The 144,179-nt window shown below is 41.5% G+C and overlaps 1 protein-coding gene across 1 annotated transcript; it reads left to right on the top strand.

Moving 5' to 3' along the window:
• Positions 1-35,539: 35,539 nt before the first annotated feature.
• Positions 35,540-138,457, top strand: ARNT2 (aryl hydrocarbon receptor nuclear translocator 2; the record flags this gene model as incomplete). Its single annotated transcript, XM_082488846.1, has 19 exons — positions 35,540-35,570; positions 61,575-61,686; positions 67,958-68,005; positions 73,757-73,970; positions 76,184-76,397; positions 96,411-96,513; positions 98,533-98,598; positions 99,064-99,149; positions 108,121-108,197; positions 110,244-110,378; positions 111,266-111,340; positions 115,318-115,469; positions 123,531-123,603; positions 123,761-123,884; positions 128,017-128,116; positions 130,732-130,870; positions 133,009-133,174; positions 135,726-135,862; positions 138,359-138,457. 19 exons carry the CDS (start codon positions 35,540-35,542, stop codon positions 138,455-138,457), a joined length of 2,151 nt encoding a protein of 716 aa, XP_082344972.1.
• Between the last annotated feature and the right edge of the window lie 5,722 nt (positions 138,458-144,179).

Here is a 144,179-nt window from a genome sequence, read left to right as displayed (position 1 = left end):
TTTCCTTCCACGGATTTGGGATCAGGACCCAGAGCAGAAGGCGGCGGGGAAAAAACTCCTTTACAGATGCAATTATGGGTTGGATTATTATTTATTTATTTTTACTTGCTAGAATGTGATTACCAACCTGTTCCCGTTCTCCAGGCGACTCCTAAAAGAGCTCATTAGTGCGATCTGGCAGACGGAGAATGATATGAAGTGACAGCAGGTGTTTTCTGAACAGGAGAATCTGCTCCTTCCCAGAAAATACCCGTAGTGATCCTGAGGATGAGAACTGTAAATGCTGTACGGGCGTGACAGAGTCTGAACGGTGAGAGAATATAATGGTAGTCATCCTCAGTGTGTGGACCAAACACAGCACAGGGCAGGGGAAAGGAGAGATCTTTCTGGATGCTTTTGCAACTGAAGAAGGATGGGATCGGTTTGCTTTACTGGAGTGTTTCCTTTCTGCCCGCCTTTTGCTTACAACTCGCAAAACTGCAATGATGATATAGTGAACTCGGTAGGAGAATGCAATCCAGCAAATAGTATTCCAAATAGTATTTTTTGGTGGTTTGCAGATGCAGACAGTAGAAAACCCTTCCGTTTGTCTTCCTAGGAAACATTTCTACTGGCTGTAAGACACAAAGACAGGGATGTAAAATTGTAACAACCAAAAAAAAAAAAAAAAAAAAGAAAGCAATGTTTTGTAAAATTGTGCTTCTAGATACAGAGGTTATTTAACTTTTAAACTTGTATGATTTTTATATGTGGTGATGATTTTGAAGCTCTGGTGAGGTGACTGTGCAAGGATCTCAAATTCTTTTTTCGGCAATGCTCTGATATGCTCGTAGATGAAAGCTTTGAAGCATGAATCCTAAAGAATCCCCCAAAATGGAAGACAAAAAGAATGCAGTGTTTATTTTTTCAGAGCTCGGTCTTTTTGTTTTGGATTATCCAAGTTTCATGACTTTGAATACTTATGATTTGTCATTATTTGGACTTCTAATAATGGGAGACGCTTTCCTGACAAGCTCTTGCTTACAAAAATTGGCTCCTTCTGTGTTGAAGGCTGAGGCTTCCTCTTCCCTTCAGTCCCACTGTTTTTCATAGTCTCTGATGGGGTTTCTGGCTCATGGCTCCCACCGGGCTTTTTAAAAATCACCGTTGAAAGCGAGTACGCGCTGCTCAGACGCTCTGAGGTATTGATATGCCACGTTCTTTCCCCTGATTTCCCCGATAAAGAAAGCACAAGGATCGCAAAACGACTTGGGTCGCCCCACTGACCACATGCTCCATTTTCATAGCGGAGGTAAAGGAATCGATATGCCGAGACTCAACATGACAAAGAGTTAATGCCTCCAAGTGAGGTAGGGAAAACGATCTATTACTATATCTCCTCCTAGCTGAATTATGCTCAGACTGAGGGCTGAATTTTAAACTAAGCTGGTGAAAATCCAGAACAATTCTGCAACATATGGTGTGATACGGTTATTTGGTAAGAAGTCATAGATGTATTGGTGATGCTGACAGAGGGAGTGGGAGCTTGAATTTGAATATGGAAACAAAAATTGGATGGGTGACATCAGCTACTTTGGATGAGTTTATAATACAAACTAAATATGTGATGCAGCAAATTCTCCAGTAATCGTGAAATCAATCAGATGGGGCAGGGAGAGAAAGGGGAGGCTTTTCCACCAGATAATTTAGATTTGTTTGAGTGTGTGGCTCTTTCCAGCCATCAGCACTGATTGAAAGTCTAAAGCAAAGCAATAAGAGAAAACCTGTGATTTACGATAAAAAGAAATAAATCCTTTTTCTATTTCTAGCAGAAGAAATGTGAGCATCTGTGTTTTCAGCAACCTTCTGTCTCGTTTCCTCATCTTTCCCTCTGAACAAAGTACTGACTGACACTGGGGATATGATGCTCTTCCTGTCTAGGAATCTCTCTGGCTGACTACTCTGAATTCGGAATATCTGTGGATAGGACCCCCAGAGGCTTAATCTCTCCAGGGCTAGACAAAATAGATTTGAAATTTAAATGCTAAAATAATGCTGAGAAAAGGTATGTGTCTCTGCAGCCATTGCTCAAGGAAACCCCTGCTCGGTTCACATGCTGCTTCCTTTGTATTTATGTTGAAAAGGGATGAAAAGACCATTAAAGGTTCCTTGAACTAACTCATGAAGATTCAGAACTGAGCACACAGCATTTGGAGTTTCCTCCAGATGTTTCAGCGAACATCAGATATCTGATTTGCAGTCTGTCACTGATGGTCAGGTTTACTAGGATGCATACTTTCACAGGCTTATTTTAGAGTTCAGTGTACTGAATTATCTTCCGGAAAGCCAGATGCCAGAATTCTCGCCTAAAGCTTTAGAGAACAGGGACATAAGGTGGGGGAATCATGGACCCGTTCTTATGTATCTTCTGAAGGTCAAACCGCTTTACAGGTGCACTTGGAAGGTACTTTGCAAAATGTAGACCATGGTCTTTCTAATTCTGGATTTTTTTTTGGTCCATATCTATACCTTTTGAACAGTATTTGGAAGAGCCAAGTACATTATTTTTGCTCCTGTTTAAAACAACATCTCAGGCAGCAGTATTTAGGAAGTACTCAATCTCAGTCCTTTAATCCTCCTTGAATCCTACTGCACTGCTGCCTTGTGCACAGTAGGTTCTGGGAGTTTGTGTGGATGTGGAAAGTGAAGATAGTCACTGTGGCAAAGAAAATATTCTGAGTTGTAGCTGTTACAGAGCGTTAAGCAATTGCCCTTGGTAAGAAGTGATATTAGCAAATAATAGTGTATTCATTTTGTTGTTGAAAATGGATTGTCTAAGCATATATTTGATTTTTTTTTTAAATTACAATTAAATTCAATCTTGATGCTCACAGCAGATAAGTCTGATGAAGATTCTGAGATCTGCTTTCATACATATGAATAAAATAATTATTATGCAGCGTATCCAAGTAGTTGACTCCATCAGAAAGCCTACCCTTGAATAACAGAAAAAAAAAAGAAAATGTCCTTCCTTTTGTAGTCGGAAAGAAACTATTGACTACGTATGTGGCACATTTTGGACGTCACTAGCTGTAAGATATTTTTCTTTATAAATGTGACAGCTGTACTAAGCACGGTACAAAAATTCTCTTCTCTTGTACGAATACAGCTAAGCTTCTCTCTTTGGGGATGTGCTGAATGTCATATCTTTTAATGTAACATTGTCTGCACCATTGGTTCCTGGTGCAACTATGACACATATTTTCACTGTGCTTTGAAATTAGGGAGCACGTTTACCCACCCACTGTATAGTCTTTTATACAGTTTTGTACTGGAAGTTTTGTCTCTAGTAGTCAAATGACAGGATGGTGCAGTCATATTTCATATTGTGAGGAAACATCAGTGCTTCTACAAGTGGCAAAGTGGTAGAGATATAGTGATGTAAATTATAGTAGTTTAGGTGATGACAAATGTTGAGCAACTGATGTTAATTCACTAAATTGACTTGTAACTCATTACTGGCAATGTAGGAGAAAATCAGCAAACTTCCCTTTGCGTGTATCTCTCTGAGATTGCAACGCGATAAAGTGAACTTGACTTATGAGCAAGGCTCTTGCCAGTGTTACTTAAAAGACAGGACAAAGAAATGACAACATTTGTTTTCTAATATGCTTATTCTAGACTGTTGAGAAATTAGATTTTTATACCTAACGTTCTCCATTTTGAATTTGACATGAGCAATAATATCTGGCAAATAATTCCAAGGTTCCAGTTCAGGAAACACATTTTGATTAGAGACTTAGAGCTGCATGAAGGCATAAAACCAGCTATAATCTTTCTTTTCGTCTTGTGATTCTCATTATGAATCCAGTATCTTTCCAACATCAACTCTTATTTGCATTTCTTTTCCTCCCCCTATTTTGTTCCTCAGAGAAAATAATTTTTAGCTTGTTAAATTACCAGAATTAGTTTACCTGAAAATGTCTGATGATAATGTCATCAAAACTGCGTGTTCTGAGTACGTTCTAGTTACAGGTAAAATCCCTGCTATTTCCTTCTGATAGATAAATCAGTACTAGGTTTATAGCACTTGTTCAGAGATACCTTATAATAAACCCTTGCATGTTCCAAATTCATTATTGGCTTTGCTGGATATCTAGCTGGAGAAAAGAGAGACAGATGACACAACACTGATTGTGAACCTGATAATTTTTCCAGTAATGGGATTCATTTCACTGATCGTAGGTTCAGGTCCCTAAACGAGAGTGACGATAACACCCACCAAGTGCTCAGAAACAGAGAGGGAGAAGCCGGGAGAGGAGAGAAAGGGAGGAGGGGAGCAGATCGGATTCACATGCGATTCACCCTCCTCATAGATTTGTCCATCTTCAAAGTTGTACAGCTAATGAAGAATAATTATTGCTTATTAATTGCTCATTATCTTAACGATTGCAACTCGGTAGGACCATATGTCACAAGGGTTCTCTTAGGCACAAAGGAGAAAAGTCTCTTGACTGCAGTGCCGGAGGAAATAGCCGTTCTGAGAGCCCGAGTATCAATCTCGAGGAGAAAAGTCTCCAAGACACGCATGTTGCATATGAGTGGAAATGGCCGGTAACTTCCCGGGCATTTCTCAGTGTCGTTAGCTGTGCCTGGGACTAAACATTACGCACACCTTTAGCAGCATCCCTGCAAAAACTCTTTCAGCAGAAAATGAACTTCATTTGTCTAATTTCTGAGAATTACCCCTTCTAATGAAGGGACACTACAAATTCTGCTCACAACTAAAATGACAGATAAACCCAAGAGGAAATTTTTTCTTCATTATGTAAAGACTTCCTGTATGTGTCCCAATAGTTTACAATAACCAAATAAACCCAAACTTTTAAACAAAAATTAGGTTGGAAAACTAAAGACTGCTTTCATTAGTGCTCCTTTACAAGAGACCAATGGTTACATATTGACATTTGACTCAACAGCAAGAAAAGAATCCCTAACTTTTGGCACTTGCACGTACTGCTCTCTAAAAATTTCAGCATGCGTTGCCTTAAAGAGTTAAACATGCCCGAAGCCCAAAATGGCAGTTATTCTCAAGGCAGGCAGTTATTCTAAAGCCAGAGCCTCGTAAGTCACTGAGAATGCTGTAGCTAGAAACCAGAGGAATACAGCTTAATATTAGTCCCTAAATTAACAGACCGAAACCTGCAGAGTCAAATTTGCCTTAAATGCTGCACGGAGTTTCTTCCAAAGGCCGCAATTATTGCCCAAACTATAATTCTGCAAACACTTTCAAACTATGTAAAAATCCCCCTTCTTATAACCTAAACTTTAAATCATGCTTTTCCCTCTCCTGCCCAGGACAAATAGAAAGCTGTTACTGCAGAGTACAGAAACGGAACATTTGAATCTGAAGAAAACCACAGCTATGCTATGACAAAGTACTGCTTATAAACATTTGTCTACAAAAAAGCATCTGCAATTTCAGACCACATTGAAGTATTTACCTCCAGCAGATATGGCTAATTTCTAGTTTAAGTCAAACAAAAGTATTATTCATCATCGAGGCACTCCTTCACACAGTTGCAATCTACAATTTATCATCATCCCACGGCTCAGCCCCTGTAAATCCAGCATCAGAGTGACAGTACGGAAAATAGTTTGCACCCGAGCCCAGGACGCATGCTGTATAATTAAGAAAGAGCACACAAAGGTACGCTGGCAGTAGGTTATTCAGCACCATCTCTGTTTAAACGCTGTCAAACATGACTAGAGAGAAAAGCCACAAACCTAACGGTACTAGTTCAGCCCAGGACCGTACAGCGAGCGCTCCCCTGCAATACACACACATCCACACCGTGCAAAGCGATACAGTCAGTGTCACGGCACACCGCCTCGATTCCTTTCACTTCGGTTAGAAACAACAACAGACAAACAACAAAAAAATCACGCAGCTCTGACGCCGCTCCCGGACCGGAGGGTGTCTCTCCCCCAGCGAGAGCCGCAAGGCTCCCGCTCCGGATGGACGCGGGGAGCCGGTCGGTGCCTGCTGCAATATCCGAGTCACTTACTGCATTGCTCTTCAGCAGAGCGAAGGTGCCGGCTCTTCCCGGGCACACATGGCTCGCTCAGCCGGAGGGGTTCTCTATTCAGCACAATTCAGCTCCCAGGTCTCTGCGTGCGGAGGGTAATTGCCTGTGCTCCGTACCGGGGTTTTCTGGCTGCAGCGGCTGCTCAACCCTAGCCATTGCCTCTGGTGGATGCTAAGTAAGCAGTCCCCCGGGTCTTCATAACGAAAGGATGAAGTGTCACAGCTTTCGAGAGCAGATAAGGTGTTCTGCCGAAAGCCTCTGTGCTTCCATGGCATTTTAAAGGTGAAGGGGCTGGGGATGCCTTCATCGTGCCTTATAGTTCTGTACAGTGCAAGTTGTTCTATTCTGCAACTTGCAGTTGAATTCGCAGCTGAGCGCTATTTTTTTATGTCTCAGGGAGATATCGAGTTTACATTACAAATTCAAGGCTATGCATTTTTAAACGTTGAGGTACGAACTCTTTCCATTGAACTTCATCTTCTGTTTTTCAGAAGTACAAGTGAAGGGGAGGGGTTCCCTAGCTCTGTACCAGCTGTGCTTACAATAAGGGGTACAGCCGAAAAGTAGCTGCCTAAAACTTCATGGATTAACATCCCAGATTTAACGCACCCCAAGCACTGTCCTAGTCTTGAAGGAGGGACCGTCACCCTTGTCCGTCGTCTGTAGGGTGTCTGTCACTGTATGGCGGGGGGGGGGACTGGTTCTGCGGCATGCTGACGGGGTAGGAATAACGAGCAGTAATAATAAAGAGGCAGAAAGAGTGAGATCCACAGTAAGTAATTTCTCATTAAGGATCCCATTTTTTTCACTGTAGTGACATGTTTGGCTCCGTGCCTTTGGGAAACCGTGGGGGAACTGCACTCGCTTTCCCCATAACCGGCTCGAGTGGGGTGTATGGAGGAGCAGATTTGTCTGCCGCCCACTCCACCCCTGACCTTCAAAGGGACTCTGAGGAGAAAAGGCCCGTTCTGGCGCTGCGCTGCCCTGTTACCCAGGTCTCCTGTGACCCGCCAGCGCTCATTGTGCCTAACCGTGGGTGGGAAGTTTGTGAAAATGAACACTTTGCAGTCCTGCAGGTAAAAATGTGATGCTTTCTCCACAGAGGCGCCCCAATAGGTCACACCGCCATCGTTAATTAAGATTTCTTAAGGCTGGGTGTTGTGCGAGGCGTTGATTCACTCAAGCCCTAAGGGACAAGGGCAAGGGACATTTTCTCTGCCACTGCCGGGAGCATTAAGACCTCACGAGAACAGCAGCAGCTTCGCGTTGGGAGCGGAGGCTTTAACCCCCTTACAATGGCTTTGAGCATCCCCAGAGGCTGATGATCCCCTCTGACAGCGTGGGGAAATCTCAGCCACCAAAACAGCGTGGCAAATAAACTTTGTGGGAATACTAATTGGATCCTTTAGAAAAAGGGCAGTCAAGGACAAGCATCTAGAAAGAGCGTGTCACATTTTTTCCTTTGGGAAGTGTTTTACCAGCTGGGTTTCACCTTTTTTCTGGAATTCCTGTATTTACGCAGCTTTCTACAATCCCCCCCAGCATCACTGGTACTGTACCTATTGTTTTCAGTGCTGTAATTTCTGCCTCTGAAAGTGCCAAAGATACTCAGTCTTCCTGGCTGACAGATGTTGCTGGAAAGGTGCTGGTTTGCACTTTCACAAAAATAACATCTCGGAGGAGAGGGGAAACCAGCACACAATATATCGGTGTCAGCATCAGTGGCTTTCTATGACATGAGAACACACTCCTGTAGTAGAAAACCTGACCTTTTTTTTTTTTTCCCTTTCTCTTGTGCCCACAGCTGTGTTTGGCACCTCAAGGTAACAAATTTGTTGAGTCATAGAAAGTAAGAACCAACAAAGGTGTCCTGAATTTTAAGCTTGTTGTATATAGTAATTAGGTATTACGTGTGTGGGTCTTAACTCTTAAAATGCAGAAAAGACACAGTCTGTGTCCCAAGGAGTATCCAGTGAAACTCAGACAAAAGGATGCAGACATGTAACAACCAGGGTTGCCAGGAGATAGCCTTGTTGCAAGGAAAGCAGGAAAACCTGGCCGGATTGGGGAGCTGCGGTGTTGGTAGCAGAAACACTTAACTCACGCTGAACGATCGCAGCTTTTCTAGGACCCTATAGCAAGGCGCTCAAATCCTCCTCTTTATTCCTCTCTCACCCTTTTGGGGTCTATTGATCCTTCCAGTAAGTCCATTTACTTTCCTTGGTTGGAGGATAAGCTATAACAGATTTCTTTGAAGTATGAGTTGGACAAAAATAATTGAGTCAGCAGAGTCATTAGGTGTGGACCTTTTTAACATTCCAGTAGACACCAGCCCTGGCCGTGGGCAGATAAGTAGTTATTCTAACAAGCGTAATAATCGCATGTTCTGGAGCTGTGGTGAGGGCAGAGGGAAGGATTATAGATTTCAATGGATCATTTTCCTCTAGTTTTCTGGGCTCCTTGCCTCAGCTCAATACCACAGCAAACTCTGCTATGCTAACACATCACTTTACTTTCTGCTAGTAACAGTATTTGAAACCCTGAAAACAAAAAGAACTGAGCAACTCATTTACTGGGGAGAGGCACAAAGGACGACAGCATTGATTCAAAGCCTTTAGGAGACGTTTTTAATTTAAAAGCACAGTTGTGCCCCCACTCAAAAAGAAAAACCCCAAACCCCAACCAACCAAAACTGTCTGTGTGGTCATTTCCAGAAAAAAAAATGAATATGCTGTAAAATAACTATCACATCTAAGGAGCAGACCAATAAATACCCCAGGAGCGTGGGGTTGTCAGTTTGTTGCGTGGGGAGGTACCAGCGACTAAGAAGCAGTGTTGCACAAGATGATTTAACGGAAGAGCTTTTCCAAGCCAGCTGGAGACTATATTATATTTGCAAACTGCAATAAAAGAAAATTGAATTTTAACCTTCCTGCTAGGGAAACATAAAGGGCTTATAATTGACTCTGGACATGTAATATTGAAGAGAGCCATATAGTGCAGAGTGCTCGTCCGTGAGAAAAGTAAACTCGCTCACATATGAATTTATGTTTATAGTAAATTTATTTATTTGTTTGTCATAAATATATAAAGATATATACAGTAGCAATATAGTTACGTCAAGAACGGACTCTATAAGCTTAAAAGAATTTGGGAGCAGCCTGGATATGCCTTTATCGAATTACTGAGTGTTAGAATACAGGACAGGTTTATTGTGGCTGCATTTACCGGCCCTAACAATAGCCTGGGATAGCTTTTGTACAGCAAGGCGAGGAGCACGGCCTGCACCGTGGACAGCTGAGCTGGAGGCCAGCGTTCGCAGGAAGATCGCCTTGCCGCTTCTAATTCAGGCCGGGAATCAAAAAATGGGGAGGAAGAGATTGAGCAAAGCCTGCTCAGCTCACCTGGCGTCTTCAGGGGATTCAGAGCGCACCACTTCGGGTTGCAAAAAGCCAAGGATGTTCTGAGCCTCCTTCCAAATAGTTAGACAAAAGATTATTCTTTTTTTTTTTTTTCTTAGTTATTTAAATAATTTATCTAATTCAAATTTGAAATATTCTCTTGCTTCATCGTTTTTCAGCCGGCTTGGTGGTCAGCTGCTCACTGCAACCCATAGAAATCAAGCACTGGAGAAAGGACTTCCTTACTAGACATCATTTTATGAGAGTAATTAGAGGAAAATCTGCCCGATATTGTGTCCTATAAGAAAGGGATTATAAAAATTAGATGCTTGCACATTAAGAGTTAGGACAATAATACTTTGTTTGATGTGTGAGATCAGATTTGTGTGTACACTGAACAGTTGTGGCTATTGTGTGAGATGGACACCCATTCATAACTAGCGCCGATGATGTGTATGCTGGTATCCAGAATAATTTAACCTAAATTGAATGACGAACACCTTAATTTTCAACATAAGCATTTAACTACAAAACTAAACAGGAATTCATTTTTTAGGAATCTGCTTTAAATACACATCTTTACTTATTTCAGGTGAGTTTTCCTGAATATGCCTACATAGGTGGACCCCGTAAAAGTGGATGTACAGGAGTCATTCCTGTCCCCTCTAGAAGGACATTCCCAAATCTGTCTTAAACTCATTTCATCCGATTCCATTTGAGACACTACAGCTTGTGGCAATGAGGAGCAAAAGGAACCGAGTATTTAGTCAGCAAAGAATCTCATTTGAATTAGAGACACACTTTCTAATTTCATGCGGCAATTAACTGTGTGGATCAATATCTTAATTAGCTTATATTTTTCTCTTAAATTAGCAGATTGCATACTCTTCTATACTCTGTTTCAGCTTTTCTTCTTTTGTTACTGTCGGTGCTGTTGCTCTTATTGACTGACTATAAATAAAATGTGTTATTTAATCCACAACTTCTCATCTATAAAGTTTTGCAGGTAAAGCCATGAGTTCAACTTCACTTTTTTACCTTTCCTTTTATGATCATTTTCTCTTATGTCAAGAATAAGGAGGAATCCTCCTGTCACATGGGAAAATCCAGGCATGTCCCCAGTAAAACTGCAAGTGGAACCGTGGAACTTGAACTTGGTCTAACTTAGAATATTCAGATTAATTTTACAAAAATTGTAGTCTCTGTGCCCAAAAATACATTTGGCCCTTCACAGGTGATATAAAGGCAGGCTCAGCCCTACAAGTCCTTCATTTGGCAAAGACACGTGCTCTGAAAGAATGCACTATGGAGCTGTGGGAAGCTCTGGTTTTATATTTCAGTGTGAGGGAAAGAAGAGGAGAGTGTTACTGAGGAAAGCAGATGATGTGAGCCGAAAGGTATGCAGACAGCCCCGATTGTCCATGAGATCAGAGCACGTCTTTTCTCCAAACACATTTTGCATTTTGCCGCCGGATTTTGGGGGGAGCTGCTTGGTATTAAAACCTGAAGGCTTATGTGCTCATTTTGGAGATGTTTTTGACTTGGCCAGAGATAATCATAGGCTGAAGGATAGTTTAAGTGGCGCACTTTTGATTTTGCCAACACGGGGATGAGGACTTGAGGTGGCCATGGCACGAGACATGACCTACTGAGAGTCCTGAACAGCAACCGAGGAGAGCGCTGCGACCTTGCAGAAGGGAGGGTTCAGCTGCCTCTTGGATATGCTGAAGGAAAAAGGAAAGTGAGACCTGGGGGCTGTGAAGAAACCACAGCCCCAGCGGTCACACACTGTGCCGGGACAGAGGCTGGGGACCTGTCTGAAAGTCTGAAAGAGGCCGTGGGATGAAGCTAGGACAGGCGACCAGTCTCTTCCTGCTCTTCTGTGACAGTTATTTATTGCACAGCAGTGAGAGATAATGAAGTTCCTTTCCCATTTGAACAGAGTTAATTCTACTTATCAAACTTCCTTTGGTATTGAAACTTCAGAGGTATAAAACAAATTATTTTTACGTAGCCAGTGCCCAAAAGCTTCCAACAGAACAAAAATTGGATGAGCTTTTCGGAGAAATATTTTCTTCTCTTTCTCCTGTGTCTTTGAGAAAATGTATGATCTGATGAGCTCCTTATCTGTGCATCTTTATTCTTATTCTCTTCAGCATTGAAGTCAGACACTCAAAAGGCTGGGTCAAAAGAAGTGCAATAGCAGAGAAAAGCCATCGGGCTGCAAATGAAGGATTTAGTAAAATGGGTCTTTTATCCAGCCAGCTTCTGCAAAGAAAAAGGCAAGTGCAGTGCCCATGCTGTCCCATTAATGTTCTTTTGCCTTAATCTAGGGGAGCTGGGATGAGAGAGAAATTCAGGTCTGAGGGTCCACAACTCTGAGGCTGTCTGACATGGGCAACGGTGGTCTTGTGTAAGCAATGCTTTAACGAATGTACTATCATGTTAAAAAGTAACACCTGTGAGTTATCTTCATATCCCAGTGTTTCTCTAGGAGAGAACTGGATTAAGACCAGGCTGAGAGAGTTGGGGTTGTTCAGCCTGGAGAAGAGAAGGCTCCGGGGACAACTCATAGCCCCCCAGGAAAGCTGGGGAGCAGCTCTTCATCAGGGAGTGTAGTGATAGGACAAGGGGTAACAGTTCAAACTGAAAGAGGGGAGATTTAAAGTAGATAATAGGAATAAAAGTAGATAATAGGAAGAAATGCTTTACTCTGAGGGCGGTGAGCCCCTGGCCCAGGTTGCCCAGAGAAGCTGTGGCTGCCTCATCCTTGGAGGTGTTCAAGGCCAGGCTGGATGGGGCTTGGAGTAACCTGGTCTAGTGGGAGGTGTCCCTGCCCACGGCAGGGGGGGTGGAACTAGCTGATCTTTAAGGTCCCTTCCAACCGAAACCATTCCGTGATTTTATGGATTGCTTCCTCTCTTTACAGTTTTTGTATGATGGGGCTGGGAGCGCTGAGCAGAGAGCTAATGAGCCCTCATGAAAGCAGACAGATCTTGTTGCTTTGCAGAAACTGATGTGCTGAGTCTCTCAGTGGAACCAAGTCAAAATGACTGTGGTTCCTACTCTGGGAGGTTGGTGACCTGAGACCTACTTGAAGTAACAGTGACGGGAAAGATTGTTCTGTTCATTTCAGATGGCCTCTGAGGGCAGACCCAGACTATTAATGTTTGTTTCAACACATGAATTTTAGCTTATTAGCTAATGTCTGGATACATCGAGTGGTTAATAGTTGGGTGTGAACCTGCTTTTAATGCTTTGTATTAAGCAACAACTAAAAACCCGTGAATTAAGATGTCTAGGAAACAAAACTAAATCAAGAAATAATTATAGTAAGTTAGACTTTCTTAAGAGATGGAAACAATCTCAAACTAAAAATAGGTTATTACAGGATGGATCATAAGACCTGTGGGTAATAGGGTCATACATTACGCCAGGCTCCCTTCAAATATTTACCACTGTGCATGGCATGTATGGCTTGGAACAGCATGCAGGTAAAAAATGCATCATTTGTGGAATGTGTAAGTCATAGATGAGGAATAACAGCCATGAACGATCTCATTCATCTGTGCATAATTTTCAGATTATGTTGTTGTTACTCAATATCACAAGACATTTATGACTGGGAAAACCAAAATGAAAATATGGACTTGGAACAAATAATGGTCCATCATGCCAAGTGGAAGGTTGTTTTTTTTCTAGAGAGGAAATCATGCCTTCCTGCCATGGATGCTTTAGGGTTTCTGTGCAAGAAGCAGGCATCTTCCTGTAGTGCAGAGAACTGCAGGAAAAATATCTTAAAAGAACATAAACCTTCCAGTATGTCCCATTGCCAAAGGGAATATACACAGTCAACTCGGGTTGAAAACTGGTCTGAAGGCACTTCCCAAAAAAACCCTAAAAGTCAGACCGTTGTTCTCTTTAGCATGAAGCAAGGGAGAAAAAATTATTTGCTAGGACATAGGTTAAGAAAAGGTTAGAAATGTCTGAGAGAAGTTATGATTTTCTTTTGTACAAAGACAACCTCATATTGCTTAAGCAGAGGTGAAAACATGAAATTAGTCATATAAATTGATGTCAACTGGAAAATATTTGTCTTCTGCCTCCACTCAAACTCACCTTCAAAAAAGAATTGTGTGCAGTGGGAAAATGTCATGGCTTTTACACACTTGGTCTTTAGCACAAGGGAGAAGAAAATCCCCCCTGCACTCAGCTCCCTCCTAAAGTTCTGATTTGTGCTTAGAAGCAAACCGCTGTATAAATGATAACCAGCCCGCAAGCCCCCAGGTTTCCTTTGCTGAAGTAAAAAGCATGCCTAGGATGCAAATGGAGAAGTCACAAACCCCAAACTGACTGGTTGTTTTGCAATCCACTTCAGTGGAGTTGATGCTCCTCTGGAAGTGCAATTAAGCGAGGAACTGGCCTTTAGTTAGTGAGCCCATAGGTGACGGGCTTTGGGTGGGACATGTCTCTGTTTTGCTGTCACAGTCCTTTTCCCCCTGTAGAGTACTTTTGGTTATAAGAAAGGCAGCACTTACATGCCGCCAGTTTTTTTTCATTAGGCAAAATAATTTTCCAGGCTTATCCTCTATGATTTCCAAGGGGTGCTGTAAAACAGCATGCCAAGCCCAATTTAGACGAGAACTATTCTCTCTGAGGTTTTGTAGCTGATGTGCTTGGTAAGATGGTATTTAAATTGCAGCTGTGGGCTTATTATCTCGCCACACCACAAAGCTCACTATGGTCCTGAGACAAAGCTGCGTGAATAGGATTTTTATTTTGCTCTTGTACCCATTATATATTAGTCTCTTCTATAAGTCGGTGCTTGATTTGGCACAAATGATCAGCTCTGAGCAAAGGTACCCCTATATCTTGATTTACCTACTACACGTAGCTCAGGTATATAAACCAGTATAGCCTTAAAAGTTAACAGGCAATGGCGGGAAAGCCCGCATTCAGATAATGATGAGTTTTCTGGGAGCTGCAGCTGGTGCATTAGGATTTCATTCATTGCACTGTCATAGCAAAAGATAGCAGAAAAGTTTCGGTTACTAGCTCCAATAAAATCTGCTCAGCTTGGTGACAAAATAAATCAACCTCAGGCCTGAGGCATATGATGAACAACAATTCCAGTTGAGACCTCCATTTCTTTATGATGAAACTGTCAAACATTATTAAAAAATCATGAACACAATTTTTTCTGTAAACAAAGAACACTTCATTATAATATCTGCCATCTGATCTTCTACACCCAGCATACATTAGCAATGAAAATTAAATGCCTCTCCTTGAAAAAGAAAATGTAAAATAAAAGTAACAGAATGTAATTCTTTTGCATGCACAGAAGGACCTGCTTATATCACATGCACATTTATTCTGCTGCATCGTTCTTAATCAGAATAAATCTCCATTTCTCAGCTGTTTAAGAAAAAAGCTCTGCTCCAGTAAAGTTGAGCTCAATTATAACACTTCATTACAGCAAACAAAAAGCTCAGTTCCCTAGAGAAGAATAACTTAAAGAATGACGAGTTGTTTGTTGCATTATGACCAAGTGTCTGTGAACGGTCCATCGCTGAACTAATTTCTTTTAATTTTTGCTCATATTAGGATTGTCTGTCCTTTACTAAAATAGTTTTTTAATCTCTGTCACAAATTGAAAGATGAGGAAAAAACCCCCCCTCCCTCTAGACCTTAGCCTTGTTATTGTAATATAATGTTTTTAGGGTTTCGAGCTTTTAATTTGTTCAATGACCTGCAACTTCTTTTCACATTTGAAAAAATAAGTGAAGTTTGCTATTTATTTAGTGCTGCTAGATATTTTAGTGTAATGAAAACATAGGAAAAAGATCCGAGTCCTGTCTCAGTTGAGTGTGAGCCTTTTTGCAGGAGAGAAACCATCCCAGTGTGACTGATGGAAATCTTCACGGGAATCCCTTTGCAGACTTTCTCATTCACCGTTCGGCTAAGGAGGGAATCAGAGCTGCTTCTGTCCTTTTCTGAGAAGCCTTACACATTGATAATAACAAATTTTACTTCTTTCTGCTACTCAGACCACGCTGATGGATTTTTTTCATCATGTGCCAGGGAAAAGAGAATGAATTCCTCTCAGTGAGTCCCATTGCCTGGGAGAATTTGAAGATGCAGGACAGACGTTTCCTCAAGGGCATCCCAAAATCTGTTTCCACATCCTACCCTAAAAGTGGCTCAACTGAAAGTCGTCAAAGGCTGGAAAAGGACTTTTGCCTGCCATAGGTGCACAAATATGGTCCTGAAGCTGTTCCTTATGTGCTACAGTTCCCATCTATCTCTTTTGTACCTTCCTCTCTCAGGACAGCACGGCTTTTGCCGTTACCGGTGGCCAGGGGTTGAAGGATCCAGCTGCTGGGCTCCACCGCGGGCAGGAGGTGAGCAAGCCCTGGCAGCTGGCTGGGTGGAGAGCCACGCTCCGTTCCGTCCGCGGCAGCCTCTGGCAGCCACCCTGCACCGCCGCGCTCACACGTTCGCACCGTCTCTCGCACTCACCCACTCGCTCTTTAGTGGATTAACGTTGACGTTCTTCTTGGAAAGAATGTGTTCTTCAGAATCTCATGACTGCGATGTGTGGCTGTTTATAAATACCAGCAGGTTGAATAGTTTTCCTGCATTGCAAAGGAACATTTCCTAATTCTGCAATGAGATACTACATTTTATATAACAGTTGGATGTTTTGTCTGGGTGGGTTTTGCGGTGGCTCCAGCAGTTTCTTACAAAGTACCGCAAAACTCCTGCATTTGCAGTTCCATCTTGATGCTGAATTAGGGGAAAACTGTTCAGCTTTGTGCCAAGTATGAAGAGAGCACTGGGTGTTGGTAGAAGTGAATTCCAGATGGATCCAGGCTGCTTTAGGAAGCCTTTCTCCTCTGCTCCTGTTGCAGTGTGCCACCTTGCCAGCAGTGACGGGGCACATTCAAGGTATCAAAAGACACGAACGGTTTTCATACAGCGTTATGTAGACCTGATGAGGATAGAGTGAATGACAGCGGTTGTTGTGGCTCTATCTCTTCTTTTGTTCCCACTGCAGCTTTCCGTAGCGTCGTGTCAGGGGTGTTCACCAGATGACTCAGCTGATTGTACCTGTCAGCTGATAAATCTGATATACATGCTGATTTAAGCTACATTTTCCCAGAAAACTGGAAATGGATTTGCAAGCTCTTTTTCCACTTCCAGGTATTTATGCTTCTCTCCTTAGGTTTTAAGTGTATCTCATTTTAATTTTAAGTGGCAGAAGTGCAGAACTAGGCAAAGAAGTAGGATGCAGTGTTTTCTGTTTTTAGTGCATTGCCTGACCCCCAAATACCGTATTTTAAGAAATCTTGAAAAATGTTTTCCATTTTATGCTGGAAGAATTCTCTTGGGTTCAGTTCTAAAAAAAAATCCCCCAAAGTAAGAAACACCAGGCTAGATTGGAAAAATATTCTTGGTATAAAATGGTTTATAAAAAGAAGTGGTATGAAAATATTATAAGTTGGGGGGGAGGGGAAGGTAAGGAAAGAGAAGTGTTGGAAAACTAGAAAATGTTAAACAACGGGAAAATTTTAGCAAGTGAATTTCCAAAGCGTGAAAGCCCTGGTTGCTAGGATTTTTTTGAAAGAAGATACCTACTTATACAACACCTCAGGTGGTGACTCGCCTACTCCCTCACCCCTCTACTCATGCGAATCGCAGGGAGCTGAGAAGACCTACAAAGGAAAGCAAATTCGAGAGTCGGGGGCCCTGCGGCACAGAAGTCTTTTCCGCCAATGATCTAACCCATAAATCTGGGAATTGTTAGTATAACGTTCTAGATAGCCGATCTTAACTACTGTGGTTTGGAGAACCAGGGGAATTATGTATACTGCTTTCATGAAAAGTTTATATGCTTCAGCCCGTGCATGTGAAGTTTATTTATAGAGTTAAGTCCAAGAAAGCTGTTTAGTCTGGGAGAAGATGGAAACCAATGGGCAACAAAACAGTGATCGAGACATGATACCTGGGGTAAACAACTTCAAGGGAGTTAAAATAACAATAACTCGGTAATCAGTTGGGAAAATGCAGTTTTCCAGGCTCCAGGCAGTTGCGCAGCTGGCTTGCCAAGTCTGAGAGCCCTGAGATCAAAAGGAACATGAATCTTAAAAGTCCTTCATCAGAACAAGAAAGGAAGGAGTGGGTTGTGAGCAGCTGCCTGGGGATGAGAGGAAGAGTCTGAAAAACGAAGGGAATGCAGCCGAGCCCAGAGATGGAGGTGACTGAACAGACTGGGAAGACGTGGGCTGAAACTCCCCCCTGCACAGTGCGTATTTCAGCAGCAGGTGGAAGTAAAGCCCAGTGCACCCGGGCATGTGGCAACCAGAAATCCCTCCTCAACATAAGGGTTTGCACTGATACCCAGGCTTTTCACGGGGTTTGGTTTTCAGGGGACAAGGAAGAGGCCGAACTCTAAAACTGGATTTTGGAGCTGAAATTCCCTCGTAGTTTGGAATTTGGCTTTTTTTTTTTTTTTTTTTTTTTTTTTTTGTGCTAATATTTCCCTGAGTTAGGGAGACTGTTCTTTCTAGGCAGTGAAGGTATTTCTTGTCAGCTTTACTTATAAGGATCGGTAAAATGCTGATACCGTTGTTCACCAAGTGATGCTCATCAAACTACTGCATCTTGGCTGAGCTGCAGTAATTGCTGGTGTTTCTGTCCATTACTGGCTGGTGGAAAAAGAAAAGTCTTCAAGCTTTGCTTAAACTCTAAGTAAAAGAATGTATTGCATTGAAATTGTCTGGAAAGTAAGTTCCTTCAGGTTGAACTCCTCTGGAAAACACATTGTGTTTGAACCTGATTTTAACATATTTCTTTGTCCCTTCCCTTTTCCCTTCGCTTTTTTGCCTTTTCCCTTCTCTTTTTTCCTCTTTTTCCTTCTTTCTTTCCTTTAACACTGCTTCGAAGCCACACAGGCTAAGACAAGCCGTACTCAGCCCTTTGGTAAATTAATTGTGACCTTCCACACGCAGCACTTCTCTGCAGTCAACATCCCATCCGCTAACTCGACTGCCGGCAACTGTATTCAACAGTAATAAGGTTTTCTACTGGAAACAAAAGCTCGTTGAGACAACAGCATGTAAGTACAACTATTGTCTATGTGGGATGAGAGTTTATGTTTGGAATGACTCTTTTATCTTTGAAGCCTTGAAAACCTTAATAAATATTTTGGAAGCTGATTCCCTGACTGGGGTTTGTTAGGGATATTTTGGAATCCCATCGTGCCTGCCTCCCACCCCATCCCACAGATTTGTCTTGGCTATCTGCTCGGGCTCGTCAGTCAAGCTGCAGGCTCCACGCAGCAAGGACTGGCATTATTTTCATGTCTTAATGAGTTGGCCACTACGTGCTACACCAATATTTGCTACAAAACGATAACAACAGCTCATCCAAGTGGGATTCACTTAAGTATTGAATTATTGCTTTTGAACTTGGAATTTCTTGTTCAAATCTTCAGGAAAATACTAAGTTTTCTGAGAGGAAATCCCTCCGCAGTATGAGAGCCGTACCCCGCAGCAGAACAGAGGTCATCCAATAGTGACTTCCATGTTGGAGTCCGCGCAGTTGGAGCACAAAGCCCTAAATATGCTTCTAAGATGCGGTGAACGATCACCATCTTGGCCTGAATCTTCGGTGGATATTGGAATAAATATTGCATTTTTATGGGTACTTAAAATTCTCCCAGTGGACCTTGGCAATAATTCAGTTTGCTGAGCAGTCGCTGACAGACCCTTATGGTGTAGCTGAGCCCATTCCCTCTCCCCTCAATGAAATGAATGGGGGATGGTTGTGTTATCGGCACACATCTGCCCCAGTTTGTGTCCACGTGGGTTCCGATGTCCTGGTCCACCCACGGATTAATGTCAGCACAGAGTACTGAGTAACGCAACAGCTCTTTTTATTTTTTTTTTCCCCATGTCTGTAGAGAACTAGCTAAGTGTTTCCATCAGAGATAAAACTGCGCCAGCTCACACAGCAGAGGATTATAAAGTCCATCAGAAATAGCGCGCCACAGAGTTTTCAGAGTGACGTATTGTCCTTGCTCATCTGCCTCTTCCAAATTAACGTCCACCTAAGCAAGTGTCTGCCTCCTGGCTAAGGGCCAACCCTGTTCTCAGCCCAAGGCAGGGAAAAGGAAGGCTCAGGACCGCTCCCGAGAAACCGCCATCCCCCAAAGGAGGCACTGACAGCCCCGTGAAACCCGCGGGAAGGCCGGGTCTTAAATCGTCACAGATTTACAGCTCCGATTCGTTACTCGACAGCATCCTCGCTGGAAGAAACGTGTGGACTTGGACAAAGCGAGCCTTGAAGGGCAATTGAAAAAAAAAAAAAAAAAAGACATTAACGGTTCTGGCTCTGCCCAGTACTTACAGAGAGCCTACGCTGACACCCTGCAGGGGTGTTCAGGGAGGGGGGAGGACCCGAGAGTCGGTTGTATTTTCGTACTCAAATGCCCCAAACCAGCCATAACCCTCAGTGACCTTTCCCCATGAAGACTTCTGGGCCTGGCAAGAAGAAAAATAATAAATGTGCTGCATTCAGGGATGTTTTTGTAGGGGCTACAAACATGGGAACACGGGCTGCTGCAGCACCAAGGGGGTGTCAGTTCAGGGGTGTGAGAAGCGGGAGCAGCACCTCTGGTTTCAGGGAAGTTCACTGTGTTCCATCAATAGTGATTTTCAGGATTGCTGCTGCATTTTTGCTTTGGCTCCGTCTACAGCTCTTGAGCCTTTCCCATGAATTCTCTTGCTTTTTTCCTGCTCTTATTCAGCACCACAGGACCAAGCACTGTGTTTGGTTTTCAAACATAATGAATTGTTTGAACTCATCACCAAAATATCCTTTTTCCTTGGGGAAAAAATGATTGCAAATAAATAATGAAACAGTTTTAATGATCAAAAGCACTCAGCATCTCTGACTGATGTCATTTGGAGTCTTCCCATTGACACTGATGTCATTTGTAGCTGGATAAAGGACAGGAAAATATGCGTAGGGGTTAAATATACATTTTTTACAAATCTGTGCCTTGTTGAAAAGTGACATAGAACATGGGAGACAGAGATAAAGGCTAAATAAGTATCCGAATAGATAAATTAATGGTGATATGCTTAAATAGGTAGGATGGGTTATCAAGAACTTCATAACAGCTTGTTGGAGGTATTTAAGACTCTCAATCCACTTATAAATTTCATTTTCTATTTGACAACAGGAACAATATATTGTCTATTACCAGGAGACAGTACGTGAGTGGGATTGGGAGAGTCTACTTTTATGTTTCCTTCATGGCACCTCGCTGAATATAGCACCTTCGTATGTATTAAAAAGTTTTTCTTAATTTTGATCAATAATTTTTACTGCTGGATAGAGAGAAGGCTGCCCTAGCTCCAATAAAATTGCAAACTATCTTTTTACGCAGCTATCTAATACTACTATCACTCACTGAATATGAAGGTAAAAATGTATTTGCTCTGTCCTCTGACACCCGTCCTCAAAGAAGGTACTCCGCCGAAACGTCTTTCGTCCACTACACCATTTTGACAATCTGGCTCCCTATTTTTCCCCCCAGAGTGTTCTAATATGATCCACAGGACAGAAATGCAGCGTGTCTCTATCTGTCCATGCGTTTTCTTCTTCCAGCATGTATTCCAACAGTAATCTGGTGTCATAAGTAAGTAAATAAAACCAACAACATATATTACTACCTCTTGCTGTTCTGTGCCTGCCATCCAACATTACTTCATAACCCACTGAGTTTATTAGGGGATTTTTAAAAGGCTTTTCTGGAAATGCTGGTCAGATGTAATTCCACCGGACTGAAAGAAATATTTTTTGACTTTGTGCTGTTCTGTGTCAAAGCCAAATTCATGTCTGGATATATATTATTTCTTATTTTTGCCAGATAAGACAGTAATACAACAATACCACTGTCTCTACATTCCTCATATTTTAGGGATCATTGGTTTAGCAAGCTCTTACTAACAAACTGTTGTTTGTCTCTCAGAAGTATATCAGCGATGATGTAACCAATGCCAGAATTTAGTTTTGTGGATCCTAAACTCTTTTCCATTACAAACATGTGTTAGTGATTAGTCAGGAATCTTTGCACTGGGACTGTATTTATCTTTGCATCTTAGATCTTTCATTTACCTTGTATTCATCCTTTGGACCAGTGGTGTATTTGCCTCAACATCTCAGATTTTTTATTTCCATCCAAATGATGGTTTCCCTCGCATGAATTGGTTTTGAGCTCTTCTATAGATCCAAAGTTGAACTTCTTGTTTATCTAGACGGTACTAAATAATGCCTTAGTGAAACTGGATTAATCGACTGAATCTATTGAAAAATTATTATTGCTAATAAACTAATCCATGTCTTATTTCTGACCTCATATTAATATTTTACTCACCGATGGAGCAGACACAGAAAAAAAAAATAATTACATTGTCCTAAGCACTACATTAACAGACATGTTGTTCCTTCATTAACTTACAGGCAAGATGGGCAACTCGGTCCATCCCCCTCTGCTGCTCCTGTCGCTGCGCTCTGGACTCCTTGTGAAACTAAGGGTTACTTGTTTGCGTCAGACTTTTGAGCCCAAATGTCTTCCTAGCTGCAAGCAACGCCCTTAATGGAAATGAAGAATGCAAAACATAAGACTTGATAGCTAGAATACCTCAATGCCGCAGTCACCAGCCAAATATACGGTGTGTTAACAGTGGGAGAACAGAGATGGGAAAATATTGAAGCAAGTAAGCAAGAATCTTAACAGTTAAGTAACATCATGCTTTTTTAAACGCTTTCTTCGGTTTTGGTCTTTTTTCCTGTCACTCATACAGCACAAGTCTTGTACACTACCTGGAGTTGCTCTCTTGCTGATTTAAATTATATTCAGTACCTCAGTCTCCTTTTACTGTTCATTAATACTCATTCCTTACAATGAGAAGGTCTTGCATCTGCATAATTCTTTAAACCACTCACCCTAATGAGCACTTGCTCATTAGGCAAGAACTGCAGAATTTCGTTTAATACTAACATGAAGCAGAGAAGGCACTTTAAGAAATACCATGTGAAATTCTCACCACTGTAATAAAAGCAAGCTGGAACGGCAGGGGCTTTGACAGGGCGCACTGGTCCCATACCTCGCCTGTTGGTCACCTTCTCCTTTGATTCAAAGCTTCGCAAGTGATACAGCACTGTGTTGACAGTAAGAAGTTGATGTCACGTTATTTGTGGGATAATTTGTTTTTCTCAGAGCTCCTGGAGGTCCAAAGGAATTGATCCTGCCAACCTATTGATCCCTCACATGAGCGAGGGACGTGGCGTCCTGCACATCTGGCTGTCTCCATCCTGCTGCTGAACGTAGGTGAGTGTGAACTTCGGGAGAGCCACCCCCCAACCTGTAATGCTACAACTTGGCATTTCCACCTTACCTTTTATTTTTAATGAAAACGTTTAAAGGCACATGATCCTGCAAGCACTTGCGTTGACCTGCGATAAAACTGGTCTATGAGTCTTCTTAGCGAGCCCCTTAAAATGACAAACCCGAGAGATTTTTTGGGACCTGATTCTTCCACTTACGCAGCTAAACCTTGCCTTCAGAGTAATATCCTCCACTCCAGTGGAGGTGTATATAGATTAATATACAATCCAACCTGCACAATGAAAGCAGGATCTGGGCATTCATTTTCACCTGTATGACATTTGTATAATTTAAGTAATCTCCCGTGACCCTTGAGTGAATGTTATTGTTTGTTTAATTACGGACAAAAATGATCTTGCCCGTAAACCGACAGAACTGGGTATAAATCCTTGCTGTTAAGGAGTAGGATTTTGAAATGTAAGTTACATACAGAAGGAATATAACATGCAGAAGAAATGACTCTTGCCAGAAAAAAAGTTGATTCAGTGAGTTCTATTTAGTTTTTCACTTATAACAAACTTGCCCAATCTCAGTTTCTGTAGCTTCTGTTAAAATATTAAATAACATATCAAATCCATCCCCTGTGACATTAAAGGAAATGGAAAGCTTAGGCACACATTAATTGCGTTCCAAAATGTGGCATTTAGCTTAATAAGCCCAATATAAAGAACCTTAGAACAATGACATTAATGCTTTAATTAGAGCAAACGAAAGCTGTGCTGCACACTTTTAGACAAACAATTTTTCACGCGGGACCAGGCCTTTCTGACAAGGTGCACATTTCCCTGCCGTATGCCACGGGTCAGTCTTGTTACATTGGCACAACTGCCTTCCTGGAGGTGGGCACTGGCAAAACAAAAGACAAGAATAAAAAGCACAATGAGAACCAAGTAGAGAGTACAGGCAGCTCTAAATGAAGGCTTTCTCAAGAACAAATTGGACTTTCCCAGGAAAATGAAGTCATTTATTTCTCTTTAAGGAGAACACGTTAAAAGGACCAGATATGTTCCAAAACCAACAATAACAGTTTAAGATGATAAATGTTTTTTTAAATGATCCCTGTCTACTCTGTTATTCTGATCACAGCACATACGTTTAAAACAGAAAACATCAAAATCTGCAAAAAAAACAATTGGCATGAGATAAAAACCCCATCCAAAATCAGAGATAGATTAATAGATGCAATTTACTTTAAAGGTATTCACAAACTGTTATAAAAAACAGATTGGTCATAAGACTCAACGTTGTTACCATATGCATCTCTCAGATTCTGTGTTATGTTCCTTATGCTGGCAAACTGACTAATGATTTCAAGACTGTTCCCCAGACAAGAACATGACAATTTGTGTTGTGCGTTAAAGTTCTTTGTGCTCTGCAGCAGAATGAAACATAATTTTTGCAGAAGAATTTAGATGTTCTTTCACAATCTGGTCTGGTAAAAAGGAAATTGCTTAGCAGCTTAATATATACTTAAAACTGAGACTCTTACTGAATGTAGATGACCGATGTAATATGTATACTGCACTTCAGTCTTACCTTTTTTTTTTTTAATGCTGTAGCCACAATCTCAGTATTTTATTATCTTACAGGTTTTTATATTGAGAACTTCTGCAGACCATTTGGCTGTTGTCTTAGGTATGTCTGAGTTTTTTGCAATTAGAGTTTGGAGGCACTTAGGATAAGCCCAGCGGCCAGGTAGACTTGTTGAAAATAACAGCAATTTAATTGTTTACTCTGAAACCTAATGGCACTAACTAAAAATGTCAATATTTTCAACAGTCCAATAACATTATCAATGCTAAGAACAGGTATTTTGAAATATAACCAAAGTATTTTTTTTAAAAGCTGCAATTTCTTAGGGAGTTCTAGCATTTAAAGGACTTCTAAGGGGGGATGATGTGACAAAAATGCGTTCAAGTCCAGAAAGCTGTGAAGAATTGCTTCATTTAATAGGACAGAAGTATTTGATCACTTTTCTAACTTATCCTATTTTGACTTTTATACTGAAGTATTATTAAAATATATTAGAAAAGGCTAAGCCAGACACATAAGGATGGGAGATAAAACTAACTGCTTTTCTCTGGTTGAAATTAATGATTTTGATATGACTGAAATAAGATTAGTAATTAAATAATGCTTCCAGCTTTTTTCCAAAATATTTTTGGCAAAAGAAGGCGTGTTCCAAAGGAACACTTTGATGAAACTGCAGATTCTGGAAAAAACCGTTCCATTCAAGAAATGTCAGCAGCCTTTATCTTGGGGCTCATTCAGGCAATTTAACGAATACGAAAGCTAACACTTTTTTTTTCCCACCCCCGCTTGTAATCAAGAAGGACTAGAGATACATTTTTTAAAGGGAAATTAATTTTGGAAAACACTAGAACTGTAGGATGTGAGTGGCATCTGGCCAAATACTTGATATTAGCTGTTAACTGGAACTCAAATTCTTCCTCCCTTTTGCGAGCACGTATGCCTGAAAAGTGATAAACCCAGGCTGGTTCTAGGCAGGACTGTACGCTACACATGTCCCTTAAAACCATTCCGATAAATGGTGACGCCTTGCTAGCAAGAGGTGCACGTCTAACTTCCAAATCCTGGTAGAACAGAAACTTAGAGCTCATTTATCTTAGGCTGCAACAGCCCCAGGTATTAATAGAAAGCCCCGCTGGCTGGAGAACATACTCCAAAGCTCCTCTGCCCAAAAAGATGATGCTGATGAGCTATGGAGTGGATGTCAGATGATTTGGGAGTGAAGCTCCAACCCCATGTGATCCAGTGCTGAGGGAAAGCCATGAATTTACCGAGTATTATTTCTTCTGCCTGGCAGTGAAGACAGGAATAAATGAGCAGTTACCGCTGAGTTCTTCTCCTCTATTTTAATCCTGAGACATGCCCCGCAGCATCACACTTCAGAACTTGAAAACACTGAATCACACCATTTAATTGTGGGTACTTAAACCTTTATTTAACTGCGGCAGAGTTTTGATTCTGAAGCCACAATACAGAAAATCAGAAAATTTAGAGTTAACCTGTACTTAAAATTATGGGGTAAATATAGTGTGAACTCCAGAAAAATCATTGGTATTTTAAGAAATGATTTTTCTTCCCCTTTACCACTATTTTGTTGTGACACAACGCAGTGGAGTGGGCTTTGCATGCATGGCTGTGTGTTGCCAAGTGATGGCTAGATGATTAGTAATTCAACATGACCTTGAATTCTATCACCCGCAAACTGGTAATCACACAGCTTATGTCTATTTTGCTATTGCTTAGGCAGGAGAAGATGGAAGGATTTGCCTTCTTCGCGAATCTTTTAGCAGCAGGGCTAATCTGATTCCATATGGTATTAATAGAAGTTCACTTTTTTTTTAAAAACGATTTGAATAATGTCTGAGAACAGCATTTGATATTAGCCATGACAGTATGAAAATACTGTGTCAATATGTTATCCATGAAAAAATACTGGAAGAAAAGATGTATTTTCAGATGCTACTCTTCAAGACACATTTCTGCTATTCGGTCGCCTGTGCTCCTGGGATAAGGCAGTGAGAGGTACAACAAATACCTCAGACACATGCTCAAGAATGTGTTCATTGGTAATGAGAAGGAGAGAATGTTTCCATCCCTGGAAACATTCAAGGTCAGGCTGGATGGGACTCTGAGCATCCTCATGTAGTTGAAGATGTCCCTGCTCATTGCAGGGGGGTTGGACTTGATGGCCTGTAAAGGTCCCTTACAACCTGAACTATTCTATGATTCTTCATTGGGAAAATGCAGAGTACTCAATCCTATTTTTAATGACCATCTTTAATTTCAGGATGACATTCTCAAAGGTCTGGTTTCCTCAGGCCTTTTGAAGACCCTAAATTCAGTGAGGTAGCTGAGGGTAAATGGGGGGATGCAAGACTTACCCAATCCTTATTTTGGTATTGGACAGTGTCAAAACTGTGTACACATTTCTCATTACCGGGCCTTGACCGTTCGAGAGGTGAATCTGCTCCTCTAACATTCAGCAGCTTTTGGGCAGCCTGATCACGATTCAGAAGTCCTGCTGTTCTCTACCGAAATCACCCGTTCCAGGCAGAGGAAGCACTATACTGATGCTGAGTATGATTAAAGGCAGATTTAGCCAAGGATCAGCTGTGTCCGGCACCATTCCAGGAAGCGCTGGGGACAGTACTTTCCTGTGATCCCATGTTATTACTTAGGCTGTGGCTGACCACATTTCACATAGCTCCCTCCTGCACTCGCTCAGCGCTCTGGTCTGTCTCCGTCACCCACAGTCACCGCCATGGACGCTGGCAATGTCACTGTAGCATGGGGGAAAACGTCTAGCCCTGTCCAGACAGATCCGGCTGCAGAGCTTTAATATCCTCCCTACTGGGGTTTGGGAATTAGCATAATCTCTGTGGCCATCTATAGCTCCAATGCACCAAGGGCATTTCTCAAAAATCCCCTTCTCTGATTTTGCCTTCCATCACCGTTCAATACTCTAATTGATAGATCGTAACTTTGAGGTGAAGAACAACGTGCTTAGAATGAGAAATCCCTGACAAAACCTGTAAACATCCCATTATGAAATGATAGCTCAGGCTCTGAAGAATTAGTCACCAGTCCACCACTGTTCTTCTGGTCTCTGTCCTTCTGCCTCGCACCAATGGATGGGATAAAATACATCATGAAAGAGGCAGTACAAAAAACCAGTGTCCTGCTTGCATCCCACCGACAAAGCTTTAAAGGTATCTCCTTTCCCAGTTTGTTGTGAGCACTCTGCCCTGGAGTGAAGTCCAGGCGCACGCAGGAACAGGGCTGCTCTGGAGCAGTAGCTTGCGGCTCTCCCAGAGGCGGGAATTGCTCTGCTAGCCAAACGGGAAAAGCCCAAAGTATCATCCTAGCCCCCGTCACATTGCGTTTTGCAATATGGAGATTGAATTGTGAAACAGTGAACTATTTTTTCTTCTTTTTCTCTTAAACAAAGATGAGAGGGAAAAGGAAGATATTTATTTTCCTGCTTCCAACCCCCCCAAATGCATTAGCCTAATATTGTCCAGGAGCCTTATCCTCAACACAACTTTGTGGAGACCAAACACTTGGTCATAGGGAATCCAGACGAGGTGAACACAGTAAAATGCATTTCAGTCTTTGGATACGCAGGATATTTTGTGACAGATTTCCCTACTATTTTGTCCAGTTCAAAGCACACACCTTAGGCATTGCTATTCCACAGACTTTCTTATAAGCATTCATCTCCGTGCGCCTGGCAGTGCTGTTTGCACTGCACCGTTACCCCCTGCCCCAAAAGGTGCAGCTACGGAACAGGAATCTGTGTGCCAACTCTATCGCTCCACTGTTTAAAATCCTGACAGTCAGCCTCCTGTTGGAGGGGATCAATACATGATCCAGCCCAGCTGGATAGAAATTAATTGATGTGACATTTTACAATTAATTCAGAACACTGGGCTAATGCTAAGAGGGGTTTTAATTATGCAGATGAAACCTCCTACTTCCTGAATTCCCTTAGTCGCAGTTTGCTGGAAGCTGCAAGAGTACAGCAGAGGGAAGTGTAACTCGGTATTTACCATGTCTTTACCCTCTTTTCTCAAGCACTGCAGAGCTTGTGGACATTGTCAGAAACAAAATGCTTTGCCAGGTGTATCTTCTGATTAGTTCTTATATATTGGCAACTGTTTTTAACCATAAGTATACAAATACATGTTTATTTTTGTATGTTAGCAGATACGGTCAAAGAATCAGATTCTGTTTGAGGTGATCTGATAGGATGGCTGAGAAAGAAAAATGATCCGTGGCTATATATCCAGCTATTAAAATATTCAAGATGGTTGTTCCTTCTTTGTAAATGCAAATGCAAGAACCATAAAGCATATGGTAAGGGATGCTCCATCACTTTTAAAGCACACTTTTGCTAATGTAGAAATGAATTATGCTGCATTCCATAATTCAGGGATTACATTTTTGAACATAATTAAGCGTGTACTGCCTGGTCCTTGAGACACAGGTACACGTGTTCAGTTCGTCTATTTCAGAAATAAAATCAAGTGGGAAGCTACCAAAAATATTTTGTGCGAGCTTTTAAATGAAAGGGTCTGCTGAGAATTCGCATAATATCTTACTTGTGAAATTTACAACCTGTCATAAATCATAATTCAATTTATAAGACAATTAAGTGCATGTGTTTCTGTTCGCTTTTATGGTTCTTGGAAATTGTTATCTCGCGCAGCTGGAGAAAGAGGGGCTAAAGAAAGCAGAGAAGGAGCCCATTAGAATAGAGGGCAAATATCAGGCAGCCACTTCCTTCACATATTTGTTTTTTCCAGCTGTCCTGTGCTCAACTGAAATAGCACAGCATGCTTCAGATTCCTCATAATTTCTTATTTTCCTTAGGATACAGATTGCCTTCTATGTCTCATGGGACTCAGACCGTTCTGTTGCAATTAACTGTGAGAGATTTTCTGCCATTTTAGTCTTTTTGCAGCTTACGATCCTCAGTAAATCTCTCTGATGAGATAAAGAAAACTCTGCAAAGAGGATAAAATGTTGTTTATAAAACTTACCAATTTGATACTCTTCATATATTCTCATTTCAAACAAGGCAAAGGCCTCCACCAATTTGGCAGCCGTATTTTTCTAATATACCATGTTCTTAGAAGTATACTTTTCAAACCGCAGTGCCATAAATGTAAATGTATCCTAGTCCTACCGTTAGTTTTATTGTATGTCAGAACGTATCAATCTTTTGTGGATCACAGACAGATCAATTCTAAAGATATTGTTGTAAACCTAGAAATCATGAACCAAGAAATGAAACGCTTCTGTCAAGATGTGTGGGTGCTACATTACCTGAATCTTTCCATTTTATTGCCTTCACAGGCTTTGTAATAGAGCAGATAGGGCAGCAGGAATTTGGGAAACTGGCAGTTTGGTGGTCCCACCCAGAGCAGCGAGTGAAAAAAGACCCTTTCTCGGCACAAAAGACCAGCTCTGTTTTTTATTAAACTGACTAATTTTTTACTTCAGTATTATAGGGCTAACAAGTCGCAGGGATGTCACACAGTGGCAGAATTGTCAAAGAAAGCCTTCGTCTTACTGGAGCTGATAGTAATGTGCATATTTGTTTCTCCAGAAACAAAGACGATGGAGACTCCCTTTTTACAAGGAGTCACATGGAAAAGACCAGGGGTAATGGGTACAAGTGAATCCTGGGGAGATTCTGATTGGACACAAGAGGAAAACTTTTCACAATGAGAACAATCAGCCATTGGAATAATCTCCCCAGGGAAGTGGTGGATTCCCCATCCCTGGACACTTTTAAGATTCAGCTGGACAGGGGGGTGGGCCATCTTGTCTAGACTGTGCTTTTGCCAAGAAAGGTTGAACCAGATGATCTTTGAGGTCTCTTCCAATCTGGTATTCTATGATTCGGTGTCTCCAACCCAACAGTCGCCTCATGCTTTAAATCATAATATCCTGATTATAATATGCCAGAAACACATCCCTTCAAATGAATAAGCTTTTGTGGTTTGTTTGTTTGTTTTTTTTTTTTTCAAAGTGGCATTTTAGGGGAAAAGGCTTTACTCACGTAGTTCTGATCTCCGTGTCAGTTTGCTGATTCAGGCCCCAGTGCTATTTCTGGGATCTATCTTTTTGTTCATGTCTTGGGGTTTTGGTAAGCAGTCCAGTATCGTTTATAGCTTTTTGGGTTTCACCCGATTGCTTCACAGAATGGTTTCAGGGATATAATTAGGTATGCACTGTGAAAACTACATTCCCATATGCTCTGTGGTCAGTTCTGCCTGAGGTAGCCACCAACAGCCTCTATCAGCTTAATGGTGTCTACTGTTGGCAGTGCTTCTGCGAGAGAGTGATGTTAATATCAGGAAATAAAATCAAATCTGCTTAGTAAACACTGTAAAGAAAACAAGTTATGTGCTAATGTGTTTACACTAACTATTGCTCTCTTAGGCTTGATCATCAAGATTCGCTGCTTCAATTTCAGTTGTTAATATGAGGTTAAATTTATACAAACTTAGAAGAAGCTTGAAATGTTAGAGCTGAATTTAGGAGAGGAAAGATGCCTCCGTGTTTGTTTCCAAGTCCATACTTTTACTAGCATAGGAATACTTGTCTGATCTCAGTTACATTTCTCAGGTAAGAGAACTTCTGCCACAGACATCTCACCTTTAGGAGGGTTTCTCTAATATTCAAGGTAATTTTCCCTAAAGGAAATGCACTGCAGAATTTAACAGCAATAACGGTAGAGAACATCATAGAAATTACATTTCTATACCTCCAGGACTGAATTGAGATTAATATAACTTCCACATTCTTATCAAGGTATTTTATTGCATTTTATAGGAAGAATACCATTTTCTTTTAAATTATATGGGATACTTTAAAGAACAAGGTTGTAATTTCCTTAACAAACGCTTTTAAGACCTTCCTATGATAGTTCATGTTTTAAATGTCATCATTTTCTCTATAGCATATTTAGGCAAGTGTGGTCATCCATACGTGACGAAACAAATTTAAAAAGGGCATGTAATGTTCCAGTTCCGAGGACTTGGGTGGATGGGGTTGCTTAATATACATATATCACGCTTGTTACAAACTGTCCAAGACTTTTTGGATGAATTTGGTGTAATATATTAACTCAATTACAATGCAAACACAGAACAAAGAATGGAGCTGGGAGGTCTTATTAAAGTAAAAGACTTTGCTAAAATGTCCCTGGCTTTGATTATACTGGATTAAAATGTCTGAAACTTCACTTAGCTTCTTCATGTCCCCAGAAAAGAAAATTCTACTGGGCAACTGTAGGTTCAAGGTTTCAGACCTCGATTTTCAGTTCTGTTAAAGTGGAATTGCCATAAATTGATAAGAAAAGCCAAAGACCTCTTTTTAATCCATTGTTGACACTGAACACATATTCTCATTCGCTTCAATTTATTACTTTTTTCTTTTGTGATTTTTGCTCCTGCACTTTACTCGTTCACACAGAGTAAACCATTGTGGAAAGACTTCAATTTTTTTTCAAATGAAATAAAAAAAAAATGCACCAACTTTTCTCCATTTAAAAAAGAAAAATCTTTTAGAAATTATTAGTGCACGGTACGTGATGGAAACACATAGAAAGGTACAAGTTCAGTTTCCCAATTTGCAGGCCAGTGCTGACCTTTCAAAGGAAAGGTGTTAATGAACGGCAGGTATGGCACGCTGCGGTGCTCAGCTGATCTATTTCTACTTCTAGGGCCAAGATGCAGAATACACATGTACGCTGAGTGCAAGTGTCAGTAATAATAACCCCCTAAATTGGAAACAATCATTGTAAGGACACCTAATAGACATTGTCTGGTACGTAATAACTAGATTGAGATAAAAATCACTTTTCTTAATTCATTTACTTTCCTGTTGCTACACATCATGTCAACACTTGTTTGTAATTGTATTAACATGGTAAGTGAAGCACCCCCCGTTGTGCCACATGCACAGTAAAAATTTTGCATATTGCTGTCTTGCATGAGTATTATATTTTGCGCTTGGTATTGATACAGTGCTGTTTAATCTCTCAGCATGCACAGGGATAGAGCCCAGCGCTGCCTCTGCTTTTATTACGGGGACCCCCATGCCATAGGAATTAGGCTTTTGAGGTACACGGCTTGGCATGAACTTGGAGAAACACAAATTCGGCAACTAGAGTGGTGTCATGCTTTACTGTGTACGTGCTCTTTGTATTACAGCGAAAGTGAAACACAGAGCATGCATTTCCATCATTATTAGAACATAATTTTAAGAGTGGCGACGGTTTCTCTCTTCAGTTACCAGTGTTACAGATCTCACCACAGATACGGAAAGGCTCAGCATGAGAGAGCAAGGAAGTCGTTTGTTACCGCTAACCAGAGAATAGTTCCATTCATTTCTGGATTGTTTCAAGGATTCTGAAAGACTCTGCTAACACCGCCTATTGAGATCGAGAAGATGGGGAGGAGAAAAATCAATCTCATTTCTCAATCTGTTTAAGTGAACAAAGAATTGCGTGTGGAACCGAGCAGAGCGAGTCAACAAAGCTCACACCAAACAAAAAAGAAAAGAAGCTTTATTTGCATAATTATGTCTGAATCACAGTAGATTTGACAGAACGTGTTCCATTCTAAGCCCTAAGGTCTTATTTAGGTGGAGCACAATATCAAATATACTGGCTGTAATGCACTCTTTCTGGGCTAATCTAATGTCTCATGGGACGTTACGCGAGGGGACAGCGCACACAGTTGAATGGTTTCATTGGTTGTTATTCAGTCGCTGTTTGGCTTATTCCATACGTCTGTCCGCAGCGATGATCGCGCACTGTCAGATCTCTCTGGGTTTGTTTTTTTCCGGGGTGGCTTCCTTCTCTCTAAAATAGAAAGGAAATAAGAAATATTAACGCTTTTCTGAAAAGAGACAGATAAGGTTTAACCCATGAATACTTGTAAATGTCTTCAGAGGACACATCAGAGGTGCCTAATGCTACAAATTATGGTTTTATAAGGTATTTTACTAACATTATGGTATTAGGGGTTTGGCCCTTTAACCTTTACGTATGTATGTAACTTGACATAACAGAGGTTTATGGAAAAGCTTTCATGAGCAGTATTACCTCTGCGATTCAAATGTGAAACTTACAGAAGCCTAAAGGAATTGAGCGATGCCATTTCCTGAGGCAGGATACGCTACTCCGAATGGTGCTCTCCTCACTAAAGGTAAGAATCTAGCAACAGTGTCACCAAGGTTCTCTAAAACCACAAAAGCGCAGTTTTATCTGAATGAAAATAAGCTGTATTTACAAAATTGCTGATAATAACACAATCTACTCATATCAGCAGGGTAAATGCCTTAAGATAAGAATGAAGAATGTCTGCTGAGCATCCAAAACTCCACAGCATCAGGAGGCACTAAAGCAGTAAGATGCTTAGAAAACCAGCTCGGCATCTGATTGGCAAGAGCACAATAAGTCAAAGATAAAGTAAACTTTCTCAATAAGCAGGAACGTTTAATGGTGCTCTGATTAAACTCATCTACAGCAAACGTGTAAACACAGCCTCCACGCTTTCTCCATCTTCCTGCCAATTTACATCTTAATGGTTAAACTGTTTCAGGTTACTTATTCAGCAAAGCCAGGGAATAATTTGCAACTTTTCATTTTGAGTGCTCCCATAAAATTCTGCAGGGCTGTTCCGGGCAACTGCGCACAGCCACAGGGAGGCATTTAAAGATTAACAGGCCTTCCCACCATTCCAGGGCTGTGAAAAAGCCATCAAAATATACTTTTTTTTTTCAGCATTACATACATACCACACATGACTGCTGCAGTTATTACACTGGTCGCTTTTCACAAACCTCACGGTTTGTTAATTCTACGATACCTTTTTTTTTTCCTTTAAAGACCTAAGTGATGAGAAAAATCTCAGATTTTATCGAAAGTGTATGTATAGTCCCTGTGTTTGTAACGGAAAGCCTTAAAATGTGAGGTGAGTGAGTTCCAAAGGATGGGTTGTTCGGTTGCACGGCTCAGCTTGAAGACGAGCACGGGGTGAGGTAAAACGCTGTCTGTGGAGGGACACCCCAAGGAGCACAGAATGACCCCTCTCTGGGTGCTTGTATACTTTTTTTAAGAACTCCAAGAAAGAGTTGTTTTTTTGTTTTTTGTGGTTTTTTTTTTGTAATTCCAGGAAATTAGTATTATTAACAAAGGACTAAGACGTTTCTCTCAAGCACTACCCATTTGAAGCACCAAATTCTCCATCTTGCAGTCAGACATATGCTTAGTGTAACACGAAGAAGACACCACGGCTCCTCTTTTCCCCCCAAAAAAGCTTTAGGGCCGAGCTGATCACCAGCCCTATGCCAGTGTATGTGTTGATCGCGGGGACCCACAGAAATGGGAACCCCAAGCGGAGGAAGCGTTGGAATTGTATGGACTCATGGGGCTCTGTCCCCCTTCCATCTTCCAAAGGCGGTACGTCATGGTTCCCCTCACGCACCCTCTCAGCAGGGCCCTCAATTTTGGGGATGACAGGCAGCCCGCCAACCGCCCCCCCTCCGTTTTGGGGGCGGCGGGCAGCACACAACCGCCGCCCGGCGCCCTTCTGCCCGCGGGCGGGCCGCCGCCGGCGTCCTCTCCCTCAGGGGCGTTCGCGCCCTGTGAGGAGGCGCGCGCACCGGGGCCGCCGGTTCGAGCCCCGAGGGGGGCGGCTGGTTTGGCACCGGGGCGACGGGCACGTCCTCCCCGCTCCTTGCGGCCCGAGACGCGGGGAGGGGGTCCCGCCCGGTCTCCGGCGGGCGCGGGCCCAGCGCACATGTGCGGCCGCCCGGCACATGCTCACTGCGGGCGGCGCATGAGCAGACGCGGCGCGGGGGCCATCGGACATCTTGGGCCGCCCCGCACGGAGCGGGCAGCGCCGCCGCCGGGCCCCGGGGCGGGAACCGCTCTGTCCGCCCCCGCGCCTCCCGGCCCGCCCTGGCGCCGGCTGCCTTCCCCTCCCCCGCCTCCCCTGGGCTGCTCAGAGCATCCCTCCTCCCCTCTTGCATTTGTCTTAATTCTTCTCAGAGACAAGATGGCAACGCCGGCGGCGGTAAACCCTCCCGGTGAGTAGCTGCTGCTGCCGTCGCCCCCTGCGCTGCAGGGAGTCCGTCTCGCCCCATGTGGCCCCGCCGCACAACACGCCCCCCCCTCCTCTCCCTTTCCTCCCCCCGCCATAGGCACACACCCGCCCTTGGGGACGGCGCGGTCCCCGCAGCCGTGAGGGCGGGCAGCCCCCGCCGCTCCCGGGCTCGTCGCCGGCCGGCGGCGGCCGCCGCTGGCTGCGGGCCGGAGGGGGCGTGAGGCCGGCGGCGGGGAGAGCCGGGCCGCCCCGGGCCAGCAGCCGCCCGCCCGGGGAGCGAGCGGAGGCGGAGAGCCGGGAGCCCTCGGCGGGTTTCTCGGGCTGGAGGGGTCCGGCCGCCTCCTCCGGCCCCGCGTTTGCCGCCGTTGGGTGTAAGGCGCCGCAGAAGCGAAGAGTTTTGCATAAGCATACCGGTCATGGGGCAGGAGGAGGAGGAGGAGGGAGGTGTGATCCCCAGCCCGGGCCGGGCAGGAAGGGTGGTCCTGAGTGGGGCAGTGGGGTTTGGCTGCCCTGGGAATTGGTGGGAATATTGACTTTTCCTGCCCGGTTCATTGTCGGGAAGCAAAACCGGCGTGGGAAGCACGGCTTGGAACCAAAACAGGCATCCAGGGCACCTGGGTGCCGGCCGGGTCTCCGCCGTGCATGTGTTTTTCTTGCCAAAGGATGAAATAAATACTTTCCGTGAAGACCACGTTTGTTAAGAGGAGACGCTTACTAAAATTTTCTCTTTGAATTTTTCGTGAGGGAAGACGTTCCCCAGCGTTGTGCCAACCTGTCTTTGAGGTGCAACATCGATTTTGTTGAGTGCGTGATGGAGTAAAACGGGTCTGGATGAAACGCCATAGTACGTATTTTGGAGATGTACTTGGATCAAGTTAGCATGGGATCAGCAAGTGTCCCACACTAAAAATAAGTGGGACAACAGATCTTGCGCTGGGCTCAATACTAATGAAGAATATTTATATCAAAGCTGAATTCCAGTTGTACTTGTTTTAATATCTGATCACTTTTTGTCATTTTTTGTAGAGTCTAGTTCAGTTCTGACAATTAAGGGCTTGCTTGAGTAAATGCCAGTTAATGTTTAAAGGCTGTTCTTTAGATTAAATCCTGCTGTAGTTGGTTGTATGGTTGTCAGACTGAAAGTAAATATTATGATATAAACATTTTGGTTTAGTAAGTGTCAATAAAGTAAGCAAGAACAGATCTTTGCCATTCAGATTAAGTTTTAATATTGGAATTCTACATATTAAATCAATATTTAATGGAAGGTTATTAAAATGAATATTATTTAGCTTCCAGGATACCATGTCGTGCATGCTAACGGAGAGTTTTGTTGCGTGCACATTTAGTTGGAATCAGTGAAATGTTTTGCGGACAAAGCAGGATAAGAACAGCCTTTTTTCACTAAGGTTTGGGTTGCCATTCTCCTATCTGCCCATCCAGCCTATGCATAGAAGGAACAGCCCTGGCCACTTAGAGGTGAAACCACTGAATTATAGCAGAGCCTGGTGGCCCTTTTGCACCAACTGTTTCTTCTTTCTGTTTTCACCTGCCTGCAGGTGAAGGCACAAAAAGATGTCGTTGCAGGAGGTGTGGCACGCACGCCTCAGAGTAGGGCTTCACAGTTGTTCTCCTGTGACCACTTTGTGAATTTAGAGAGTGTTATGGGATTATTGACGAGACATAAAAAAATATGAGGCAAATGGGAGCCAAGTGTGTTGGCTGTATGCATCTCTGTGCACCCGGACACAGTTAAAGTTGACTTGCGGTGTGGTCCTCAAACTCTCTTAAGCAGAGATTGCTGGTCCACTGCAAGGATGTGGAAATGTGTTGGTTTCCTGAAGTAAACCAATACTTACTTCTGCAAGGTTGAGGTTACAGAGCATTGTTTTGCTCCTCGTCTAGGCAATTGGAACAGATCTGAGCTGAAAGACAGCTTCACTGGCTGGTAACGATCCTCCCACGCTTTCTGTGCGTGAGCGTTTCTGTCAGACAAATGTAGCTATGTGTGGACAAAGTCAAAATGAGGAGTTTTTGAGCTGTGAAGAGGTGAGGAAAGGAGACCTTCGATCTGTAGCTCAGTGCTGCATCGGCTGTACCACGGACAGCAGAAGATAGAGCCGCATGAAATACCTCGATTTGTGCTGTGCTTTAAGTCATGATCTGTTGCTTTTGTTATTTTTTTGGATTAACTGCAAAGCAATGCAGAGGAACAATCAAAAGCTGTAGTGAGAGGATTTTAATACTGCTGTTTTCTCTTGGGGCCAGATCCTCAGCTGGAGTAACGTGAAAGTAGCCCTATTAGTATTGGTGAAGCTATGCCGCCTTATGCCCGTTGACTTTCTGATCCGCGATATTAGGGGAGCACAATAGAGAGATTAACTTGTTAAGCATCTTTAATGATGATTAGAAATTACAATATGATTAAATTTTTATTAAGCAATTGTCTGGGGTTCTAATAACAGTTGATAATTTAGGCAGGACGTTAACTTGCAGCTACCACAATACAAATACATGTGATTTTAGTCATATTCTAGATAGTGGAGTGGGGATTAGCGGCGACAGAAAAGCTGGGTGTTCTGTAATTCTGGATGTGAAAGCCTTTCAGTGTGGGATCTCCTGGAACAGAACCATGCACTACTCTGCAGCAGAATCTTCCCTCTTGCATTAGGTACAGATTTATCCATTTTCCCACTGATTTTTTTTAATGTAGGGTTTGAGTTATGAAAGTTCACAGGAGTCTGAGTAGTTTGCAGCCCATCCTGGCTACTGCTCATGGGAATTGCAGTGTTAGGTACTGAATTTTGGTGGGGGTAAGGCCACCTCTCTGGGCTTCCTGGGCTGTGTTAGATCTAAACTCATAGTTCTTTTTGGTGAAGGTGTTCATCCATAGCTGTAACCAGACATCGCGCTTACAGAACTGGGGGGGGGGGGGGGGGTGTGTGTGTCTATGAGATAGTCTTCTTTCTTCCTCTCCCTACATGCTTAGCCTGGGGAATGGGATCTGGTTAGAAGTACTTTTTTCATTTGTCGTAATCTGGATGACTAACTGAAGTGTGAAACACAATACAGGTGTGTGGGAAGCTCATCTGCATTGGCACAAAGCATCAGAGTTAATTTATTTCCTCCTGAAATAAGATTGGCATATTAAATGGGATTTAAGAACAAAAAAATTGTGGAGGTGTAACAAGCATTTCATAAATTACTGCTTGCAGCAAAGTAAGTTAGTGCCATGTCTGTTTTAAATGTATATATTTTTGGAATGCAAACTTGTCCGTAACTGGTGGTACTTTGGGGTCAAATTTTGCTTAACTTGAGTGCATGTCATGGTTTAAGTACATGATGTGGTGACTCTTGTATTAGCCAAGTTCAGAAGAAAACATAAAACTCTTAATGAATTCAACATTTTCTTTTCCTGAGACATTACTTGGTCTTGGGTGATGAGTTCCAATCTGGCTCAGTCTGACGGGTGGTCCCAGAGTGGCAACTTTCTGCTGTGATCAAGTGATGTGAAATGAACTGGTCACGTCCTTTCAGCTCTTCCTGGTGAGGTGTCCCTAGATGGAAGGGCTGCCCTGGGTGGTACCCACAGATGTATTCCCAAATGCCAGAAGCTCATGAAATCGTGGGATTTCAAAGTTACAATAGAGGGCAGATCCCTTAGGATGCATTTTTGGCTGTGTTTTAAGATTTTGTGAATCCTTGGGATTGTATTCTTATATTTAATTAGAAAAAAAATTAGTAACTGGATTGTTCACATAATCAGTAAAGCTCCTTTAGTGATTTCTTTTTGAGCAGAGAGCTCAAAGTCTAAAGGTATGGAGAACAACATGTCCCGAGAAGGCCATCTACTAGAGATGTGTGGAGACAGAAGGAGTCAATGGGCCATGAGAGAAAGGAGTTGCTGTGGCTTAAGACATTACTATTACAACCACAGGAGCTGATGGAGGTCACGTTCAGCCTATGCCTAACCGAAGATACAAAAAAATTGGGGCTGAACCTTGAACAAAGATGTTTAAATAAGCTGTCTTTACTTTCAGTTTGTAATGAGTTAACAGCAAATTTTATGTCATATCAGCAAAAACTTGTAACTCAGCCCTGCATCTGGGCTCTTGTTTTAGGCAAGTGCATTGGGTTCTGGGAGCTGGTTTTGTTTGTATGTGTTTGTTTGACTTGGGAGTTAAGTGGAGATAAGTCATTCTCCCATTTCAGCTGGACATTCTGAGAAGCAAATAGTCTGTTAGCCAGTCTTACATTTGCACTCAAGTTACTAAGATATTAAGTGCTGTGGACAAATTTTCTTTATGATGCCCATTCCATATTTCCCAAAGGAACTGACTTTCTGAAGTAGACAATCGGGACCATTATCTTCTTTAGCTTTCCTACAGCTTTGAAATTGACGATTAAAAAAAAAAACCCTACTTCAGTGTTTCAGATTTCAAAATTGTCTTTTCAACTGGAAGCCCGAAAAGTTGTTGTTTCATTGCTGCAGTAGTAGCAACTTTGCCCTTCATTATAATATAGACTACCCAGTAAACTCCAAAATCAATTTAACAGCATCCTGAGAAGTAAATGGAGTGTTCCAGTGATGTAGGTCGTAACGGGCTCTGATGTTTCCAGGATGCAAAAAAGTAGTCTTCTTACTAAGATAATATTAAAACAGAGGTCTCAAAAATCATAGAATGGTTTAGGTTCGAAGGGACCTTAAGGATCATCTGGTTCCAAACACTCTGCCATGGGGAGGGACACCTTCCACTGGACCAGGTTGCTCACAGCCCCCTCCAGCCTGGCTTTGAACACCTCCAGGGATGGGGTATCCACAGCTCCTGTAGGCAACCTGTGCCAGTGCCTCACCACCCTCAGAGTAAAAAATTTCTTCCTGATATTTAATCTAAATCTCTTCTCTGCCAGTTTGAAGCCATTCCCCCTCATCCTATCACTACATGCCTTTGTAAAAAGTCCCTGTCCAGCTTTCCTGTAGGACCCCTTCAAGTACTGGAAAGCCGCTATAAGGTCTCCCCGGAGCCTTCTCTTCTCCAGACTGAACAATCCCAACTCTCTCAGACTGTCTTCAGAGGAGTGGTGTTCCAGTCCTCGGATCATCTTCATGGCCCTCCTCAGGACCCACTCTGAGAGGTCCAAAATGGAACACTCATTAGTTAATGGGAGGTTTAAATTGCAGATCTTTTTCTTCTCGTATTTACATATCTTTCTTACTGCAGAATTGGTCCTTATTTCAGTCAAACTGTAGTATGAGATGATAGTGCCTCTTGAATTGTTCTGTGATAATGTTTTGTCCTTCAGGACTGTGTACCAGACAGTAACTTGCATTGAAGAAATCTCATTTTTTGATATTTCTAATATATAGAGCATACAAAAGATTTCATTTCAGGATATCTCTTCTATCACGGAATATTTATTTAAAATTTGCATATGTAGCTTGTGGTTAGTTCCAAACATTTTTTCAAATAGAATAATGTTTCCCCATGCCTCTTAATAAAAATGCAAAACAAAATAGATATTGCTGATTTCTGTAATACCAGATGGTATTGCTGATTTTTCTTTCCAGTAAGAAAAATTGCTATAGAGATTAGGTAGCAAAGGAAAAAAAATAGCCTTTTCAAAACAGTCAAGGCAAAATAACACTGTTGATGTAGTGATTATTGTTATTAAGAGGACAGAAATGGGGCTGTCATTATGAAGATGTATTCGGAGATTATGCTTAAATGGCTTGTGAAGATCAGATATGTGTGTCGTTTAGGGTAATTTTTGGGGGCTTACTGCTTCATAACTGACAAGTAAAAATGGAAAATGTGTTAATTCGGTGCTACCTGCAGAAAGTACAGTGTTATTAAAATTTGCAATAGAAAAGGGAAAGAGGGGTCTCGGTTTAAGACATGGGAATTTAGATCTCAGGTCTTGTTATCTCTGACAAATTTTCCAGTCTGTCTATAGCAAAGTGTCTCTGTGTGGTCAGCAGTGTTTAGAGATAGATGAGTTGGCTCTGGATGAGCTGTTCAGTCTGGTGAGCACTGTGGAGCGCGGAGACGCTGCCTTGGGTGCAGAAGTGTGCAGACACCGACCCAAGCCACGTTCTTCTCTTGACTGTAAGAGTGTGCTCAATAAAGGTTATGTGGGAAGGAAATCTGCAGAGACAGAGGTGCTCCTTCACCCTTTCTGTAAGATAATCTGTGCAAAAAAATTAGATTGGCTGGACAATACAGGCAAAAATTTTGAAATTTCAGAATCTTGGGTGGGCTCTTGCTGTATAAACTATTGGTACAGTTTACTTCTTGCTAACAGTATTTCCTTTGTTCAGATGTAAAGCATTTCCTGTCACCCCATCTGTATCAATCATCCTGTCAAATGAGGAGAAGAAAATTTTTATAAGGCTGCATTTGTACGTTTTAGTTAGCTTCTGATTATAACCCAAGTAAGATAGATGCACATTGGTAGCAAAGAAAAAACTTCACAAAATTAATCATTCGTCATCCTCCATTGTTTAAAATAAAAATCCAAATGAAAATTAATTGATTGAATAAACCCACATGGACCAAATACCCACTTTTTGGCTACTCCAGAAGGAATTACTCTGTGACAAAATGTTAGAGGATTTCAGCAAAATCTGTCCTTTAAAGTGCATAAATCACATGGTTTGAGACTTCAGTACCAAACATAGAATGCCAATTTTTTAACAAGAGCTGATTCAGACTTTAATTTGGGTAGTCAAAATTTCAAATGGATCTTAGTTTTATTGTTTACATGGATTAATGGCCGTAGTCATGCGACGGGTAATGAATTAGAAGCTGTTTTCAAGATAGATGTAATTTCCTTTTTTTGTACCCAAAGCACGCTAGTCTTCCTTGGGCAAAGCCATCTGCACAGGGAGAAAGGGAAATCCTTTGTTTTGGATACTCTACATATTGATGAATGTTTCTAAACTTTCTGCTTCCTCTCTTTTTTTGTCAGCTTTTATTTCCATTTTGCCTATCTTGAGTATTTCTGTGCTACGGTTTCAATCCTGCTTTCCATTTACGTGCCTCTGCCCTTTCTTACAACGCCTGTAACTGCTGTATTTTAACTGTGGTGCCGGGCTGAGCCATGTACTGCCTTCCCAGTTACTGTTGTTTAAATGTAAATGAATCCTGGCATTGTACTGGTTCTACTCCCAAGTCTTTCAAAAGCTGATAAATTCCAATTCCATTCTGTAGGTAGCATCGAGGTCCCCCTTAGAGAAAAGTGGTACTTTTTCTAAGTAGCAACTGTGCTGCATTCCGTGTAACCCAGCAGGTACTGTAAAGTATAAGCAGTTGGCTCAAATTAGGAGCCTCTATTAGTTTACATCTGGCCTAGATGTGTATGTGTTGCTGTTTTGTTCAAGGACAGCTCATAACATTAATTTCAAATGTTTAGATTTGAGCTGCTGCAGTTTTTCTCATCTAAATGTCAACTGCATGCGACAAATAGAATAATAGAAAATAATTATAATTTTTTCTGTAATCAAGCAAAAGGGGTGTTGAATTGTTCAATTACTGGCTTTGCCAGCATGCAGATGGGAAGGCTTTTCAGGTAAGTTGCTCATACAAAATGCCTGAAATGGATAGTAATTAACAACTGGCTCTTCATTGGTATGTTAATTACACTGCCATTTGTCCTGGTGCCTGTCCTTGTTTGAATGTTCAGTTACACTGAACTGAAGCGTTCACTTCCTGGCAAACACAGAATGTATCAGAACAGTTTGACTCTCAGATATATGCAAATATTTTATGGGAAGAGGCATGCCAGTAAATCACTGAGCTGCAAAGAACAAAAACACTGCATATTTGTATTCCTCAGAGGTAAAAGCAAAACCTGTTTTTGTGGAATATACAGGCTTGATTTTGAAAAACGGTCTGCAGTACTTTACCAGTAATAATCCAGAGCACAATTTCATGCACGTAGATAATTTTGGGGACTTGTTACTGCTGGTTCTCTCTGTTGGTAAAGGTAGGTGGACATCTGGGTGTATACAATACAATGCATGTATTTTTAAAACTGTATTGCCTGTAATATCTGGATGGAAAATCAAAATGAATTGGAAATGCTTTTAAAACTTGGCAGAAAACTGATTATTTTGAATGCAAGGAGAATTAAAGTAACTTCTTATGAATAGATCACATCGGTAGTCTCAGATCTTATTTAACTTACAGTTTAATTCTTTTGAGAATGCAGATTGTCTTCTATTGTTTGGGTGGTGCTTTGCAGAGTGCATCCCCAGTCTCCAGACACTACTGCAATAAGTAAAACTGGGCTGCTGCACCTGGTATGCCTCTCTAAGTTATTCAGTAATGTCCCGAAGAGAGCCAGGCTGGTAAAGTTATGTGGCTGACCAGCACGTTGGTATGAGGCTTGTATTTTAACTTGCTAAGCTTCTGTCACGTGGAAAGCAGTTAATCTGCCCAAGGCACAGTGACCCTCAACACATGGCAGAAGTCAGTCCCTGAAATTAGGTGCCGACTGTAACGGTAGCTGTGGGAAGTGGATTATAGTCATAAAATTAGCTATAAAATGGCAGTAGCTACTGTGTGTCACTGCCCTCTGAGTCATGTTTGATCTGTTTATTGAAAAAAAAAAAAATATTGCTATTGGTACTGCAGAGCCAATACGGCCACAGATGAGCTGGATTTCCATTGTTTCGTGTCCAACAGGCAAAGCTGCTAGCTCAGTTTTGAGTCCAACTTTGAAGACTTGAAGTACAGTTATCTAAAAAAGCTTGGTTTGAAATGCTAAATTTTTGTGCTCCCAACCCCTGAGAGGCAGCTCATTTAACAGCAATCTCACAGGTGGCCCTGTGAGAGTTTGGGAAAATAGAGGTCAGTCTGATGACTACGCCTGTGAGTCATGTTCATGTCATAGTATGTGGGGACACCAATGGTTTCCTCAAATTTAATTATTTTTTTTTTTAAAACATCTTTAAGAGATCACCTGGCCTTTTGTGTGTACCTCTGTCACCCTGGAAACGCTCTACACTTTCTGTAGTAAACAGTGGTTTGACCAGCGGAAAACAAAGCTGTATAATGAAAACTTCCCTTTATTTTTATGATATTTTCAGCAGCCTTAGAAATACAATGGCAAATTATTGGAGCTATGTAAAGGTTTCAGTGTTTCTGGGAGAAATGTTCCTCTACTAATTTGTTTTGTTGATGTTTTCATGTAAAACACAATTTTTCTGGTTTATGAAAAAAAAAGAAAAAAGATTAATTTGCTGTGCAGTTGGGTTTGTGGGAACAGCAATTGCATCTTAGCTGCGTTGTACTTTTGCTTACCAGTGAAGGTTTGAAGTATGCATTTTCACTGTTGAAATTAAAGTAAATGAACCATCACTAAGAAAAACACAAGGCGCGTTTTCGAACTCTCTTGTGAGGACCGGAGAATAAGAATACTTTCTGAACGCGCGGCCACATTTAAAAGGGGACCTAAGTTCCTAACAATTCTTAGTCAGCTCCTTTCTCGTAGACTTCTTATCAGACCGAAGTTGCTGTGAAAATAGCTGTGGGGGTATTCGGAGCTGGATTGCCTCGGCGGCGTGGTTGGGATGGAGGAGGCGCGGTGGCCCGGCGCTGCGGGCGGTACCATCCATGGTGCTGAACGGGCGGCGGGGGCCGGGCTCCACCTCGGCTGCACCGCAGCCCTGCTGGAGGGCGAGGGCTGCTGGGAGGGGGTTTGAGCTACAGCTCTGACTGAGAGCCGTTAGCAGTTGAGGTGTTGAGGACACGTTCCATTCCCCTCACTCTCTCATCGTGGTAGGGATCTCCCGTAAAAAGGACGTGACGATCTTCCCCAAATGCCACGTGTGGAGGCCTGCAGAATCCAGATTTTGCAGTTCTTACTCAAGTCCTTGAAAAAATGCCTCTGTAGATTCTCTGCCAGCAGCTCTCTGCATCTATGAATTAAAGCTGATCCAAGTGAAGCTGTTTCTCTTTGTTACGTGGGCGAGGCTGGACTGGATTCTCATTAAGAACAAAAGGTGCCAGATCAGACTTGTGCTACATGGAACCCCTATCCAAAAATAGCCCATCACAGACATTTTAGAATAGAGTATAAAATTTCCATTATACTTACAGAATAAGACAGCAATAGAGAATTTTCTTCCTCCTTTGTTGTTGACGCGTGTTGTGAATTACCTAGGTTTATACAAGTCTTGGGGGCTTCTTGTAGTTTATTCAAGCTTGAGACTTGGTTCTTGAATGATCACAGCTGTTGGTTTTATTTCTTCTAAATTAAAGCTGGTGTTTCTGGAGTTGGTGTACTCTGTGATGTCTTCCTGATACAACAAATGAACCTGTGCCCTTCTGAGATGTAATAGTCTTTTGGTTAAATATATCTTGCTACTCTTTCACTCTTCAAACAAGCAAACATCATATGTTTCCAAATTGTTTCCTGACTAAAGATTTAATTATTATTTTTTTAGTGGTGTCCTCCTACTGCTTCTTAAACCCATTGGTTCTGAAATGTAAATGGGAGTGAGGCTTATGATGGTTTTTAACATTTTAGTGAAAGCTGCCAGTATGAATATCTTTTGCTCTCCAAAGTTTTCCCTTTTGTTACTTATTTTTCTCTCTCCAGGTCCACACATGTTTTAAAAAAGGAGGCCCTGTGCATGTGTAATTAACATTTGAGGTTAGGCAGCTGTAGGATGGCACTGTAAAACAAAATTTTACTGCTGGGGTACAATAGCTGAATTAAAAGATGGGTGGTTTTACTTGTTGGCATTTTGGTTGAGTAGAATCAGTTGGAGATGCGTGAGTGGGTGGAAAGAACATTAACATGAAGTTCATGCTGAATTATGTTTTGCTTGAGGAAAACTATTCATTAGTCTCATAGCTGGCACATGCCTTTTTATTCCTTCTCTAAGGTAGTATCTGACTACTTTGATGAAAAGGTTGATATGACATTAAGGAAGTGGTTCTGCCTCATGTACTGATGATGTGCAAAAGCCTTTCTGCCCTTGGCAGGACTGAGTAAGACATAGGCAGCATGCCAGTCCTCACTCTGCTCTAGGAAGGGCATACATGTGGTAAATGTTTCAGGGTACGCAGAGTCATGGCTCCATCTCTTAATGTTACGTGTGGAGGTTAATAACGTATCTGAGTTCAGCTCCAGAGCTCATTGTGTCTCCATCTAAACCCCTTTGTTGGTATTGGTTTTTCAAGATGGTCTTAAGGACAAAATGTTCCTTCATCATTGCTGAATTTAAAACGACTATGGTAATTATGAGTAAGAATTTCAGAGACTAATAAATTCTCACTATGCAGGAAAATTCTTGGCTGTTAGAAGCTGACTGCATTTTTCACTTTTATCGCTGGCTGGCTATTTCATGTCTGAGAACTGACCAGGGAAAGAAGACAATCTTGTGGTACAGGTACTGGATAGGGTTCAAATTTACTACAGACTTCCTACTTAACCTCTGACAAGTAATATCCCCATGCCACAGTTAAGTCATCTGCTTTTTGTTTCCATTTCTCTTACCTTCAGTTCGCATGTCCTGTTTATAAGACTGTGTGTTCTGGGATGCTTTTTTCGTATGCGTCTGTTATAAAATGCCATATTTGTAGGAGAGTGTGGAGTGCCTATCCTGGAGTAAGCAGAGATTTAATTTTTCTTCATTGTGATGTACTATGGGTGATGTTTTAATAACAGGCTTTTATTGCAAACGGATTTGTTGGATTAGCAAAGATTTTTTTCTCCCTTTGGGAAGAAGAAGAGATAAAAAGCAGAATATACAACTTCTTTCTCCTTGGAAACAGCAGATATTATTTATTCCAGGCACATGAATTACCATTAATTTGTATTTTCTTTATACAGTTGCTATGAAGTTGGGATAATGTGCTTTTTAAGTGTCTTGGAAAAATATACACATAAGCATAGATGGGTAGCTATTTCAGTGCTGAACTACCAACGAGCCACCTAGCTTTAAAGTCTAAATGTAGGCTTCACAACTTATTTCTTTTTATCTTGACTTATGGTTGCTTTTGTCACTTAATTTGCTGTTGAAAATACATTAGTTTGTTCTCAGCCAGGTAGAGTTTGAATTAAGACTGAGAACAAATTATTCATTGCTCAAAAAAAATTATTCCTCTCACAAAAGAGATGATCAAACTATGAAAAATACAGTTACACAGTGAAAATTATGAGATAGTTTTCAAGTGTTTGTTGTGTGTTTGAGAGTGGAATTTAAAATGTAGGAAAATGTTGTATTATATGGGGGTACTTGGTTAGTATGTTAATTCAAACTGCTCTTTAAATCAAGTCAATGAGCTGTCACTGTAAGTAAATACATTTTCAGAAATCAAATCATGATTCTTTCTTATGTTGAAATGTAATGATACAGTATTTGTAGTGATTTCTTGGTAAGTGCATTTGGCTGCCACTAGTTGTTTGCTTTGTTGAGTCCCTGTAGTAGCTGGAACCTGATTGCCAAGTTTGGCATTCAGATTAATTTTCATATGTCCTTTGTACTTGTCTGTGCTGCTTTTCAGTCAGCAAATATCAAAGCAAAAAACTTAGTTTGGTCAATATTTACAGGCAAATACTCAGCTTGTTTTTGACAAACATCCAGTTTGTTTATAATGAAGGTTTTTTTGATATCGTTCTTTACTTCTGTATTTGATGTATCCACAGAATGGTCTGTATATTTTGGGGAACAAGTGGCTTGTAATGGATGTTGAATCATGTTTAATATGAATATGGGGACGTGGCAAAATAGTGTTTTGTTGTTACGTGTTTTCATTTGTTTAGTAGTTCACTGGTAGAACATCCAGTGAATTCTTGTATTTTGTGATTCTGAAAAAACAGTAAGAACATGGCCATTACAGCTGATCACTTCTGGAAAGACTAGCAGAGCTTACAAGGAAACATCATTTCCCCTCTTATTTTAAAATTGGTAATTTTAAAAAGCAAGTATGAGATTCAGTATTATAAAAGCTGTTCAGGAAATAGCTCTGTGAAGAAGTTAAGCAGAAAAAAGCGTTCCAAAATTCATGACAAATTTTTGGGTGCGTAGTAAACCTAAAGTAACACTAAGGAGTCTTCTGCAGCAGAGCATAGCAGCATTTTGTATTTACTTTATGCCCATGAACGTTTCCCTTATGCCATGATGTTGGGGTGTTCTATTTGGAACATTTATGGGAATGAAAAATTCTAGAAAGTAATGCAAATACAGCTACCTTTGAACTTCCAAAAGCCTGTGGCCTTTTGGTTTTTATTTGTTATTTGCAGACATGAAAGTTATAATATGTGAAATTACCTAAAAGGCAGAATGTTCTAAAAAGCGTAATTAATGTTCCTGGGGCAGTGAAAGGTAGAAAAATCACTAGGACCTTTATTTGTAACTTTTTTTTTTTGCTTGCAGAAAAATTCAGGGTTTGGGAACCTCATCTTCAAAGATGAGGGTATCTGCTAATACGGGTTGGTATGTCAGAGCAGTTAAAACTTCAGAAGATGTTCTAAGGGTTGTCCTCTGCGGGAGGTTAGATTGAACAATCTCTGACAGGTGCCAGTTGAATGTTGTGGGAAGACTGGTGTAATCTTTTCAGGTGGCTTTTCAAGGTCTAGTTCGATTTGAATCTGGAATTTTCTTATTCACGACCCTTTTCCATGGTCTGAAGGCTGGACTATAGTGCTTCATAAATGGGGCCTGGAGTTTGGAAAAATAATGCTTTGGAGTAATAGATTATACAAGTAGACTATTCACTTGTACATCTCCTTTGAGTCATACAAAGTTTTTGATCCTTGTTGCTGCTATGGGAAAGCAAGGTTAGCTGCTTTCTCCTGTCTCAAGAGAAAAAAAATAAAAGAAACATTAATCAGAAATCTCCTTTTGCTTACTGGAAGTTCAGTAAGGGATAAAATTAACTGAATATTTAATATGCAAGGCTCAGGCTGGGGTTTTGAAATGGAGTTAAATGTAGCTTTTTTCCCTTGCAATTTTTAGACAGAGAATGTGGCATTAGAAATTGTGAGGAAAGGGAGAAGTACTAAACCACACCCTATTTTTAGAACATGTTTTGTGATGCATAGTAATATTCTTCTTGGGGTGTTTCACATAAGTGTTCTTATTCTTGGTAATAAATTAGGATGTGGAAACACCTGAACGGCCAATTAATTATCGTAACATCAAATAAGCATCATTTGCTTGTTGATCAAGCAGAACTGGAGTCATTAGTGCTATCAATAAAATACTGTTTAATGAAAACAATAGCATTCTGATTACTCAACAGTGCCCAAGGACAGTGTAAATATACTGATAATTAAGTATTTGGCAATGCAGGTTGCTGTTCTGTATGAAATTTAAAATTAATACACCCTTCTGAGGCACATGTAGAAAAAATAATCTTTGTAATAATAATAAAGGCATTTGAAGGACATGAATAAGTAATTTTCAATGAATAATTTAAATCAGAGTGGTCTGAGTTTTACATCTTTGTAGTTGGACTATGTTGTTCCAGCACTTTCTGTGGCTGGTGGGGAGTGGATGTCTCCGTATGTGTGGGTGCATCACAAAGGCCTCAGGTCTTCGACCTCAGCTTGGTCAGTGGCTTGCAGGGCAGCTCGTGGGCCACCACCACAGCAGTAGTGGTGGGTTTAGTTTGATGTAGTTTGACAGTCGCCGCTTCCTCAGAAATATGTTGTACAGATCTTTCATGGTCTTCCTTACCAGCCCTTCCATGACTTGGCTCAATAAGATGACTACCAGAGATGATTCCTCCTGGTAATTGACCCATGCTCTGCTGTATTAGACAGGTCAGGGGAAGATATCATTTCTGTCTTGGTCTGGCTACTTGGATTTTCAAATTTAGGATAAATTTTATAAATCCTTGCACCTGTGAACTTAAACAATGCATACTGTGCTTGTCTGCCTCAGTGAAAATGGATTATAAGAATATCTATATGAAACAATTATGAGAGGGCCAGGAATGAATTTATTCACAAAAACATCTCTGCTTATTATTTAAGAAATAATCTTGTTAAAAGTAGTTCTAGCCAAAAGTTGTAGTCATAAATACTGCCGTGCATGCTTATGAAATAGCTGATTTCTATTGTAGTTAACAGAAAATATGGACAGGAATCAAGTGGTGTTGGCTCTCAAGTCAGATAAAATGACTTTCACGTGAATTCTGTGCATTTCTGGCTAGAGAGGAAAAGTGAAATAGTCGAGCGAAGGTTTTGCATTCCTAGGAAAGCTAGGCTACCCTGGATCTGCATGTGGTTAAGATCAATTTTGGTCAGTGTTGTCGGCAGATTTATTACCCATTACCTTTATTTCATTGCATATTTACAGCTATTCCATATGTTTTATGTAGTCAGTAGGAGTTTAGAGCACTGTCATGTTGTTACGATGTAAGCTCTGGTGAACTGCAGTATTGATCTCAGTGGGGTTTTTTTTTGTGTATACCATTGTAAGTATTTTAATAGCAGTTTCAGAATTATTTCTGCAAATTGACAATTGAACTTGTACACGAACAAAATAGATTTGCAATCAAGCACTGCTGTTTTCTTGAAATCTAAACGAGCTTCTGTTGCTGGAAAAAAATTGCTAGATAGATAGTAAAAAGCCAGACTTCTTGATGGAAGATAATAGAAATATTATTTTAAAATAAATACTTTGAAGATGAATGAATAAAAATGGAGTCACAAATGATGACAGAGTAACTGCTTAATAGTTTATCTGCACTCATTGTTATTATTTATTTATCATAAAACAATTGCATAGGAATTTATAAAAGGACATTAGCTTTTAAATGTCTTTTGACAACTATCTTGTTGAACAGGGAATGAAACAAGATGAGGAGTTTGGGGAAATACAAACAACAATGATTGTATAAAACTATTAATTGGTGATCTAGGGCAAGGGTGTACTATGGAAAATGCTTGATTTGATTGTTAATGAAATAAATTAATATTGGTAGTTGGCTAATGTCTTACCTTTGCAGAAGCAGCACACTTCAGAAATGTTGCGCCTCCTGCTCATGATATAAAATCTGTCTGTCCTGTCCCAAAAGAAAGATGTTTCAAGCCCAGCACACCTTTTCCAGCACTGGCCAAAAGCAGGTGCTTGAAAAAGTATAAAGTCAGAGCGGGCATGTATGGTGCTCCCCCTGGGTACCTTCCCATGCTCCAGCCATGTGTGACTCAGAGGCTTCTTGAGCCGGGCACGACATTTGTATTTTGTAGCACTCAGTGGACTTCTTTTCCACAATTTTGGCCAGGCTCTACTAAAATGCATATAAACTTCTAGCATCCACAGCTTCCCACTACAGGGACTTTGGGGCATGCAGAGGTAGTCATGACAGGTCAGGGAAGCTTGACAAAAGTAGTAAGGGTGCAGGAAGATAAAAAAGGTGAAAAGAGGGAAGTTGTGGGACAGTTTGACAGTAGCTGAAACCGTTTCACATTGCCCTTGTGGAGCGGACAGGCTTCAGGTGGCTCCCAAGAGGGGTCGAGCAACATGATGGGAGAAGGAATCTAGGTTTAGCTGTTCTGTTTTATACATATAGTCATGAGGATGGCCAGTAAGGGACCTGACATTGGGCAAGGCAGGCAATGAGGAACGGTTGGATGAGAGGGTTTTTCATTCTGTGTAGACACAAGTCCAATCTCAGCAAGTCTTAGCAATGTGGAGGCAGATGCAGCAGAACTTGGCCATAATTGGGATCACAGTAAAGCTGGTGATACGGTGTTGAGGGTTGTTTTTTTAACTTGAATTGGAACAAATTGAGAGTTAGCCAGTTGGCTCTTCGCTTTTCTACTGAGCAACAAGTCTTATCAAGTCCTTTTAACAAACAGTTAGTGATAATCTTGTGGGGCAGGGCCATGTGCAGGTGTTTTGCCTAATTCAGTATTATTGTGCCTAGCTTTAGTGTAGCTTTAGCTTGTCTTGCAGCTTCCACTTAACCTCCTGGTGTTTTACTGGCTGAAATACAGCAAGTATTCTGTTTTTAAAAAGGAAAAAAACGTCCTGTACATTAATTTCTAATTGAATGCCAACCAAAACAAGCTAAATGAAACAGACTTGTTAAATGAAGAGTTAATGGACTGAGAGTGATCTGTCTCTGAGAAACTTGAAGGAAAGTCATTACACTTTATTATTTTTTCATCATGTTTGTTTGCCCAGGATGGGTGTGTGCTTCTGCAGTTTTTGTGAGTTCATTAATGGGTTAGCTTTGGCCACTTCTGCATAACAGAACAGCCATATACGGTGTTTGCTAGTTCTGACGCTAAGTAAAAATTATGGAAAATAACTTTGAATGTTACCTTCTGTTTCTTGCACACAACTTATAATTATGCAGTTATTTTTGGCAAATGCAAAATGTCAGAGGAGGAGGGAGGATCACCATTCATTTCAAATGGAAATGATGCGTAGTTTGGGGAGCCTAATTTTTTTGTAATTTATTTAGTACTTTTGGCACATGTCACTCATAATAAATTAAGGCAGAAAACGGTTAAGTGAAGAATTATGTTGTATCAGTGAATGATAGTGTATGTAACAACCTAAGACCAGGTAGGGTCGCGTTCAGACAGCATCCTGTTGTTGTTGACTGGTTTCACTGTGACTCTTTATGGAAGCTAAGGACCTGCCTCTCTTCTTTTAACAAAGGTACCATCGATCCTGAAACAGCCTTTCAAAGCCAGATTTTCATCCTCTCTGCAAACTGGACTTTTACAGGGGCTGCGCTCCTTCCCTGCCCGATCTGCATGTGCACTTTCCTATTTGTAACTATTTGTACTTGAGGGAGTTGCCGAGTGTTGGAGGCTCAGGTTGTGTTTTCAAGGCAAGGCTAGTCCAGGTCCTTGGATTTGCTTCTAGCCTGCTTTTTGGGGCACTTGCAGACTCTGGGTGCAAGAAGTGCTTTTCTTCTAATGCATCTTTCCATCATAATTGTGGTGAAGACCTAGGTGGTGTTCGGCTTGAGTTAAATCCCCCACTTTTGCAGTGAGAAAGATTTTTGAAATTTTAGAGCAGGCCAGGTGCTTAGGTTCAGGTGAGATTCTTCATTCTACAGTGAAGATAGAAGCCTTTTTTTAATTCTGAGGCAGTTTATTATTTTCCAAGACTAGAGACACGCTTTCAGAACAAGAGCCATTAAGGCTTCTTTTTTAATCTTCCCTCCTTATTTTGAGTTCCAGCAACCTCTTTTGCTTGAGGGGAATGGTCATAGTTTCGCCTTAGGACTTGTCAGCAGTCAGATGTATTGGCTTATTAGAGGGAGTACAAGAAATAGTTCATCTAAGCCAGAGGCTGAATAGGTCAAGAAGAGATAACAAGGAATTATGAATGAGAAGTGGAAAAATAGCCAAGGAAAAATGCATGGGTATGTGAGAAGGTGAATTGGTGCCGTGCTGTTTGTCAGGAAGATAGGAGGAATGAAGAAGCAGCCACCCTTCTTCCCAGCCTAACCTCAGAGAGTAATGGCCATCTTCTGTCTGTGCTTCCAAGCTGAACTTTTACCCTATAACAGTCTCTGCAGTAGGTGCAGAGGCGTGATTCCAGGTCTTCTTCTGGATCATGCTAAAGGCCATTCTGAGTATATGGGTTGTTGGTCATTCAGGCTGAGAAGGCATAGGCAGCAAGCATGAATGTGGTCTGCATCCTTTTCTTATGCCCCTGGAAATAAAAGAAAGAAGTATTGTCGAGGTAGCATTCAAAGTCACTTAGGAGTACTGTATGAAAAAAATTTTGGTGTTACAAATCATAAGATTGACGTTACCACAACTGGGTTTTTGGGTACGTGCTTTCTGCATGCCTAGTTTTGGATGCATCAGAGAATGCTGATTTTCAATGTCGGCTGCTCATCCTGCAGGGATCTCTCTTGCATTGTCCCTCCAGCTGAGCACTTAAAGCAAGAAAACCCACGAAGTACACCAAAACTCTCTTAGTTGAGGTCTACTTCTAATTCTGTGTCTGCATCCCACCTACTTTTGCGCATCCTGGTGGTGTTGCTGATCTACAAGGCACGCAAAAAAGTATGGTTTGTACTGAGATTCCAGGACTCCACGATTGGGTTGTGTGGACACAACAGTGAATTGTGGGGGCACCGTAGAGGATTTCACCTCTTTGGCTTCAAAACTTGCTCTCCCAGTCTGCTGATAGGACATATGGTAGAGAGCTCTTAGATTTGTTACGTTGCACTAAGATTGGCGTCTCCTCCAGAGTCACAGCAGAAAAGGCAGTGGGCAGGATAACTGGATCTGGCCTCTAGACCACCAGTTAGGCCACTCTCTTAAATGGTTTGTCACTCTCTCTGCTGAACAGCCAGTCCCCCCCAAATGATTAGCTTAATCACATCATCTCCCCCGCCCTTCATGTATACTTAATCTTCACCTGTGATGCAGACGGGTGATAAAGCTCTGATTTTAATTTTAAAAAAGGGAGCGTTTCTCTGGTAACTACTCATGGTATGCCCTAATTTTTCTTCAAGATTACGGGGGACCGCCTCCCCCCTCCCCAAAGTATTAGGGCATCATGGTCGAGGGGGAGTTTTTTAATTAAGTAGGATTTATATATTATTCATGAAAGCCCTCCCTATCTTAGTAGCTGTTTCCAGAACCTAAATGGTTAAAGTAGAAAATGTTAGTAATTTTGCTGCAAATAAATTGATCAGTATGCAAGACGGTTGTCACTGGCTGAATCATGGTCCACAGTTAAGGTAAACAGATCTGTGATGACATTTTCTGAGCAGAATACCAATGCTGCTACATTTCTTCCCAGAGGTTTCTGACACTTCTTATATGCGGATAAAATTTCTCTCTAAGAAGGTTTTGTTCACAGGAAAGAAATAGCGTCTTTGTAAGAGTCTTCCTTAAAGGTGGGATTTATTATATTTCCTGATTTATTTGTTATCGTAATTGTGTTAAGAGCATGGAAAGGAATGTTTTTGCTTTTCTGCATATCCTCTCTGTCTGTACAGTAGATCTTTCTGATGTGGAGTCTATTTAAAGTACCTGGCAATGGAATGCAAGTAAAACAGTATTAACAGAGTTATCAGGAACAATGAAAATGTTTTATTTTTGATATTGTCTGAGAGTGAGCTCTGTTTTATAATCTCCGTACTTAACATGTAAAAGCAATGACTAAATAGTCAGCTAGATTTTAGCATAGGTATTTTTGTGAAATATTTTTGGCTGCATGACGGCTTCATATTTTCATTGGCATATTCTAAAGTAAGTGGTACAATTTAGTTTATTCTTAAATGTCTCTGTGCTAGGCAGAAAAATCCCCTTTGCAGTCAACTGCAATCAAACCTTTTTGCTGAGATGCATCTAACTCCCGTATGACTTCAGGGTATGGAAAAATACCATTTCCAAAGAAGTTTTTGCAATCTGCTTTCTTAGAACATTTAACATTTCTGTGTATGATGCTGTTCACGGGAGAGGGCACGTTCGTAATTCTGTATTTAGCCTTAGATCCACATTTACTAGGAGGTGACTGACATCTTAGTTGTTTTGTGGATTAGCGGTTGGAAAACTGTCACACTTGTTTTGATAAAAGTGGAATCTCGTTCATTTAATCAGATGCTGGTATCTGACTTTAATCCCGTTTATCACAGTAGATACTGAAGGATAAAGGAGCCCTATGAAGAGCATGCTCAGTGGTACCTGACATGTAATAGCAAACCTGGAACTGGTCATTAAAGTTAATGTCGGGGATTCAAAGTCTGTTGAAGTCAGCAAAAGCATTTCTTCAGCGGGCTTCAGGGTTAAAGCTGGTCCTGTCTGTGCCTGGCGTGTGTAGGTGACGGGAGCATAGCCTGGGGTGCCCGAGTGGCTGAAAATAGCGCGAGTAATAGGACCTTTTGTGAGATGGACTTACAAAGTCTTGTCATGCACAGCGTCTGGTTGCATTTCAGAGCTTCGCAGCAAGATGCACGGCTGTGGTTTCTGGAGGGGAGCAGAGCGGGAGACGCCATCTCCGGAGCTGTGGAGATTCCTGGCCAAAGAGCTGCGCTTCTCTGGGGGGTGGTTCAGCAGGTCCCAAATTCTGGTCAGAGATGAGTTAGAGCTGCGTTTCAGGCAGTGGATCTGAGGCGGGGCTCGAGATTTAAAGTTTGGGCTTAAGAGCCGTGGTTTAATAATTCTCTGCCTAAAAAGAGAAGTCCAGGTTCATCCTGGAGTGTGGCACCCTCCAGGAATTCTTGCTGTGATTGTGGTTCACGTGCACTTTCAAGGTATCCTTGTGCAGCGTTAGCTTGCTTTTCGTGTTTTGCTTTGTGAAATGCGCAGTAGCTGGTTTTTGTACAGATCTCTTTAACAAAGTTAGAGATGAACATTCAATTTATTGGGAATAAATGCCTGTATTTTATCCCTATATTTTTAGTGTATGTTTGCAGATTGTCTTTTATTTCAAAAAGATCCCTGAATATTTTGGGGGTGACTTACGTGTGGCACTGGAGGAAAGTGTAATATCCAAGCTCGGTGTCTTCAGCAGTGAAATAAATTCTGGGTAGAAATGGAGGGACTAATTCTGCTGCTTTTGCATTGAGCACTGACATTGTCCCTGGCTTAGTGTGGCTCCTCAGGGATCCCCAAGATGAACACGAGTATTAGTGACAGGATCAGGCCTGTGCCCAGGCACAACAGTGATAAGACAGGAGCTGTTAGGTGTCATCTACCTGGAAGAATATCCACTAAACACTGAGAGTGTTGTGCTGGGTTTTATTTTAATAGCATTCCTGTGTTCTTTGGCAGACCTCTAGGTAACTTTCTAATTTTGAAATTAAATATTGCATGTATTTTCGCAGCAGAAGAGTGATTTCTATTTGACACTAAGGAACTTCTTTTAAATAGTTTTTTTTTTCAGAACACTGCCTTCATGGTTATAGATGATTTTTATGAACATTCAGCCTGACCTTGTTTTACTTTCTGAGCATTATATCCTTATGCTTATGTTTTAATTTTGGGTAAAGTAAGCAACATTTGTTTTATTTCTGTTGGCAAAAGGAAAGTCCGCTCTCAGAAGGTCCAATCTCAGAAAGAGAATAGCTTGTTTCCTAGTGTTCATTGCTGCTGAAACACTTCCATGAACATCAGTGTTAACATCTGTCTGGACATGAGTGTAGATGAGCCTGGAAACATGATCTTTATGCTTGTTGACCCAGCAAGTCCTTTTCTTTTTAAAAAAAACCCAAACAAACATATAACCAACTTGACACTTGCTTCTGCAGTGCTGTGCTTTCATGCTAGTTTATGCCACAACAGAATAGTTTAATTTATTTTCAGGGGGCTGCCCTAAATTTATGTTGATGTAACTTCACACAATTGCAGGTTACCCTGCTGATTTTTTTTTTTTTTCCTTAGGTCTGTGTCTGATGCACACTCCTTTCTATTTTTATTTTCTTTTCATGGTAATAGGCTCCCTGGAGTACCTCTCTACCATAATATTTCTATCTGAGATTCCGGTCTATGGGTGTCTTTTTTACTCTGTGTCTCCTGTTTTCTTCCCAGAGCACGCACAGACAGGTAACTTCTCAGGTGCTTAGTCAGAGAAGCAACTGACTGCTCCACCAGATTTTTCTTCTGGCTCTGCCTTCCCAGATTGGCCGTCATTTTTTGAGATGACGTTTCTGCTTTTCTAACCAGCTCTTTTTTATAAATGTAAAAATATCATAAAAGATCTGGTACTTTTGATGCTTGCAGATGAGTAGAGATGGAAGTAATTTTGGAAGCAGCTCAGATCCATTCTATGGGCTTCCCCAGAAGCCTGCACCCGGGAAATGCTCTGTTTGTGAGTGGAGTTTTTATATCCACAGTCTAGTGCTTGTATTTCTGCGCAACCATCCAACTTTGATAAGGCTTCCGACACCCAGTTGGCTGTAGCTGAACAATGCAGTCACTTTGTCAGCTCTGTCCATGAAGTCCTCCTGTAGTGCTCTGGTGTCACTGTTTGTACACTGAGACTGCGTGCAAAGTGCTTTTCTGCTTCCCAGGCTGCTCTCGCTGAGCTAGGTCGGGTTCTGGGTGCTCCGTGGTGGTGTTGCCCTTGGAGTTGCTTTCTTTGCTGTATTTGCTATGTGGCTTGAAAGAGACCCAACCCTCTCGGTTCCTCCGTCTGGAGAACTCTAATTCTGTTGTGGCAGGAAGGAAATCTTGGAAAGCTGATTGCTTTTGTTAGCAGGGTATGTCAACCTTTGAGGGTCTTATGAAAGCTGCAGTATGTTACACAATGGCTGGGGTCTCTGTGACATGGGAAACTCTGAAGTGGCAACGTAAATTGGGTGTCTTACACATTGATGTATGTGTAGGTCTGTTGCATAATGGAAAGTCTTCGGATTTGAATGGCCTGAAGGTTTCTTGCGTCTTAGTTGAGGTTTCACATGGATTAATGTGTGTGGATCCCCTGATTTATTTTTTTTTTTTCTCTTCTCGTCTTGTCTCCTTTTCTTCTTGGAAATTGAGATTTTTGAAGATTGGAAAAATTTCAAAATTCAAAAATTTTGAAATTTTTGAAATTTTTAGAGAAGTCAACTCAATGATCTTGGTTGCGTTTTCCCAGGACTGTGAAGACATATTTGATGGCTGTTTTGTGTAACGAGTTATTGTCTTCATTGTGCTGTTTTTGATGTGCCATTCTAGAGATTCAAGATACTTATACAGTAACTCTTCATCTTATACCCTGATGGACAGATGATCTATTGCAGAATGTTTTCTTTCAGGTGTTTTTGGACACTGATATAACTGAGCCTGTGGTTTGGCCATTCCTCTAGCCTTTGGTTTGTTTTTTTTTTTGTTTTTTCTTATAAAAAATACAAAGTTTCTGTTTTTCCTTACTACATGAAACTCGCTAACTCCCCTTGCCTCTCATGTCTTCGTACATTAAAGGCTGAACATAAGAGCAGAGAAACAACTTGTTCTGCCTAGCCACAACCATCTAAATTGGATGTCTGATCAAAGCTATCTGTCTAGGTCTCCCTGAGTTGTCAGTGGCGAGAGCAAGGGACCTGTAGAAAGAGGTTTACTCAACCTATTTTGGATGCATCTCTAAGCATGGGTTGCATAGTAGTGCAAGGAGGGTGCTTTGTTTCCCTTTTAGTGATCTAAAAAGTTACCTTAAATAATTAGCTTTGGGTCTTAGACTTTGAAGAGTAGATGAATCCAACCCTTGGCCAGTTTTTTTCATCATCTTTGTCTTAGATTGAGGGAAATGAGGTTACAAGAACTACTTATCACAATTACAAATACGGTATTGTTTTTAGTCTCTTAAAATACTGCTCAGAGTTGATCTGAAATTGTTTTCTAATTACTACTTTAAAAAAATCTGATCTCCTTGATGATCTGTACTGAAATGTGTTTCTGAGTGACAAGTACACTTTGCAGGTAAATTTATTATGGTTTTTACCATCTATTTTAATAAATGAGTGAATAGAGCATTTCCAAATGACCTTTGATTCTATCCATGAAATGTGAGTTTGAATGTTCCAAGGTTCCAAGTGAATTATTGGCATTAGACCGCTGAGGGTACTTATTCTGGAAATAGTGATTTACTATTTGTTTGGATGCTCATGCTTTTGTTTGTATGGAAATATGTGAATATACATTACTGTAGTGTTTCCACACAGCAGCAGCTTTAGACACAGCGAGACTTTCTGTGGTGTGGTGTTGTAGGCAGAGGCCTCATTGTTCTTGCACACTTTGATGAAAAATATTGGATGAGTACTTCGCTGTGTTGCCTTTTGGTTGAAAAGGAGTTGATAAAAGTAAATGTACTTGAAGAAATTCATGAAATCAGTGAAAAGATAAAATGTTATTATTTGAAATGCATAATGTTGCATAATGGATTTATATAAAGTGTGGCAGAGATGAAGTACTCTCCACACATAATGAAAGAACTTGAAGTCCTGTTTCCGTAATTGAAGTTCTTTTGTACTTACCTGTTGGGAAAAAACAGGAGGATTTTTTAATAGATTTGCTATCCTTGAGTAAATATATTATCTGTAGCTCCAGATACTCCCTCAAGTTTTTAAAAAAAAGAAAAGTTGGAAGGGGGATCCTTTTTCTTTCAAGATAATTAAATGTTGTGACTGTAGATTTTACCTCCAGAGTGAGTAAAGTATAGCTGCATTAAAAAAACGTAATTACTTACATAGTTTACAAGAGTTGCACAGAGGCAAAAAGTGCTTAATCCATGGGATAGGAGAAAAGAGTATAAATACATTATATTCTACTTTTCTTTTTTGAAGTGTAATGAACTTTTATTAATAGGTTGTAAAAGTACTTGCCATTAGTGGTCTGAAAACTGTTGTGTAAGGTGTGCTCCTGCTATTCCTCAGATCAAAGTTTTGAGGTTTGAAGATCTCATTAACCTGTGGCTATACCCAGAGCACTGGCAGAGGGATGAACATCAGCCTGGATTTCAGGCTAGGTTTTGCTCTGCAAGGCACCGTGCAGAAATACAGGATGCCGTGGAGCTCTGCTAAGTTCAGTCTGGTCCTCTGAATGACACCAGAATATAAATAATAAAAAAGTGTCACCTGATGATTCATCCCTGCTCTAAACTCTTGACCTCGCTGGCAAACTAGGAAGTTTTATATTTCGTGGTACCCTGGTACCATGATCCACAGCTTCATTTGTCTGGGGAATTCAGCTCTGCATTTCTCTACAGGGCAGTTAACTGTTGTAAAAGGTTGTTAGCCTTCATCTGACAGCCCCTCTGAGAAGTAAAATTAGAACCATTAGGTAAATTGAAATACAGAGGTACCTACCTGTGATTATTCTGTCTCCCAAGGCACTCGTAATGGCTATTGACAGAACTGGGCTTCTTTTAAGGGAGCTGTGAATCTGCTGATCTTTGATGGGAGAGCTTTACTTTTCCTTAGAAATAAAAAGGAAACCTTTCTCTGCTTGTTTTTGAAAGGATCTTTCTCTAATGTTGTCAGCACAGATTTCTCCTTGAAGGTAATGGATTAAAGGATTTTTTTTTCCCCCCCCTTCCTCTTTCCCTACCTCTGCTTTACAGAAATGGCATCAGATATTCCTGGCTCAGTGGCCTTGCCGGTGGCACCAATGGCAAGTGGACAAGTGAGAATGGCAGGATCCATGCCTTCCAGAGGAGGAAAGCGTCGCTCTGGGTAAGCCATTTCTTTTTTTTTTTTTTTTTTTTTCTTCAGTTCTGAAGCTGGAAATGACTGGTATTGAAAAACTGAAAATGTACCTATATGTGTATGTTGATTATGTAATGCTTCTGTATGTAAACTACACTATGGCATTAGTCACTGAAGTTTTGTTTTTCTCTTCCATGTATCTGCTCTTCCTGCAAGATCAAACTTGCTGATAAGTGTATTGTTTGTTGTTTTGCATGCTTCAAAAGACTTTCAGGTTTGGCAAAGCATCCAGAAACGGAGTTTGGATCCCGTGGCTGTTGTACATGTAATGAATGCATATTGCCTGCCTCTGTTTAATCTCAAAAGGATTTATCATGTGAATAAAGGGAGCAAAATGTGTTCTTACTTGCACATGCAGACTTATCCAACTTCATCTGAAGTTTGGACTTGGAATCTCTTAAATAAAGGCCTTCTGTTAAAAATGTTTTCTTTAAACTCCCAGGTACAGAAATAGCACAAGCAGTCACTCTTCAGAGATTGTGCTCTGCGATTTTCTAAGTCTTGCTGGAAATGCAGCATAGTCTCTGATTCTGGGAGAAAGGGTCTGAGTCAAGTTCAGCCCTTGCACTAGCTTGAGGGCTCTGCTAAAGGAGAAAATTTGTTTTATCCAACTATAGAGGTTGGTGTGGTGTAGGGATAGTTTTTCCACATTAGATTTCTCTGTGGGAACTCATACTAATCCTATGTGTTAGAAGAAAAATGTATCAAGAGCTGCACAATGCCAGAAAACTACTTTCTAGTATTAACAAAAACCCCCTGTTTTTATCAAAGGTTGATCACAAATAACAGTCTTTAGGTGATGCTTTCTCTGATCCGAGAGTGCCTGCCAAAGAAATTGGTAAGTCTTATATTTAGCCCTAAATATGATAGTGGTAGGGCTTAAGAGGATCAATAGCGTGAGTAAAATGTTCACTGATGGACACCTAAGGAGAAGACATTATTCCTTGTGAGAGCTGCTCTGGGGATCGTTCGCCAAGTACATTGCCCGTTTTAGGTGTCTGCTCAAGTACCAGTGCTGGAGTCTCAGTCCTGGAACAAATTAAGCAGAGAGAAGGTGGACCTTGCCTTGGACGTGGAGTTCAGTTGGTGTGACCTGAACACTCAGGATGGTTGTTCTGAGGGGGGGGTTCTTCAGACAGGATAATTTGGCGATTTACTCCAACTGAGTGTGCTTCATATGCTGAGCTAACTTTAGGAAATTGGTCTGAGAAACTCCTGAAGTCTGCCTTTGACAGGCATCACATTTTAATTTTGAAACTGCTTAATGAAACAACCTTTTCAAACTTGCACTCAAAAGAAAAAACAAAGCATTAACATCTTTTCATTGCCACATAACGTCAATAAACTTTTGTACTTTTGAGTTGTAGGGTAGTTGATCGCTTTTTTGATCATAAACCATGTCAGCTGCGAATACCAGTTTGCAAATTGCTGTTACCAAGGGTTGAGGCTGCTGACTGTGAAATCTTCTGATTATATTAAATACTGACTTGATATTAATTGAAAGCTATGCTTTAACTGTTGCATTTTAAGTATCATCATCTATTTGCAAGAAAGTGGAGTGGGGGGAGGGTGGGAGGAACATAAAATCAAATTATTTTAAATGTATTTAACATGCAAATTCAGTGAGCAAGATAGCATAGATTTGCTGTTATACCCTGACGGTGGCATTTCATCTGTGCACTGTAGCTCTAAACTAATAGCCCTTCTCCAAGCCTGAGCTGAGGGTGCACTTTTTATTTTTTTTTTGTTCATTGTGTATGTATTCAGGCCTTGAGGGAAAGAATGCCTGCTGTGTCTAATTCCTCCTAGCTTCTTTGAAAAAAGTTGCAACTAACACTTGGTCCTTTCATTACTCTCCTGGTGATACATCTTTGTACACCTAAATCCTTGGGCATTTTAGAAATGAATGCTTTGTGTCAGACATAAAGGAATGTAGCTAGTGAACACAGTCATCTTTTCCAGCTTCGGTTATCTCTAAAAATTGTTTCTTTTCTCATAATTGCTGAGGCAAGCTGGCAGAATAATTGCTGTATGGACTTGAATGTAGATCAGTTTAAACTCATTGGCTATCCAGAAGGTGTTTCTGCGGTGTAGGCATTTGGCTTCATTGACAGCTTGGAAAAATATTTTTCCTTTCTATAAATTATACCAAGTACAGTATAAACAAAAAATGACAACCTAGTACTGTATAAAATAATGCATTGCTGTGGTCAATGACTACCGTAGATTAATGTAGCATCCATTCTTTATGTAATGTGGTTTTTCTTTAGGCTTTGCTATATTAGAGGATATGGGGATTTTTTTTACCTTCCTAGGTTATCTATGCTTGGGAAGGGAGGGTTGTGGGGTTTTTTTGATTGGTTGGTTTACAGTTGCCTTGGGTTTGTTTCAGTTCAGCCTATGGTCTGTTCTTTTCTCTGACCCAGAACTGTAAGATCTGGGGAGGAAGAACCCTCAGCCCACCAGCCTCCCGCCCCGGGTGTCCCCCCGATATCGTACTGAACAAAGGGCTGGAGTACACATCCCCATCTGCCTCTCAGCTGCATCTGCTCCCGATCCTTCCTTCCTGCCCCCTTCCTATGCTGTGTATTCATGGCAAGCCATCTTTTGACGTTTCTTGGGAATTTTACATAATGATTTTGTTGCAACATTCCAAATCGCTCCCATCTCAATTTTTTAAGCTGTGCAGGATTACCTTGTTGGAGGGTGGGTTTTTTTGTATGAAAATGCTTCCAATTAAAAATAAATAATTTTTAAACATACTTTTTATCGCAGTATTTATGGTACTCGCACATCTTTGGAGAAAAATTTATTTTAATAAGTACCTCATACATCAGGCCTTTTCACAATTGACATGAACAGTATGAAAGAGGAAAACAAGATTTATGCTGTCTCTTCAAAACAAAAGAGCATAGTGCAGCTCTTTTTTAAAGTCTCTTTAATGGGAATTTTAAATGAAGATAAAAGATACTCTTTCTGAAACTTCTGAAATGATGTCATTTGTCTTCTTGTAAGCTACTTCTGCAGTTTTGCCCATGTGCAATATACTCTATCTGAACAGAAGATCTTATCTGTCAGGGTATGAGGAGTTTGTTGGAGTAATATTTTTATGTGTTCTGCTAGAGATTAAAACTGATTCCCTATAGTTCACTCTGCCTTGCTGCAAAGCAGGCACGGTGGTTCAGGCAGGGCATTGGAATCACTGACTTTATAATTATTGAGATTTTTTTTGGGGGGGGGAGGGGTTTGGAAGTGTTTTCTCATTTCTCATTTTGCACAGTAAAATGTGAAAATAGGAAACATCTTTATTAACAAAGATGGGACAGAGATACATTTGCTGTTGCATTTTTTATGAATATTGATATTTATAGTGAATTTTATGTTTAATTTCTTATTTTTTTATAATCTTGCATTTGGAATAAAATCAAGATTTTGGGGTACTTTAATAAAGCGATGGTGTTATTTAAAGATTTGGTCTGCTACAGCGTGGTATTGCACCCTAGGCGCTCAGACTCTGCTGCAATGAGCCTGCTGTAAATGTGGTAGGTGTCACCTATGGATATTAATCTATTAAGATTTTGTAAGATAAAGAGCTGACACCCAGCCAGCTGGATGAATAGGTGTGTTAGTCCCACTAATGCCTTTGGAAGTAGGCACATAGTGCAGGCAGCAGGATCGAGCCATAAACTGTCATCAGGGTTTCTGTAATTCTCTGCATTACATACCAGTAATAATAAACTACACTGAATGCAGTAGAGTTAATAGTTGATTTGGGGGAAAAATATCCATCTTGGCACGCAGATGGAGTATTTGGCTGGAAACTTAGAAAATCTACCAAGGCACGGGATCTCAGTGCGTTGCTGGGGAAGGAAAGGAATTACAAAATTAATCCATCCCAAATTAAAGCAGTGTCTTACTAAATCCCTGAAGAAAAGGCTTTTCCCCATATTTTCTGCAGCTTTTTCCACGACTTTGAAACCGGAGGTTTCTCTCAGTTGTGTTTCAGTTGTGGGTGAAACCGGTGAAGGATACGCCTGCAGTGATACTTTTGTGGGTGGCTTCAGGTGTAGCCAGCCCATTGCTGCTCCGAGCGTGCCCTCCGCTTGTGAACCCACAGCTCTCCTGTAACGTTGGCTTTCACATTTTGGGTTTGGGTAGGAACGTTGCAATTGAAACACTTGGAAGTTTGTTCTGGAATGTCACCTACAGGCACAATATTATAGGTGGGGAAGAAGCAGGTAGGTAAGAGGAGACCTTCGGCTGGATGATAAGTGTTAAATCATGGGGAATATTGTACGTGTGGCAGGTCTGGGGAAATCCAGGCTGCTGGTGGCAGCGCTGGTGGTTACCTTGGGGTGCTGGTGGCCGGGTGCTGGCTGGGCGGCAGGCATGGGGCACAGGTGAGGGCGCTGCCGCTGGAGGTCGGTGTTGGTCTGCGCAAGGCAGCAGGGAGGTCACTGGCTTTGAAACAGGATTTGGTGATAATTAGGTGGGCAAAAATGTAATTTATAGTGAAAATGATGATTGCATCAATCTTAACCAAATTAAATACACATCTTTTTTTAAGACTCTTCGGTGAAAATCGTTTTCCCTCTGCTTCCTCCAGAAATGCATAATCACTTTTACCATCTGGAAAATATTACTGTGACTTTTCTAATACTGGTTCCAATTCCTGTGCTTATTTGCTGGCCTTGTCCTGTTTGTACGTAGATTGCTGTGACTCAGACACATCTTTTATAGACCAGTCTGTCTTGGTTATCAACGTTGGGAGTCAAGGAAGTGTTGCCTGACTGGCACACATACTTCTCAGTGCTGATGGAGTTCTAAAGAGCATTTTTATGTCATTGTTTCCACACTCTGAACATACAAATCTTAATTTTTAATTGGCTGGGTTTTTTTTTAATACTGAGATAAATATTACTGTCACTTTGCAGGAGTTTTCCATTTAATATGATGTATATCTGTTGTTAATATGACGAGTGTTAAAAGACATGGAATCTGTAACTGTATAAAGTTTTATTACACTGAAATGTTAGAAAGTTTAGAGTGTTAAAGAAACCTGAAAAAATTGTTTGCAAAACAAAACTATGATTTCCTACCCACACAAATTACGTTTAAGTGAGGGGTCAAGGTCTGTATATCATACTTGCATACATTTCCTTATTAAAATAAATACACTGATACAATAAATGTATATGATAATTTTATATCAACTTGGCTCTTAGTCTACCTTAATGGCAGAGTCACCCCCTTATAATGGGGATATATATTTGTCTACCTCTTTTTAAAGGTATAAAAATGTATAAAATGCTTTGGAAATTACACTATTGTGTAATTACACTATTGTGTAACTTTGTAGTGGCTTAATATCAATGGGAAGGAGACAATCACACTGCCTAACACAGACAACTAATTTAGGTGGCTAATTTAGGAAGTTAGTCTTCCTAGTCTCTCTGTGTAAGAAGTGAAGAAAGAGGTTGCTGCATTGTGTGGCTCCCTGGAGGAGCCTAACTGGAGGGCTGAGATTTGGCCCAAGGAAGAGCTCGTCTCTTCCGCTGATTCAAGAAGAAGGTCTGGGACATAAACCAGGTAAGTTAGGTGCATGATATACCCATAGGTCATTTTAATAATGACCACAGGAACACCCCAAAGTAGTCGCCATCTGCAGACTGCCTGGTAATTTGTGCGACAGCTACCATCAACAGTGCTGACATAGATAATCCTCTGAGAAGGGAGGCTGGGAGTTTATTCTGCTCTACCTCTAACATACTTTCTTTAGACTGGGGCAAAAATGGTGGCTTGGTGTTTATAATGCGTACAGCTTTAGAACTTTATTTTCTTTAGCCTTAATTTCAGTCTGCTGACATAGAGTCCCCACTGATTTCTGTAAACTTTTATCAGGCCTAAGAGATACTACTTCTGACCATCTCACAAGAACTGCATTTGTTTATTATTTCCTTTTATTTGTTAATTTTAACAGAGCAGATTTCTGTGGAGAAGAACGGTGATTTATTACTTTATTTTTTAAAAAACTTGTATTCTTTGTATTCCTGGCAACAGATAAGCTACTTTTAAGTAGCTACTTTTAAGTCTGGATAATATGAGCAAGACTGGAATCCACAGTCATTAACACCTCCAGCAAAATATAAATCAAACAAGATTGAGAACCTCTGGCTTGAGTGTTCATGGCACCATTGCCAATGTCATGATTACTGATTTGGAAATCTTGCTTTTACAGAATGGACTTCGATGATGAAGATGGAGAGGGGCCCAGCAAATTTTCAAGGTGAGCATTTACAAAAAGTTGGCCAAATCACTGACTTCTTTCAGTGGAGAAAGACAGCTGTCTCACTACTGATGTTTTAAAGGCTGAAGAACTTGCCAACAACTTGACCTAAATTCTAGTTACTGTTTTTATCAGCTTCCTCTGCTAATTAGGCATCCTGGCAGAAATCTGCCTAATGTAGTTGTTGGCTTACGAAGCTGACAGTGTGTGTGTGTCATAATTTCGCTCTGCAGCTATGTCAATTGAGAAAATTTGTGATTTTTAGCTTATTATTTCAACTGCTGTAGATGAACTTTGGTTATTTGGCGTTGCTGAAGTTGTCTTTCTGCCACTGAAAATGAATTTTATTTTGAATTTATTTCAGATGTTAACTGCTCGTTAAAACAATATGACCGATCCTAGAGGTGTGGATTGTTTTTTTAAGATTAAAGCTCATTATGTACCATTAGGTGTAACTGAATAGTAAAAATTGCCAAAATAAATGTTAATTAACGTGGAATATTCTAGGCTAGCAATGAAAACAAGCATTAAAGCATCATTGCCATTTTTTCACTCTTCCTTTTTTTCTGGTCACACTGCATTTTTTCATTAGAAACCAAGCAGCTGCAGCGAGGGGTAGATACTATGAGGCCTACAGATAACTGCTGATTATCCAAATTGTAACTGCAGCTCTGTAGCAGCAGCCATGCCGAAACACAGCTGTCGCTGTAGGGTTTTAACACGATCTGCCTAGTCAGTCTGAAAGATAAGTATGCTGAAGATGTGTCCTAACACCATATCATAACCAACTGGACAAGACCAGCAGCACCCCTGTTCACCTGGTGTCATTTACAGAAAGGGTATTCCAGTCTCTGGTGTTAAAACTGGTGATCTGAGGGCTAGTCCTAATGTTCGCGAGAAGATACACGTTAAGGGAACAAGATTTATGACGAATGTGACCTGATTTGTGCATGCATAAGCATCAGGGTTTATAGGCACAGCGGTGCATGTGCATTGGTCTGTCTCCATCCTGGTTTCAGCCTTTCAAAGTTTGGTGGTGGGGAGAGCCAATAGTTCCGTAATTTTTATTGGAGAGGTATACTGTGCTATGCTTAGACTCAGTTGATTTTAAATGTCAGATTGAAATCTGATCTTTAAATCTTAAATGCTGTATGAACTGCAGCTTGTTCTGTTTTTAGAGAGTACAGAAAAACAGTGCAGAGTCGCCCAGGGCCATGTTCAGGCATCCTCTTCTAGGACTTTTCCCATCTCCAAATTGCTCACGTGACTGATGCCTAACTTGTCTGGGTCAAAATTATTTGGTTAGCCGAGAACTGCTGTTTAAGTGTTTAAGCTAACCCAGCTGGCTTTGACTGAAGTGCCTGAAGAAGCATGTGGGCAGAGAGGTCAGCTGGGGGACTGGAAGGGAGAAAACAGTAGCTGGAGGCAATAACATCTTCAGCCCGGCCAACCAGGCAAGGATGAGTAGGCAAGCCCCAAGCTAGTGGAGCACAGGAGTAGCGGTGTTAGTACGGTACTCCACGTGAGTTAACACACCTTGCTTCTCAGGGACTTCCCAGCCAGCTCAGGTATCTCTGCATGGCATCTCATTGACACATGGAGGCGTATGCATGTACTTCTGACGTGACGGCATGTGGCCATTCCTCATTGAATCTGTCTTTTTGTTTAAAATTTTTTGGGCTCAGTCTGTTCTCTGGGCAGAGTCAAGTGGAATAAAGTGGCATTTTCACTTGAATGTTTTGAAGGTGCTGGTGTGAAACACAACATAGAAGGAAACACAGCTCAAGTCTCACTTAAGCTTGTTCTTCAGAGTTTGAGCCAGTCTTACTGAGGAAGGAAAATATGAAACCTCATAGAGGAACCTGTACAGTTGGGGTACTTAAAATTAATTTTAATTCCTTTCAGAAGAAAAAATGCAAAAAGTTAATTGTTAGGTTTTTAGAAGAAAAAAAAGCAGCTTGATTATGCTGTATTACCTTGTTCGCTAATACATGAAAGCTTCATAGCTTCGTAGGCTCTCTGTTGTAAGAAATTACATAATTTTGTAAAAGATAATTCTAATACAAAGTATCACTTGACTGCTCTTGAGCAGTAATAATCTTCAATTCTAGAAAAGCCATTAGCCTTATTTTTGAAAATCTACATATTCTGTTTTGGAACAAGCCTTTTAGTTTCTCCAAAAGTAAGATCTTTTTAAAAAAATGTGGGTTTTTGTAACTATTCTAGCAAAATCTAATTTCAAAGGATTAGTATGTTTTTAGGAAAGGGAAAGGAGGAGCAGCATCTTATTTTTTAGTAAAACATAGCATTGCTGCCTGTGTCTGGGACAGTCCTTCAGAAACAGTGACGCATTAATCCCACGGGGCGAAAGTCCCATTGATCTGGATTTCCCCCATAAAGTTGCTGCCAATACACTTGCACGTACCTGTGTGGGCATCCAACTTCTGGTGATTTGGGTAGGAACGAGATACATGTTTACTTCTAGGGATTTAAGCCAGTTCTAATTTCACTTCTGTTTACCCAGCAGTTTCATGTGCCTGACTTGACTTTTGCCAGTCTCCCCGACAGGCGGTACAGAGTCTGTACCTGCCAGAGCTTTTTTCTGAAGGCGTCCTTATGTGATGCATTGCACTTAAGCGTGTGTCTCTGCCCTCCCGTGTTATCTGTAGACCATCAGTGCCCTCTGCTGAATGGAGTGAGTTGTGGTTGCAATCTGGAAAAGATACAGCTCCTTCACTTCCAACGCAGTGATGAATATTTCATGGGCTGCTGTCAATAAAAGCTCAGTGGTGTTTTCTGTAATGGTGCTGATTGTTAAGTTTCCCAAGCAGTGAGTGTATGTCAAAGTGTTTGCATAAATCCACTGAAATGTGTCTCCAACTTTTTTAAATATACAGATGAAGCTTTTGAATCGGCATGGCTTGGAAGTTTCATCAGACTCTACGTTTTCTTTGCTTTGTCATTCTCATGGCCGCATTTTCCTTGCTGTTATTTGTAATAGTTTGCAGTTGTGAACCTCTTTGCTTTCTGCTGTGTGTTGACTATCGTGCAATGCATAACCCTTGTGGATTTACTTACTGTCTTTTGTTTCTAGGTATGATGGTGATCAAATCTCTGGTGATAAGGAAAAGTTTGCAAGGTAGGCGTGTTCTGTAGAGCTCTTCCGCTGAGAGAAAAGAGGGGGATGTTCGTGCCCAGACAATCTCAGTACGTGTGCCTTAGCTTAGAGAGCCGGTTATTTTGTTTCTAGATGGGACGATGATCAAAGTACTGCTGACACAGAAAGGATGGCCAGGTAGGAAAAAGGAAAATCAAATATGGTTTGCCCCCATTTTTGTTTTATAGGATGCTGTTCTGACTGATCAAAAGTCAGGAGGGTTGGCTGATCCAAAAATGCTTGCAATCAGAAATACTAACCCTGGACCTAAGTGGGTTTGGATCAGCTGCTGCAGTCTCCTAAAATGTAACATCCCTCCAAAATTTCCATATAAAAAAAGTTAGAAATGACAGAATTAGAACATCTTTCTGTGCACGTTTGTGAATGCCAGCGTTCCTAAGGCAGGCGCTTTTGGAAGAGGAACACAGCTCCTCTTTTAAGGGTTTAAATTTTAACTAGTTTCAGGAAAGTTTCAGGGGTTTGTTTCCTTGAATGGTTTCACGGTCAGTTGATTAACATACTATTACTTTTTAGTTTTTATGATCATAAATGAAATGGACTGTTGAATATTCTTCTCTTTCTTCTCAGGAAGTTTGCAGTCTCTTTGTTTACTATTTATAATGGTTGTTTTCAATGTTCAAGAGTATTAAAATACTTTAGTAGCAAACAATGTAATATGTATTTATGACTGTAAAATGTATGTTGAATATATGTGTTCTTTGTCTCTCTCTCTCTTTTGTTGATCACCATTTCTGTGAAAATGCTGAACTTTGAGCAAGCTTTCATCATATAAAAATGCGTTTTTCTTCCCCGTCCATATTTTTCTGCATACACATGTGTGTTCTTATGTACATACGCACTGTCACGCAAGCTGTTCTGCTTGTGCATGTGTATAGGATCCAACTCCCACAGGCACTGTTCCCTCCTGCATCTGTGCAGACCCACACAAAGGCTGTTTCTCAGCCATTTGAGATGAAAAGGTTCACTATTACAGTGTAATAGATAGTTAAGTACGTACTGACCTTAACCGAGGGAGTGGGTGTAGTTTACGGAACGACCATGGGCTGTCATTGCAAGGACCCCCAGCTGGATTTCCTGAGTATCAGATAGTAAGCAGAGGCATCACCAGGAATAGTAACTCTGCAAGTAGCCTTAACAAGAGGTATTTCTGGAGGCAAAGCCTCATGCGTATAGCACCTATATGTGCAGGATGCACATTGTAAAGCAGGGCAAGCCCATGCATTCCTCTGTTCCAGGAATCAGCATACTACAACTCGGATTCCTTCCTGCCCTTTAAGAAAAGGCTGCATTATTAAAAGCAGCCAAAAACTATGCCAAGCCTAGCTTCTACTGACATGATCAGCCTTCATAACAGTCAGCTCCAAAGAATGTCGCAGTTTATCTTTTAAAGTTACATTATCGTACCGGTCAGTGCTGGTGGACTCTCCAAGTGATCACCTTTCACATCTTGCTGGATCGGCCAGCGATCCCACAAGAAAATGCCATGTGCAGCTCATTGAAATCAGTGGAAGATGCTGCTTTGACATCTGAAGCATCATGTGCCTGTTGTGTATTTAGCTGCCACCTGACAGGTACAGTATGGGAAAAATAAGTGCTAGGTACTGAAGTATTCTAGGTCCATTTGGACAATTTGAGATGTATATATTGGTGTAATTCCTTAATAGTGATCAAGCAATGGTGATTTATAGTGTGGGAAAACTGAGCTCTGAAAGATTTTGGTGACTGTCCATTCTGAGAATTCTCAGATTTGACTCACCACCTCAGTCATATGTTTGCTATAAAGGATGAGAACATTGGAGCTCAGCCCAAAGTGGGGCAGCATCAAGTACTGTCATTGTTATTTCCCCACTGTGTTAGATTGTTCTCGAACATAAATTCTGATCTGTGTCTGACAAGCCAGATGTTTACTTGCTGTCTTTCATACTCATTTTATTTATTTACTGGGGCTTTTTTTGTATGTACTGTTATACCATATACGGTCCCAGTCCTGCGGTCTGATCCTGTAGGCAGGTAGTGTCTCCCTAGAGGGATGCGGGACGCTCCACACAGCGTTACAGGACTGGAGATCTGTGTTGTCTTTGACTGTTTTTTTTTGTAAGTCAGCGCTGACACTTACTGTTGACCTGATTCAGCTGTGAGAGTTTTCCTCTGAAAGAGATCTTTTACAAGCAGATCCAACCCCTTGAGCAGGGACTGGAAGCTCTGAGATGCTTCACAGCAAATTTGGGAGCTTGGCTGGACTTGGCAGTTGTCAGTTCCTCACATCTTTCTACTTCATTTTTTGTCCTTAAACCAAAGGAGATTAAACTGGTTAAGAGATTAAGTCCAGAAGCCAATAGCTAGAAATATGGGCTCTTTTCACAGCTATGGGCGAATCACATTTATCCTTCTGTGGCCTGGATTTTCTGTCTGTAAACTGAGGGATAATAGTACTTAGCTTTGTAAAGCCCTTTGCTCTCCTGGGGTGAAAGCAGCAAAACAAGTGCGAAGTATTATGATTCGTTACCTCCAGTTGAAATTCTTACACTGATCATGTCTGCTTTTCTGTTGGTTTGGTTTCTTTAAATGTTCAGGGAGAATCATAGCGAAATTGAGAGACGCAGGAGAAATAAGATGACACAGTACATCACCGAACTGTCTGATATGGTACCCACTTGTAGCGCGTTGGCTCGTAAGCCTGACAAGTTGACAATTCTTCGGATGGCCGTTTCGCACATGAAATCAATGAGGGGCACTGGAAACAAATCTACTGATGGAGCTTACAAGCCTTCATTTCTTACAGAACAGGTAGATTTTTTGCAAATGTCTGTTTCCTCTGGTTTGTGGTCTTAAATGATGTTAGGAAATGCTGAGAGGAGTAGAGTCTCAGCTTGGTCCTTCGCTGTTGCGTAGTAACTGGTGCAAGCTACATATCCAAGATGTGAATACAGACAATTTTGTGTGACTGTTTGGACTTGATCTTAACTGTATGACAAATCCCTCTCTCTGAAGCAGCAGAGTGGGCGTTCTTATCATTGGAGTGGGCGTTCTTATCATTGAGGTCTGTCCATCTGAAAAGCAAGTCACTTGCAGTCTGTCATCACTGGAAAGGAATTTTCACATCCAGAACTGCCTTCTTCCCATCCTAACAAAGATTCTCTAAAATAGGTAAAAATGAACCTGCAAAGACCTGCCTCTCCCTCCTGGGTTTAGAGGAAGGTTAAAAACATTATTTAGTCTTAATGCCTAAGTTCCCGGCAGCTGAACTGGGCAGAGATGAATCCCATCTGTACTGGCTGAGGTACCTCCTTGGTCACATTTTTGATGGAAGAAGGAAGATGCACCCAGTGCTTGAAGGAAAACCGTGTTTAACTGAGCACGCTGGAAATTCCTACCACCTTCATTGTTTTTGAAGTCCTATGGGTGTAATGTGCATTTTTGTGGTCTGAACGATTTAAGCAGTTACACATGTAAGTTGTGGCTGGAGGCAATACTTCTTTCTATTAGAGAAACAGCAGCTGCTGCTGACCTCTCAGTGTTCTCACCTCTATTTATTCTGGCTTTCCTGAAGCGTGTTTCTAGAGGGACTGTGCCATTCAGCTGGTTGTTGGTAGGGTACCCTCGTCACTTCTCATTGCAGCTTTTTGGGGTTCCTTGAACCTTGCAAAATGACAGCATTTATCTTCATCTTTGTTAATAATGTATGCAAAACAGGTCTCATTATCCTCTGTATAGTACAGGCAGCTATGCAGTGAGGTTTTGTATTTAGTCAGTGGTTCAGAATTGATATGCTTTCTCTACAATGAAGTGGCAGAAGTTGATGGTCTTTTAAGTATTTCTTGAGATGAGTTATCTGTTTCTTTACTGGAATTTGCTGGATTTTGATCCTCACTTTATCAGCTAATATCTGCCACTTGCAGATTTAATGCAGAGCCGTCTAACCTGGAATGGGACTCTGATTGTCCAAAGCTGTCTGTCTGAGTTCCAGATGCAGTACCTTAACAAGCTCTGGTGGTCACTGGAGCCACCAGGCAAAGGCTGTTTGAGCTTGTTTCCCAGGAATTGGAGTGGTAGTTGTCATCCTTTCCCGTGAGAGGTTTTCAAGCTATGTTAAGCAAAGGTAGCATTGCTGTGTGATGCATGCAGACAGCTGTCTGCATGTGCAATTGAAGATATTGAGAGTCTAAACCCAGTGCCCAAAAGTGAGGGACAGAAGTACTTTGCTTTGAAGGTCTATGGTCCCCCTTGCAGTCCTCAGGTAGGGTTGGGTCTCTGGGTGCTGCCTCTCAGGTGGATGTGTGGGTGTCTCAGGACAGAAGAACCCAGGATGAGGAGCAGGGGACCGTGTAAAGAAAAGGCCAAAGGCAGAGGTGTTCCAGACCCTTTGGATCTCTGAGGCTTCATATTCACAGGTTGGAAAAAGAAAGCAAGAAGTGGTAGAAATTTCTTGTGTAGTGGCTCAGGGCCCCAAATGGGAGGGGAGGGTGGGGATTGCTGTCCATGTTCCCATTATGCTTTCTTCCTTTTATCCAGTGACTGTTCAATTTACAAACAGAGCTCATCCGGGGGGGGAACAAAACAAAAACCAATCAAGAAACCAGAAAGACTTGTTGGTTTCTTTCCAACTAAATTATTCAGAACTTTTAATTAAGGGATGAGTTTTCCATGTGAGTTATAGCTGTTCATTTCCTCTGTTTATACTGTGAATAACTTTTTATTTTTTTAGTGTTAGATGCCTATCGCACAATATGCAGTGAGTTTTAGTTACTTAATTTTCCTAAAGAACATCACCAGGTGAAAGGCAATAAAGGAAAACAAAGTGGTGTTTGTTATTAAGATCAGCAATTTATGGCTTGCTGCAAGTTTGGTTGTGGTGTTATGTCAATACTACAGTGACAATTTCTGCCTAGGTTGTGATCAGTTCCTAAGATCGCAAGAAAACAATACTCTTTGGCAGTGACAGATGTGTTACTTAATTCCCTTTTCTTGCTGGCATTCTAATCAAATCCTTTCTTTGGAAGGAACTGAAACATCTTATCCTGGAGGCTGCAGATGGGTTCCTGTTTGTAGTTGCAGCTGAGACGGGAAGAGTGATCTACGTATCAGATTCTGTGACTCCTGTGCTGAACCAGCCGCAGTCTGAATGGTTTGGCAGCACTTTGTACGAACAGGTTCATCCAGACGACGTGGAAAAGCTGCGAGAACAACTATGTACATCCGAAAACTCTATGACAGGTCAGATATGTCTGATGTATGCTTCTATGTGTTATGGATCCCTGCAGATTTTTTCTGACATTCAAAATGCCTGGTTTAAAAATCTGGTAAAAATGAAATTCAGCAAGATTAAACTGCATTTTCTTGCAGGCAGTGCAGTAATATAAAACTTCTTTTGCATGACTACGTTTTGTTTCCTATTTGTTTGACTTCAGTCAAACCACCTTCACATAGCTCTGCATTCAAACTTCTGGCTTGGTTAGGTTTGGAATCTGGATTGTTTTCAGGCTTGCTCTGGAAATCTGGATTGTTTGCCTTTCATCCCCAATGAACTTGTGACTTCTTGACAAATGTGTGTTTCTTTAGGGCAGTGTTTATTTTGAAGGCAAAAATCATACTTTAGACTTTTCCGTTTTCATAAAAGTTCCTTGTGGTTTGCTAACAGGAATCCTGGGGAAAAAAATCCAGTGTTTGGCAGTTGAAAATCTAGTGGATTTTAAATGGGAGGCTTGCTCCTGTAGCAGTGGTGTAAGTTAGCTGTAAGTTGACTCCCAATCATTTTGCACATAAAACTAAACCATATTCATATCTTCAGCGTAACTCTGGTTTTTACAGTTATTTATGCTCAAGACTGCCAATAAGAAACTACCCTTGTCTTTAATAGGATACATGTATGTTAGAGCTATGAGAATTAGCTAAATCCTGTTTTAACTCAAACTTGGAAAGGAGGAAACCCAACTTCTCTTTTTATTCTTCCATATAGTATGTTTATAGCTAAAGGAAAAAAGCTAGGGGAAAATATAACAAGATCCTGATCCATGCAGAAGTCACATAATTTTTCCTTGCTTTAGTAATTCAGAATTCTGACCTGGTTTGCTGGAAGTTTTTGTTGTGTTTCATAACTCAAAGGACAGTGATCCAGTTTTGAGTGAACCTGCACACTGTTTACAGCTTCCATGTCAAAACAGTGCCAAATTCATGATTTCCTGTGGTTTTAATGTGATGTGGTTTTGGCAGAGCTTTCGTGTATTCAAATTGGAAACTCAAAGCAAAATTCTGTGGTGAAAATCCAGATGGATCAAAACCAAGTGAACAGCTAGGGGAACCTGTGCAGAGCAAAACAGCTGAGTTTCATACCACGAGACTTGCAAAAGAGCACAACCTCTGTTTTTATTATGTAGCATGTAATACGTTTTAACATATGTACCATCTTCCTCCAATAAGCAATTATTCTGCAGCCTCAGTGAACAGTCGTATTTTGACTTCCAGAAGTTGTCAGTTATGGGGCTTAACCTGCTCAAACTAGAGCAGGACTAGACAAATGTAGAGCACTGCTGAAAACCCAACTCTGTATTTTTTCCAGTTTTAACCATGTGTTTTTCTTTTACGTTGAATTCATCTGTAGCCAGTGGAAAGAGAAGTTCAAATAATAGTATTTATAGGGCTAAATCTTTTTCCTACCTGAGTCTTTTGGAGTTGTCAGATTGACACAGAAAGCCTGTAAGCTGTATATGGTCATCTGAACATTTTCCCAGTATGAGGAAACCGTCAGCCTGTTTAGAGCCAGGGTAGCGCTCCTTAAGGTGCAGAGGCAGGCTGGGTATAGAAAGGTGCTTTTTAGGGACTGGAGGGTGTGTGTAATTACAACTGTTCCAAGCAAGTGCAAGTAAGAACAGTGCGTAATTGGTCCTAACTATATGGAGCACATTGTGCAAGTTTTCCTTTATGAAGTTATTGTGGTTACATGTACAGTGCAACTTTATGGCTTGTGAGATGTTCAGCTGGCCAAAGACACAATCGTCTGTCTGTTTCTGAATCAAGCATAGACATATAGTTAGTTGTATGAACATCATCTCTCATAAAGTCACCATAGAACAGATTTGTAAGGTGTCTGCTACATTTTTCTAGCTTTTTAATAAAATTAGTGTAAAGCAAGTAATGTCATCATCCTGCTTTTTAAGTGTTTTTTTTAAAACTTGTGACTGGTGAAGTACATTTAGTTAGTATACTACTAGTTTTGTCATTCTGTGGAGCATATAGATAAACAGAAAGCTCAAGATTTGTTATACTAAACTTGCATTTCCTTGACTCCGTAAGGTACCATGAAATAAGAGAAGCGGTTTTCTATAAGGGCTGTCAGTTCAGCATCAATTTGCTTATAAACAGCATGCAACAGGACTTCAGCAGCATCACTGTCGCTCCTTTGAGATATGTTTGTGGGAGCAAGGTGATTCTAGAGTCCGTTCAACCAGTTACACTTTCCTTCCTGTAACACAAACCATATTGAGAGTAGCAGCTTTGTAACAGGTAGGAATAAAATGAAATATTGCAGTGAACAGAAATAATGGGTGCCTTACTGACATTTTAAAAGAAGTCAAGCAGGCAAATGCACTTCCTTTAAGTCAGTGTTTACCAAACCATTTGGGCAGCCCCCAAGTATCTCTTGGCTTTCCAGAGTTATGTTTTGTGCAGAACAAAGGGCAATGCACAGCTTGAAAGAGATGCAAACCGCAAGCCAGGCAGCGGCGTTTGACATTTTTCCTGCTCAAAGTGAAGTTCAATGCAGGCAGCAGGAAAATCCTCATCTTTTAGTGACCTCTGGCTGTTGAGCACAGGATCTGCTAAGGGAAATGAAGGGGTTTGCAGGTGAAAGTGTAATTATATGTTAGGATTTTTAATTTTGCTCTCTTCCTCATCCTCTCAGGGTCCATTTTCTAAACTCTATAACCTCCACCTTCAGCCCTTGAACTGGGGAATCAATGACAGTGTCTTGACAAAGGAGAAACTTCACTTGCCTTGCGTCAGATCAGAGCAACATCCTTTGGTTATATTTATTTGTCCTGTTACAAGTGCTGATCGTTAGCGCTGTGTTGCTGGGGTTTTCCCAGCACCTCTTAGCAATCCTGCTACCCAGAGAAGCTGCTCCAAACCCGAAGACTTGGGAGACTGCCACTGCCAAAGGGGAGCGGCAGAGAATGACCCGGCAGAGAAAGCAGGCTCCCGCTCACATTTCTGCCCCCAGGAATAAGACTGGGGCTGGGGCTGTGGTTGCATGAGCGTTTCTTTGGCAGTCACACCAGCTTATGCAATCCTCACCTCATCTCACCCTCTCCTTCTTTGGCATTTGTGTGGTACTATGATGAGTCACATCAAGGGGGCTGACCCAGCCAAAAGCTAAGCTAAGCAAAAAAACCCTGGGTTTGGTAGAGACAGCTCTTTGGCCCTCCTTGTCATAGGGTTGCTTGAACTTGCTGGTTGGTGTGCTATCACCAAGGAGAAGCAGGGAGTGAATAGTTAAAGGTAAGGAGAGGTCAAGACTTCAGGAGCAGTAAAAGCATATGCCAAATTGAAGTGGCTGTTTAACTATGGCCTAAACCACATAGCACGTTTGGGGAGTTACTTGCTTGCTCTATTTTTAACTCTCAGGATATGGGGAAGGATGGATAGTTTCTATTCCATTTTATATCCTTGGAGAGTTTATTCCCTGGAAATGGAACAATTGTCTGCTTGTTTGTTGTACATTAATTGCTAACACATTGTAGCAACAGAAAAGCTGAACGTGAAGTATATGTATGGTTTGAAATGCTCTAGAAAAGACAGCAGCTGAGACTTGATGATAGCAACAAATAGTGCTCCCAAGAAGTCTTTACATGCGTCGTGGGCATGATTAATCAGGATGGGGCAGATATTCAGAGTAATAATTTATTTTCCCTCTTTGTTCTTGGAACTCTGCAGATGGGAAAACAAATCATTTCAAATATGGATGAAGATCATATCTCACAGTAGGATCCATTAGCAAAGACTTCTTTGCCCTTGGGATGCAATGAGGAAACTTGATGGATGTTGGGTTCAGATGCAGGTTCCGGGTTGGGAGTCGTGAAGGGCTGCATAACACATAGCACGGTGGAATCCTAATGCAAGCAAAAGCCTCTAAACAGCTGCAGACAAAAAATCTCTGATGGTGCAGAGAACAGGCAGAACTTAGATGTAAGTGCAAAGAAAAACAACTTTTGAAGAATACCTCGGTTACATTTACTCTCCAAAAAATAACTGAGCAAGTGTTGTAGTAGACTGTCCTTCTGTTAAAATCTAGTGTTCCAGAGCGCTTTGCCAAACTGTTTTCTACCAATCTAATTCTCTATAAGCGGTTCATGAAAGAGTAGGATGAGGAATATAGGTACCTCTGTATGGTTGCCTGGAAATACTCCAAGTGATTCCATGATGTGTCTGAGATGTGCTTGTCAAGGCTGAGTGTCCCTGTTCCTGCAGCCAGCATCTCCAGTGTTGCAAATAGGAAACACCCAAGTTTATTATATTCAATTTCGAGCTCCAAACAGCACGTAGTAATCCAGCTATACCGTCTTCCTTCAGCCTCACTCTCTATAGCTAAGGCGAGGCAGGGAACAGCATACGTAATCCCTTCCATGGCGCGAAGACTCCTCAGGACATTCAGGCTCAGAAGGAGTCCTTGCAAACTGTTTTAGCCGAGCAGTTAAGGGGTGCTGAAACTGTGAACCTCTGACTGCAAGAAAATGATGAGAACCAGAACCTCCACAGCTTTCATTTTCAAGTGATTTAAAAATGACTAAGTCAGTTTACTTGCTAGCTGAGAAAGATTAATTGAGGTTAGTTCTGGACAAAACTTGTATGCCAAGTTTAATCTTGGCATGATATTTTATTGCCATATTTTATAAGACCAGAAAAGTAGAACTTCATGATGGAAATGGTGCCTGACCACAGCAAAAGTTGAGCTGATAGATACCTTTTTAGAAGAAAAGACCATTGTGTGACAATTCACTGTAGTTCATTAATATTATGGAAACATGACTGTGTTGCACAAGCAGAGATTTGGATTGGGGAACCTGTCTCACGGACCTTCAAATAGTATATTGTCTTGCAATGATGGTTTCAGCGTGTGCAGTTTTCTGTCCAACTGCAAAGCTTTCTGTTACCAAGCACAGTTTGTAGACACAGCCACAAAATCCAGATGCTGTAAATAGAGTCAAATTGTCTGTAAAAAATAGAAAAATAGTGTTAAATTCAAGAGAGCAGTGCCAAAGACCAGTGGAGGAGCAAAGTAAAGCTTTCCCCAGCACTGAACAGATGGGAAGTGCTCAGCAAACAGTAAATAACCATGTGAAAGAGAAGATTAGGAATAACTTCTCTCTAGAACAGATACTTTTCCTGAAAATCAGCGCAGGATTTTTTGTGCTGTGAGCAGTCTTATACTCCCATGTCAGTTTTCCAGCTCCGATTTCTATGTGATCCTTCTTAGAAGAAAGGGAATTCTCATACACGCAGCCAGTGAATGCAAATGTGGCTCTTATTCATGGTCACTGTTTTGAACCTGACTTCAATGAATGATTTAGGAGAGACTCCAACTGATATGGACAAGAGCTGGATGAGAGTCGTATTTGGCTTCATGTGCAAAATTCTCTGAAGAAATTCAAATTCAAAGACTAACTTGAGGCATGACCAGAAACTCAGCCCTGGCTATTATGCCTTAAATGTCATCATCAGTAACAATAAAGTTCATGTCTAATGAAAAAATAATATATTATCAAAACATTCAATTAAGGGGATGACTTCTGCACTATATTAGCAAACCAGGGAGCTTCTCTGTTGGAAATTGGATCAGCCTATTTATTAAATTTAAAACAAAACAAAACAAAAACCACAAATGAACAAACAAAATGGTAAAAAAGTCTATTTTAGGTATTTGTGCCAAAAAATTTGTACCAAAAATACATTGTCCGATGCTCTGTCTTCCCTGTGTCTTTTGTAGAAATTAAGATATTTGCCAAAGATGGATGTTTGTCTACCCAGGCTTCTTAACTCTCCTTGAAAAGAAAAAAATTTAAAAAAAATGCCTTTTGTTCAGAGAAGTGTGTCCTTGCTGAGACAGTCAACAAAATCAGGAGCTGTAGTAAAGCTCCTTTGGGACTTTGTTCTCTGGCCTTTGGTTCTGAAGAGCACATTTATCAGAGGTTTATGCATCAGAAAGGTTCTTTGCGTGTAAAGGGCTGTTTCAACTGACAGCGCTTGATTTCTTTATTTTTTTTTTTTACTTCTGTCTGTGAACTCTTTTAAGTACATGAACCCTAAAGAACCATCTGTCTCTGAAATGTGCCCAGCCCAGCAGCTTAGCAAGTCAGAGTACAGAGAATTAAAACCAGATCTCAGTATTTTAGATTTTAACATCTTAGCACAGGACAAATGACCTAGTAAGACCATTAGCCTCTGGGCAGGTAGGGAATGAGTTGTATCAGTTTTTGTTTATAGAGGGAGTTAATGGCTACTTGTGCTTTTTATCCCAGGATGAAACAGTATTCATCATCAGCTGTTTTCATGGAATGTCCATGAAACAAAACAACCTGTAGGGTGAAGACAAGCAGGCATCCACTAAACGACACAGCAAAGCAGGCAGGATGGGGAGGAGAGAAAGTTTCCATATACGTGATATAAGATGGCCTGAAAACTTTTATGTCTCTGCAGGACCGTCCGAAACTTGACTCTTAGTATTTTATGGGATTTTCCATCTACACACACATACCCCTACACCCCCCACTTCAGTCTTTAGAAGGGTGGAGGCTGGAGACTGCTGTGCTGGGGTTATTGCACCTGCAATGGAAGGGAACAGAGATTTTTGAAAACAGAAGCTTCAAGACTGAGGTTGTCCCCTCTTTTTCAGGACATGAATTCTTGAAACGTACTGCCATGTATAGAATGTATATGAGTGATTCATGTGAACAGAGTATTTCAGTTTTTAGTCTGTTTTTACTGTAGAAAAAGCCAATTTTGGCAAGGCATCTTTTCCTATTTTAAGTGTTAGGTCTTGGAAGAGATTTGGCTCGTTGCTGACAACTACCAAATCACCATGTGATACCTGTTTTTCAGCAAAGTTATGTGGTCCCACCGGCATTGCGGAGACTGAAGAGGATGTTTCAGATGTAAGACTTTCCGTACACACCAGCCCATTGCCTTGCCATTGTTCCAAGGAGAAAATCTGCCCACATTTTTGTGGACTGTTTGTTCTCATAGCAGGAAGGTCTCAGTGCCAGCCTGTGAACTTGGGCAGTGCCAAGCATAGGAATTTGAGGGGTTTCAGCTTGTTTTTTTTTCAGCTGGCAGGGTTTTTACAGATAGGATGGAGGATGTTCTGCTTCTTCCATCCCCATTCTGTTTGCAAGCAAAGGAATTAGTGCAGTGGATGCTTAGGAGCGGGAAACAAGGAAGCTGTGCATGTATGGCATCTACATCTTGGCTATCCCGTCTGTGCGTGCTTAGAAGCGATGCCCAAAGCCTCTGTGTCTTCAGCTTCTCTTCTGGTGTCGTTTGGTTTGATCAAGCACAATTTGCCAACTCCATGTGACAAAACAGGAAAGCTTAGTGGGTGAGCGAGAGCTGTCCGAGCAGTCTGTGAATGCTCTGGGGTCTCCAGAAGGAAGACAAGGAAAGTTTTAAATATTCTGTGCATTAAACTACACCTGTGGGACTTCATTTTTCCTTTGCAAGTGGATTGCCGTGTTTTTCAGTTGAAGTGAATGAAACAAATCCTTCATTCATTCATTTGTGACTGTGTGACCAGTGACTGTGGTCCCGTGATCTTACAAGGGTAACGTGGAGGGTGGAATTAGGCTTTTTGTGTTGTTTATGTGAGAAAGGGGACTTTAAGGCCTTAGAGGGCCATTCCTGCCCTTTGGCACACTAGACAGTACCACAGAAATAGGAAAAACCCAGTCTGCTCTCAAAAAATAGGTACTTTCAAATGATCATATTTTAAACGTATGGTACATTTAATCTCTCTAACTTATTCCAAGAGAATTTTGTTTTGCTTTGGTCTCTAGGGCTGTTTCTGGGGGGAAAAATATCCCAAACGTTGGGAGAAGCCAGCTATGTATAAAACAGTTCATAAAGCAACTCCTACACAAACACAGTGACCCAGTGGTCTCCCTGCTGCTGAGACACTCCGTTTGGGTGGATAGTGCTGGAAGGAAAACTGGAGATAATATGTTGCATTTTTTTAAAACTACTTTGGTAATTATAATGGTGGTTTAAAGAGGTCAGTACATGTTTTTAGCAAAATAAGGAAGCAGCTTTAGCCTAGAACTCTGAGACAGACTTATTACACCTGATTAGCATTAGGGAATTAGAAAATTAGGTGGATTTTCAGGTGTTTGGGCATGCACGTGCAAGTGGGTTTTGCAGCTGTTATTTCTCTTCAGTCTCCACCGTGAGTTTCTCACTTGGAAACTGCCGCGTACTTAGGTCTGTTATCACAGATGTTTGACTGGATCGTTTTCAGTTGCTGGGTTTCAAGGGTGGTGGGGTTTTGTAATGTTTATTCAACATGCTCTGTTTTGTTAAACGCGATGAAATATATGGAGTTAGTGATTTTTTTCTCCCTTTAAAAATTACTAGTGTTTCACAAATACCTGACCAGCTTCTTTGGTTAATACATTGCCAACAAAGCAGTCGGAGCATGCCTCTTGGAGCTTTTTGTCCCTGGCCCTGCTAGCAACCCTCTGTAAATCTCAGGTGCTTCACTGCTTTGATGGGAACTCCACAGGTGCTGGGAGGGTGCAGTATTAGCCTTGACATCTGCCCTGTGGATCGCTTTTTAAAGGAAAGCTTTTCCTTTAGCCTAATTTGAATGCCGTGTTGTCTCAATGAAGTTAATACAATGCACTAAAATATTTTAATATTATGTGAAGAGCTATAGCAACAGGCTAGGGAGGCAAAGGGAGGAGTGGTTTCTGGGAGTGACAGTATTCCACCCAAGTGTCTGCTTGCTTTGAAAGGGGAATAAATGACTTATCCCAAGCTGCTGCCATCTCTCTTTTCTTAGCTGAAGCTCTCATATTTCTTAATACTGGGACAGCAGAGGCAGGACTTCCACGGTCTTTGATCCTTCCCTGGCCTTCCACTGGCTTGCTGAGACCAGGGTACCCACTTGCTCCTCACTGATACCCTGCACAGAGCTGGGTGGAGAGAACGGCTCCCATATAGCAGCACATAACCAGAGTGGTAACACGGCCCACTGTCGGTTTTCTGTGGTTTGATCTGTTTTATTGTAGTACCTTAGATCTGAACTTATGTCATCAAACATTCTTTTTTCTGTTTTCATAGTATGGAGACTTTTGCATGTAATTTGTAAGTGTCTTGAGTCTTCAAAAAGAGAATTAGAACCTATAATGATGTTTTGCCCCACAAACCTTATTTTAATTGAACTAAAGGAGTAATCTGTAAACACAACCAGACAGCATCCTTGGGCCTTTTGTTCTCCTCTCTCTTCCTCCTTATATGTTTAAATTTAATTCTGTCCCCAGCAAAATATCTCACAAAGTCATCTTGCAGTCATTATTTATTTCCTCTACTGCGCTATTCCATGATGTTTCACCAGCTCATATGGAACAGACCACAGCCAAATTTCAGAACCAGACGATCCTAGTATTTACTAATAAAGCATATATCCCGGTTATTTGAGTTAGATAATGAAGTACAAGTAATACTGAATGCCAGGAGCTGGAGCTTTTTTGGCAGAAGTGTTTTTCAGTAAAGCTTCCTGCTGAGCATTCAGCTGAAACAGATAGGTTAATTTAAAAGCTACTTACAACCTTTATGTATTGATTTATTGTGCAGCTGTGAATGGTAAAAGAATAAGTTACGTATTGCAGAGTTATTTTGGATAGCTGTCCTGTCATGGGAGTCTCTGCTGATGGTGGTTTGGAGTAACTGTTTCTGGGGGTTTTCCATCTTTTTTCTACTTATAGAAAGTCTGCTCTGTCTCTTGAGGAGCTCTTTGTATCTTGGATCACTGGCAGGCTTTAGGATGATAATTTTCTCCAGCTCAGGCTTTCCTTCAAATACATCTGATAATTGTAACAGAAGTGCTACGCCAACTGCCCAGCTCCTGGAACCATGAACTTGGTGATATTTATTTGTTTAGTGGCTGAGCCTGAAAGTACCTGCAGAGATCAGAATGCGGTTCTCAGAACTTATACAAACCTATAGCAAGATAAAGCTGCTGCTAAACCTTAAATGGACAATGCAAGGATGAAAGAAGAAAGGACCATCATCCAGCTTTATAGACAGGGAACTGGAAATGGAGAGAGATGCTGTTGTATTTATGTCTAGGAAGAGCTTGCACATCTGTGTGGACTTCTATAAGCTATTTTTAGTATGCTGAATGTTTCCCATACATAAGATAACCATTGTTGAGAGTTAAAATGTATTTTAACTTAACCATTGTTGAGAGTTAAAGTACATTTAGTCCTTAAAATGTTTTTTGGGATTTTTTTTTTTGTGTTATAACTTTCAGCATGTGCTTTGAATTATTTTCTTAGGTTTTCATGTCCAGTTTTTCCAGATCCATCAGCAGAGTGACTTGCATGGGATCTGTAACACTATCCCTTCAGATAGTCCCTTAAAATGAACTCAATAGTAAGGCTGAAAAGCCCACATAGTTTCCTATTCAATTTAATTAAAATGATGCATATTTGCCCAAAATTGTGGAGAATTACAGACTGGTTAGTCAAACATGAAGGCAGGAACAGCAGAGACCTTTTGGCCTCATGAGCTTTTATAAGAACAAGTTGTATTAAGCAAACAGCTGTGTAATGTGAGGGGTTTCTTATTGAAAAACAAGAGGGGGTGAGAAAGCTTTCCAATTCCCCCTTTGTGGGTCAGTGTCTCCAGTTAGTAAGTAGGGGACAGACAGATATTTAAAAATAGCTACATTTCAATTGCATTACTTCTTTTTTTATTATTTTTTAACTTTGCTGTTGATTGGATCGACTCTTCATTCTATTGTAAGAATGTCATAACTTGACTCTAATGCTTATACAACGCCTTTTGCAATTAGATGATGTAAACCTTAACATATTTAGAGAGGTTCAAATAGTCCCCCTGAGAAGCTAGGCTAGTGAGGAGAGTGAGCTTTGATGGTTTATGTTTATAAGTGGAACATTAGCCATCGTTACGAGATAGGTAGTTCAAGAATTTTTTCATGAGTGCAGAGGGAAGAATGAGCAATAGAGAGCATGTCCTGGTTCTAAGTAGCATCATGAAAGTGGAGTATTTGATACAAGTGAAATTGCTTTTCCTTATTTGGGTTAATTTGTTTCAGGTTCTATACTGATGCATCAAGAGGTTATCACTCGATATAAAGAAAGATAAATCAGCCACCCAGCCTGCAGTCTTCTTTTGAAAGCATAATCGTGTTTATTTCTCATTTAAGCTGATTATGCCTTGACGAGCATACAGTCGTTATGAGATTTTTATAGACTTTCTGAGAATCATTGTGGATTATATTATTGAGAATTTTTATCTACAGCTACAGTGTCTTGAGAATTCATATTGCTTACATGAGCTTGGACCCTGTTTGTAGCTGCACTTCCGCTGCTGGCTGTCCACAGGCAAGAGAAACCATTTCTTTGGACTTTGGTGTCCTCATCTTTAAAACAGGAGTGAAGGTGTCGATCTCCTCTGAAGGTTGCTTTAATGTCTGCCAACAGCAACTGCTTGAAGCCAGTTATTTATTTCGTGTACGGATATATTCGTTTATCAGTGTATTAGCAATGCTTTGTAACGTGGCGCAGGGGGGTAGGGATACGGTGCTGCCGCCTACTGCACGATGAAACAGGTACACGAGAGCAGAGAAGCCCCGGTGCGTGAGAGCTAAAGCAGTCTCATAGCACTGGGGTGGAAGGCACTGCCAGCTTTGGAACAAGAACAACTGGATTTTATGCCTGCCATGCCACAAGCTTCTTGGTTGATAGGTGTGCTGTATAATGACAGCTGGGAAGTCCTGCGTGGTCCCCGATTTTGTTCCAGGCTGTGTGAGGCTGACTGATTTTACAGTTGAACTGTATTCTCAAGGGGTATTGGTGTACCAGTGTCCCCATGGCTTTGTTCTGGAGAAGTTGTACATTTAGATTAGATAATAGGAAGAAATTCTTTACTCCGAGGGTGGTGAGGCACTGGCCCAGGTTGCCCAGAGAAGCAGTGGCTGCCCCGTCCCTGGAGGTGTTCAAGGCCAGGTTGGTTGGGGCTTTGAGAAGCCTGGTCTAGTGGGAGGTGTCCCTGCCCATGGCAAGGGGGAGTAGAACTAGATGATCTTTAAGGTCACTTCCAACTCTAACCATTCTATGATTCTATGGTTAAGTTGGGCCAGGGCACAAATTCCTGTACGGCAGAGGACAGAGGTATAAATGTTGGCTTGCTCTACAGCCTTGCTGGTAGGGTGCAGTCCCATGTGGGGAGGTCCCATTCTCTCTGTACAGTCAGACCAAGTGGTAAGTAAGGCTGGGAAATGTGCGTGGGGAGCCCTTGTTCTCACCTGCAGTGCTACGTCCCTCAAAGTCCTACTGACCCGCTCCTTGAAAGATTTGGTAGGATCATGATTTTAATATCAGGAAAGATGTAGATCCCATCAGCCATCTCCACACGATCAAGGACATGTTCCCCCCGACCATGTCCTGAGCTTCCTGTAAGCCAGGGATTGAAGTTGTGATTATGGTCCATAAAGGCTGTGATACCGGTAAAGGACAACCTGTGCTACCAGACACCTTTCAGGCAGAACCCAGGGGCTCCTGCACCCCCAGGGGAGACAGTCTGGAGAACAGACCCTTTCTGCGTGTGAGTTAAAGCTCTGTGTGCGCTGCTAACAGTGCAGCTCTGATAGTTATTTTGCATGAATCCAAAGTATGAAGGAGAAGAGCCTGCTGCCTGTTCGGAGCCCATCTGCTCTGCATCACTGCGAGCGCTGGCAGCGGTCCCACCTGGCGGTGCTGTGGCCGATGCAGGGGGAGTGCCAGTGCCGGCACGCCGGGGCTGTTTGTCAGCGAGCAGGGGTTTCTGGTGAATGAGTTAAGCATCACGAGTGTGCGGATTTGTTCTGTAAAAACAACCTCATCAGGCTCTTAGTTTCTAGAACTGCGGGTTCTTCGTGGGCTCTCGGTGTGTTGTAAATGTTATCAAGAACTGGTGTCTTATTTTGTCATAGATTTAAAAGACCATTAACTACACAGCAAATAGGAAGTAGTAGCATTAAAATAAACAACAGGTTAGCGGGCATTGCCTGTGAGAGCTGCACTGTAACCTCTGATGGGAGCAAGGGAGGCATCCTGTAAAATCAGTGCTGGTTTGGGGTACACAGTGTTAACTGGTGCCAGTCATGGGGTTCTGCCCTTTGTTTGTAATTTGAAATTAGGGTGGTCTGAAGTCCACCTATGTTTTGAGTGTCCAGGCTATTCTTACTGCTCACGTGTTTGCTTTCCCCTCAATGAGGGGCCAGAGGGATGTATTTTTTTGTGGGTGCAGTTTTATTAGGATTGTATTGTTTGGAGCGTTCACTCCACGTAGATCCTGTCTTTGGTGTGGTGATGCTGAAGGGATGCTCTGTTTTTAGAGGACACTTGGATGACCAGCAGCATATTTCTGATCTATGGCAGTTGCTCTCAGTTTCACCAACCCTACAGTAGATATCTTGTCATTTGTAGGGCAGACACTGGGGCTTTCAGGACAGGGACTGTGTACTCTGATCTGTGTACGTATGTGGTAGATATCCCTGTGCTTTTCTGAACATTACCTTTATGTAAATAATAAAACCCAGAATGCTGAGAGAAGAGCTGTGTGACCTGATTATTTTTTTTTTATATGTATAAAGTTTTATTTGTATATTGTGATCTGCTTCTGGTTTATGTAAACATGAGTTCCTGGAAGGAGAGCCTTCAAATACTGTGTTTGCATTTCAGTTTTGATTCTTAATGTGTTCTTAGATCATCTGTCATTTTTTTTTATATTGGGTTCCACAAGGCGGATGTATATTTTTTTTAAACTTAATAGAGTTTAAAGCACTTGCTCAACTGCATTAAACATGGGATACAAATGTATCCCTTACAATTGTAAGGGTGTAAATTTTTAAAGATTTTTATTTTATTTTAATTGTTGAATTAATGCAGAATAATTGCTTTGTACTGGCATGAGCTTATCAAGAGTAATTTAATATAAATTGATCGAATTTAGGCTATTTAATCTTCTTATTGAAGACATTTTGTTTATGTATTCATAATGCATCCATCGTTCTGAAGAGGAACTCCGCCAGCTGCATACTTCAGTTGGTGTAAAGCTGAATGTTCAGCTGTAGCCGGTGCATCTGTGTAAACTGGTAAATGAAAAATTAAAAAAAGGAAGCGTTTCACTTTGTTTTCTGGAACTTTATTGTTTATCCCAAGCAGTGACCTGTGTCTTATATCTGTACAAATTGTTGTGGAGTCAGTGTCCAACCACCATTGCTGTCTTCACGCACACCTTTCATATCCCGCGGGACAGTAACAGACTTGGCTTTTGATGCTGCACTGCTGAGTGATAAAGACTTTTCTGTGCTGCCTCCCTACAAATGATGAATAGGTCATTTGCAGTGTTGCACTTTTGCGTGATGGGCTGGCAGCTAGTAGTTTTACTTGAGAACACATGTCTTTAAGCTGATCTCTGCCAGTACTTTCTAAAGAATTAACGTACTGATAGAGAGCATCACCATAGAAGAAGTCCTTTGTTCTCTGACCCTTCAGTTTGAGGGTCAGCTTATGTTTGGAGTTGTGTCCAGAAGTATCAGTACCTTGATCATCACTCTGCTTTTATTTTTAATTATTTCCTCTCGTTTTCCTGCATCCCTGTCTCTCTTTTTTCCATTTTTATAGTAAGATAAAGATGTTTTCAGTTTTCATAAGAATTTTTGGGTGCAGTATTCCTGTGTCCTGTTTGTCTTCCCTGAGTAGCCTGTGGAGTATTTGTGATGAGCACAAAGTCATCTTTTGTTATCTTGTCCAAACCAAACTTAGTTTATCCTTTATTTTATTTTGCCTGGAAAGAAATATGTAGACAATCCAGTGGCTGAGAATAATTATAAAATATCTAACTTGTTCTTTGTGAGACACTATCAAGTAAAGCACAAAGCTTGCTGGGTTGCTGAAGGAGGGCAAGGGGAGACTCCGTATATTAATTCAGACTGTTTCCTTACCAGGTCCAAGATTCTGCACAAGGCAGCAGTCCATCTACTGAAGAGTTAGGGGGAAAGAAAACTGTATCATGTACTTTGCCAATAGTATTTTTGTGTGCGTGAGGTCAAAACAAATTTCTTCTGACCTTTGTAAACAGGTAGTAATCTTTTGTTGCAAAAGAGGGGTATTTCCATGTTGCAAACTGGATGTGAATACCATATGACTGTTTTTAAAGACAGCCATTTCAACTTGCCCTCATGTAACAACCCTTCTTTCTAAGTACAGACTGTAGATTCTTAGGAACTGGAAATCCAGCAGAGAAGGCATTTGTGGTAGAATTAGGTGTTGCAGCTTATGGAGTTTTGAATCCACAAAAAAAAAAAAAAAAGAACTGAAAAAAGTAACAAAGAACAGATTGTGTTTGATTACCAGGCTATAAACCTTAGCATACAGTGCTTAAACATGTAGGAACAAATTTTGTAACAGGCTGGTGCTATTGTGTAAAGCTGGATTTGTGCCAAACTCCCAGATTTGAAACCCCATGAACTTCAGTAGGCCCAGGCCAACCCTTGGCTTAGGTTCATCTCAAACATTGCAAGCACAGGAAAGGTATTTGAACATTCATGGTAGCAACTGGAGATCCAAAAGGGAAAGGTTCATGCATAATCTATTCACTATTTGCACACATAAGGGGCATTCGGTGCCAACATGAACATTTGTCCCCTTGATCATTATGAGAATGTTTTTAGAGCATCTTTGAAAACACGCTGCAGCATAACACAAAGGGGATGTTTCTGGCGTGTGTCCTCAGTACTTGAATTGAATACTAGCTAATCTCTTTAGTGGGAAGAACTTTATATGGCTTCTCTAATTTTACCCAAATAGTGAATCTCTTGCACGTTGCCCTCACCTCTGTGGTCCCCTCTGACAGCCCTTTCCTGGGTTGCATGGTGGATTCCTGCTCAGAGGACAACTGGTTTATTACAGGTTTAAGCAATACTGCCTTCTGAGTGGGAACTGTAGTGGGTAGATTTCAACAAATTATTAATTATACCCAGACCAACCGGAGAGATTTATGTGCTGTTTTTAATAAACATTGTGCTCATTTATTTGCTTTCTCTTTTGCAGCAGAGTCAACTCCAGTTTCCTCTGAGCTGTGCAGCTGCTGTATCTGGTAATAAGACAGCAGTGCCAGCCACAGTAGTGCTGCCATTGAGACATGTGTCCTGCCCTTGCTGTGTCTGAGGGTTGTGTCTGGAGCTGGAGGGGGGAAAGTTTAACGTGAAAATGAACTACGTGCAATTGCCAGTTTATACAGAAGCTCATAAGAGTCCCAGCTGGTGGTAGCACTGGGTTGTTAAAACTGTGCTTCTGAAGAACCTAGAAGAAATTTTAAAAAAGCACATGTGCACTGTTCAGTTAGCAGAAGTGTTCAGAGCATCCTAGAACATTTCTAATGAATAAGAATATAATTGCCAACTTTTACATCAAATGTACTTTCTATACATTTATCATCAAGGTAGCAGCAACCAGCATAAAAGATGCAGGAACACAAGGAGATATGAGTATTTTATGGTTCTATGACAGAGCTATCACCAGAGTGTGCCACCTCCTCGAACTGAGCTGTCTGTATCACACTGAGTTTTGATTTATGCCTGTTTGGTTGATTGCAGTGTGGGACCTGCCAAGGTCCATCACGTGAGTGGCTGCAGTGAACTGTAGATGATGCTGAAGCAGGTAGAAGATGATTGTTCAACTCCATGTTGGCAGAAGCGGAGTGTTGTGGGTCCGTCCCCTTCTCAGGGCCAGGTGTGGAGTGATGAGGAGCCTGGGCAGAAACAGCTGTGAGTTCTGTCTTGAGACCAGGTGACATTGTACTGTCGCAGATTGTCATAGCAATGAGTAGTCATGACAAATACAACTCCAGCTTGTCCTGACTTCAACATCTTCCATCTCTCAACACTTCTGTAGAATTATCTGGTAAAAGCTAAATGCTCTGAGTGTAGGTCTAGAAACGAAGATGGTTTTTTGAGCAGTTATCACAAAAGTGAAAAGGGGTAACACTGCATCCAGATTGCCATCATTAAACCGGAGAGCTCTCCAAACAGAGAAAGCTCTTAGTGGTGTGTGTGTGTGCAATACTGCTGGCAGACACAGGGAGCAAGCCCTTGGGACTATTATGCTGTTCCTTTTTCCAAAGCTAGCGCTTACCTGTGCTGCATGGCTGCAATGGTTGTGTACAGACCTCAGTTTACTCTCCCAGATACACTCTACACACCTGGCGACACCAATATTCTTAAAAGCTCCAACAGAAATACGAGCCCTGGTATGCCGAGTCTTAGGAGATCCCTCTTCTCCCAGGGAGTGCACTGACAGGCTTGTTTGAGCTCGATGGAGGGCTTGGTCCTTAGTGTGTTCAACTGTAATTCTTCCTCTTTTTCATATAGTTTGAACATAAGCTTCTAACAATATATCAGACACGAACTGCTTGTTCCTTATCAGTCTGCACTGTATTGTTAAAGCTCTACAAGGTTAACACACGCACAACAGACTATTGAAACAAGCTGCTGAGAGAGCTTTCTTGTAATATCTATGTACCAAACATTTCTCTGACTCATGCCCCCACACACCCCCTGCAGTGATTTTGTAAGTCAGGGCAAAATTTAGGCTATTTGTTATCTGGTACATATTTCTAAGATATTTCCAAACAAATATCTAAATTTAAAAACTATGACTTTTGTTGCTGGGGATTCCAGGCATACCAAAGGAACATGTGTCAGCAATTTTAGGCTTAGCAGCCACATAATTGTGAAGTATACTTATTTTTATGGATGTTCTTGGATGATAAAAACTGACATATTTCTATTAGCTGTTTGAGTTATGTTTCTGTCACTGCGTTTTGATTATTAATGTCTCTTCGAGAATTTGTATTAGAAGGGGGGGAAAAAAAGTGCACAAGAAGTTTTCTTTTGTTTATGTGTATGACAAAGTTATTGTGTCCAAAGAGAAAAATGTTTTTGATGGTTTGATTTGGCTTGTATGCTTATATGGACAGCCATTGGGTCTTGCACATATACGGTCTTTGTTTGCTTCATCATGTATTGCCTTCATTTGTGAGTCAGTTTGTCTCCTGCCTAATGGTATTTTATTTCTCTAAATTGATTAGTTGAGGGCATGGGGAAATAGACTGTGGCTTTGCATATAGAAAATGAGACAGAGAGACAGACTCTCTGATGCAGGGAAGGGAAGCGTGGTTGAACCTTACATCCATCCTACATCGTAGTGTCAGCGTAACTGAGCTGGGAAGTGTGGTGGTGTGATTCTTCCCAGCTCACACCTGAATCATACATCTGTATTAATATATAGCCCAGTGCTCTCAATTGAAGCACCTTTAGGAATTGCTCCCAGGCTTGCTAAGTTCTTAACCATCTGAGATATGCCTTGGAGATACACCAAACGACACAGTCTGACTTCTGTCAACAAGGATGGCTTTCCTCCAGAAGTAGTTATCTTCAGTATACCTTAAGAATAAAATGCTACTTCCTAGTTCCTATCTAAAATACTGATCTTTAAACTGTTTTGTAATTATTTTATTCACATTCATGGATGGAGGTAAGTGTTTTCAGTTAAAATCATTCTGAAATTAATATTTGGCAGTAGATTTATTTCAGAACTTAATTTTTGGACAGAGACTTGGGGAAATCTGATAAGGGATACTTTGAATGTATTCTGCATGGTTTCTTCAACTTAGCACAGTCAGAGTATGGTATCTTATACTGCTGTAAACTTGGCTAGTTAAATCACAGTGAAGGCTTAGGCTTGTATGGTTTCAGTTATTGAAAGATAGTGTACCTACCTTAAACATGTAGGTTTGCTCATGGCCGTGTGTCATCAGCACTGGTGGCTGTCACTTAATTGTCTAGCAGCTGTTCCACTGCATTTCTTTCACCCACTGTCACTTCTGCGGCTGTATCCAGCCCTGAAGTATTGTGGATCTGGGTCAGTGATTCATTTCTAGTCTGTCTTACTAATGTGCAAAATTTTATAGTCATCTGTTAGCAATTGCGCTGTAGATTTAGAAGTCCATTCTTCAGTTCTTTGGTGATAAACAGTAGGGTTCTATGTGATCCGCTGTACCATGCCGTCACTGAGCTGAACCGATCTGTAGTAATCACTGCCTTCTGTTTTGTCTCAGGAGAATGGAAAGATTAATCGTTACTGCCATGCTACCTTTGCTTTTTAATAAAGACCTCCCCCAACTTAATGTAGGAGTGTCAGCTCAGCGCTCCCTCTGTCCTGTCCTCTCTTGAGATGAGTTGGTATCTGTCATCCCTTTTCAATGCTGTGTCTGTGGGGTGAGATTCTGAGGTTTGTAGTCAGCTTCTGCTGGTCAGCAGAGTCCGGCCATGGACCTTTCGTAGACTCGTGTTGCTGTGTGGGGAGTCAGACCATCTCACTCATCTGGCTGAAAATTAACTTTAAAAATATGCTGACATGTCAGGTTTTTATTAACTCTGAAAGGGTTGCTGTGACATATCCTGTATCTTATCATCAAGGAGAAAAGCTTGGTCTTACGTGTTCCTCGCTGTTGCTGCAGCTCTGAATATGTGAGATGGTGTTACGGCGAGAGGATTCTGGACAGACCTGAGAGCACAGGGAAGGAGGAGTACCTGTCAGGGGAACGATATGTGTTGCTTTATCCACAGAGTGGAGCGAGCACATTTAAGTGAAAAAGCAGTGCTTGCTGTCATTGTCTTCTCTGCCTCCAGACATTTGACGCTGCCTTGGAAGTTGGTCTTGGGCCAACCGAGAAAAGAGCCATCACTGTTGTGACTCGGAGTCGGCTTTGCTGAAAACATTAGTTAAGCCACAACATACCCGATGTGAGACCAGGACTGAGATATTTTGTTGTTCTTTTTTCCCATACCTGGGCTAATGGCATTTAGGTTATGAACTTATTGTCATCTTACTTGGTAGTAAATGGAATTAAATTTACATACTGAACATCAGTTGCTCTCCCTGCCTTTCCTAGGACGAATCCTGGACTTGAAGACTGGAACAGTAAAAAAAGAGGGTCAGCAATCCTCAATGAGAATGTGCATGGGATCAAGGCGCTCTTTCATTTGCAGGATGAGGTATGCACTTACCTTGTATTTCTGTGGTGGTTCCAGTCCTGTCTCAGATTAGACTTCAGACATTTTGCTGCACTAGCTTGACCTTGCTTAAAAAAATGAAGCTGTAACGACACACTCCCATTAAGCATTTACAGAATTCTTGCTTTTGGAACTGGAGTAAAACCGAAGGCTGTCTTCCTTTATGATTAATGACAAAACAGCCCCACATTTGTGTGTTACAGTTGTTTTTATCAGTGTGGGGCGTAGGATGCTTTCCCCAGAGAACTTCATGACAACTTCACCCCTGGAATGTAAGCCATTGTCTCTTCTAGTCAAATTACTCAAATCAATACTTTGGGAACAAAGCTTTTGCAAGTGTAATGAAAGCCCAACTCTGTGTATTTTTTCAGCAAACCAATAATATTAAAAGAATCTTGAAGACAAACAGGAATTCAGTTGCAAGCTTGCCAGCTATGTAGGAATTAACCTAAGCCTGCTATGAATTAACCAAATGTCAGCTGGTTGATGCGAGATAAATGAGTAATTGTTAGAGGGTTTTTATTTTGCAATTTTCCAACTTCTCCCGCATTGCCTGGGCTTGTTTAAAGAGCTCTGCCTGCCCAGTGCTCCTGACTGGGTCTTGCGGGCACTTCTGTTATTGTAGTGCTAATGGGATAAAATGCCTGTTGCTATTGCAATAAATTTCTTTTTGTGTGGTTCGAGGGGGGAAAGTACATAATTGCCTCTGCAGCCTATATCCAATATATGTGTTGAAAACAGATGATGCTAAATTTCTTCTGGAATGAAACACGCAAAGCAATATATTGGACACATTGAAAGAGATTGCTGTGCTTCTCTTAGGTGGTGGAATTCTTCCAGTCACGGAGGAGGCTGAACGTATGGCTCTTGGGTGCCTTTGTAAGGGGTTTATGTACTTCGTACCTGCAAGATTAGACTTAAGCTGTAGCTCCTTTTCCCTCCATAACTGGGTGGAAAGAAGTACAGCCTGGCAGAGAGACACTTGGAACATTGCTTTCTCTTCCTCCAAGCTGCTCATAATGGTCATGTGAGGAAGACTTTTTTTGTGCAAAGAAAACCAGGCCTAATGTCCCGTTTACAGTTGTTCCCCAGCTTTTAAAACAACATTTCAGGCTGCAGTTATTTCCTAGCACCCTGATTCTGTAATCTCCAGTGCATGAGAGTAATTTTATACATGCCAGTAGCCCCATTGTTTTTGCAATTCTGAATCTTATTTTAATTGTTCATTCCTTCTCCTTGGCAGTGACTGGTATAAAAAAAGAAGAAAAAAAAAAGAATAATAATAACAATTAAAAAAAAAACTTGTGGGAAGAATGAGCCTCAAATAATGTGAACTTTCCTTGTGATTACTTCTTTCATTGTTATTGTTCTTTTTTCCACTGAAAATGAACCAGTTTTAACCTTCAAACTATTTACTTAGCTTCAAATGGATTGTTAAAATTATACAGTTAGGCATAGTTAGAAATATCACAAAATATACACGAACAAGTGTTAAATAAAGTTATTTGACTGTGTAAACAGTCTGTTCTCACAAACATTAGATTAATATCTACTAACATTGTAGCTGGTGTGTGGCAGTCAAAACGCTCTGTCCAGGGAAGCTACTGGAACACAGAGATTGTTTTGTGTAGATAGCTGGGGGCCTGACTTACATTCTTCTAGTTTTCACCCTTGTTTTATAGTATTTTTAAGTGTATCTGTTCTTTAGCCACTCTTGGAATATCCATTTCAAATAGTCTTTAGGTTTGGGGGAGCAGGAGGGAATCTTTTTGTAGTCTCTTCGATTTTTCATTATAAAATAAAGAAAATATTTGGAGCACACATAAAAACTCAGCCTGTGGAAGCAGTAAGTTCTAAGAAAATATGAGTCTGTGACTTTCTGTCAGAAATAAATTTCCATTATTGTCTCCTTGTGTATACTAACGAAGACCTTAAAATGCATTTTCATCTTGGGTATTTATTTTAATTGTTGAGCCCTTTCAAATATTAATTTACTTTTAGGTGTGGAAATGCTCCTCTGGATCATTTACCTCTGAACAGGATAACCACCATGAGAAAAAGATACAGGTACTATTGCTTAATTTACCGCAACAGTTAGTTGCCATGAGCACTCTCATTTTCCATTGGGCTCATGCTCAATCAAGGAGTACTACCTGGATAAACTTCTGCATTAGCACACAGCGTAAAATAGCACTGGGTCTCAGGAGAGGAGAGCTCACTGCTAAATTCAACTGTGGCGGGGCCATTGGATCTTTTTGCGAGTCTTGACCCAGTCACTCAACTTCTTTGTCTTAACCAGTTTGATCTCCGAAATAAGCTTCCGTATCTTTCTCCAATAAATATTAAGGAAAACAAGTAAGGCTTGAATAGCATTGTAATGGAGCTGACATTGTACAGAGCTCTAGGTTGATGATTGGTTGTTTCTAACGTAACTTACAACTATCAGTAAATCATTAGTAGTCGTAGTTTAAAAGCATAAAGCTATTCTGCATGTCAATCAACATGATATTTTTGTGTTTCCTTTTCATTTAGGAATGGCCTTGGCCCAGTAAAAGAAGGCGAAGCACAGTATGCTGTTGTCCATTGCACTGGCTATATCAAGGCTTGGCCACCAGCAGGTATTTATCTATCTCACTGAAGGAGGTTTCCCCCACACTGTCTGCAAGATAGTTGAGAACCTGGCTCAGGTTCCTTTGCTGGTACCAAACCAGGCTGAATTTTAGTGGGGTAACCAATTCAGTCTTATCTTGAGAAGCTTTTGATACCAAGAAATTAGCTGTTGTTACTCACCCAGGGCCCCCTTTTTCCACGTGAAACCCTTCTCAATTCCATTGGCACAGAGAGCTGTAGGAATTGTCAGTAATGTGGGATTCCAGCAACTGGGGCCAAAAGTTTTCAATCTGATAAACCAACATAAAAATGGCCTAATTTTAAGAAGGTAAACACAAAGCATTTGTACCTCTGGAAAACACCAACTAGGATTTTATAGTTAAGTACTGAGCTGCAAGCACCTGTGTATGAAAATGTGTAATCTCAGTTTAGGCGCATAGGTCTTCACTTCAAAGTGGTGGTGATCGGAGGATGTGCAGTCTTTCAGATATGTTCTGTTTTGAGGCTGTTTTTCTGGCTAAAAATTCTTGGCACACTGCTTTGAACTACAGAGAAAAACATTTACCTGCTGTAACTCAGAATTACATATGGGAATATTTACCTTTGAAAAATTCAAAGACGAGATAGTGGAGCTCATCCAGACATCATTATGAACTGGATTAGTTGACCTTGGTGTTTGCAGTAGTTGAAGAAGCTGTTTGCAATGTGACAGCGCCTGCTGGCATGAATCAAACCATGAGTTGTCCTGCCCTTTTGCGGTCATATACCACAAGCATAAATCTCATTTATCCAGGGATTATGAATGCTAAGAGGTGGTTTGCACCAAGTCTGTGCAGTGGTGGGCAGACACCAGCATGTGGATGTGAACTTCTTGTTGATTTCCTGCTGAATTGCAGTTTCGGAAGAAGAGGAAAACCTCCTCTCTTGTTGCTAATGAGATTTAATATCTCAAAAGCGTGAGAGCACAGTGTGTGTTAATTGCTCTATGAAAATGGAAGGATTTTTTTTCATTTTCTTCCACAAAGAGATTAACTTTTCTATTGGTAATTCTAAACATAATTGAATTCAGCTGTGATATACAGGATGTCTCTTCAGGAAGGTGCGGGTCAAATGAGATTTCTTTCAGCTCCTTGCTAAAGCTTGAGTGAAAAGCTTGCTGCATGTTACGGGACGCTTAAAGAGATTGAACCCTTTAGGGCTGTATGTTGCTAATGCAGAGCTGCAAACGCATGAACTCATGTCAGTGCTTGGTTACAATGTCAGCAGTATATGACTTCCAGCTGCCATTTCCGCAGGGAGCAGGCACTGCGGTGCAGGAGTATGGGATGAAAAGGATCTTCTGGATCTTTGAGAGCCCAGTTGCCAGGTGTCGCACTGTAAGTTCCAGTTTACATCAGCGAGGTGTTTTCCCCATCTCCAGCTCTTCCAAAACCTCACTGCTCTCTTACGCCTAACAACCTTTCTAATTTCCAGTCCTCATTAGTTTATGGGAAGTTTATGCCAGTGTATTCTTAGACTGTATTTCACTGATGATCAAGCGGGATTTTTCCTGCCTTGTGTCTCTGTCTCTCTCCAGTGTTCTGGTGCATTTCCAGAAGGTTGTCATATCTTGTCAACCTTGACTCTGCGCAGTTAAACCAGCCCGCTCCTTCTAATCTGCATTCTCACGATGCATTCTCTTCTTTATCCTTGACTCTTTTCTCTGCCCTTGTTCGTGTTTTCACTTAACTCTTCAAAATGTGGGTCACTGGCACTGTGCACTCTCATTCCAGATGAGATTGTAGTGATGTATAATAAAGATGATATTTCTTGTCTTGAATGGCAGTATACAATACAGCATACTTGTCTTTTGTATCGTGCATCCTGCTGGCATCCTAAATCACCAGATATAGATAGCAGATTGCCTTTTTCTCAGCTGTCAACTCAAGATCTTCCCGTTCATAGCAAAAATAGTTTGAATTGTGTGATCTTTCAATTAGTAATATGAAGCTTCATCCCATTTCTGTTGCTGTAGTTTATGACTGTTATTAGTCCTCAAGTGCATGCTTATGCATTTAGTAATGTTGAATTTCATCCCATTTCTATTACTCCACTCCTCAAAATCACATGGTGCTCCCTTACAATATCCCAATGCTCCTCCACAATGTTAATGTCTCCCAACTATAGCACAATCCGGAGGGATGTTTTTGATTTTGACAGCCTTATGTGGAATTTCAGTGGTCTTTTATGTTACCATCCAAATTGTTACTCATAATAGTCATGCCTGAATGCCTTTTTCCGGGCATATAGTACTGAACTGGGGCCTCTTTCATGAGTGTTTATTTGCTCTTCCACTCTTCCTCACTTTGTGTTACATATCCATCGACTTTCAGAGTTGAATGGGAATATCCATGGTCTGAATTGATCCCCAATACGTTTGGGTAAATAAGTGACAATGCCACTGCATTTGTTCTCATTTCCAATGGTAATTCAACCATAATCTGCGAAGCAAATGAAATTACTGTAGCAGTAATTGAATTTGCTAAGACTTTTCTGCCCTGTAATAAAATGACTTTTGTTCAAATCAGTTTGAGAGTAGCAAGCCCCCCCCGGCCTTTGCATCGTCTCTGGATTCTTGGGAATGAGTGGGTTTGTGCTAAATTGCAGTGGTTTAAAAATTCAGCTATGTAAAGGATAATTTTCATTTATTTTTCAGTTGCCAGGTGGATACTCTAATATAAACTCCATATCCTTTTCTTTCAGACCATGCAATGTGGCACACGCATTATACAACTAATACACAACATATAAAACATACTTCCATGAACGAAATAAATATTTGGCAAATGCACTTAATCTATACTTAATCTAATTTGTTTAGCACCGGGTATTTTCTCTTTCTGGGTTGTATTGCATTGTCTGTGGCCAACATGTTAATTTTGTTTAGTCCCGCATGGAGTACAACACAGTCAGTGCTGATACAGAAGTGTCCAGAACTGCTGTGTGATCATTCTCAGCGTGACAGACTATCAGGTTTGACAGCGCTGCTGCTGTGAGTAGTCTATGCTAAATCTCTTAAGTTTAATTCAAATACTTTGAACAGGTGAAAACAAATGACAGCTGGCATCAATATGGTGGCATATTTTAATGACTAGGTTGTCTTTTTTTCAGAGATGTAGAGGAGAAAGCAAATTCTGTTGTGGCTCAGGTCTGTGGTCAGCATGAAAACACTTTTGCACATCTAGCCTGACTTTTCTATTTTTTTCTTATCCTTGATGGAGCAGCAAGGCTCGCTTACTGGCAGACTGCCTTTAGCCCCTTTTTCACTGAGAAATTGGAGAGAAACACAGGAAGCGTCATGCCTCGGCCTCCGCACACGACTTAGCCCAGAACATGCAGGACCCATGGGCAGCACCTGCCTCTCCCGTGGCTCCTCGCAGAGCAGACCCAGGATCGCTGCAGCCTGTGCTCTCTCTGCTTCCCATGGAAAAGGAGCTATTGGGCTGTTCCCTTAATACACTGTGTTTGCCTCTGGGTGAGTGAGCTACAGGGAAAAGACAGACCTCCGTTGAGGAGCAGGTCCATTCGGGCTGGGTTTGTTGATGGTCCATTTGTTTTCCACCGTTGTGCCTGCAAGAGAAGGGTAAAACTAAGCTCAAGTACAACACCCACCATACCATACATGCAGGCTTATATCCCGGTAAATTATACATTGGCCTCAAGTATTCATCAGGGTAAACTTTGAGTGGAAGGCAAAAAAAAGGAGTCAGATACTCCAGATCAATGTTCCAACCAGTTTTGTTGTTCGTTTCTTATGTGGAGTGTATGTTAGATGAAATAATGACAGAGCAGGGTTGGATATTTTGAATGAGGTAAAAAGACCCCTGGTTTGGAACTGACTGAGCACCAATTCCAGCCTTTGTTCCTCTGTTCCCGGTGAAGCAGCTTGTGATCCTTAGCCTAGACAGTGCTTCAAGTTCATAACCACTCACAAAACTGGGAAATGCTGACCTCCTCCTGGGCATTCAGTTTTCAACTTCAGCAAGCATTTGCTTTTCTTCTCTTTTGTTTTCCCCTCTGAGCATCTCATTCCTGGAAGGAAATGAATCTTATGTGGTCCATATGATATTTCTCCAATAGTTTTTTTTCATGCCATAACAATTGTTGGAAAATATTTGGTGGAGAGAGAAGATACAGTCAGGATGTTGTTTTCTGTAAATCAAAGCCAGGACCTGCAGAAAAACACGTAGTGAAGAAAAGGCTTAGATAGATACTTATTTCGAAAACTTCAAATAAAAAGTCCCAGAATAATGTTAAATTCAAGTAATGTTGAAATCTTTTTTACTCCTTAGTTTTTTATCTTAAAAAAGAAACATTTTAGTCTTCCAAGTCAGACTTACGGTAACATCTTAACCACAGCATGCCAAAGCTGTTAGGTTATTCTAAAGTTTTGGCCAGAATCTGGACGTTTGTGCAAAGTACTCCCTCATCCAATACAAAACAAAATAGTTGCTTGAATATTCTTTGCAGTGCTGTAATTTTTTGACATGTTTTTTTTTTTTTCTTTTTAAAAAGAAGAATTTATTTGGGGGGGAATTTTTCACAAGATTTTTGCTCCGTATGCTGTAAACATCCACAGCCTTTTTCCATTGCTGCGTGTGGGAGATAAAGTCACACAGTGCAGTTTCACGCACAGGCATTAACTATCAGTAGTGGTTCTGATGGAGGTAGGCATTAACAGGGGATTGCTAGTGAGCACCGGACACTGAAATTATGTCCTTCTAAAGACTCATAAATAATTTGGTTTTGAATGTGGTGATGTAAAACCACAAATCCACTAACACGGTTCTGTGTCTTGCAGCAAATATGGGGCAGACGGATAGAGAAAGAAGGCATAAAATGAAGCTGCTCTGTTGTTAGAGCCAACTGGAAGCTTATTGGGAAAACTAAGAAGTTCCTTATGTCCACACAAACACATGCCGTTACCCTGTGGGAAACTGTTTGCTGGCATAAAGGACACTTGGAAATTAAACATAACCTCTAACGGCACAGCATTCTATTTGTGATGCTCAGTTCCAGGCTCAGCGTTGCAAATTGTTGATATTAACTTGAACGAGCAGAGCACTATATTTATTATTCAAGAGGAGCATCTATTTGGTGTTGAGAAATAAAGCCTTTCACGGGGTTACACATAAAGAATGTGAATAACTGATGTATGTTTATTTTGTTGATACCCCCTAAAGCTCAGTTTCACGGCTTCTTTCCTCAAGGCTTTTGCAACTTTTTTTGGAGATACTGATGGTACTTGGTGATGTTAAGGAGCAATTACGTTACATTACGTTAAGAGCTGGACAAACCAGTATTAAGTGCAGTGCACGTATCTTTATTTACCTGTCCATAGTGTAGTATGTTCAATAGGAAGGATGCTAAAGCAAAAGTAGATCCTCTTCTACGAATGCATCCTCATATATAAGCACACCCACAGTTGAATCTTTGTAACTATCAGCAAAAGAGTAAAGAAAATAATTTTCCTCTATGGAATGCTGTCAGGAATAGCACCTGCAACTGCAGATGAGCAGACAATCATTTTGGCATATTTTTACTCCAGGCACTTTTGGGAAAGGGTTAGCAATTCACTGGGTCGTGTATTGATTAATTCCAGGCAGATTGTTTTTTATTCATAGGGTGCCTTGTGGGATAACCCAACTAATACATTTTCCAGTGTGTTATACAGACCAAATGTAATCCATCTTGCAATAAAAAAAAAAAAAAAAAAAAAAGTGAAAATTAGAACAACAGCTTCCCTTGCCAACAGAATGACATCAGAAATGGTGTTTCTTAGCTAGGTTTAATTTTGGAAATTGTTTATGTTGCTTTGAGTTCATTTGGGCAGTAGCAAGCATGGACCAAGTTCCTAAAAAGGAAAGCGTTGTTGAAAGCTGCAGAAAAAAGATGATGTGAAGTGGAAGCCGTCCAGCTGAGTATCTTTGCTGTCCTTTGCAATACACTGTGCTGCTAAGGAAACTATTGAAAAAGCTTTTGAAGTCAAGGGAAAATACTTTAAATTTGTCTTTCTCAAATGGAAAACTCCATTTTAAAGGGACCTTTTTGTTAAGGTTATCCAACTGGAATGCCTAGAATTATTTCCTTAGAACAGCACTTAGGCCCCTGTGTTCCAATGGCCGAATTCTCAGAAGTATCGGGCATCCACCAAGAAAATGCTCTGAAGGTGGTAGGACCTAGAGTCACTCAGCATCTTTGAAACCAGGCCACCTGTACCGAGCTGTCTGAATGCAACCACGATTGCTTCAGGCACCACCTTTTAAAATGTTTGTTCTTTCGGCTGACAGTTGAACTTGTTGGTTGCAGAGTTCGGGAGTGAGTAGCGAGAAACTCCTCATCCATCTCTCTAAGGGATGCAGTCCTTGCTGCCATCTTCCAGCCAAAGCGTTAGGTCAACTCTCTGGTTGCTCCGGTGCTTTCTTTTCTCCCTTGCACTGTTTTGGTGCACTGCTGCATTTCTTTCACAGCACTCAGCATGCTCTTGCTCCTTCCTAAACTGCTGCATCATTTAGTTGTTCCTGCTCTCGGTTCACACCTCCAGTCTCCGCTTTGTCAGGTGGAACTGCTGGATTCCACTTCTCATCCCCTGCAAACTGCACACAATTTTCAGTTAACCATTTTCTACCTATTTAAAATTCAAATTGTTTATGGGGGGGGAGTCTAGGTTTAGTTTTGGGAGCTCGCCCTTCCCTGCGCCCCATGTGTATGTGAGCAGATAGCAGCCATGTGTCTGCCAAAATTTTTTCTTAAGTGGCCACAATTTTGCACAGATATGTTTGTGCTGCTTTTTCAGGGTAATTTTCTTTCTCTTCTCAAGAGGCAGCCAAATTCACTTCCCTTGCCTATTGGAGCTGTCGTTAGCTAATTACTAAGTCTTAAGTTGAAGCAATAACTGTGTGTAAACACAGCAAGGAATGAAAACAAAATACTTCTGTAATAAGAATCTCTTAAGTGTAGTTTCATGTCAGTGGTTTATGCTCTCTGTGGTATGCTGGTGTCTCCGAGCATGGGACTTACTTGTGTTTGGGGTCTAGTTTGTGGTTTGCCGAGTGTGTAGTAGAAAAGAGACTGGAATAGCGGTGTGGGAAATATCGAAACAAAGCTTCGTAATTTAACTGCTTGAAGGATAAACTGATAAACTGCAGGCAGGGCAGGCCAGTCCCACAGGCAGGACAAATGCAGGTTGTCTTCATTTTAAGGATGTTCTAAGTCACATGAAGGATCTCGAATGAAAGTTGGGTCCCTAGTAACCCACAGAGGGACCTTTATTGGAAGCACAAAATAAAGTGTTATTGAAAAATAACTTGTGCCAATTCCACCCAATGTTATTTTTAACTTATGTGTTTTAATAGTTGATTTCTTAAAATGGATTCCTAAGGTCACATACTGCCACCTTGATCTTCTCATACAGCTTCTAAGAAAACATTTCAAAGGAGTATCCTGGCTTTTGATGAGGGATATCGCATAGATTTAAAAGGACTTATTTAGGGCCAAATTTGTATCTCCAGATAGAAAGAGCATGGTGTTGAACACAAGGGGTTTCTGCCCAGCTCTTGTGTGTGACACAGAAATTCTTACTGCACCTCAATTTCCCCCTTGTTAGAAGGGACAAGAGCTTTGTAAAGCTCTTGAGATCCCCTGATGAAATCCTAGTTATCTCTTGAGGGCTGCAAATGAAGTTGGGCCCCTGAAGTTGTGAATTCCATTGTAATTAAAGTTTGAGATGATAATAACACTTAAATATGTTATAGAAAAATATGGGGTTTTCTTACGTACTTTGTATATATTTTATTATATAGCTGAATGGGAACTGAAAAGTACCTGTAAAGTGATGTTTAGAAACTGATTGTAAGATAAGATGGAATTATTTTGATGCAAAATACTTCCTTCAGAGACTACTTCAGTTCATTCAGGAGTATTTATGGTCATTTTTCACAGGCATCGTTTGAGAAAGCTGTATGCTGTCATCCTCTGCCCGGTTCAAAGACTGGCTTACATTGGGAATTATAAATTTTGGGAATAAAGTGGCTGTTGTTTCATAGTTGGTAGCTGCTTTGCAATTAATTTCAGTAATGCTTTAAAGTGCCTCTTAAATGATTCACTGCCTGTTGTGACTGAATTCCTTGAAAAGCCTTGTGAAAGAGTTTACAAATCACTTAAAATAAGTCAGCAGTGTCACTCTTGGAAGATTTTTTTTTCAAGTGCTTCATAGGAAATTGGTATCTCAAAACTGGAATTGGGAAATAGCCTTAAGTAAAGGCTTAGCCAACTAGCAAGTAAACAAAGCTAATCTGAGTGTTGCTATTTGTGAAACACTGAGATGGAAAACAGTACACATGTATGTTTTGAAATTATTCCTGTGTTTATAATAGTTACTTCTGTTACACAACTGAAACAAGCACTGTTAGCAAAGAATCCGCTTTTTTTCAGTCTTTCAACATAACGTCCCAGATTTAGTCCGTTATAGAAAAAAGTAGAACTGACTGTTAAATATGAGCATGAAGTTAATGAATAATCTAGGCTGCGCCTTGTTTTTAAGGCTCATTATAATATATTATTCCCAAAGAAAACCAAACATAGCATGCGTTCACTGATCATATTAAATGGCCACATGGTTCCCATAACATCCTGTGGAGCAGTACTCATGGAAATGTTACTGTCCATCTCGGCGTATAATGGAATATTTGTATCTGCTTTGTCTTTGGCAGCCAAAATTGCTGCCATGGGTACTGCATATGCACGTGAGGTATGTAGGATCAAACACGACTGAGAAAAATCATCTGATCTGAACCCAGAGATAATGCCTGAATCCTAGAGAAGACAATAAGGTTATTTTGTATGATTTAGAGCATCTAGAATAGTATAGAGCCAGGCCAGCAGCATCTCTGCTCATCCAGATTTCCTAATTATAACAATATTTGTTATCTTTTACTCTAGGAATGACTATACCAGAAGAAGATGCTGATGTGGGACAAGGTAGTAAATATTGCCTTGTGGCAATAGGAAGGCTTCAGGTAATGCCAGTCTTTCCTTTTATAAACTACTTCTGAAAGCATAATCAGACTTGTGCTTTAGTTGTAAAGGATTTGTGCAAAGTTCTGGTACGAGATGGTAACTTTTAACACGCCTCCAAAATACGAAGCGCCTTGGTGTTGGTGTGCAGCCAGTGCTTTATAGAATCGTTGAATGGTTTGGGTTGGAAGGGACCTTAGAGATCATTTAGTTGCAACCACCCTGCCATGAGCAGGACTTGTGTAGAATATGTTAACCAAACAACATGAAAGTGTGAATTTGGTGTATGTGTATTTAACCCAACAACAGCGGCAAAGATGCTCCTGGAGCATGAGCATGTACAGACCTGCTGTTCTCTAGGGTGCATAGGGCTGGGATATTCTCGACTGTGAGAAATACAGGAGGACAGGTGCTGCAGATGGTAGGTTAAAGCGGCTCCCAAAGCCAGTGACATGCCTCCCTGCTATTCTTTCATTCGTTCTCTCTCTCTGGCTAATCAACTACTTGAAAAACTGTGATTGCAGGAGTTATTCTGAAAATGGGAAAGATAAGGCAGTCAAGAGGCACTTCACAAATAATAGCTTTATTCTCAGTGTGTCTTGTAGTGTGCATTCAGATGCAATGTCGGCTGAGGGAACTGTGAGAATAAAATTTTACTTCCCTTTTTGTCCAGATGGTTGCAATTGATGTATATACATTCTCTTCCTTTGTCCATTGCTGACGAGAGTTCTGAGCGGGAGCTAGACCAGTCACGGTGAACCTCCTTCACCGCAGCAGGGAGGCTAATTTTTTATCTTTCTGGTCTGGGAATTCTGCCATGGGTGAACATGTTTGAGCCTCCTGCATGATCTCCTGTTGGCCTGCACTCGTTACCATCTGCTAGGATGGCATCGCTCCTTCTTACAAGGTAGAATGACCCTTTCATTAGAGCACAGGTGCCAAACCCATCTTATTTGAGGTGAACAGCCTGCATATTACTGCAAGTATTAGCACTTCTGCGGAGTGTGTCTCCATTGTGACGGCAGAGCTACAAAAGTATTGTTTGGTTTTTAGGTTAATCATGCTTTTATAATCAAGGGTAATATATTCAGCTGATGGAGAGAAGGAAGTTACGGGGATTCATATGTTACAGCTGCCAAAGAAAGATAATTTCCGAGAAAATCACATTAGTAACATGTGGAGCATCAAAACATCTGTTGTGTTAGAAGAGGCAGCAGGGTATGCGAGGGAGGGCAAGAGGAGGCTCTGGGGATGGGTTTAATCGCAAAGAAGTCAAGGTGCCCAAGTGATAAACTCTGCTCTGTAACAGCAAATTGGAATCTTGCATACAGTTAACTGTCTAATCTACTTCCAGACAGCAACAAATGAGATTTTGTAAAAACAGTGGTCTCATTTGTAGCCCCAGCAGGCATGAATGGATACAGAGTGACCTGATTGCACAGGTTTCAGGCAGAGTGCTGGAAATGCATCATTCTCTCTGATGAGCTTTGAGGAGCGTTGCTGGTCCAATATCATCACCTACCTTAATGTCTGGAGAACTTCGTTTGGGTTCTCTGGATGTACTCAGATGATCCTTATCTGAAAGCTGAGCGTAAATCTTATCTAGTCCTATTGGATATGCTTACAGATAGAGTTGTCCTCTTAGATTGGCCTTCCTGTCCTAAAGTGGGTGGGTTGAACTGTCCTTTGGAAGTCTCTCATTCTTGGTTGACAAGGGTAGGAACCAAGATGCCAAACTTTGATGTGGTCCCACAGAGTGAGATGATTCCAGCCATACTTATATCATTACTATATCCCTCCGTGTTGGGAACTTCTGGTATATTTGTTTCCCTGCTGCGCTGTTAAGCTGTGTGCCATGGGGTGAGATATTTGCACTGCAAACTAGACCAAAGGCTGTTCTGTGTCATTTATTCATGCTGTTGTTTTATTTATGACTTCCTTCAGTAGTTAGCAGTCTGCCAACAGATCTTATTCTTTATATGTGTAATCAACTTTGGCTTAAGGTGACTGTTCTGTGGACTAAATGCTGTGGGCTTCCTTTGTCCTAGGTAACCAGCTCTCCAGTGTGCATGGACATGAATGGCATGTCGGTCCCAACTGAGTTCTTGTCTAGGCACAATTCTGATGGAGTCATCACCTTTGTCGACCCAAGGTGCATCAGCGTCATTGGCTACCAGCCCCAGGTTAGTGAGTCATGTAAACGCGGAGACTGATTAGAGCTACTGAAGAAAACTCTGTTTCCCCATTAAAAACAAAAGCAGCAACACATGAAATATTTGTAGCTGACAATTCATGTGTCATGCGCTAAATTCTGTTCATTTTTCTTTACTGTCCACGCCTCCCTAAAATGCGTAGTTTTCCCCTTTGTTATGTGGGATATTTTTTTATGCCTTTTAGATCCAATTAGAATTCTAACAGCCAGAATTTAAACCTTGTGCTTTAAACCTTGCGCAACTCTCCAGTAAAGACATTTCTATGATAGAAAGTTAACGGTGTTTGGTGAGAGTTTTACTCCTGTAGATCTGTACTTCTGCCAGTCTATTGAACAGTAAGCAAACATCATTTATGGCATCTATTTTCCTTGCGGCTTACATCTGCTCCTCTGAATAGGAGGCTGGTCACAGAACTGAGCAGAAAAGTAAATGAACTCCTGTCTACCACAACTCTCTGTCAGATAACTCTTCAACAGTTGCAATTTCAGGCAAAAATAATTTCTTGCTCATTAGATTTTCCCATTTATTTTGATTTTAGGTAGCTTTACAGTAACTGTTTTTACAAAAATTAGTGCCATAAAATGAGCTGTAGTAGAGGATGTCAGTCTCTTCAAGATACCATTTCACAGGTATTAAAAAAACACTTAAAATTTGTTTGTAAGTACATGTATCTGTGCAACAGTACAAATATAATGTGGGACTTGATGCCTACAAACCTTCTTTATGTTTCATCCCCAATTAACTGAGTAGTCCCATTAAGGGCGGTAGATCTAGCATTTGCAAGGATTACTTGCAGGTCTGCATATGAATTTGTGTTGTGGTCTGGGTTTTTTACACAGCTTTATGTTTTCTTCTAGGATCTTCTGGGGAAAGATATTTTAGAATTCTGCCATCCTGAAGATCAAAGCCATTTGAGGGAGAGTTTCCAACAGGTGCTGTGTCCTGCTCCTTCTGACATTTATTTATTATTTTTGTTATTATTTTGTTCAGAGAAGTAGCTTTTATTTTTCATTTCAAGGTATTTTTTCTGTTATGCATCTGTTTGCTGTGCTTTCAGAAATAAGTTACCTAGTTATACATTTTTGTTTTCCTTTTAGAAAAAATTAAATGAGTGTTCACTGCAAAGTTAGAGCTGTTTTGGTGATGCCTTTATAGATCCCACGGTGATAAACGGTAGCCAAAAGTATGTAACTTCCAAGATGGGCTGTTCATTTGAAAGTAGTTACTCCCTGCTGTAATGCTGGATTGTTTATGACCTAAATTCTCTGCTAGAATAGGTGATGTGCTTCATACTTCAATGAAGTTACACCACTTTACATCAGTAGAGAATTTTGCCCTTCTCTCCATTAGGAATTGAAATGCAGACAGAAGTAACAAAAGAAATACAGCATATGGAAAGAATTACTGATCTGGATTTGTTTTTACAGTGGGCCACGTTTACATCAGCTATATCAAAGGCATTTATTCTATTGTAGAGCTTATCGTTTCAAATTGATCTGGGACATACAGTAGGAGTGTTTTCCCCAAGCCTTTGCTTGTTGCTGGTCTTTCCAGCGCCTTCCCTGCTGCACTGGAAAGTGTGGTGTACTGTTTAACTGATTACTGAGGTTCAATTGATGTAAGCGGTTCCAGATTTTCTGATAACAGCCTATAGCTCAACCAAGTTCTGTTGATCCACCATGTGTTGGACGCTGAGATGTATTTTCAGCTGTGAAACGTGGATATGAAGTGACTTCTAAAATACTTTGTGTAGCCAATTATTAATGCATGGCATGCAGAAGTGGAGCCTGAAAAGCCTCTCTGGTGAAAACTACTAAATGCTGTTCTGTGTCCATAGAATAGATGGTGAAACTGAGGCTGTGGTCTCTAGAGAAGTGTTTGAGATAGCGTAGGATATCGGTACTGTTGAACTATCTCTCACCAGCCCCTCCCTCAAGTGGAGGCCACCAACCCCACTGCTGAGCTAGCAGAAAAGACTGTGTGAGCACTCTGCACCCACTTCATGTCCCTTGAATGGACTGAGTTCACACAGCAGCGAAAGACCTTTTAAATTCAAGATTCAGAGGCAGGAGCCTATGAGAGTTGCATGAAATAAATCACCACACCCAGTCATCTTCTCTGCCCCACCTTGGTTGGAGGTGTAACGCTGCAGCTGAACCTATCTGATGGGTAGCTGTCACCAGGAGTAAGGTCCTACTTCCTCTCTTCTCTCCTCCCTGACCTCCTCCACACCCTTCCTACTGTCCTGATGCTGGCACAGACGGACTTGCCGGGTAGGCTAGCTACGGGACTCACTGCTTTTGTGGGGGACTGGCTTTCAGCTGGTTCAGCTCCCTGAACTTGTGCCTGATCGCATCAGTGGCGTAAGAAAAGTAGCGAGAGCACATATGCTGGTTTTCACTAATACCCAAATGATTGATTCCACTAATTTATCCAAGAGACAATGACAGAGAGCTGCTGGATAATAACGCATCAAACCTCCGTCTCCGAAGTGATTGCCTGGGGCTCAGAAGGGCTGACTAACTAACGTTCAAGTTAATGACTCGGTCCTCACTCTGCTCACTGGGAGTGGGGCCGCGGGAGACTGCCAGTGTATCCCTGAACTCAGTTACTGGGGACTTCACTGGCACCACTCACTATTAGGCATGTGCATAAGTGATTTGCTGAATCGGGGACCTACATGATTTGCTTAAGGTCATACCAAAAGACAGCAGGGGAAAAAATGCAGGTTAGAAGTGAAAGTTCCTCACTCGACCTGTGTCCGATCTATGAAAATATTGTACCGTTTCTTTAGTAGGCAATTCCTTTTTCGGTATATTTTTGTTCAGTACAGTAGCAGTGTGATTGGGGCTGTTATTTCAATCATGCAATAAAAGACTGAAGTAAACAGTTAAGCTATGCACCAGGTGGTTTTTATTTCCAAAGAATGTAAGAAAGTAAAGGTTAAACATTAGCTTTGAAATTTTTTGTGCTATCTTGTTTGTGTGCACTGTTTTAAGACAGTTCAGGATTTTCCCACCAGTGATCTCTATGCTTTATATATTATTACAGAATTGGTGTTTCCTTAATTCAGACTTCAGGACAATAGATCACTACGGTTTGTTTTATTATTGTTAGTTTGGCCTTAGAAATCTCTTCATTAAAAAGGTAACTGTGATTTCCAATAAACTTTTTTTGCTATAAAAAAGTTTCTCTGAAAACTTGACATTTCTAATTTGCTGACAGTATCAGAACCAGGTTGGTGTATAACAGAGGAGGGAGGGAGGGTTTTGCAGATTTTGGTCAGTTGCCAGTATCCATCTCAAAGCTTTTACTTCCTTGGGAAGATAAATTCATTCATCAGGGTGGGAAAATCAGGCCAGAATAAGATAGTCTCAAGGCCAAGATCAACAAATAGAGTTTAGTATCAAAGGATCCAGAATACAGCTATTTGATATCCAGTAGGACGCTATTCAGATTGGACACTTTTACACAAGCTGGGTTGTTGTTTTTTTTTTTACCCTGGGTGTGGTAGTAGAAAATTTCTGATAAAAGAATGTAGCTCACTCAACTCAAACTACAAAAGCACTTAAAAAAGAAAAAAAGACATTTACCTCAGTATTATTTTGAACTTTCCTGGGCATTGCTGAAGCTTTTTGTGTGTTCTGTCTGCATTCTTTCCATTTAATCCTGTATCCAGTTGATCAATTTGAAATGCAGACATCTGGGAAAAACAGCATTGGAGCATTTTTCCTAATCCAGTTGCTTGTGGATAAAGGCCGAGGGTAAATACTAGGTTTTCTACTTTCAGAGAATACAGGCTGCAGATAGCTTAATAAAAAATAAATTCCAGTGGATAAGCCTTAAGAAGCCACACAAGATGTGGCATTTATTTGCAGTAGACCTTCCCTTTCCTTCCTGGAGGCACCCCTGAGATAGCTCAGTGGAAAAGCAATAAAAAATAAACACAGATAGCCCAGGTAAGTGCCAGCTGAGTAACTTGAAACCATATAAGTCTTCTTCTGGCTTAAACCAAGATTGTCAGATAACACATAAAATGCAGTTACAGTGCCAGCGTGCAGGTATTGTTTTGAGAATACGTCTTTAGCTGGCTGCTTCTTACTTCTCACTTGATGCCCAACTACTGACTTCAACTACTAAAACCTGAATTTGAACTGAGCGTTGCCAGACATCTGAGTTCTTTGTTATAAACAAATAGGCTGTCAAAGCAAAAAATTTGCTCTCCATTTTCATTAATATTATTAAAATGGACAGTGGCGTATTGGTGTTCTCACCATTCAAACGCTGTCTCACTCTTTCTTCTTTTGAAAGCCAGAAGGTAGTGGGGTGGGGGACCCAACCAGGTATGGTTTTAAAAAAAAAAAAAAAAAATTGTGTATAAGTATTATCCTAAATTTTGATGCTGATGTGTAACTTAGTATGTCACAGATATGAATTGTATAGCTAGGTACCCAAGCAGAAAAGCAGATAGTCAATCTCTAAATGTTTTTCATTGTGGGCTTTTGTTTCAGCTGCAGTGTTCAGTTTATGGTTTACATATAAACATTTAAAAGATCCTCAGTTTGGTTTGTTTCAGTCTCTCAATAAGCCTTCCACATTAAGACGTTCTTAAAGCTTCCCTGTTGGGATAACAACACAACCTGTTCATTGTCCTGAATCTATATCCTTCTTCTATGCTGGCTGGAAAATGGCATTTTATGCCATAAAGTGTGAGGGTTTCATTCTGAAGGAAATAGCTGTAAACATGAATCAGATTTTGTTTATTCTCTTGAAATTAAGAATCTCCCTGCTGTGTCCATAACTTCCTGTAATTGAAGTTTAAAACACACCAGTTACTGCTGTTTACTATTTATTTGCGCAGCAGGTAGCAATATCTCCTTTTATTAACCTTTCCAAATGGTTTTTGCAGGTTGTGAAACTGAAAGGTCAAGTCCTGTCTGTGATGTATCGTTTTCGTACCAAAAACCGGGAATGGATGCTGATCAGAACCAGCAGCTTCACATTTCAGAATCCTTATTCCGATGAGATTGAATACATCATCTGCACCAACACTAATGTAAAGTATGTGCCTTTCCAGATGCTCGTTTATGTGGTTTTATACGAATTTAAGCAGTGCTTTTTGCTGTAAAGCGCATTCCAGTTTTTTGGTAGCCAGTTGCCGGCTACATTTGTTTCTCTATCACAGTACAGTCTGTAACAGGGTTTTCCTGCATCATGAGATCTCACAACGTAGCTCCGTCTCTGTGTCATTATCCTGTGATGCTTCCAGGACCTGGCTGCACTGGGGGAGAAACGTCACTTATCTGTTATGTCATTAGACAAGCCCATTGATCTCAGTCCAGGCTGCCTTAAACTAGCACAGAGCTTCCAACAGCAGATCAGCTGTCCTGATATTGGAGGAAGATTAGCCTGATTTCTAAGCCAAGGAGAAAATTCTGTGTCCATGTTAAGAAGTATCACACAAGTAAGCCAGACTCCGGCCTCTTCTTCATGGTGATCATACCATTCTGTAGTCCTGGGCATCTTCTCCTGGTGCTGGGTCTGCTTTTACAGGCTACGAGAGCTGGCAAACTGATTTCCTAGGAGGCTTGAGTGGGAAGGGTTCCTGGTACTCAGTTAAGATCTGGTGGAATATCCCCAAATACGGGGACGGGTCCAACCCTTATCTTAAGAGGAGTATTATATCATCCTGTCTTTGACAGATTTTTTAAAATGTTAATTCATTGGACCTTTTAGGAGGAGGTCACCCTAGCAGTATAGTGGAGGTTCGTCACTGTGTGAGCAGAGAAACTTTTGGAGCCTCCTGAGTTCTGAGCCAGTAACTGCAGATGCTAATCTGGCCTTCATAAAGCCGTTGCTTTACAGTGTGGGTTTTTTTAATTTCTTCTTTCCAATATAAACTTAATCTGTTTCTAAAACAAAATCTGCTTCTGGTCTAACCAAAGATTTTTTGCCAAGTTTTTAGCTCAGAGGAAGATACTGGTTTTAAGATCTCAGCCTGTTAGACTGTATAATGGAAATGTTGAACGAGCAGCCTACTAGTGGAGATGCATGCTGAGAGCTCCACTTGCAAAACCAAACCCCTGGGACATTGGCAGTTGAACTTAGAAAGCTAGTGAGTGTCTCTGGTGGTCCTTGACTTGCTCCTTTGGACGTGACACAGAACTGGGCTCAAAGGGCTGTGCTTTTGCTCATTTAAAACCCAGCATCACAATAATTTTTTCTGCATACCCAAAAGTTGGGCTTAAACAACTCAATAGTTAAGCTCATTGAAAACAAGCAAATGTGCCTTGAAATCGGACAGCTAAAAATCTCCCTGTCTTCACTTCATTTCCACATTTCTGCTGTCCCGTATTTCTTTTCCAAATAATTTGTATACGCAAGAACAGGCCTGCAAAATAAAAAGGGACTTCAGAAATCTGTCCCAGGCTGGCTTAATTGTGCTTTGTTCCTAAGAGTCCACAGATCAAAAAGTGGGGCTGTAGACTTAGGTTGTGTTGACTCTGGGAATGTTTTTTTCTGAGCATCCACTATACTGTTCAGCTTGGCATCGCAGCACTTCGTGTGATGAATAGGACTGTGCCAGCTTCTGGCTCTTGTTCTCTCTCTCTTGCTAGGTTTGAATAACAGCCCAGAAATGTTGACCTAATATGGAAGTTGCCTGCTGCTACTTTGACAGAGGTTGTTCCCTCTTTCTTGTCATCTTGAAAATGTTCTAGTCTTACGGCAAGATACAGCCCATTGTATGTCTGCTTTTGAATAGTAGAAAGAATGCGTTATTCAAACTGTTTCTGTTTTTCTCCCTGTTCTCTCCCACTTCTCGGACAGATTTCCAAGGAGGACTTACTGTAATGTGCTGCTGTTCCTGCCTGTTTCTGTATTTATTTATTTTTTTGCATATTTGGGGTCATGTTTTGACTTTTGATTTCCTAGATGCCTTAGGGAGCTGTACGTCATGGTAACTGTTGATTTCCGCCTCCTTGTTCAGCTCCTGCTGGGACTGGTTGTTCAGCGCCGACCCCGGTGTACGTGGCCGTCCTTACGTGTCAGTGGACGTATCAGACACTCTGGGTTCAGCAAAGTTCTTCAGGTGGAGACCAGGCAGGGGTGCCTTCCACTGCGCAGTTGTAGGCAGTTCTGCATAGAGACAAATTCTGATTTGGCTGTGATAACCTGGCCAGCTCCATAAAATACAAGTCTGAGGCAGCTAAAAGTTCAGCATGAAACTGTAAAGCCAAAAGATCTAGGTTTATATCGCTTTTTAACGTAGGGTAGTTTAAAGCCACAGTACATCTTTGTGTGTCTGTCTGGAATAGCTCTCGAGTTGGTCCGTGAACAGCATTTTCCCAAAAGACTGTAGAGGGCAGTGGTGGTTCCAGTTGTGGAGGGATTAATTGATTTTCTTTTCTTGTTGGTTTGTTTTGTTTTGTTTCTTTCCCCCCCCCTTTTTTTTAAATAAAGATACTCCTTTGGAGCTTCAAACGGTCAACTTTCCAAACTTGCTTTTGGTGCGGAAGGATAACGAAACGTTAGGTTCAAATGTTCACTTAGTTCCTTGCAAAAAAAGAAAAGAAAACTTCTCTCAGTTTCACTTGGGTGTAGTCATCCAAGAGAAACTTCCTGGAGAAATGAAGCATTTAACATTTAGCATTTGTGCTGTGTTCGGCTGAAAAGAAGAGTCCCCTGTTTCACCACATCTTCCTGTGTAGTTGGGACTGTTTGATTTCCAAAAAGAAGTAATAATGTGATCAATGTTTATTTAACATACATGTAGAGCAATGTTTGAATAAAATAATCTGTCATGGTGACAGATAAAACTACATTAAAGTCTTTTTAGATATATATACACAGAAAAAAGGTATTTTCCTGACATTCAAGGAAATTCTGATGTTTCATTTCGGTAAGCCCCAAAGTCCTATGTTGCACTGCGTGCATTTGTGAATCCTACAGTTGTCCTGAGTCTCAAGACTTCTTGTCTCGGAGTGAACTGGCACAGGTCACTGCTGGAGGCTGCCTGATGGCAGCGCTTTGTAGGAGAGATGCTTTCTGTTTCAGATTGTCATGGGCCAAAATACTAAAGAGATCAGCTATTCTGATAAAATTCCAGTCTGTGGTATTGGTGCTAAAGACTTACTTTCTCATGATCTCCGTGCCATCTGGGGTCTATCTGATCCCTCAAGGCCGGTGCAATTCACCCTTTCACGGGAGTGAATTGAAGCTGTAGGCTAAAAGAGGGAGATCTGGGGAGTTTCTGAAAGAGGATTTTACAACGGCAGCCCCAAGGCTTTTATTACTCCCTTTTTGTCCAAACCAGACGCAGGAAGCACGTGTGCCTGTATTACACAAAAATAGCTTGGTAGGGATACAGTAGTATTGTTTCTCTCCCACCACAGAGACTGTTAATTTTAAAGTTCAAATCCTTTTGGTTCCTCTGATGCCTGGAAAAGGAATAAGTGACTTTAGTGTTCATAGACAGAGATTAGTTCAGCTGAAATCCTCTCCAGTGTCAAAAGAGCTTTCACAGAATCATCCCTTTTCCTCCAAATATATTTACTGGAGTAGATTTGAATTAACTGTCAAAACCTTCAGACTGACTGAACCATTCCTTGTTCAAGCCAAGGGCTTTCCCAGTTTCATACCAAACCTGTGGGTGAGACAGGAGTTCCTGCAGTAGAGGCAGAGTCCTCTGTCGACCCAGGGAATACCTTACTTGCTATGTTGGGTATCATGTAGAGGCAGGAAATTTCTCTTTCATTTACTCCTTCAAGCTGTGAAACTGAAATTGATACCAAGGATAGTTTGGGGTTTGGTTTCAAAGTAAGAAGGCGGTTTGAGTTTTGCCCAAACTGATAATAATCCCTCGTTCTGTATCATCTTTACAAAAAACGTCTAGCAGTTGGATGACTGAAGGGACCTGCATGTGTTGACTCTTCAGTCGAGAAGGCTGATTCAACGGCAGGGTCTGAACCCGCCACGACAGCAGCGCTCAGCTCTCCCTGGTTGGCTGGTCCCTGGATTGCTGCACGGTTTCTTTCAGGTTTCAAGCATCATTTGGACTATTTATACCATAGCAGCAAACAAGAGCAGAAGATGCTAAGCTGGCTTTGCTTTTCAGTCTTAATTAAGTGCAGCATAGCTTGCACAGAGTTCAGTGAAGATACACTTAAGCATCGGGTTTTTATAGGAAGTGGATTTGGGAGGTAGTTCCCAAAGTTCAGCGCTGTTAACACAATGTGGTATTTGTATTGTACTGCAGCTTAATGAGTATTAGAGATGAAAGATAGAGAAGGGCGAAGGAACACTAAGTTAGAGAAGTGCCTACAAAACAAATAACTAGTAAGTACGCTGTTTTGTTTGGCTCATTTGTATGTATATGGCTGAATCAAGAAAACATACTTTATACGGAACAGAAGAGACCTAATGTGCTGTTTATTGACACACGCACCGAGTCATTGGTAATAAAAACAAATGAAACAGTGTAATTAGCTTTCACGTTAAGAACAGGATTTAATGGGTGTTTATTGTCCACGGGGTGGTATTTAGAAAAACTTCCCCATAGATTTGCCATGATTAAATTACCCCCCATAGTTCTGTTGGGAAAGTATGCATTTCATGCTTGTGAACAAAGAATTTCTTTGCATTCCAGAGGTAATTTTTAGGAATTTACTGTTGGCTAAAATAATGTGAAAAATCCATGGCTCTCTAATAACCGGGAGAACTGACTTTTTTTGCGTGTCACTCATAGCACAACAGTGATTCTGTGTATTATGTGTCCTTACACCATAAGGCTAGCAGAAGGCTTTCAGCCAGCTACTCCCATTTTCTGTTTGTTGCAGGTCACAGATTTTTGTCCAGTTTGCCATGGAGCCTAGTAACTGGTGTCTGAGCAAAGTGTCTTCTGGAAAAGCATCAAGGGATGGAAAAGTCTGTTACTTAGTTCAGTTGCTTGTTTGTGTGTTCCCCCACATTCCCATCAGTTTGTGCCTAATTTGTCATTTGACTTTGCAAGTTTGTCTCTCAGTCCCTTGATGTTGGAATCTGTCTAGTTCAGAATTTAAAAGAAGATTTGGATAAAAATCTAGAATTCAAGCCTGCGGCCAAAAATGTATCCTAATTTTCCAGAGTTTCAAATCCATAACCTTGCTATTTTGCAAAATCTCATCTATTACCACCTGTCACATTATAGTGTCTCTCTGGGGGAAGACTCACCCGGTGTATAATTCCTGCCCGTTAGGTGATTTGTTCCTTCAGAAAGAGGCCAGAAGCATAGAGAAACTGCGACCGATGTCAGGTGCCATTTGCAAGTATCGCTTCTTCTCAATCCAACTCCAATCTTATCCTAATCTCTGAGCTTTAGCATGATTTGAGGGGGTAATATCTTCTTTGCTAACTGAGCGAAGAGCCTCACGGAGGTAGTGTGCTACCTGCGCATCCTCAGGCCAGAGGTAATCTTGCTAACAGTCACCAAGCGACAGAAAGCAACTGTTACTGGAAGGTGCAAAACATTTAGATAATTTTGCAGCTGCTGAGGTTTTGTGTCGTTGCACAGGCAGCCTTCCTTGGGGCGCTGCGATGCTCCCAGCTTGTCCTGGCTTGAGGTAAAACAGAACCGATTTTGTTCAGTAACTTCGCTTCTTAGCTGGGCCTCTTCTAACTACTGAAATTAACTGCATATTGTGCAGACAATGTTCACTCTCTCAGAGTGATAAGACCAATTGTTCATAGCTGACGCCCAGGCATGGTGTGCAGAGAGGCTCCTGCTTATACTTATTGCTATAACCCCCACGGCCAACCAACTTTGGTATTTGCCCCGTTGGAGGGTCAGAAGCGGAAAAGCATAGTGGGGTCCCACCTGCAGGGAGGAGCGGACAGGACAGGTGACCCAAACCTGACCAACGGGGTATTCCATCCCATCTGCCTCATGCTCAGTATAAAAGCTGAGGGATCAAAGGGTCACTCGCTCTTCCTTCAATGGCCGACGTCTGAGGAGGACTCTGTTCGTCTGTCTGTGATCCCGATCCTGAATCCAGATCCGGAATCCAGTTCCCGTCCGTCACTGAGTCCAGCCTGGGACTGCCCCAGTGCCAGCCGGTGACGTGATTGTCACCTCAGGAGCTTGATACAGTTTTGTATATATTTTTCATTATTTCTTTTTATTTTATTATTAATATTTCATTAAAGTAGTTTAGTTTCTTCTAAACTCGTAAGTCTTTTTTTCCTCCTCTGCCTCTCTCTTTGAAGAGGGGTAGAGGGGAGCATCTGTTGGTCCCATCTGGGGTCCCTCGGGTCCCCAGTGGTGGATTTGGCCTAAACCACGACACAGCTTCACCCCAGAGACTGGTTCAGTGCCCTTAGTGGTACTGGCCCATGCCAGAGCAAGGGACTCTGCCTTCTCCATGGCAGACAAGGGCCATGGAGATTTCCCTTTTTGCGGGGAAATCTCAAGGCGTTGTGCTCACATACGAGCTGGCCTCTTGGCTGCGAGCTGCTTTCAGCACGAAGCTGTGAAGTGAAGGTGACGCTGTGGCCGTGCTGCTCCGGGCTGGAGCCGGGACACAGCTCAAAGCCGGCGCAGCGCTGGCGAGGTGATGTGGCTCTCGCACTCTGCCCTCCCCGCTGGGCGGTGGGGACAAAGCTGGGTTTGGCTGCCTGCAAGCGAGGACACAAACCTGTGCCCAGGCAAGGGAGGATCCTAATGACCCGACGTGGGGATGGTGTAAGTCCAAAACAGAAAGCATCAGCTCACGTTTTAATTGTAAAATTCTGGTCTTAATGCATCGGTAGCGCTTTTGTCTTTCATTTCAAAGGGATTTGGTTTTATTTCTGATAGACTGTTCTGCACAGTGGCTTTTTGTGTAAAAGTTGTTTCATTACAGTAACTTCAAAATTCCTGGTAGCAAGAATTAATATAACTGTCTCTGGTTTGTGGTTTGTTTTTTTTTTAAATTAGGAGCTTTGAATTTGTGTCCTTTCAGAATTAAGAACAGCAAGTGAAGAAGTGGATTCAGAAGATCACTGTGCAAGATACATTACAACTATATAACAGACCTGTACATTTTCATAAATAGGCAATATTTGCACATGTAAAATGTGACTATACCTGAGTTACCACCACTTACATGCTGTCCCTACAGGTCACCTGTCAGTTAACTCTCATGACTCCAATGATTTTATCTGTTGATATTGGCTAATTGTCACAGTTAAGTAACAGCACCTGACGCTAAACGCAAATCAAGTGCATTTCAAGGATTTGCAGAGTTTTCAGCACTAAAGTTCTTCATTCTGGCATACGGCCCCTAACGCTTATTGGCTCTGGCACTTTCCTTTGAAGTATTTTTCTATGGCTGCTGCACATTTAATTTTTCCTGAATTCATATAATTGGATTAAGGCTATTACTTCCAGTGATTTTTGTCTCATTTAAACACCAGATATTTTTTGTTACGTTCTGATTAGCACGAAAAGGAGACTTGTGTTTTCTGTAGCATTTGTCAACACAAATTGATTTTATGTAATGTCTTGACTTATATGCAAGCAACTTCTTTCTGGACATTCACTGCCTTAAAAGCTTTCAGAAATTGAATAGAATCTGGACTTGGATCCCGAGAAGAGTAGAACATGTTAAATAGGTTTTATCACAAAGAAGGATTTATATGCAGTTCTTTCTAGCTCAACAGGTTGTTCCATTTGGTCTGACGTGCTTCAGACAGAGCTCTGCTCACTTTTTCTTATTGACTGGCATAATTCTGTGTTAATGTTACTGGGGGTTGCCTGGTTACTTCAGTAGGATCAGTGAAGGGGTCTGGTATATTCATCGTTAACATGCGGAAGACATTCTTGGTGTCTTGATAGTGAATTCTTAAATCCTTTATCAGGAGGCTGTATTCCATCCTCCGTTACTTACCCACCTACGTTTCTGTGCTATTACAGCAAAACTCTTCGTGTGCCATGTTATGTTCCTGTGGTGCAACGAGAAAGCTTTAAAACCAGATGGATCTCACAGCAAAGGATTTACTAAATCATCTGTGAGATGTTTCACTCGGAGTGTAAAATAGGAGACCGTGGCTGTTCCTTTTTGTATCTTAATTGGGTTTTTTAATGAAGTCATTTTGTCTCCTTTGCAGACAACTTCAGCAGCAGCAAGCAGAACTTGAAGTACATCAAAGAGATGGGCTGTCATCCTATGACTTATCTCAGGTGAAATTTCTCAAGTGTTTATTTTTGTGCCTCTGATCTTTTAAAATGTAAAGCAATGGCAGATTTCAGCAAAATTAAGAATTCATTGTGACTGTCCCCGAATTCCTCTTCGTCAAATACGATGGAAGGAATAACCACCTTCTGTGTATCTCGACAGGTGCCTGTTCCAAGTATACCAGCTAACGTTCATGAGGGTGGAAAGTCTGTGGAAAAGCCTGATGCTATCTTCTCCCAAGAGAGAGATCCTAGATTTGCTGAGATGTTTGCTGGAATAACTGCTTGTAAGTGAATGTCTCTGATGTTTAATTTTTAATACGGTGTTAAGCTTGGTTACATGACGTGGAGCACAGCTTCAAGACAATGAAGAGAAACTACAGTGTAGCAGAGAAATTTCCAAGCAACATCAATCGTCAGGACTTTTCCTAGAATTTGCCTTAAGTTGATACTTCCCCTAAAGATGGTGAGGAGTAAATTCAAGGAGGGTAGGACAGCATTTGTGTCACCAGAACTACCTATTTTTGATTCTGGTTTCATTTCACAGGGACACCTTAAGCAGTGTTCGTAGATACTAAATGTACTGAGCAGAACTTGCTGTTTCTAAGTATGTATTTTCTTTCTTAAACAGCAGATGTGAGTTCATTGCTCTAAATAGACATGGATTAAGAAAGTTACCATGTAGTCTTAAGATAGGTCTGCAATTTTTTATCAAATCGCCAGCTTTTGCATTGATGCTTTCAGAGGCATATGCTGCCTTAAAGTGTGATAATATACTTGTTTTCTGGTCAGTTGAGGCACCTCCAGTCACATTACCTGTCTGTAAGACCTTGCTCTTTTCCCCACAACTTTTTAACTTGTTGGTAAATTCTTATGAGAGTGACAGGAGCGTCAGAAATACTACATTTTTCTATATTTTGTCAAAATTACTGCGAGGACAAAGAGTCCTTACTGAGTGCCCTCACCGAAGGATTTCCCAGCCCTGTTCCAAGAAGCAGCAGCCAACTTGTTAGTTGGACAGGCGTAGCTGACTCGAACTAGCCCCATCCTATGCTGCCCGTTGCCCTAATAGACAGAAGTCATTGAGAAGGCTGGCAGCTGAAGTGGTCATCTGAAATATATCTGTAGGAAACCAGGCTCATTAATTCCACTGCTCGTGGAAGAACTCGTTAATTGTTTATTGTTCTTAACTGTCCTCACAGAAAAAGAGAAGTTTTTACATTTGTTTTAAATAAATCAATGTGCAAGTGTCACGCAGTGCATGAAGGAAACGACCCACAGGGTTTGACTCCAGGGGTGTTGGGAGATGACCTCACTGCATTGGTTTCTTATGTCTGGCTTGGCCTTTTCAAACGGAGAAGGCATTGTAACTGCAGGATAGACTTGATATTCTGTCCTCCTCTTGCTGGGAATTCTCTGTATTCCTGTTCACCCTTGTCTGTCTACTCTAACAGTGAAGTCAACAGCTGAGGCCGTAAAAGGGGTCCATCAGAAGGTAGCAAGACTCCAGCCTTAAACACCAGAATGTGTTTTTCCAGGCAAGAACATCTTGCTTTTTGGCTGCCTTATTGGCTCTCTTTCAGGCAGCTCTCAACTGTTTGTGGGGAGGGGTTGGGGTTAAGGGTCTAGCAAGCTGTGAGGTAGCTGGGAGGTTATGTTCTTGGAAATGCCATTTCTCTTTTCATTCTTATCAATTTACAGGCTGTGCTTTTTTTGGGACATTCTCCCTGTCTGAATTTCTCATGGGAGCTGTGATCAAGGTCTTCTCTGAATGATAAAAAGAGTTCGCAGTTAGAGATGAGACACGCCATCCAAAACCAATATTGACAAACCTGCATGCTGCCTGCGAGACATTTGCATTATGTTGATACCCGATCTCATTCTCTGCTACATTCTGTAAAAATACGGTTGGACATAGGGAGATTGTTGCCATAATTGCATGCAGCGGCCACACATAATTAAAAAACAAAAGTGAGGAGAAGAAGCAAGTGCCTTGAGGCACAGAATGATGAGGTTCTTGCACAGATTTTTGTCCTACAGGCAGAAACACCGGTCCTACTGGGAGAAGGGCATATCATTGACCAGTAAAGTGATGGGGTTTAGAGAGAAACAGGTCTAAGGATGCAGGTAAAACACCAAAACACAATAGGTTTTTGGTGCCGTATCGAAGGTGAGAGCAGAGAAATAGTGTGTAAAGTCCTGAGCAGGACTACAGCTGGGAGAGATGTGGGTCAGATTCAGAGGCCAAAGAGCGTTCGATGTAACTCAGGAGAGATCTGAAAGCTGATTTAGCTGCTTGCGATTAGTTTAGCCGTTCCCTTTGTCTTGGCCTTATCCAGCGGCACAGACCTCGGTAGCTGCCATGGCAACTCTGCTCCACTTGAGGAATTCCAGTTCATGTAGAGCACTCTCAATTTTGCTGGTGAGTTGTTCTCAAATATCTGAAGTACCGACAGGGTTTTGGCTCAGTCTCTTTCAACCCTGAAAGTTTAGTATTCCTGTAAAGGGTCGCCTTAGAAAATGGGACTTGTCATGCAAGAATAACATTACTGAAAAAAAAAAAAAAAAACAAACAAACAAAGTCACCTATCCTTCTCTGAGGTACCCCAACCCATTCTCAATTCTTCCTACAACATACGCAACCTTCTCTAGTCCTTGTCCCCATTTCTCTTAGTTTTTTTTTATATGAGAGTGTAGGTTTGCAGCCCAGACTCCGTGTCTGTGCTGGGCAATATGTAGCCAGTGAGGAATTTCTACAAATTTCTAATTTACAGAGGAAAAGCAATGACAGCTTACATCAGTAGCATACGCACTCCTTCTCCAAGGCTCCTGAGAGGTTATTTGAGGTGACTTTTTTCTCTGGGAAAGCAAGCTTAGATTCCTGTTAGGAACGTAACGTAAGAGGAACTTAGTTAACAGAGAAGAGCTGGTGTGTGTTGGAGGCCTTTGGTGAGCCACAATCACGAGGTCTCTAAAAGCTAGGGAAAACTAGAAAATATTTCAATTACTTGTGAATTGAGTGGGCCTTGTGTCCAGGAGAGCATCCTGTGAAATGAGTGGGAATATGAAAAGAGCAAAGGGCAAAATGAGGAGGCAGACTTGATTTCTGGGCCTGTCAGAGGTGTGTAGCAACAGACGATTGCAAAGCCATCAATGACGTGCACAGTGTTTTGCACTTAGAGGTAGTAAAGGATGATGGGGAAAGTGAATAAATGGTGGTGGAGCAGACTTCAAGTTATTTCAAGAGAAGTAGGAGTAGTGAGGTTTCCCTGGGCTTTGGAATAATCCAGTGCCAGAAAATTAAATTAAGGGGCCAAATGGTACTGTTCACCCAATCTCGTTTCATTCAATTAGAGACTGATCTCCAGTTGGCACATTAAGCATGGACTATAAACATTAATGGCATCTCTGTGTGTGTGTTATTCACTACACTAGTCTGTCTGACACCCCCCTGGGGTGCTTGCTTCCTATTTCATGGCTCCTTCAAGCCACGTACAGGACAGCAAAATCTGTGAGAGACCAGCGTTTTGCCTTGCTGCAGCTCAGGTGCATAAATCTTGCGGATGCTCAGAAGCAAAGTGCTTCCAGCCACCCGTGAGACTGAAATGCAGGTCGGGGCTGCAGGATCACCCAGGTGGTCACCCTGAGATCTGCAGGTGTGCCACCAAGCTGCTTGGGAGAGCCAGGTACTCCTCTCCGGGAAGCGGGGGTAGCAGCTGATTAGGACAGGGGCTCTTTGACACCATTCCTTGGGATGTTTAACCCCTCGGGGTGTGGGCCTGCAGCTGCTACCTCAGTGCAAAGAGGCTGCAATAAGAGCAGCAGCCTTGGAGGGCTTCTTCTGGAGCCAGAAACGTGTGCTCACCTGAGGCCATCCCCAGGTGGGACACAGAGGTGCACGTGCATCAGACCTTCTTCGGACTAGGCTTGTTTGATGTGGCATTCCTCCATTCCCCTCGGCAGATTCTCCCATCTTTCTTCCATAAAACCTTTGTTCCCCTTTCCAGTCTGTAGCTGTGACTCGTGCACCCATCACTCCCCACTCTTGATCTCCTGTTCCCCCTCCTGCCTGCGTGGTCGGGAGCAGCTGCCAGCGGGCACAGAGAAGGTTTGGGCTGCGTGGCTGGAGGGCACATACCAGTGTTACGTTCCCTGCAAACAATAGCATAAATGAGGGACATCCCAGGAAGAGGGTATGGAGTAGACACAAACCAGCTGTGACTCTTGTTTCATACTGAATTGTCATATAGCCTTTTTGTGTCATTCTTAACGTGTTCCACAGGGCTTCTTCATAAATCTTTAAGAAGGAAAGAAAAATTCCTGCTGCCTGTATACATTGCAATGCTCATTAAATAGTTTTGCCTACATTTTCTCATTCCCTAAACTTTTCTCTTTCTGTGATTTGTTTTTCTTTTGTAGCAGATAAAAAAATGATGGCCTCGGCATCCACAGCAGGAAACCAGCAGCTTTACTCACAGGGAAGCCCGTTTCAGCCAGGACATTCGGGAAAGAGTTTCAGGTACTGTAGTCCAGATCCTGAACCTACACATTTCTGTCGGAGAGCGGGGGACTGTTCCTCTTCGATCTGGTGGAAACAAAAGCAACCCAAGGTGCAAGGGCTTTCTTTATGTGAATGAACTTTGCTTTGTGTACACTTCACTCCTACGTGATGTCTCAGCACTTGGACTAGGCTTACAGGCTGAGAAGATTTGGATGTCTCTGTTAAAAATAGTGGCTGGTAAGTAGATACTCGTTGCTGTGATGATGTAATTGGACAAAGCTAAGAACCAGCAACAGATCATGAAGGGAAAGAAGTCTGAGAGGCGGTGGGGCAGGATCAGAGATCGGAGGAACATTCAGCCAACCTAAACAAAGATTTGTTTTGCACTTACAGCTGTCAGTACGTCTGATGGCTGCATTGAAGGGCACCTTATTAAAGGGAACAGAGGGATGTTTCATCCATAGTACCTGGCGAGGGCTGGGACATGGGCGTGAACAGTTTTCTAAGGCAGCTTCTGAATACACATACGGTGGTTGTTCAGCATTTTCTGAGGCGTCTTTGAGTTATTCAGAGTGCATGTCGTTGCCTACCAGCTGGCAACATGCGTTTGGCTCATGTGAAGTATAAGAGTTTACCTGTATTTCCAGTTGCTTTCTGAGAGTGTGGTAACAGTGATTGTATTTACCTACATGCCCTTCATATCACGGTTCTGGGACCATGATACTGAAGTTTTATTCTCCTGTTTTAGACCAACCAAGGTTGTGAAAGCGAAGGAACAGCCATTCAGAGACTGTCAGTTCCAGGAACTAGGAAACATCTGCAAACTATAATCTTATTTAAACCAATATGTTCTTAAAGTTATAATTGCTGATAATCTCAGTAGAGAGAAAATCCCCGTGCATGTGTTTTGTCAAATTAAAACCAAAAATAACTGGGGGAGGGATATGACAGTAAATTAAATGTCTTTTAATTGGATGTTGTATATTACTGAATAGTTGACTTGCCATCTTGGGGTTTGGTGCGCGTTTTGTTTGTTTCCTTTGTTAATTCCTGATGTTTTAACTATAGCTTTTTTCCTACTACTGTTCTATTACATCAAGTAATGACACATCTGCTAGCATTTCCACCATCGATGAACTGTCCTCCCTCAATGCTCTCCAGGCTGGTCCCTAGTCACTGAGCTTGGGCAGATTTTAGGCACTATTTTGCAGACTCCTGATTTCAAAGTATGTATTCCAGCTGCAGTCCAAGCCCCTTAGACGATGAGACTTGCCAGTCCAGCTGGGAAGGTGTTGGCAGTAGGGCCAGCCCTCCCCAGCAGCTGCTGTGTGCTTCAAAGTTCAGCCAGATTTAGATAGACTTTCTGGTCCACGTTTCCCTCTTTGGAGACGCTGTGGGAATAAAAAATAAAAATAAAATTAAAAGAAAAATGGGGAAACAAACTCTACAAAGAATTTCTAAACACACACATTGCTTTTGGGCATCTTAAGAAAGACAGAAGTAACAACTCCCATATTCAAATGCTTGCCACATTTTGCTTACCACTCTGGGAGGGATTTTGCCAGCCTTCTCAGAGGATTCGGATCCCTCCTTCCTCTCTGCTCAGCCTTGTTTACTTCTTTTCCCAATCTGCTCTCTTCTCTCTCTGTAAGACTGTGAAAATAGACAATAGGGAAGGGATTAGAGACAAGAGCAAGCTGTTTCAGTTGATCCACAAAAGCGTTTTTATGTGTTGTGTCTTCATTTATATTCATTTATATATTTATATATGACGTAAAATAATAAATACGTATTTTTATATATAAAAACATATAAAAGCACATTCACAATTTGTGGTTATATAGATTCAGTTGTTCAGGACTTCAATTAGAATAAAGTGGTAAAGCGGAGCAGTCCTTCGTAAAATTTTCCTTCTGATTAGAAATTTCTGGGAAATTTCTCTGTAGTGAAATTCAGTGATTAGGAAACAGCTGACATGTAAACAAGTTCCTTTGGAAATACTTTTTTTTTTTTTTTTAATTCCAAAGCTATTACATTAGTTTAAGTTTCTGTCTTGATTATTCTTTTGCCTGGGTATATAACTGCATGCTCTTCTTTAGCATTATATGATGAAAATAGGAATTAAAAGCTCACATTTTTAGTATATAACACACACTTCTTCATTCTCAGGAAGGAAAGAAATAAAGAAGTACTTTTAAGTGTCATCTTTTTTTGCATCTTCATTTAGGATGGTGTTTAAGTAAATGCTTAAATACTGTTGACTTTAAGCACAAATTTTAAATAAGAACCTGATTGAATACTCTCTGCAAGGAGTTTTTTTTAATGCATTAAATATTGAGCTAGTACGGAGCTAAGTATTTGTGCACCATATGTCAGACTGATTTTATTCTTGCAAACCCTTTGAAAGAGATTATAGAAGTTTAATTCAAAATAATTCTGCCCTCTGTGTCTATTTGAACTGACATTTTAGAATGCCAATATGTTTTATAGTTCTGTGATGGTTTTAAGTCATTTTTTATTAAGATAGATTTAACGATTAGTTTTAATGCGATTATCAAAATTTCCATGTCTGGAATACTATTTGTGCATCGAGAATGTATCCTACAAACGAGGCACTGTTTCTGTTCCTTTAGTTCCTCCGTGGTACACGTGCCTGGTGTGAACGACATCCAGTCGTCTTCGTCAACAGGGCAGAATCTGACACAGATCTCTCGCCAGCTAAATCAGAGTCAGGTTGCCTGGACAGGAAATCGCCCACCATTTCCAGGACAGGTATTGATTAAAGGTGTTTTATCTTCATGGTCATTAAAAATTTACAATCTCTGTGCTTTTTACAAAAGAATTAGTAAACCCCATTTATAACGTGATTAAATGTACTTTGTCATTATCATTTGCTGGAGAGAAATCTGTTCCCCCACTTCTGTTCCTTGGCAGGTTATAATAATTTGAGGCAGCTGCCCTGTGCGTAACTGCATTTAGTTTGAAATAGTGTTCATAATAGTGGCAGTCACTATTGCTGACATAAATCCCAGTAGAAGGTCTCGGTCCTGCACTTATTTTTATATGTGCCCTGAATGAAATAAAAGAGGACAGCTGTTAGGCTTTAGTATTGAGCCCATGCGTTGACTCTTTCTTGGACCAAGGCCTTGCACTCAGCGATGTTACCCGCAGTGGGCGATGTAATCAGAAAGGGGCACATACAAATCCAGGCGTGAATTCAGAGCAGAGGCTACTTAGCCTGTTGCCCCTCCGTGAGCTGCCCAGCGTAGCTCACGCTGTGTCGGGTGCTGGTCCCTCCATCAGATGCCCCGCGCTTGACAACGTTAGCCCAGAAATCACCTCTTGCTCTGTGTAACAATAGAAAAAAACCTGTTTTGAAACTCTGTTAAAGACAAATAATATGAAATAATCATGTTGGATCTATCATTAATGCTGCTCTTAATCACTCTTGACTTTCCATTGTTTGGTAGGCTAGAATGGCATGTTGGGGCGGGCACTAAATAATTTTTCAGTAACTGAATTGTTTCCACATTAATCACAGTTATCCTGCCCAGCCCTCAGTGTGCCGTGGTTATTCTGTCACACCTGTTTAATGAAATCCAGTCATAACATTATTATATGGAGGATGCTAAAAATGACTAAAAACCAAAAAAAATTACTCATCCCTCTTACTGTCCAAGTTCTGTCCAAGTCAACAGAGTTTGTATGTGAGCGTAGGGAAATTGGAATTCATCCATCCATCATAAATACAGTAAAATAGAGTTAAGCCTTGCAGAAGTGGCACGTCATGCTCTTGCTGTCTTTGTGGAAAGCTTTAGAAATATACGGTTTCTTAGCTTGGAACTGAGCTGAAGACTTAATAGCATCTTCATCGTGTTATATGCCCATTGGGATCTGTTTTCCTCCCCCAGCTCCCCTGCATTTGTCCAAGAGGATAGCTTCACTTGAGTGCATTGATTGCCAATAACAGTGCACGTTGTTAGAAGTATCCAGAGATGTAATCACCTTTAATTTCTATTTGTGGAATTGGTTAGGCAGTGAGTTTTTCTTGGAACTGCTGGATTTGTTCATAATGTGGGAAATGATTTATAAGCAGATCCTGTCCATAGCATTATATGTTGCTGTAGCACATGACTTTGAATGAGACACTTCACCTCCCTTAGTCTCAGTGTACATGTTGTGCGTGTCTCAAAGCAGTCTTGCAGTGTCTAATCATTTGTGTAACATTCCTGGAGATTCTATGATGAAGCCATTATGTAGATGAAAATGACAGCAAGTTGGTTTTTAATACCCTTGAATTAACTCAGCTGCCCAGTTAAAGCGAAGTTAGACTGTTTCTTCCCTCCTCCCAGGGCTGGTGGTTCACGCTCCTTCCCAAGCCTTTTACAAAGCCCAATAACTTTGCTGCCTGTACTTCTTAGGCCAGGAGAGAAAGCAGCTAATTAGCTTTGAAACTTCTTTGACCGCTTACCCCCAAGCCCTGGAGACGCCGGTCCTTTAAGAACTGCACATATTCTGCAAGACGTTCAGATAACTATGATTTTACTGTGGCACTGCAAAATCAAAACACCTGGCAAATAAAGGTGAATTCTTTATACCTGTTCAGTTTGAGATTAATCCTTGTAATAGAGGTGAAGGAAATCGTGTTATTCCGAATAGCTCTGATACTGAGTACACGTGAGTTAATCAGCAGGAGAGCTGTAAGTGTGGGTTTATAGTCTGTTGTGTTCCTTGTGCAGCAATAAGTTGTCTTTGACAGAGATGAAATATGGCTGAGTCAGGAATGACATGCCTGTCCACTTTCACGGAGTTTATTTAGTCTGTGTTTTACATTCTTAAAAAATGAGTCCGCTGTGCTGTTCCTCAACAATAAAACTCATCCCTTTTATTTTTTACCCCTTATTCCTCAGCAAATTCCATCTCAGTCTGGCAAGGCTCAGTCATCTCCCTTTGGGATTGGAACCAGTCACACCTACCCAGCCGATCCGTCGTCATACAGTCCCCTTTCCAGCCCGGCCACCTCTTCTCCGAGCGGCAACGCCTACTCTAGCTTAGCCAACCGAAATGCAGGGTTTGGTAAGTTTTAAGTGATGTAACACAGAAATACACATAAAAATGAAACTCTCCAGCATTAACTTAAAAAACTTCCAGCCTGTTCTTGTGGTGGGTCGGTTGGGAAGCCCAGGGGCTGAAAGGGTTTTGCTTTCTCCCATTGAGCAGAGTGGCCTGAGGTGACCTGTTCCCTCCATGCTGCACCTCCTCCACATCCAACATGCTTCAGGATATTGTGGCATTTTATGGTATGAGGGCTTTATGGTTTTTTTCTTCAGTAAACGGTGTCATGAAAGATTCAAAAGTTCCTTACATCACTAGTTCCTTACAATACTAAGTTCCTTAACATCACATCGTCCTCCCAGACTGTGGTCAGCAGGTTCAATTTCTTTTCACTTCTCAGGAGAGTGCTTAAATGGCACAAATTTACATTCTTTTCATTTTTCCACTTCCCTGACTGCATGCTGGTGTCCTCTTGCCCAGAGATGGCTCGTTGGAGTTTGGCTGGAGACAGGATTTTTTTGTACCCACACTACTAAACTAATCAGAGTAGGTGCCATGTTTTGAAATGGTTTTCTTTTCCTATTACATGCTAATTTAGTGGCTTTCAGACTGTGACCCGGTGGGTGACCCTTCGGTAAGTTTTCTGCGCTCCACCAGCAGAATGAGAGTAAAAAAACTATGAATCCATCAGTAATAAACACACGAGGAGTCCGTGAAGAATGCTGCTGGCTGATAACAACACACAGTTCCAAAAAGCATAGGTAGCAGTGTGCTAATGTGTGTCATTTTTCTCTTATTCCTTGAGAATAAAACGCAGACCTACGCTGCGTCGCCTAGAAAAAGCACATTGAAACGGAGCTTATTCATGCCTCCATTTGCACCAGGCTTTCTACATTTGTTTATGAGACAGCCTTGCATTTCAGGCCTAAGCTACTTGGCAAGAACCCTTTCACCTAATGAGAAACATTTCCTGACCTACATCAGTTTGGATACTATTAATAACACAGCCTTCACAGAGACGAGTGTCTTGAACCTCCGGCCAGCAGTAACCGTTTTGCTGAAAAGAAGCATCGTTTGCCTTACTGAGTTAATTTCAATGTATTGTTCTGAGACTAAAAATAAAATAAAAACACCAAAAAAAAAAAAAACAAACCCTTGTAGCTTTCTTTTGAAGGGGAACTCAGATGAATTTTGTTTTGGCCCATAAAATGGCTGCAGGGTTTCTGAGTCAGCTGAATTATTGGTTGTGGTAATGTCAGTAAGGGAAGAGCTGTAATTATCTACTTCAGATGTGATAGAAATACATCACTACAGCCTGTTTACTTTCCTGTAAAATGTTCGCTTTAGCTGTTTTGCATGGTTTAGCTGATAGCCAAAAGGATTGGATTAAGCACGTGTTTCTGTATTTTCTGAAGCCGTGACTGTGAGTAAGTGACTGATTTGACATAATCGAGTCTGGTTATCAGAGAGCTGACATAGCACACCTGTGGAAGTTTGGCACCGGAAATTTGGTACCCGTGGCAGAGGGGGCAAGAGAGAGTTCAGGAGAACTATGTGTACCTAGCTTGGTTCTCTGCAGTGAGGGGAAAATAGGCAAAAATAGTAGGAGTAGTTCTTGAGAGAAAAAAAAAAAGGGAGAAAAAATGTTTGGAGGAAAAGCTTAAGCCTGGTGGCAAGCTTCCTAAAATGCTAATTCTTAGAAGGAGACATTGTAAATAATTGAAGGAAAATTATCCAAAAGTGTTATACATTTGGGGCCAATCTGTAGGAATACAGGGTAAAACAAGTGCAGCTTATCTGTGACCTGTGACTGTACTCATGAAAAGTGTATGTGTGTGTGGCATTGTGTTTTTTTTCTGGTGGACTATTTAGAAGAAATCCATATCCCTGAAATTATCATTTTAAGTGTATTACCGTAAAACCTTGCTGTTTGCATTACTCTGTGAAATTTAAATGGCCTCAGACTCAGAAACCATCTCCATATGCACAAGATAATCATTTGCTATAAGCTGGATGTTAAATAAGTTATTTTGCAGCTGTAATATTGGAGGACAAGATAGTTCAGCATACAACACTCTGCATTTAATACAGCAAGGCTGTTGTCTGTTGATCTTATTGTGTTTATATCTGCTTACAAAGTCTGACAGCGTGGTTCTTAGATGAGTGGGTGACTGTGCACCCGCAGCTCTGCAAGAATTAGTCTGTTAAAGAGAAAGGGCATTCAGATGATGCAGTTTGTTCTTTAAGTGAAATGGCAAATATTCTTTATTAGTGATTAAAAAGTGGTAGGGGGGATGCTTGAAAATTGTCTTCCAGTGCCTGGCTTGTGGTGTCATTGTACGTTTGACTGTGAGCAGTTCACCTGCCGTGCCTGCGCAACCACAGCAGGGAGCTTTGCTCTGGGGGTGGCCCCCACCCTGCAATCAGGGCTGAAACTCCCTTCGGCTTCCACCCCGTAGGGGCTGGGTGTCACTCATTTGCAAACAGGGGCGTCGGTGGATGAAGCCTCAAAAGCAGGCGGGCGTTTTGAAGGAGCTGCTCTCTGACTTCTGCCCTTTCTCCCCCCATCCAGCTGAAGGTGGCCAGAGCAGCGGCCAGTTCCAGGGGAGACCTTCCGAAGTCTGGTCCCAGTGGCAGAGCCAACATCACAACCAGCAAAGCGGCGACCAGCACTCGCACCCGCAGCCCAGTCAGACCGAGGTGTTCCAGGTGAGGAGAGTTCAGTGAGCCCAAAGTGCCTCTGACAGCTTCTCACTGCTGAGCTAAAGAACCGTGGCCCTGGATGACCGGGGTGCTAGCAGGGCTTGGAGCAATTCCCTCTTGCTGTGTGCTGCCGTAGGTTTGCGCTGGCATTAGCTACAGCTGAGTTGGTTTTGTTTCTGCTGAAGAACAGCATCTTTGCTGATTTAAAATGCTGGTTTACCTTCTCTTTGCACCCTATGCTTAGGGCTTACGTGTTTTGCAGGGAAACCATGAAATAGTCCCAAATAGAGTGTCTGTCTTATCCTGGTTTTGGCTTCTAAAATCCCAGTCAAGTCCAATTAGACATCAATGTAATTCTCTTTGATAGTTCAAGCAGGAAAGGAGTCTGATACTGCATAGAAGATAGTGGCCAATCATTTTTTTAAGGTTAAACCCAGTCAGGGATCAGATAGCTGGTAAGCAATCCTCTTCAACTACCTAAGTTTGTAACATTAAGTACAGTTTTGGGCCTTCGCTACAGACAGAGCGGGACTTTGTAAGTTAACTAATGAGGTCTCTGTCCCTGTATAACTTGTTTTTAAATTAGATCAAGAAGACAGTTTGCAACAAAACAATGCAGATAAATGCAGAAAAGACAGTTCAAGCCCCGAGCAAGGTTTAGAAGTGGGGCGCCTCATTATCTTTTTAGAAGGTAAATTCACCTGCAAGACCGGGCTCGTGCTCAGTTGCTCGCAGGAACACTGCAGAAGAGACATTACCCTGAAAATATTCCTGTGTGAACAAACCATCGCTTCACACAGGAACGAATAACAACACTGCATCTGGAATAACTGCCTGTCTGCATGCCCCATGGCCCAGGCAAGATTAATCTGTTGCAGCTCTCTCTGTAAGCTGAGTTCAATCGCTTTGTACATGCTTTTAACCCAAAAGCTTATTCAAGGTAGTTCCAGTGGAGCCGATGGCAGTGTGGTTCAATGGCCCACAGACACAGGGCTCCGAGCAGCGTCTTGCTTCTGTCTCCAGCAAGTGCTGTGTCCCAACAAACGTCTTATGGCATGAGTGGGAAGGAGGGCCAAGGGAGAAAGGGAGAACTGGGCTCACCTGCAGAGCTCTTGGAGGTGACTGTGCATTTGGAGGGGATGAGGATAATAGCTGGATGTGATGAGAAACTTGGTTGAGCTCAGTTCAAAGGCCTCCAAGAAGTTGCTTGGGCTGTTTGTGCCTGAAGGCAGCCCTGGATTAGCCAGACGTACAGTGAGAGGCAGACTTGAGAAGGGAGCTGCCCTGCTGGGTCTGTACCTGAGGTGACCCTGCCTCAGAGGGCCCAGCAGCAGAAATGCCTTCAGAGATGGAAATTTAAATGGGGGGGTGGGGGGTGGGGTGGGGTGGGGGGGGGTGGGGTGGGGTGTCAGCTACAACTTCCCCTTGGCAGGGGAGGACTGTGGGAAAACATAAAATAAGTGCAAGTTTTGGTCAGCAAACGAAGGCTGATCCTGGCAGCTGAGAAACTGCCAGTTGTGTTCACAGCCCCTTTCACCACCATCGGCAGGGATGCTACAGAGCCCGCAGATGGGCTTTAATCTGTCTTTATTTTGGGGTAAGTTCTCAGTACACAGCAGCTCTCAATAGTTACTCCTTCACAGAGCAGATCCTGTGAGGTTTCTTATTTGCTCTTTATGTTTTGTTTTGTTGTAAGGCTAATGAGCCATCCCTGGCAAAACTTGGCTTTGCAGTAAGAGCTTATTATTGTAAGGACTGACAGGAAAAGACAGCATAAACTCTGGTTTTCTCAGCAAGGGATGTCTTTTCCCTGTGGCTTTGGTCTCCGGCTGAGAGGAAAGGTTGAGTATTTTTCAGAGCCTCCTGCAGGGACCTCACGTGGCTCAAGACACGTGGGAGCAATTACCATGAAATCCCATTTCTCCCAAGAAGTTCCTGCTACTCCCTCTGCCTTTGTACACGCATGAAGGCTGCTTGGGCATCTTGTTAGCTGGGGTGGATGTCCAGTCTTTAGTGTTCCTCAGAGGACGAAGAGCAGTAATATGTTCACTTACAGAATGCTGGCAAGGAGGTGAGACCCTCCCCAAACCCATGCGTGTACAGCAGGGGCTTTCTGGAGGGTGCAGGAGTGTGTTGGGGGGTGTTGAATACTTCCCATATAGTGAAACCAGAGAGTTTGCTTCTCTCTACATAGCTCCCCATTCCAAGAGGAGCTGTTTCAGCCTGGGAGAAGTACGGGGCAGCTCAAATGTGCCTTATTCAGAGGAACAATCCAAAACTTCTGCCCTGTTGAAGTCCCATCTCCCGTTCAGAAACGCTCCAGCAAAACATCAGCAGCACATAAACCTTGGCCCAGCCCCCTGCACGGGTCTGGTTTTCACCTTATTTCTCTAACCTTTGGCCTTTTCTGGTTTTACACTGAAAAGATGAACAGGAAACAGTTTGTGTGTGGATAACGTGTTAGCAAGTGACACTTCACTTTGAATTTTCCTTATCACGCAGGACATGCTGCCAATGCCGGGAGATCCGACGCAGGGTACTGGCAATTACAACATTGAAGATTTTGCTGACCTGGGCATGTTTCCACCATTTTCTGAGTAGCTTGCAAAGCAGAAATGGAAGTTCTACTCCAAGGCCATTTCAGTGTAATTTTGGCTCTGCTTTTTCTGTGTTGCATTTCTGTAGAAGCTACTAAATCAGAAGACACGTTTCTCATGTTTCAGATAGTGGTGTAGGGCTTGCTCTTTCCTCCTTGGGGTGCGTCGGTGCCGACAGAGGAGCTCCAGCACTTGTTAGTGTTCATTGACAGCTCCATTTATTTTTATTTTATTTTATTGTCATCTACCTCAGAGATGAAAAACTTTGCTTGATTTAAAAAAAAAAAAAATCTCTGAGTCTTAAATATTTGAATGTGAATGATACCTAATATTTCCTTTGAATGGTAATTTTTAAATAGATAACAAAGTAACAAAGACTAACAGAGAAAAGGTAAGGTAATGTCTTGTTACAGTGCCTACCGCTCAATTTCGATGCCTTGCTTTAAGCTTAAGTTTCTGGAAGCAGACACAATATTCTGTTTTCTTTGAGTCTTGTAGTTTTTAGGTCACTTTAAATGTGAGATTAAGCAACGTAACGTAGGCCTCTCTCACCAGAAGATTCAGTTTTGCCTTTTCTAACTTAAACTTGAATGTGTGTACATTTTGGTACTTTATGTATATCTTGTGCTGTATGAAGTGATTTCCTGTACTGGTTTCTTTTACCTTTACAAAGGGTCCATTCTGAAGTGTACTGAAAAGGTTGACGATATATGTGGAGGGTTTAGATATCGTGGGAGTCTCCATCACTTCACATAGGTGTTCGTACTTTTAATTCAGGTGGTTCTCTATTCAGAACATTTACTTACATAAGCTATTAGTCTGGTTTTGCACTGAATTGAGGCCTATAACTCTATACATTTCTCACTGGCTGCTTTAATTTCTATTGTTCTTGCTTTCCCAAAAGTATTGCCTCATAAGAAATGACTGTAAACTCATCAAGATTGCATTTTCTATATTAGCTGCATTTTCTTTCTGTGAAGTACTTTTTTATACTGTGAAACCTCACATTTTAACAGTGCAAGGTGGTGGCCTATTACTGGGAAATCATTCGAGCTCATTTGCTGCAAGCAGTGAGATGGTTTTGTAGTGTATAATTTTTTTAGAGTGAGTTGGTAATAGATATCAATTGGACTATTGTCCACTGCGTACACAGTGATAACTTGAATTTTTGCTTGGATTCCCAAGCAATTGCTTCTGTTAAACCCTGTTAACCCTGTTCTGTTAAATATGGGATTTTCAGCTTACCAAGTATGTTGAGGACTCTTCACTATTCGGAATGCTATATGCTTTTCTGCAGAGGTAAGTTAATCACTTTCCTCTTGGCCGAGTCACCTACCATACGTCTTCATCAGAAATGTGGTAGAAAGTTTTTTTTATTCAGTATTCCATATGTGTGACGAGTTACAGAGGTTGGGATGTAGAGGTCAGCATTTTTATCCAGATCATTTCTTCTGGGGTGGGAGGAGAAGGAATCGCTCACGAAGGATGAGGAGCCCAGAGTTCCCACGTGCAGGTTGCTCATAACCTTTGAGGTAGGACGGCGGTAGCCAGCCTTTGGGGAGGAGGAAGGGGGCGGCTTTGCGTATCCAGGGGCCATCACGGACCTTCAAACAGCGACCCCAGGGCATAGCCCCCATCTAGAAGGTCAACGTCTGCAGCAGCTCTTAGACCTCACAGCACTAAGGTCTGCCTTTGTGTAGCTGCTCTTGAATTCCGGGGCGCCCCCGATGGGAGGCACCGTGCACATCGCTGCAGTCCATCTTGTCAGGATAGTATCGGGAAGAGCAGGCAGGCGCCTGTCCTGCAGCCGGCTCTGGCCATGCTGATGAGCAGTGCGGGCGCTGGGCTGCAGCGAACACACCCCGGGGACGCGGCTGTGACCGTTAGCCGTGTGGTGGTGTTCCCGTCCGACTTTGCTTTCCCAGAACAGCATGTAGTTTTCAACATCCAGGAAGAGTCCTTCCTACTGTTTCTCACACTAAATCTGGGACCAATCTCTTGCCCTATGTGCAAGTGGGGCTAGGGACTCTTTTTTTAGGAAATTTTTGTATCGCGTTAGATGCAGTACTGGAGAGGCCTCAGATCTCCCGGGCTGTACTTGCCTCACCAAAATCACGCTGAGAACAAATGAAAAACCTCGTATCTCTTCTCTCCCAGAGATTGGGAAAATACCTTCTTAGGTGAGCAAGCCATGTGCTTACGCACTATTCTTTTAAATACGTGGATGTTCATTCTCTTGGAACCTTCCCCCTTTCTGCTCACGCTGCTCGGACCAATGACTGCTCGTTGAATTAGATAAGCAAAGCTCTGCTGTCCCAGAGTGAAATTCATTGATGTCTGTAAAAGGTGCGAAGATGCTGCGCCGGCTGGAGCCAGGCAGTCAGCATCTCTACAGCCGTACAGTGCTTTTAAAAGGGGCTGATCACGAGGGAGAGAGCAGTAGATGAGCAGTTTCTGTCTCTGCACAGAAGGCACTTGACATGATAAATGTCAGTTCTTCTAAAATTTAAAAAAAATATTCTTCTGTAAAGTGAAAAATTAATTGAAAAAGTGCTGTTCCTCTGTTGTATTTTGCCCAACAAACTGCTCTAAGTATATTTGTAATTACCTTTGTTCCTGAATTCAATCTAAAAGTAGGGTTTTTAAAGTAATTTTCTTTCTCCTAACGTCAGCGATGATAACTTCCTCGGTGTGCCATGTTTTTTATACTACTGTAGAAGGCTTCTTGTGTACAGAATTTGGTTGTGCAGTTAGAAGTGCACTGTTAGCAGAATTTCAAGCACATCTCTCTTTTTTTTTTTGTTGGTTTTTAAATACAGTATTATTTTTTTGAAGCCAATATGCCTAAGGCATCAAGAGCATGGACTGCTGCTCACCTTGTCAACCACTCCTCCCTTTCTGCTTGGGAAGGGGGATGGTTACTCTGTGAAGGGGCAGCCCGGATAATGCCAGGTTTGGGTTTTCCCTGTGAGCCGTTACCGTCCCTCGTTTCTGTTTTGCCATCCGGAGCCAGTGCTTTCTTCTTGCCGTTTCCACCCTTCCTTACCCCTGGTCCCGTTCCCGGCCATCCCATCTCTGCAGCGCTTTCCCACGCCCGTGTGGGAGGCGTCGGGTTGTCGTTCCTGAGCCAGCGAGGAGGGAGTGCTTAATAAGCTTAAAGTTTGGCAACTTTGTGCTTCTGACCGAGCAAAAGAGCAAGTTCAGCATTTGCTACCGCTGCTGGGCATCCTGCGCTGCCCGCGCCGCGTGCCACCGTCGTCTCAGTGGCTTGCACCCCTGAAACAGCCTCGTCCCGGGTCTTGTGGCCAAAAAAGCTGCGTAGCGTTGGCTGTGCTGTATCTTTTTGTCACGTGTTTTGTTACTAAAGCAACTTACTTATTCTAGAGCTGAAGTTATAAAGTGCATTTGGAATGCTAATGTTTTTATTACGTGCCGTTGGTGTGGCTTTGCTGGCACTTTGGCTGCCGGTTTCCAGAATTTCACAGGTGGTGGGTTTCTCGTCTCTTTTGTGTTTTTTTTTAAGCTGGAAATGAAGCTGTGATTTCTGATCAAACTGTGTGGCAAACACAGGGTTTCTTGAAACTGAACCTTTTGGTTTTTAAACTGATGGAGCAAGAAACTGCAAAGAGTAATGGTCTGGGTGAGTTATTTCAATGAGCAGGCATGTAGACCGAGAAGATTTTAGGTACTAAAATATTGACGCTCATTTATTCAGACAAGCAATCCTGTTTGACAAGAGGGACTCCGTCACATTACTTGTTACAAGTGCTACCGGCAGTACCTACGGTGATGCTTTAACCAGATCGTTCCATTTGTAGCTTTGTTGCCTTTTTTTTCTTTTGAAGTACAGTATGAAACTGTAAATACTTCTTGCAGTACTGCCTTTTTAACTCTTAATTACTTTGGGCACAGTGTTAAATAGTGTTGGATTTACCCAATTGCTATGACATATATTTTTATACATAGGTGTACTCTTTTTTCGAGAATAATACAGCCATTTTGTCATTAATGCCTTATCAGTGTCATACTGCTGTTGCTCTTTGTTTGCAAGGTATCGAGTGGACTAATTTCTAGTTCAGATATTTTCACTTTTCCTGGCAGTGCTCAAGTTTGGCTTCAGGTGATTTTTGCCAGAGTCCCATTTTTCACAGTTGTTAGCAGCGAGAAGAGGAGAATGTGGGCTTTGTTTTGTTTCTATTAACGGAGCAAAGAAAAGGTGATGGCATCTAATTGTCTTTAAAAGGTCGGTCTTTTCCTACTCCAAACCAGAGTGCATTTCATAGAACTGATGACTGTGGGCACTGATTACTTTCTGTAGATTAATGGTCTTTAAAAAAAGAGAAAAAAAGAGAAAAAAAAGAAAAAGAAAACAACTCCAAAAATGGGCTTCTGTCATTGTTAGGCACTTGGTTACTTATCTGTTTAAACTCTTCATATTGATGTGAAATTGTGCTGTGGATAAAGTGTATTTTGTACTTCTGAATGTTCTATATTTATGACTAACAAGTACAGAATCAGTTGTGTGTATGTATAACTAATAACTGCCTTTTTAAATTTCATTAAAATAAAAATGTCATGAGCTGTTGTTAATTCCTGTCTTTCTGTAAATAAATAAGATATGCTGTTGGGAACCGTCAAGTAGGAAATAACCCTGAATTATAAGATTAGTGCCAAAAATCAGAAGATGAGGCATTGATCTTTGTCTTTGAAATCTCCTCCTATGCTGTGTGGTCGTGGGCGGGAAGTTCTCCTTTCATCTGTCTTGTATAAAGGCTGTCCAAGGGAGCGGGAGAGGAATGCTAGTTTGAGATTTCAACTTTTAAAAGAAGCTCCAGAAAAACATTAATTAACAGCTCTGTTCTGCTGATGACGCCGAGGTGTGTGAATCGGTATCTGCATTGTAGAGGGTTTCATTAGAGTGCAATTGATTTAGTATTAATTCATAGTCTGTGGCAATTTTTATTCACTCCCTGGGGTGGTAACACAGTAGTTCCTTTGTCCACCTTCTGGTCTCATTGTTCAAAGTTAAAAAACCCTTGTATCCTTCCCACAAACATTCTGGTGACCTTTTCAGGCTTTCTCATGTAAAGTGCCTTTGCCCTTTCCTGTACTTCTTTGACGACCTGAGAGTTCGTGAGCGGGATTTACCTTGCTAATAAATCCAAAAAGCTGATGACTGGACCACGGCAGGAGCTGAAGACGCTATGCTCTCAGGCATGCGTTCCTGGTACAGGGTAGGTGGTTTTCACAGCTCGTACTCCATTTCCAGGGCTCTGCCTGTGGAGAGCAGACACAGGCTCTGCTGGGACCCGACGGGGAACCCGTGGTCAGAGCAGGGCACCGTGATGTCCTTACTCAGACACAGCCACCAGCCCCACCGGCTCTGTCGGGCTCTGCTCGCTCAGTGCTCATCCCAAAGAGAGAGCTTGGTCAGTGAAAATGTCCCATTCCTGCTGGTTTGATGTGAAAAACGGGTTTTCAACAAAGTGATGTTCTTTTGGCATTTCCCCAGACACTTGTGAAAATCTGTGATGAATGGATATGCCTCAGACCATGAGCCCCATTTGGAAATGCAGCGTACCTTCCTCATGGCAGCTCTTTGGTGCTTTTTTGGTGCATTTTAATAGGCTCTTAGTTGCTTTTGAAGAACATCATCCAAGCAGAAAGGCGCACACAGAATGGGTGGTGCACCGACGTGGAGCAGAGAGTATGGTGTGGTTGGGCTG

Source organism: Vanellus vanellus, assembly GCF_965231255.1.
Source record: "Vanellus vanellus genome assembly, chromosome: 11".
In the NCBI taxonomy this organism is placed as follows: domain Eukaryota; kingdom Metazoa; phylum Chordata; class Aves; order Charadriiformes; family Charadriidae; genus Vanellus; species Vanellus vanellus.
Note: the sequence above shows the minus strand (reverse complement) of the source record. Positions and strands in the feature narration are given on the sequence as shown.